The sequence below is a fragment of the Mytilus trossulus genome, chromosome 7 (assembly GCF_036588685.1).
Source record: "Mytilus trossulus isolate FHL-02 chromosome 7, PNRI_Mtr1.1.1.hap1, whole genome shotgun sequence".
Taxonomy (NCBI): Eukaryota; Metazoa; Mollusca; class Bivalvia; order Mytilida; family Mytilidae; genus Mytilus; species Mytilus trossulus.
In genome coordinates this window covers 61,447,250-61,550,606 of record NC_086379.1, presented here as the reverse complement: position 1 = coordinate 61,550,606, position 103,357 = coordinate 61,447,250, and the positions used below count along the sequence as shown (strand labels likewise).

Below are 103,357 nucleotides of genomic sequence, written 5' to 3'. Positions count from 1 at the left end.
AGATTTTTTTCATAACCGACTAAGGTCCTCTATGTGTCTGGTGGTTGAAACCTTTGTATCTTTGATATTTCATTCTGAATTTCTTTATTGGATATGACTACGAGCAGAGATATATAAATACATGTCTCTGCTACGAGCCAGCTAAACCCTCCTGATTTCCATTAACAAGGTATATTGAAATACAACGAACAAATCGGTGGTTGGACTATACTAACAAAGTATAAATGGCAAGAAAATAAAACAAAAATCCACAGAAAGTAAAGCTAGAGCTAAATATCACACAAATAAAATGAAAGAAGGAACACTTTTTCAGGATAAACTGCTGAGATTTTTTCACTATTTTGAAGCACGTGATATTTCTTTCATTTTAAAATAGCCACTAATATATCACAAGGAAAAGTGTGTATTGATATGTCTATATTGTTTGTGTGTTTGGCTTCCAATTTACATTTCCAACTGTTAATTATTAGAAGTTGCAACTGTCAGGGGGAAGCTTGTGACATTTGGTTAGTCTGATTGTCAGTTATGGCCCGTTTTGATTTAATGTTGTTTGTAAAATTGTCATAATTTGGCTATATGAAAGGTTATTCTTAAAAAAAATCTGTTCAGCAATCTGAACTCGGTATCATATATTTATATTAAATACAGCTTAGTCGATTTCGTTGATAGATTAACATTAGCCATTGATGGAACAATCCTCCAAGAGGTTCGAATGTAGGCATAATCTAAATAATTAATTTTTATTGTTAATTTTCAGTTTGACAACCTTGAAATAACATTATTAGACAACCTTGATATAACAATATTACACAGATCTTTCAATACTTCTTAATAATCAAACAATGCCTAAGTTGTAAATCCACCACTAACCGTGTAATGAAATAAGCCCCGCCTCCCTACTAACCTAATATTGAATATACACGGTCTCCACGGGGTCGCTATTAACCAATCATATTCCTATAAATGTATAGGAGGTAAGATAAATTACATTACAAGTGCTTGATCGGTTTTGCTGCTGGCGAACTTTTATTCAGTGAGTTTATCATTCACAAGGAAGTCAACCAAGATAACGAATAATAAGATGTGGTATGATTGCCAATGATAAAACTATCACAACTATCCACCAGAGACCAGTACGAGGATGTTTTCAACTAATGGACAATGGACAAAACGTACAAAGGATAGTAAGTCATAAAAGGTCGCGGCATGAAAAATGTGAACCAATAAAACAAAGAAAACACTACATGTAATAACAACAAACAACAACAAAAAACAAGACAAACAGCTACCATCGACAACTACTGAACAATATCTTCCATTTTGTAATATAAAGTCTGCCTTATATTTTGACTTACATCTAGAAATTGACAACGAGGGTCGGTTGAAAACCAAACTTGACAAAAGAGATAGTTCAGCTCTAAATTGTGAACTTTCCATTTCTAAGTAGCAACATTCCAGCAGCGCCTGCATACGGAGAATATATCTTAATTGATGAAATAATCCCGGGCTTGCATTTCCTATGATGACTTCCTTGATCGAAGATTGCTGTTGAAATCATCCCTTCATAAATTTTAAGGAAGCCATTACAAGTTGGATGACCGTTATGGAATAACCGTTTCACAGATGATATCGGATATGCTCCTTATGTCGTAACTACAATACCATTCCCTTTTCACGGATGTGACCTACCGAATTAGACTATTTACCGGATTTGTAATAACATAAGCAACACGACGGATGCCACTTGTGGTGCAGGATCTGCTTCCCCTTCGGAGCACCTAAGATCAACCCCAGTTTTTTTTTATGGGGTTCGTGTTGCTTAGTCTTTTGTTTTCTATGTTGTGTCATGTGTACTATTGTTTGTCTGTTTGTCTTTTTATTTATTGCCACGGCGTTGTCAGTTTATGTTCGATCAATGAGCTTGACTGTCCCTCTGGTATCTTTCGTCCATCTTTTAACGAATCTGGTTTTTCAAAATTTAAGTCTCGATCATACCGGGGTCATCGGTTATAGAATTTTACTCAGTACTCGGAGTACAAGTTGTGTTCTCATAACATCAAATCCAGTTTTTGATTGGTTTATTTCCTATGAGTCTGAGTAAGATGATCGTACTCGAAAGTTTTACTCTCAGGCTGCCTGTAAAGAATATGCAACAGAGACACAATTTACAAAGGGACATTCAAGTTAATAATTCGAAAAATAAATGACAACACAATGGTAAAAATGTCAAAAGACCAAAATACGCATGCAAAACAACACAGAAAAAAACATTTTCTTTTATTGTGTCTTAACATAGACAATCATAGACAAGTGAAGTCTGCAGCTGGCATGTCAGTTTACTGCTAGTAGTCTGATGTTATTTGTGTATTATTGTCATTTTGTTTATTGTCTTTCATTTTATCTTTTGACATCAGACTCGGACTTCGCTTGAACTGAATTTTAAATGTGCGTATTGTTATGCGTTTACTTTTCTACATTGGCTAGAGGTATAGGGGGAGGGTTGATATCTCATAAACATGTTTAACCCCGTCGCATTTTTGCGCCTGTCCTAAGTCAGGAGCCTCTAGCCTTTGTTAGTCTTGTATTATTTTGTCTTGTATTATTTCAATTTTAGTTTCTTGTGTACAATTTGTAAATTAGTATGGCGTTCATTATCACTGAACTAGTATATATTTGTTTAGTGGCCAGCTGAAGGACGCCTCTGGGTGCGGGAATTTCTCGCTTCATTGAAGACCTGTTGGTGACCTTCTGCGATTGTTTTTTTCTATGGTCAGGTTGTTGTCTCTTTGACACATTCCCAATTTCCATTCTCAATTTTACAATACTTCCTAGTAATGACGACACTTATAGTAACCGTGAGAAAAATAAAAGGAAGTCGCGAATGAGGATACAAGTAGCATTTATAGTATGAGTCACATGTTATGTTATGACATTTGAATAGGGATTCTGTGTATTGTTTATATAAAGAAAGAGATATTTGTGGAGGTATGCAATGTTTGAACAACCCTATAAATTTATAAACAAACTGTTTCTCGCCAATATAATTCAAATTCAGTTCTTCGCAAATGCATTTTTTGTTGTTTTCAATTGCTACATCGAAAGAAGAACAAAAGTCCATCCAGGAATATAGGTTAGAGGAACAATTCTTCTAAAAAAGAAGTACATCTTCTCACAATCTAATATTGAGTTTTACACACATACATTAATCTGACGGTGTTTTATTAAGTTTTTTGTTGTGTTTTCTGTATTGGTTTTTGACAAAGTAAGTTGAGAAGAAATATATAGTGTTGATAATGCCAGCTACTGAAAAAAAGAGTAAAACAAATCTATGTTATGACCAGCTACAAAGCAGAAAAAAAATCAAACAAAACATAGACCGGACGTGGCTGGGTGTTTATGCATCCTTCGTTAAATTGTTAAAACTCGTCCAACTTTTATTAGGCCTATACGATGATTCAATTTGATGAATACACATCTCTAAAAAGGTACATTTGTGATTTCTTTTAATTTAAAAAATCCTTATTTCAAGAGATGCTAGCTTCTAATCCCGGGTCTTAACAAAAGTTAACCTCAGATGAATTTGGCTATATTTTTTCATTATTTGTGGTCGTAAAGCTCTTCTACTATTCTAATACACACTTGGCTTTCAAATGTTTTGTGCTGAGCGTTCATAATGAACTGAAGGTAAATCCAAAAAATGCGCAATATAAAAAAGCATTCTAAAAAATGAAAACAACACATTAGGAATTTCATACGTTCGAAGCCCTTTTCTCGATTTACTTTTATAAGGTATTAAGCTAAAAGCCAAATGTTTTAAACCCAAGAATGTATTACCAAACTCATATTAGGTCAACTTTGTCAAGAGGAGCTAAAACCTTAGTTTATAAATAATTTCTAAATTAAAAAATTTACGATCAAAGAAAAGTTATAAATCAAAACAGTACAGAAGTACTGACTTCTGGGCTGATGGTACCCTCAGGTAGCAGAATCGACACAGTGCTTTAAAAAAAGAAAACAAGTCATCCATCTGAAAAGCTTTTTTGTATTTAATTTCTTCAGGAACGCTCATAGCAAAACTGTTTTAAGAGCTATGTGACCAATAGCACTAAAAAAAAAATAGCCCAAACTCATCTATATATAAGAGAAACTTTGTCTGAGGGAGTAAAAACCTTAGTTTCCTAATAATATATAAATTCAAAGTAGGACCATTTGAGAAAGGTGTGTTATAAACTATATCAGTCCCAAAGTACTGGTTTCTGAGTTGATGGAACTACAGAGACTAATAGTCCACCAATAGCGGTATTGACTAAGTGCTGATAACAACACTTTATAAATTTCGTAGGCTCGAAGACCTTTTTCTGGAAGTCAAGTATGTATAAGAAACAAATCAGTTGAAGAGCTTTTTACTACCAAATGTCTGGATAATAAGAGCACTACAGAAACTAAAATTTTTGCTTCATTTTTATGCCCCACCTACGATAGTAGGGGGCATTATGTTTTCTGGTCTGTGCGTCCGTTCGTCCGTCCGTCTGTCCCGCTTCAGGTTAAAGTTTTTGGTCACGGTAGTTTTTGATGAAGTTGAAGTCCAATCGACTTCAAACTTGGTACACATGTTCCCTATGATATGATCTTTCTAATTCTCCAAATTAGAGATTTTACCCGAATATCACAGTCCACTGAACATAGAAAATGATAGTGCGAGTGGGGCATTCGTGTACTGAGGACACATTCTAGGTATATATATTTTGTATATATATTTTGAAAAAGGTGGGCGACTTAATATTTAAAACTAGATTCATTTTGTCATGATTAAAAGGGTTCTTAATTTTACAACTGTTCAGTGTTTTTTTTTTGTGAAAAAACGTACATTTAATTTAAAAATAGAAGATGTCAAAAAATATCTACGTGAGACCAAATGACACAAAACTATCAACTTTAGCATGTATAGGCCGATACCGCATAGTCAGTTATAAAAAGTCTCAAAATAAGAAATGTAAACCAAGAAAATCAGAAAACTTACTAGCGGATTTATGAACAAAATAATAAACGAAAAACAAAAATGATATACAGCATTAAACGACCACTTAGACAGGCACATACAGAATGTGGTCGGGTTAAACTAGTTGGAAGGCGTGTAAACTCTCACCCTAAATTTGGACAGTGAGGTAACAGTACAACATCTAAAATCAGTTGTTAAGAGCTTTTAACTAGTCAGATCAATACAAAACATAAGCACATCTAACAAAATCACAGAGTGGACGTGGCGGTGCAAAGAAAAGAGAATGTCTTGTCCCTTCAAATTTCGAAGAACATATTTGATAAGGTCCAACTTTTATATTAAGAGTTCTACAACTATTTTGGGCTATCTTAGCCTGCTGGAAAATAATCATAGAAAATTTATATAATATTGAAATTAATCTTGGACAACAGATACAAATTTACTTTAAAACCATATTGTTTTATAAATATCCATCATTTAATGTAGAAAAGGAAAGGAAAAATACACGCAATTCATTTTCTTGGTGAATATATTGGAAATTTTATGGAAGACTGGAGGTTGCAGAATATAAATGCTGTTATTTTTTTTTATAACAGCATGAATAATTTTATCAAGCTAAATAATCGAAGTTAAAAATCGTAATTGTGTTGCCGTAAAATAGTTCATGCGTTGGTTTTATTTTGAATTTATGCAAATGACAGTGGCATTAATGAGGCTCTTCAAAAAAAAAACTACAGTGACAAGAACAATATGCCAACTTGACATGGTATAATTTGTAATAGTATATATTAATTGATTTATTTATTAAAACTACTTACATTAAATGATTTCCTGACAAAATCGTCAGCCAGATTAACGTTTAAACAAGATATTTGATAAGTTAAAGGAAATGTTTTGAAACAAACCTAATGTTTGCTGAATTCCTTTGGCTTTATTTGTTTCGTAATTTGATAGAATTATTGAAATTTATTGCAAAAATCTCAAAAACTAAGATTCTGCTTTAGTTATTGACAATTCTATTTGTTCCATAATTACTGGCATTATCTCAAAATACTATGGACTAACTTTGAAGAGCTGTTATAGTATTTTTCAATGCAACACAGCAATGTGTCAGAAGCTGCATTGATGTCAAACATCATCCTTAGTCAACATTGCTGTTTGTTCCCCGGATAAAATTACCAGCAAATATAATATCACTACTACTATTAACTATTGTATGTTGTAACATTAGCATTAAGTCCGACATCAACCAACTAATATTTATTACATAATCAGTCACTTATATCATATAATAATAAAAGATTTTTAATATTTTTAAGCCTCGTTGTCACTTTGTTAGGACCACATGTAGACTTGGCATTATTTGGGATTTACATCCTATATACTTACATCCACTCGTCGTTAAGAAACTGTAATATGACTAGATATGGGGTTTGTAATGAGGTGAAATAATCTGGGTACAAACATCACTTGACCGGACTATAAATAAATAGCTACATCTGGATTAGGAGGAATCAAGCATGGCCATTTACACGGGAGGGTGGACAGTTCGGTGATCCCTTTATCGCAATAACTAATTCCTCCTTTGATTCATAACTGACAACGAGAAAAGAGTGAGAAATTATTGGAGTGTCTTTTTAAAATTTATGAAATATTTTTCTTTTTGATTTGGGAGATGTGTCTTTATTGCAATTATTTGAATATTAAGTTTATAGTTCTCGTGGTAACGTTATCTTTTGTATATTTAGGTCCCACACCTGTGACATGATAACTAAAAGATAAAAAAAAAAAAAGTTCTAGTTTCCATCTTTTCGAATTGTATGGGAATTTCAAAACAATAATTAGATAGTAATAGTTTTCTGTTCTTACTTATTCTTTTGTCTTAACATTGTTATAGAATATATTTACAAAAATAAACAATATATAAAAGACACATTTATAATTTCATGGAAATATTACTTTGATAAAAAGCAGCTTATAAAATTTCAAGTAATTATTCGTACTATCTGTTCTTCACCGATACATAACGGTTCCAGCAATTTTGAAAACTGTACATCTGCCTTCTTTTTTGTCAATTTTACGAAAAGTCATCATCTCCTGTTCTGTTCTGTTCTGTTTGGAAAAAAAATTAGACCGGTGAAACTTATAAAATGTTAAGGCAAATATATTCGATTTAGTCTTCAGCATTTTGTAGCAGATTTATAATATAGGTCCTGCATGTAATGTTCACTGGACGTCAAACAAACACAAACTAATGAACAGGACTTTCTATAACGATGTTTTCAGAATATTCATGGTGATTTTTCTCTGTTTGTTATAGTTTGTTAACTTTTTTAACTTTCCTTTGTTGACCTGTATGTTTGAATAGCATACTAATTTGGGTACAAAACGATAAAAACTGCATCGTACCAGAACGCGCAATAACATATATTTCGGTTAGTTTTCCGCCTGCAACATGTTTTCAATGGTCTGTATTTGTAAATGACTATGTGTATAGACAAATGATTAAGCCGTGTTACAAAGCAAAAATTCATTTCGAATGTGACTTGGAGAAAAATATTTGGCAAAGGGAAAATACATTTTCATATAGGATTGGAGAACTTTTATGAAAGCACTGTGAATTAAGAAATTTTGATAAAAAATGAAAATAACCTTGGTTGGCATTGAAATTGCACCTAGTTAATTTCTTTGAGTATGTATATTGATGAAAAACATTCTAAATGTTTGCCATTTTATCGCAGACATAGTCTTGTTTGTGTTGTATGGCGCTGTGAGAAGCTCAGTTAGGCAGACCTTTTCGAAAACATAGTCATTTTGAGGAACGGCCACTTTAAAAGATTGTTCATCTTTGTTTAAGAAAACGTGGGGCAAAATATTTAAGGTTTTGCTATTGCTCTTTCTTGAATTAAAACGTTTTAACAATAAGACAAACCAATAGTTTTTGCGATTTCTCTCAAATTCAGAGAGTCTGAGGACTGAAAAAATATATAATAAGTTACATTATTTCTGAAATATTTTTTGCAAACATCTAGAGGATTTGTAATGTATTGTGATTTATAAATTAAAGCTAAGACTACTATAACAATATGATTATAGTAGTACAAAAGTGGTTTCATCATTCCTTTTTCTTCAAACTTGACTTATTGGTCCAGCATATGTCTATAATAGATTTCTTCTCTGTGTTTTCATATAAAATACTAAAACTGCATGATATTACAAGAAGATTTATCAAGTAAACAACATTTTTGTGGTTATATGTTATGGAAAGTTTTATTTTAGTACTTAAATTCGACCAATTTCAAATTTCAGATAAATGTGTCAAATATCATATCAGCTTGTGTTATTATTTTGGATAGTTTAAATAAAGGATGTACACCTCTGAGGAGCCCAAAATTTCTAGAATTAAACTTTTTTTCTAACCCTGTTTTTTGGGTTCATATGACTGTAAAAAAATAATTGGTGAAGAAAAAAATCATATGGTAGTGCACTTCCTTCTTTGCTACGGCCCCTTGAAAGTACCCAATTTTGATGATTTTCTCATTTTTCATCAGTTTTTACCTATTTTGGGGCTATAATCATGAAAAAAATCACATTTCCACAATTAAACTTTTTGTCATACTTTCAATAAAGATAAAGGGGACCAATCTGAATAAATTTGAATTACAAAAACTATAGGTAGGTGTTAATATAAGAAAGTTTTATCATATTTTGATGCTTTTTTGTGCCAAATTTACCATGTTGTCAATTTAGTAAATTTGTGATTTTTCTCCGTTTTAAGTACAAATTGCATATTTTTTCAACTTCTTTGTTATAAATGTTTGAAAACATACATATCTAAGAAATTTGAAAAGAAAAAAAGGGATGTGGGATGTACATGTTTCTGGTAAAATAATTTTTTGTATCCCTCACCCATTTTCTCGAAATTTTGGCTAAAAATACTGACTTGATTGGTAATAAAATTTGAAAAATTGATTACTCAAAAACTACTCATTGGAAATACCCAATTTTTTCACATAGTTGAGTTTGATTATAACATTTTTTAAATTCATTCATATTTTTCACTTGTACCACATGTTTTAGAAATAATTCCAGAACGAGATTTCAACGAGACTGAACGAGACTGAAATGTCAGAAGAATACATCCTTAAAGAACATGACTTGTCATTTAGCTGTCGTATGGACGATATGACGACCACAAAATCAACAGCTAGGAATTTTATTGTTCTAAGCCTCTCCTGCTGCAAAAATCTTAATAAAAACATCACAATTTCAACTAAAGGTAACTGTTATTATGTGTAGGTCCTTTTTGGTTATTTGCTCTTCAATTGTTGTGGTTGTGGTAATTACACATCTATGGCTTTCGACGTTTCTGACGAAGGCAAATCCAGAAAGCGATTCGAACGTATGTAATCTATAAAGTGTTGTTTTTATTTTTTGATTAGCCGTAATACAAGACCAAAATTGGTGTGTGATGGACGTTGTGTGTTCTTGAACTAAGCATATAAAAGAATTACCATCATGGTCAATACCATATGTTAATGGACAAAACACATGGTCGGTCCTTTTTCAGAATTCGAAAAGAACGGTTACTAGCCACAATAAAAGGATTGAATCAATATGAATCCATTTGAAAAATTATTTTCAAACTACAGTTGTGAACTACGAATTTTTGAAAGATACACTGAAAAACATCGAAATGTAAATTGATTTGCAAAGTCAGAATTTCGAAATAACTATAGCCATGCACGTATAAAAATAATATACATGGTTCTCAATCTTTTTTAATATTAAAGAAAACAATAAAACACTAAAAATGGTAATGTTGACTGATGTTTTGAATTCGGAATGTCACACTTTTAGCATAGCCTTGTGATTTACTTGTTGTATTCTTGTTTTATCAATTAGACTTGTAGAATCATGATGTTGAAGATAGACAAACCAGGGGCGGATACAGCCATTCTAAAGAAGGGGGTCCCAACCCAGGACAAAAGGGGGGGGGGGGGTTCCACCTTTATGTCCCCATTCAAATGCATTGATCGTCCAAAAAAATGATGGGTTCCAACCCCTGAACCCTCCCCCTGGATCTGCCACTGCAAACAATAGTCGAATACCAAATGTTTACATCTGAAGGATCATTTTGAAAAAAAAATAATACAATATTTTGATCTAAAAAATCTAAATATTAGAGGTAATATTTGCATGAAACTAATGTGGATGAATTTTTATGGATTATTCATTTCTTTTTAAACTTAAATTTTGAGACCAGTTTGACTTTTGTGAATGGCTTTGTGTGTTCATAAGATCCTACTTTTAGGGATCATTTCTATAGTATGTATCTACGGGACGTCAGATAATTCTGACTGGACCTTGTTAAAAATAGATAAATGAACTATTTCAGCGTATTTTTCATTATTATTTAGCTATCGTTGTTATGTTTTTTATCATTATCATTTTCTTATTGAATATAGTGATCAAAGTAGTCTGTTAGTTCTGCGTAAACGTTTAAATACTAAAATAGAAAAAGGAGAGTAATTTTACAGATATTAAAGAAAATCTTCGAAATCTTGTAAGAATATGTATAAGTAGAGGTAAATATCTATTTAATGTATTATGTACATATAGGTCCCACAAATGACAACCAAATCCAAGATGGAACCTATAAATGCAGTCAAAATATTAGTTTTGTTTAGAAACAATTTTTTTAAAGCATGTAAAACGAGCGTTAAATTTTAACCTCTAATTGAAAATATTCGGACGATTTGAAATATTGTAAAATAAATAATAAATTAACGTCAACTATACAATCTGTTTAGTTTTAAACTCATTGAGTATATTATCATAGGATAATTTTGAAGGCTGTTTCTTCTTTAAATTGTTTACATATTTGAAGTTAATTCATAAGATATAGTAAATAACATTAAAAACAACATAGAAACTGGTACATACAAAAATATTTTTACTGTTTTTTTAGGAAGATTTTTTTTTGGCCTCTGTTAAAATGTAGTCATATTCACAAATTAATTATCTAATTATCACTTTAAACAAAACGTGAATTATTTCTGAACTCAAAGTTTTCGGGTGCTCATACATGCACTGGGAGTGTTGAATGATATATAACAGTTAAACTAGTATACGAAAAACAATATTTTGCCTGTCTGCTTGATATACCAAATCGAACAGTTTGAGAGGAATTGCATGTTTCTTAGTGGTATTCAATTTTCACGGTAAACCTATTTAGCAAAGCTGTCTTACCATGAATTGTCCTTTCTATTTCGCTCCTGTTATTTTCAGTCGTTATTTGTTTTATTAATTCTTCAAGATGTGCGAAAAATAAGGTATTTATGAATCTTTTCCTGAAAAATGAAGAAAAAAAACCCACCATTCTTGCTACGCGCCAAATAATGCATTTCATAAATTAGTATTTTAATGGATGCATTTAACAATAAAAGTGATTATATACAATTGTTTGAATATAAATTATAAAGATTAAAATAGTGCAAACTCAAATACATATTCAAACGACGGAAACATGCACTACAATTTTAATATTTAGTTGTCAATGTGTCATATGGATAAGCATAAAGCAAAAATGTATGAATTAACAACCAACAAGTTGTCATTTAAATGTGATAATAACGTTATAAATTGCCTTATTTTTCTCCCTACCTTCTTCTATCTCTCATTATTTAGACATATTTTCAATATAAATCTTCCTTATTAAATCACAATCAAATTATTTACAATTTCATTCATGATTTTTAGATATGAAATCATGAATTTCCGTGACTAGCGTCGATTTTGAATAGAAGTTTAATCCCAAGGGATTCCGGGTAGATCCTTACAAGCTTTTCTTTATCTATCTGCCAATTCTATGGTTTCATTTTTGCGGCTTTTCATTTTCACAAAAACAATTTATTTTGGATGCTGTCACAATTTAATACTATGGTCAATATTAATTTAACACTGACCAATTGAAACGTGTTTTTCAATTTAAACAATCAGTTTTCAATTTCAATAGAAAAGGTTGTTCAATTTCCAAAGAAATAGTGTTCTTTCTGTCGTGTCTTTGTTCTGGTCCAAAACAAAATTATTTTAATGAATTAACAAATAGGAATAAATTCCTTAATCTGAAATGAAATGGTCAGAAATTTATAGGTATGCGTGTGAAACAGGAGTGGGTTGATGAAATATAACTTATTTCAAAATAATTTAATGAAACTAAATATGAAACTAAAAAGAACTAAAAAATATGTAACTGACAAACAATATTCCTATTTGTCCATTTTCCTATCTGACAGTCTTATAACAGAAGTCATTGTAGATGCAAATGATAATTTAATTCGTTTATTTTATTTGGGTTATAATTTTTTAAAAACCCTTTTATGTGTAACGAATCGTTTTTGCCGTGTAAGTCTTTACCTAAGTCTTTACTTGTTTTGTTTTTAAATGTTGTACAAAAATGTAACCGGTTCCCAATTTTCAAAGCGACAATACCATAAAAAAAATACACTACTGGGATAAAAATATGCCTGTAATAAGTCAGGAATATGACAGTTGTTATTCATTCTTTTGATGAATTTTATCTTTTGATTTTACCATTTGATTAGGAACTAACCGTTTTGGATGTTCCTTGGGGTTCGGTGTTTTTTGTTATTTAGTTTTTTCGTACGTAATAAGCACTGTCAGTGTAATCGGTGTTAAAATGTAAGTCCAACTAAACACTTTATTGACCAGATGAAAAAAGGCTGTTCTATGACAATAATCAAGCTAATATCAATCTCAAGGAACTCTGACAGTAAATGAAGCTTGCGCAAATCCCGGTTGATCTTTGTCATATTACATTCTAACACTGACTGTTGTTCACGCTAAAATTATTAAAGTGGGCAAAACAGAATTGAAATACATAGATATACAACGAACATATGTTTAATTTTGTTTTTAAAACTGTGAAGCGTCAGCTTTTTCTACATGAAAATATAAAACAATGTTGGTATCATTCCTCAAAATCAATGTAGTCTCCTTCGTCATATGTTTAATTATGGGACAATGTGTACGTCTCCCAGACATATTTCCTAAACCATTGGATTTATTTCGACAAGACGAATTCCATATGCTTTTTGTGCTATGCTTACTTTTTAAACTTTTGGCCAAACTTCCGACAGTTCTAGCTGTCACTAGCTGATCCGAATGCTACTTTACGGCAATATGTACAGAGAGGAAATTCATTACGATAGATGATTGAAATTACTGAAAGATTATTGGAATTATCAACAGATATGGACCACTCAAAAAGCTGTATAAACCACAAATAACTATATTAGTTATAAAGACAAGACAAAGACAAAAGAAAAGGAGCAACATACATGTAGGTATACTCTGTCGCGGTACAAGCGAAAAAAATAAAGTGCTACCAAGTTTACAAATGGCAAAAAAAATAACGTGCTACCAAGTTTACAAAGAGCAGAAAAATAACGTGCTACCAAGTTTACAAAGAGCAGAAAAATAACGTGCTACCAAGTTTACAAAGCGCAGAAAAATAACGTGCTACCAAGTTTACAAAGAGCAGAAAAATAACGTGCTACCAAGTTTACAGAGAGCAGAAAAATAACGTGCTACCAAGTTTACAAAGAGGAGAAAAATAACGTGCTACCAAGTTTACAAAGAGGAAAAAAATAACGTGATACCAAATTTACAAAGAACAAAAAAAATAACGTGCTACCAAGTTTACAAAGATCCATTCACATTCTCATATTCTGATTCTGTTTGCAAATAATCTTCAATTTGTTGAAGGCGGTCACTATATGGTAGAATAGAATATAATAGAAAACATAAATTTTGTCATGAATTTCAAAACCCGTGATAAAAAATGGCACAATACGGCGTACAGTAGGGTGACCAACTACTTGAATAATGAAATAAGATACAGTATTAATTGACCCTACTGTTCGTTGGCAAATTAGGGTCACTATGTAGAGCTGATTCCTAAAACTAATGTTACAATTTTATTTATATTTCCATCCAATTTGGAGTGGAAGGAATGTATATAGGTTCTAGTTTATTTTCATTTCTTTCAAAACCTAAAATGCATTGTTTTGTTTTTACTATAACTATATATTTCGACAATTGTGTCTGTGTCAAATCATGTTTTACATAATGCCTGGTTTGTTTGAGGTTTGCCATATTTGTTTTTGGTTCTTTCTTAATTCTCTCGTGCAATATGTTTTATATTAAATGCACATACATTTGTTGTGTAATGCTTATATATAAGAGAATAAATAAATGAACATGCCCCAAGTGAGGAACTTGGTGTTCAACGGTTGTCCTTTGTTGAAGTGGTTCATAACTGTGACAGTCGATCTCGTTTCCCGTTTTTTGTATATATTAGAGCGTTGGTTTTTCCTGTTTGAATGGTTTTACACTAGTAAATTTTCATGATGAGACACTTGGCTCCGTGTTGAAGGCCTATAATATTTACTTTCACAAATTGTACTCTCTCATTGGTACTGTTATCTATGTAACGGGGAATAACTCCTGCTACATTATTGATGTTTTGGGGTAAAAGTCTAGTTTTATATTTGGTCTGCTCAAAAGAAAATGGCTGTTCAGTTTACTTCTTCCTACCTGTTTTTTTAGTGTTTATATCAGAGCTTTAATTAGAGCAAATATGAATAAATAGAGATGCGAGTGTGCACCACTAAGATAGCAGATGTTTTGTCTGCATCCGATTTCCTATGCATTAAACTTTAGAGTTAACATTCTGAATACTAAAGAGCTGATTAAACAGTATACTTTGCAAAGTGCACAATAATACGATAAAAGGTCATACTGCACTAGGGCTAATATTGAACGTTTTGTAAGTTAGTAATCAGTCACGTTTAGTAAAAAGGTAAGGCTAGGACATTTTTTTGGATTGAGTGATTTTCAATCTTTCGTCATTTTTATTTGTCGAAACTGAAGTTAGTCGGACAAAGTGCCAGAACTATTTACTTTTATGGTTCTTGCGCTCTTTGTTATCAGTAAGTAAGCATGCAGCAGAAGAAAACAAAACGATGAAGGAAAACAAAATAAAGTGAACGAAGGATTAAACAGTTTGAATAGTCATGCAGAAGTTTATAAATTAATATTCATCCTTTTTCATGTTTTCAACTACTAGTATACATGATCATACATGTACTAGTATGCAATTTTTTTTCATCTTAAAGTGGAATATTTGTTTGATATAATATCAGTGAACTTTTCGCTCTCATGATTCAAGTGTATAAGTTCATTTTCCTTTGTAATAGATATAACAATGTCCATTCTACTTTAATTGAATTGTTGTTGAATTGTTCCATCTATTTTATGTGAATATTTCGTCTTCTTGATGTGATTTGTTCACTCTTTACTTAAAAGACAAAATGGATTCAGTCTACTTTATATTATTAGTAATTGTGTTTAGTCTATACTTAATGCATTATTCTGTCTACTTTAGATAAAATGTTCTGTCTACTCTATGTGAATTGTTCAGTCTACTTTGTGTGAATTGTTCGGTCTACCTTAGATGAATTGTTCAGTCTACTTCAGATGATTTGTTATGTCTACTTTAGGTGAATTGTACTGTTTTCTTTATTGTTCTGTCTACTTTAGGTGAATTGTTCTGTCTACTTGAGGTTAATTTTTCAGTCTACTTTAGGTGAATTGTTCTGCCTACTTTAGGTGAATTGTTATGTCTACTTTATGTTAATTTTTCAGTCTACTTCAGATGATTTGTTCTGTCTACTTTAGATGAATCGATCTGTCTGGTCTGGGTGAATTTTCATTCTATTTTAGGTGAATTTTTCTGTCTGATTTAGGTGAATTTTCAGTCTACTTTATGTGAATTGTTCTGTCTGCTTTAGGTGATTTTTTAGTCTACTTTAGGTGAATTGTTCTGCCTGCTCTAGCTGAATTGTTCATTCTACTTTATGTAAATTGTTCTGTGTAATTAGGATGATTGTTCATTCTTTTTTAAGTGATTTGGTCAGTCTACCTTAGGTGAATTGTTCTGTCTACTTTAGTTTTATTGTTCAGTCTACCTTAGGTGAATTGTTCAGTCTCCTTTATGTGAATTGTTCAGTCTACCTTAGGTGAACTGTTCAGCCAATATTACGAGAATTGTTCAACATACGCCACAGTTCTTATCAACTTATACCTCACTGGCACAGTATACGTACTGTTTAGCCTAGATTCAGTTAGAACTTTTCGCATACTGTTTATCCCTGGATGCTGCTTTAATCATTTGCTACAATGGACAACTAGTACGCAAATAGATATATACACACGTTTAATGTAAAATAACAGTTTGGTTAGTGTTCTGTATGTCTGCTTATTACATATAACATTTCGGTAGGTATGTTTACGAGATAATGCAAGGAAATTCAAATTTATAAATGACTGTTAATAACAATTTTAGACCTTTCCGCATTATTAACTGGTTGTACCATGGTACAGAAAAATAGATAATTGAACTTGTTGCACGTGTTTGACAATAGTTTCTACGGTGTTTTATCTCTCACAAATTACAACTTTTATTTAAAAAATACCATTAACAATAGAAAAAATCTAATATAAAGTTGCCATCTCTGTTTCTCGTCATTAATAAAGACTTGCATACCCTTTAAGTAAATATAAAAGGATTAGGTAGAAATAAAATTATGATAGTTAAGATTTAAAAACTCATGCCAAGATTCATCTTAACGCAAATATATATGATATATCTTACGGTGACAATGGTTAATAATCAATACACGTGTCAATTGCTCCATAATAAATGTTGTAGATACATTGATCCCTGCCAAGTTTCGTAGACATCAGAACCATGACAGTACCACGCAGGCCAGATGTGCTGACCTTTAATCCCATAATTCTTAGATGCCAATAAAACCCTTTCTCTTGGTTGGTAATGTGTTCAGAAGATTTGGAAACTTTATCTAAACAACGGAGACATTAATCATGTTTTACGTTAGAAAAGATCATCTCTTTAAACAAAACTATTTTGACGGATTGCAAATTAAAGCGCACAACCAAATAATTTTCAGGTCGTTCCATCTTACTTGCTGACAGGATTGGGGAGGAGTATGGCAATTACATTTCCCATCACCATAGTAACGTATATGATTTAAAAAGAAATTGGAATAAAAGGTAAATCCCATAAACAGATATAAGTAATCCATCAACATTTTATTTCTTTAAATTGTTTTTAGCTTTTCTGACCTTTGGAGTGTCAATTTAAACAAATTTGGGGAGATTATCTTGGATCAGTGTGGATATAATTGAGTAATTGAAATATAAGGTGGTCGAAATTCGATAAGCGTACTTTTTAATTGTTAAAATGAATTTAGGGATTCGAAATTGAATTTGATACAAAAAGCTACATGCTCATTTCTGATCACCAGGATAAATACTTTACAAATAAATGAAAAATTGACTTGCCTCAGACTATCTTAACCAGGCAACCAGCGGTTTCTCTGTTTCTTGTGAAGTATAAACATTTCTTAATTATTTTATACTGTTTAATTGTGATTCTAACCTTTCAACAAACAAGATATGTACGTTCCTGTTTAACATTATCACAAAGCTTCAAAGAGAGTGTGACTGATAATTCATTTTAGATAGATGTGTACTAAATGATTCTTTAAAACTGCACATGTATGACCAGTTTACATAGAAAATATATTAGATATTTGTCATTCGTGAAACTAAAATTATACAATGAATTCAAAAGAAATAAGACTGAAAGATGTGGTATGAGTGCCAACTCTCCATCCAAGTTGCAATGTGTAAAAAGTAAACAATTATAGGTCAAAGTACAGCACTGGCTCACACCGAACAGCAAGCTATTAAGTGCCAAAAAATGACTAGTGTAAAACACTTCAAACACTCGTATATGTACGAGCGCGCGAGTTAATATAGCTCTGCATTTTAATCAGATTGCTATCCCCGATTATAGGGCAGCAGTCCTTTTGCGTCAATTACTGTTTTTCAGGGGTATCATTTGCGCCAAATTTTGTTTTCCAAATGTATCATTTGTGCCAATAATCGGAACTCATTTGCGCCAATTTACCTGTACACATATCTATCATACATATTAATGATAAATATTTATTCTTATTTTTGGCTTAAAACGTATCATATGATCGAAGATATTTCCCATGAAGATGAGCATATGGAGAGAAATGACATTAAATGCAGTAGACAGTCATGTATATAGAGAGAAGAAAACTTATTGCTTTACTGAATATTTAATATTAAATATGTCAAAAGAGAAGAAAATATAAGCTTCTTCCTGTTTTAACCACATACGTTGATGACACAGTGCTTTGCTCCCACCATCCGTATGGGCTGAAACTTTATCTATTCAAAGACGTACTAGTAATGGAGCAGAAGCATTCCACGGGGAATTATTATGAACTGTTTTATGCATTTCATCCTTCAATGTTTGTCTATTTGGACAATAAAGTGAAGTTACAAGCTACTACATACATTAACTTAGGAAGTACCCATGCAGCAGCAGTAAGAAGAAAGTATGTTTCAGAAAAGGAAACATTTGCCGTGTGAACTGCCGGTTCCAAGTCCGAATAAAGGTGGAGGGAAGTAATTTTTCTTCTAATTGGCGCAATCGTACGTTTTATTTTTGGCGCAAATGATGCCAAGTAATTTTAAAACAGGTGGCGCAAACGTAGCACTGGAGATAAAAAGTTGTGGCGCAAAAGGACACATTTTTGGCGCAAACGGATCTCTCCCGATTATAGAAGGGGTCTGCGCATTCACACATGTTTAACCCCGACTCGCTAGATGCATGTGTCTGTCCAAAGTCAAGAGCCTAAATTAAATTGATCTTAGAACAATATTTAGAAACTGCTTCATTTGATACCACCAAATTAAACCAGAGTGAGGAACTTTTAATATAGTATCATTCTAACCATAAGATTACATATAATAATAAATGAAATATAAAACAAATGTTTTAGCAAATGGTTTTTATTATAGTCAAACTTCCTATATCCGTATGGTTTCAAATGAAAACTGTATACCTAAATACATGATTTCCTTTGACAAATATAACAGATTTGTAGACACAACACTTAAATTAAATTCTGACACGCTGGACACGGTAAATATATATATCATATATTTCTTATTGATTATGATTAGTTATATTTCTTATTGTTTATGATTGATTATAAATATCATACCTTCCAATTTGAAAGCATCAAGAAAATCCACCTACAGTCATAAGATAAACATAAAAAAATGAGCGATACAGTCAAGGGAATAATTTATCATTCAGTTTTATTATAACTAAAGGGTAAATTTAGTATATAATGGAATATTTTACAAATTATCTTGGAATCAAATTAAACTTCATTTATTTCTAAATTAAAGGCACGGTTTGTGCATTAGCATTATTATAAAAGTAGTCCAGCAGTATACCCCACCAAAGTAAATTTACAGAAATAACAGAAACGTCCATCAAGCAACCACCACTATCATTAGAGATATCAGAAAATGCTGTAAACCACGGCTCCAGTTTGTTTTTTTATGTTGCGGTGATACTTTTATTTTGACACACTCCTCGTCTATATATATATATGTACCGTCATAATAAAAATTAATGCAAATTGCTGTTCAGCACTCTATGTGTTGATGTCGAACTCATGTTGATACACAATTGCAAATTACACATGTTTTTGCAAAATGCTGCTTCAAAAAATGTCTCTAACAAACTGAATTGTGTTGTATCCGACAGGCAAAACAAAATTTTAGTTTACTACCAGTATTGAACTTGAGGTTTTAGCTAAGTTTGTATATAGAATGAATGAATGGTATATTATAGTGAAACCTGTAAAAAGATGAAATTAGGAATTACACGTAATTACTAAAATTAAGGAATTGCATGTAATTCCTGTTGCACTTAGTCATAACTAATATTAGAATTTTTACTGTAATATATAAACAATAGATACATATAAATACAATATTACATTAAAGCCAGTCAGATAGGCTTACCACAGCGTATTTTAGTGATTGCAGATCTTTTTGGCGTTGTTAAATGCTTTTGTACGTACGGCTCGGCACAAAATTCGTTTTTTAAATGTCGATATGTCTAAGGAATTTAGTCGTGTTTGGTATAACGTATACTGGTTAAAAAGTGGACAAGCAGTATATGCATGGTTTACCTGGACATTTCTTAAGTGATAAGAACAGTACATTTACAATAGAACAAAAATAGCTGTAATGAAACTGAAACTTCATTCCAGAATGTGGTAGTCGGCTTTCTCAGGGATAGGTTTTATATCCATTATTTTTACATTGGTTATTAATGATATACGAGAACTTTGCATCCGTGTATGCTCTTCAACTTCGTACTTTATTTGGCCTTTTAAACATGTTTTGATTCGAGCGTCACTGATGAGTCTTTTGTAGACGAATCGCGCGTCTGGCGTAAATATAGAATTTTGGTCCTACTATCTATGATGAGTTTATTTTGACACTTATTTGCTGAAACAATCATAACTCTTATTTTTCAGAAACTTACGTGAAATTGAGGTAAAATTGAATGCAGACTTGAATAGTATATACAATTATAGTCCTAACAAGATCAGGTAAATTCAGGAAAACTCCCGAAACCCAACTGATAATAATGAAAGTAAACCTATGCGTGGAGATGTCACGAAATATAAGTTCCTTAATTCATAATATTATTTCCACTGGAATAAATATAACAGTAAATGTTCCTAACGGAATAAATGGTATATAATATTTGTTCCAACAGGAACAGTTATTATGGCATTGTTTATAACAAAGTTTCCACTGGAACTTCTGTTAGTTGGAACAGACATACGTTGACAGAGATGACATGGTCTTTACCATCGAATAATCCGGCTTTATGCAAGAGATTCCTCACGGTAGGTTGCAACCCTTTTCTTAGGAAAAAGTGATGCGGAAAGAAAGCTATTTGATATGGTATTATATAAAGTTTTATACTCCTGTCCATCCTCGAATATTACCATTGCAATTACGTGACTGTGATATAATATAAAGTAATATTATATATATATGAATGCTTCATGATTGATGAATCACGAAACTTATGATTCGCTTTGATTATATTTTATGAATGTTTTTTTATGTTTTGTTTAATGTTTTGATTGTTAAAAAACGAAATGAAAACTTCTTTCTTTACCTCGTTCTTTACTGTGCACGCATTTTCGTTAATAAATAAAGCTTTTCCGTGAACTTTGCGGGAAAAAAACACACTTCTGCATTCAGTATTCTCTCTTTTACCTTTGGTTATTTCCGAATCTGTGTCATGTTAACCTTCTGCGATTCGGCAAATTTTATTAAATATTTTGATTTAGGTTAATAAATAGTCAGACAATTTCATCACTTATACCTGGGACATCTATGATTTTTAACAAAATTTTGAGTTATTCAGCAACAGTTCAGTTTACAAATGTGAATAGATATAGGAAGAGTGTGGTGTGAGTGCCAATGAGACAACTCTCCATCCAAATAACAATTTAAAAATTAAACCATTATAGGTTAAAGTACGACCTTCAACACGGAGCCTTGGCTCACACCGAACAACAAGCTATAAAGGGCCCAAAAGTACTAGTGTAAAACCGTTCAAACGGGAAAACCAACGGTCTAATCTATATAAACAAAACGAGAAACGAGAAACACGTATATATTACATAAACAAACGACAACTACTGTACATCAGATTCCTGACTTAGCCTGACAGGTTCAAACATTTGCAGCGGGATTAAACGTTTTAATGGATCCAAACCTTCTCCCTTTTTCTGAAACAATAGCATAACATCACAACATAGAAAAAGATACGATAAAATATCAATTGGCATACTTAACTCATTCAAAAAACGTATATATGATTAGACAATGAATGTCTGTAATAGACACAGCTTGACATTAATGAATGTATTTATGCAAATCAAACGTATCATAGGGATTTTTTTATGTTGGTTAAAACTAATTCTGATATTGAAAAACGATAGGTATTCAATATGTTATAATAGGATTTTTAACTTTCAGATAAATCAATAAAAAAAATAATGATTCGGACAGAGTTACGTCCCTTGTTCACAGTTTTCATTTTCTGAGGTGAAATATCACATCACCACGTCATTTGGGTTGACAGATTTTCTTACACCGAAATTTCCAATTTATCCCATAATGTAGATACAATATAACATAGGACAGGAGTACACTCATTAATATAGAGACCTCAAATCAAAGTAAGAACACAACACAAATAATAAACGTAAAACATAGAAAAGTAAGTACAAAAAGCGTGAGAGTTTGTGACAACATGACATAATTTTTGTCAACAAAATTATGTATTTCCAAAAAGTTAATTCGCAATCATTTTGTCATTCAAATTCTAGTTTCTAAATTTTGCTTCAACACAACTGACATGTAAATGATATTCAAATTTAAGACTTAATTATAAAAAGGAGAAACAAGTCTAAAACAGTTCTGAAAATTACTTCATGGAAGAACAGTTGAATTTCAACAAAACATCTTTTCGATATTTGACCCCCATTACTGGACATCACAAAGGTTCCAATACACTTTGACTTCATAATACAAAATGATGGATGCGACAATGGAAAAGTGATTATTGTATGACTCAAATTATAGTTCAAAAGGGACAGATTTCCAGACGTATTTACACTTGTATGCAAATTTGTCCGCCATTACGTAAAATCACACAGGTTCCCGTAAACTTTGACATCATAATTAAAAATATTTGACGTCATAATTTAAAAGTTATTGTTGCTTGACGTCAAAAGGTGATTCGGAGTAGATCTAAGGTCATTCGGAGGCAAGATTCAGCTAATGACCAAAAGTGTGAATACGTTTATAAGGTGTATTGGACAGACAAAAGGCAATGCTCACCTGACTGATTAAAAACAGACAGGCCAAAAAAAAAGAGGAAATGCTACTGTTCTGTATTCTTTAATTTGTAATAAGCTCATGCTCCATAAAAATAAACCAAAACAGGTTTTTCAACAAATTTCAGAGTTTTTAATAAAGTGCTTTATTAAAACATTGCTTAACATCCAGTGTTGAGAATATCTTCTAACGAAGAAGATACTTTCAATTTTCAAAACATTTCTTGATGGATATCCCCCTAAACCCCTTAGCATATATTCAAGGTGCAATGTGAATCTCACTGCCAACACTACTGATAATTAATGGGTAAACAGCTCCGAAACATATTCTAGGCTTACTAGGTAGCAAAAGCATTTCTGCTTGTATAAATAAAGGACTATAAAAATGGTGTGACTTTCCTGAAAAGAGGAGAGTCTAAAATGTGGCACAACAACTGAAGATGACACGATTTGGTGCTTACTTCAATACTTTAGCTAAAATTAAAATCAAATTAGTGTAATTGAATGCATAGGAGGGGGGAGTGTCTACAGTAAAAATTACTGTGAATTCTTATATACATGTAGGAAAAAGCACCTCTATTTAAATTACTTGTGGAACAATGATACTCATCTCCAACTGTTTACTACACTGTTTAATCTTAAATTAAAAAATTGTTTTATTTTACAGAATGGTTTCAGTTATGAAAAGACCAAAAAATGGAATATACATCATACAAGGAGAAATATCTTTGGTTGTCACTGCAATGCGCAGAAGTGCCAGATGGGGACAACACACTCATCAGGTAATAACAATTCTAACATTGTATAATATCATAAGCATAAAATGTACACACATGAAGAACACATAAAGATGAAACAAAATTAGCCTTTTAGGAAAAGACAATGATAGAGATATAAAAAATTATTACAAGCATGAATATGGTGACTTCTCTATTAGATGTACTAATAAACTAAAGCATATCACCTTTAAGCTTTCCCACGAGGCGCAATTAGTATTCGAATTTTAACGGTACTAAACCGAAAAATATCCGGAATTTGAAAAAAAAGCTGACCACCTCCTAGAATGGAAAGGTGGTCAGCTTTCAAAAGAAGGTGGTTGACACCCCTAGCTTAAATGCCGAATGGAAAACACTGCTGCTCATGCTATCAACTTCTAATTATTGCAAAATGATTCTTGTGTACTTTTGAGTAATACATTAATCATTTTTTCGGTAGAAGTAAGTCTGTTGAATCAGATTTGAAAATGTTTGTTAATTATTTCAGGATGAAGAAGGAGATCCTTTACTTAAAAGTTTTTCCAAGTTGAAAGATTTGTTAAATAGTGTATCAGGTATGTATCTATGGTATTCAATGTACTCATGATTTATTTATTGTGACCAAGAAACAACCAAAAAATATTAAAAATGGTATATAAGATTCTAATATGACCACTTATTATCGTCAACCAGTATAATCACAATATATCTACCTTTAGCGCAAACGCAGTAATACACAAAAACGGCTGCACTGCGTTACAACCAATTTATTTATACTGCCAGATATTTTTAATTTTTGACATCAAAATCACACCAGTTTACAGAGGCCAAGATTCAGATGCAATATATTTATCTCTATTCTACAAATCTATGACTGCCAAAAATTATTTCTTAATCAAACTCAACAGAATAAAGTAGTTGTGGTGACAATTGATTAGATTGGAAAACAAACTCAATTCCATCTTGGAAAGAAGACTTTGATCAAATTTCTACCATTAAGCAAAAGAGTCTTCATTTAAAATAGTTTCTTGATTTTCAGGTGTCTGTTCAGTTTACTATAAGCAGTGAATAGCCATTCTTTAATTTTAAGCTTGATATTTATTTACACAATTTTACCTCAAAGTTGTTTTTTGTTTAGATTTGGAAGAAATTGAACCAAATACATTTCTGAGTCCATTCTTGGAAGTGATTCGGTCAGAGGATACTACAGGACCAATTACTGGACTGGCTTTAACCTCAGTGAAGAAGTTAATTTCGTATGGACTTCTGGGTAAGTTGTTGTTCAGTATTTATCAGTTTTAATGATGGATCATTAAAAGTCTTTTTTTTTCTCAATTGTATCAATACATTAAAAACTTTGATCCTTATAAATTCTGCTTATATATTGTGGACTTCTAGTTAAGTCTTAGTTTTGTAATTGTCAGTTCTAATTTATATGGTTGATCATTTGCAGATTTAATGGAAATTTGGGAGAATTACTTTTGTAGGTACTGACAGAAAAATATTAGTTAATAAAATGTATAAATGTTATTTTGAACACAGTTATACCCATTCAGAAAGGTTTATTTGCTCCTTTTCAATATACATAGAGGACTATCATACAAGTGATTTTGGTTTCATTCAGAAATAATACAAAATAATCATACATTAATTGATCATGAAGGATTGTGTCAAATATCTAAGACATCATGGGCCTGTATGCATAAAAGTTTTGGAGAAATCACTGTTGAATATCATATTGTTGTTGAAATACATTCTCGCCAACAAACTGTAGTTATTGTAATACAGTACAATCTTTTCTTTAATAGCCCAACTACACTACAAATGGTAAGAATTCAATATTTTAAGAACATTCATAATTAAAAATTATTTGCATGTTTGAAGGAAATGATAATAACATTAAGATATTTGTATTTAACAGATCCATCAACAGATACAGCAGCTGCTGCCATAGAGAACATAGCTGATGCTGTAACACATGCCAGATTTGTGGGCACAGATCCTGGCTCAGATGAAGTTGTCTTAATGAAAATTCTTTATGTAAGATAGTCCCTTACTCTTCTCTCAGCATAATTTACCTTATAGTGGGTTATTTTGCGGGTATTAAATTTTGCGATTTTCATTGAATAAGGTATACAAATTATTTTGGTGGATCCAAAACTTTTATCAAAACCTTTGCATGTGCACTTTTAAATTGGCGGAATTTATTTTGGCGATTTTACTTTAACCGTGAAAATAAGCGAAAATTTACACCCCACGAATATATCCTGCTTTACTGTTTTAGTATTACATATTGAAATCTTCATGTAAGATAGTCTATAACTGTCCTCTTAGCATAATGTAACAGTGATTTTGAATCAACTGATGTTGACTTATCAGAGTTAGGAACTCATTGCACAAATGGGTATTTTACTGGGAAGGACAAAATATATCCACTTAACTGGAGTTTTAATCACCACAATGTTCAACTGTCATTACATTTATTATTTACATTATAAGTTTGAATATATTTGAACACCTGTGCATATTATGTAGTAATTATATTTTAAATTGATTATTTGTTTTCTTTGCCATTCTATGTATACATTTTAATGTATTAAAGTAGATATAAAATAGCATAGATAAGTCAAATAATAAAGGGGGGAAACAATATTTAAGATTTGGAAGTCATTTCAAGGTCATCAACAATGATGCACAGAAATACAATTATACATAATCACCCAATAAAGTACAATATAATTAGGGCCCCGCCGACTAAGGCGGGTCGCCCTATAGTGATCAGTCTGTCCGTCCGTCCGTCCGTCTTTCCGTCCGTCCGTCCGTCCGTCCGTAACACTTTCGTGTCCGCTCCATATCTAGAGAACCATTATGATTTCATACTTAATACTTAACATGATTATCAACCAACACCAGAGGGTGTGTCATGTTGTATGTACAACTTTCTAGGTCAAAGGTCAAGGTCAAAAAATTTGGTTTTAGTTGACAACCCCCTGTCCTGTGGTGAAGATCGTGTCCGCTCCATATCTAGATAACCGTTATGATTTCAAAGTTTATACTTGACATCCATTTCAACAACCACCAGAGGGCGTGTCATGATGTATGTACAACTTCCTAGGTCAAAGGTCAAGGTCAAAAACTTTGGTTTAGAGTTGACAACCCCATGTCCTGTGGGATTGTGTCCGCTCCAAATCTAGATAACGGTTATGATTTCAAAGTTTATACTTGACATCCATTTTAACAACCACCAGAGGGCGTGTCATGATGTATGTTCAACTTCCTAGGTCAAAGGTCAAGGTCAAAAACTTTGGTTTAGAGTTGACAACCCCGTATCCTGTGGGATTGTGTCCGCTCCAAATCTAGATAACCGTTATGATTTCAAAGTTTATACTTGACATCCATTTTAACCACCACCAGAGGGCGTGTCATGATGTATGTACAACTTCCTAGGTCAAAGGTCAACGTCAAAAAAACTTTGGTTTCAGTTGACAATCCTGTGTCCTGTGGTGAAGATTGTGTCCGCTCTATATCTTGAGAACCATTATGATTTCAAATATTATACTTGACATCCATTTTAACCAACACCAGAGGGTGTGTCATGATGTATGTACCACTTCCTAGGTCAAAGGTCTGTCTGTCTGTCTGTTGATCTGTCCATCGCTAACAAATTTGATACACACTATATTTTGAGAGGACAGCTGTTATTATTTCATACTTTATACCTGACAAACATTTTCAACTTAACATATATATAAAGCAACACCAGAGAATGTGTCATAATGTATGCATCCTAGGTCTAAGGTCAGTCTGTCAGTCTGTCCATCCGTTTGTTGTTCTCAACAAATTGTGTCCGCTCTACCTCTCGAGAACCGTTAATATTTCATACTTTATACTTGGTGGGTCATAATATATTGAAGGCATAATTCTAAAAATATGTGACAAATATCAATTGGGCAGCACCTTTAAACATATTGTTCAAACATCAATCCATACATCCAGAAGTCACCTTAGAGTAGTCAACAATTAGTTCACATCATGCAGTCATATCACTATTATACTATGAAAGTAAGATGAGAATATTTATCAGTTTTAACTTAAAATCTTAGATTGAAATCACACATGAGACTCCTTAGAGTAGTCAACAATTAGTTCACATCATGCAGTCATATCACTATTATACTATGAAATAGTACTATCACTATTACCCCACGTTATTGACAGCGGGGCCCACAGAGATGGCTTCCATCTCAATGATATCTAGTTTATAAAAGTAGCACATTCACAAAAATATCTTTAGACAAAAACATTGCATACTAAATGTTACATATTTGTATACAAGTACTATTTAATGAGTTTCTATTTGATCACAATAGCAAATAAATTGTCCAGTATGTTTATGACTTATGATCTGATGACATAATTGATAGAATATTGATTGTAGGTGCTTGGAGCCTTGTTGCTGTCTCCAGCAGGTGTACTGTTAACCAATGAATCGGTTTGTGAAATCATGCAGTCCTGTTTCAGAATCTGTTTTGAGATGAGACTTAGTGGTATGTAGACCATTATACACAGCTGCCTTCATATGACAGATGAATAATTTCTCTTTTACATAGTCAGTGTATTTAGTTGTTTCTAGTAATGGTATAAAGCTTTGTTTAAACCAAGTACTTGTACATGTTTAGAAACTAACTTTAATGCAAAAATAATTATTACACATTTCTAAAATAATCCAGACCTGCCAACTTTTGAAAATCTCCATGGGGGATTTAGCGCGCGACAAGATTTTTAAGGGTTACAATTTTAGCGACTTTTCTGTGAGCATTGTTTTTTACTCCTTAAATAGTATAAGTTCTTTTCTTTTTTCTTTTGGTATACTAATAATGAGCTTGTAGGCCTTGATTTCTTTTATTTGCATTATTCTTGTACTATTAAATAATAAAATTGTCAAAAAAACTGAGAAAATTGCATTTAAAATAAAGGATTCAAAGTAGAGACCCCCCCCCCCTTTTTTTTCCCTCCAAAGACCTACTCATCTATGAACCTTGAATCAAAACACCTAAAACTACATGTTCTAAAGTAAGAAGGATGAAGGCAGATTTTGATTTAGTCAGGATTACTCATGGTCTTATCAGTATCAATGAGAAAATGGATAAAATTTGAGTTATCTTTCTTTGTATTCAGAGGTACTCTTACCTGCGGAGGCTTATACAGTAACACAGTAGAAGTGTATACAAAATGGCGTCGATTTTAAATCAACAGACACACGATGTCTGATTTCAAAAATAAAACAGATTTCAAGATAAACGATGTTTTCTTGAGAGTTCATTACAGTTCTCATCTTTCCATTAATTATGATTTTGCTGTGGAACTACGGCAAATGTTGCAAATTAAAATTGAAAGGCTGTTTGATCAAATTGATAATTTTGAGGACTGTTACGACCCATTAGGTAATCTGAATACATACAACCACTAATTATGACACCTGTTGTGACTGTTGATTAGCGTAGGGTCATTAACTTGTCATAATATATCCTCAGGTAAAATGATTGATTTTTTAAAATTGATCAGAAAAACTTCAAAATCGGTAAACAATAATTTTCACGGGTAAATTTGTTGAAAATCGGGATTTTGACTAATTTTACGATCCCGATATCGGGATTCGGGTTGAGGGGTAAAAATCGGGATGATACCGCGAAAATCGGGATAGTTGGCAGGTCTGATAATCTCATAGTATCAGTTTTTTCCCCCATTGTAAATGTGTTATTGTGAAGGAGAATTTTTTAGCACATAATAATATCATACTCACTGGGTCTACATGGTATATTTCTGAAGAATATTGTATTACAGTTAAATGGTGCAAGATATAAATAATGTGTGTTTTTTCTTAACCTGACACATTTGTATTACTATTCCTTGAAATTAAGAAAAAAATATGCATCATAAAAAGATTTAAAATATATATCTACAATATTTCAAACATTGCCTTCAAATTGGAAGAGTACATATCTTTTAATAATTTTTGCATTACCTCAAAAGGAAAAATAAAATAGCACATCCATTTTATTTAATGGTGTTCTGTTGATTTTCATTATACATGTAGTATTATTTTGTGTGTAGCCTTTTTTGTAAAATATATTATAGTAACTTTACATTTCAGAGCTTTTACGTAAATCAGCAGAACATACACTGATGGACATGGTTCAGTTGTTATTTACCAGACTGCCACAATTTAAAGAAGATCCTAAATGGGTGGCTAATATGAAAAAGGTTTGTGGTCATTTTAATAAATCATATCTATATGATCACAAACATGATAAGTTGGAAAAGTACTTCTGATAAAAATGTTAAATATAAGAAGTACATTTGGACAGACAGTCCCTTGTTGATAAAATCTTTGTTGACATCCCTAGTACTCATATGAGAAAATTCATCATCATGAAATTACAGAGGTAAGTGCTTTTAATGCCATCATTTTTTTAATATCAAAAATACAAAAAAGATAATCTGCAGTCCAGTTATACAAATTTGAGGTCAGAAAAAAATATATTAGAATCACTTGTACTTCATAAAATGACACCAAGTTTAAGGATGGTTTTGATCTGAAAATAGGAAGCTGATTTGAAAGTTGATCACATGCAAATTTCATTTTCAAGGTCATTATATTTGAAAAAGCAAAAAATACTTATTGTTGTTTTTCTGGTGAATTTATGAACTTGACAAGAGAAAAAAAAATGAAAAATTCTTTATAATTTAGTTGAAAATGAGGGCTGGTGGAGTGGATCCATCTAGAATGGGTAGAAAGAAGAGATCACCTAAACCAAGACCTAGCAGACAAAAGTATAATCAAGACATTAGTACCTCTACTGGACCGTCAGAAACCAGTCACAACACACAGAATACTGACGAGTCAGAGAATGTAGACACCAGCAGTGGACCAATAGATGGTGTAGCTTATGTTAATGCCCCCAGGGAAAGACTTGCAACCACGCCTGCTACACCTGGGGAGGATGGAGTCATTGATATATGTAAACAATTTCAGGTAAAAGAAATTGTGTAAAAAGGAACAGAATTATATTTTGTTTCCAATTAACCCAAAATATATATTTTATATTCCAAAATTCAGAAAGTTTGGTAACATTTTTATACGACCGCAAAATTTGAAAAAATTTTCGTCATATATTGCTATCACGTTTGCGTCGTGGTCTGTGTCGTCGTTGTCCAAATACTTTTAGTTTTCGCACTCTAACTTTAGTAAAAGTGAATAGAAATCTATGAAATTTTAACACAAGGTTTATGACCACAAAAGGAAGGTTGGGATTGATTTTGGGAGTTTTGGTCCCAACATTTAAGGAAAAAGGGGCCAAAAAGGGCCCAAATAAGCATTTTCTTGGTTTTCGCACTATAACATTTGTTTAAGTAAATAGAAATCTATGAAATTTTGACACAAGGTTTATGACCACAAAAGAAAGGTTGGGATTGATTTTGGGAGTTTTGGTTCCAACCGTTTAGGAATTAGGGGCCAAAAAGGGACCCAAATAAGCATTTTTCTTGGTTTTCGCACCATAACTGTAGTAAAAGTAAATAGAAATCTATGAAATTTTAACACATGGTTTATGACCATAAAAGGAAGGTTGGTATTGATTTTGGTCCCAACAGTTTATGAATAAAGGGCCCAAAGGGTCCAAAATTAAACTTCGTTTGATTTCATCAAAAATCGAATAATTGGGGTTATTTGATATGCCGAATCTTACTGTGTATGTAGATTCTTAATTTTTGGTCCTGTTTTCAAATTGGTCTACATTAAGGTCCAAAGGGTCCAAAATTAAACTTAGTTTGATTTTAATAAAAATTGAATCCTTGGGTTTCTTTGATATGCTGAATCTAAAAATGTACTTAGATTTTTAGGCAGTGAAGCTGCCTTATGCGAGCACCCTGGATTTGTGTTCTACCTAATAAATGCTGAAATACGTGCCATTGTTATCATCTAGCTGGATATTATGTTATTTATAACTCATTGGACATTTTTTTCATACTTTTCATTCTGGATTACAAAAATATGACCAGAAAAACCTTGAATGAACGACGATTTTCCCAAAAGTTTTGAAGTTGCACATAGGAAGTAGAGCACATTAGGAATCCTTATGTATTTTATTATACCCTGAGCTTTTGGCTAAGATGTCAAAGAACAAATGTATGAAATATTTAATCGCCGTAAATCTCTTAAGACAAGTAGTATAGATTTCCCAAATTACAAAAGTCGTAGGAATATTGTTTGTCATCAATACATAGTCAACTACGTCAGTAGTATTTTTTACAGTTCGGCTGATCACGCTGTTGGCGGCAATTTTGAATTAGAAGACGAAATTTCGTATCTTTTCAATTTGGATGCAGGGGTTCAAATTAGCGGTGGTCCGAGGACTGCTACCTTCCAATTTTGCAGTTGGACTTTCTACTTGGTTACTAGCTACGTCCGACATAACGGACAGACCTTGAAAGAAAATTAAAAAAAAATTCAAACATTTTCACCAAAGTATTCTAATAAACGATCTCAAACTTATTTTCATCATTACTATTCATGACAGTGATGTTCAATTTGTGCAACCGCTAGATTTATACAGAAAATCGCCAACAAATAATGTGTAAATCCGAGTAAAATTGTATCTCACTCCATTTGTCAAAATCAACATTAACAAAAATAAAATGGCTGCCGTGATAAAATTACAATATCGGATCCGATTCCGGAAGCGGATAATGGTAATCCCGGGTATGGCTATCCATTAAAAAAAAAATCCAGACAGGTGACAAAATACATCTATGCATGGTAAATAAATATAAACACTAGAATTGAAAACCAAAAGATATATGTAAAAGAAAGTTAAGCAGAACATATTTTGTACACAAATGTCAAAATCCAATACAATGTGACAGCTGGGAACAGTTTATTTAAGAATTGAATGCTTCTTTTTGTAAATTTATTGGGGTGTAAAAGCGTTGATCGAAGTACATTTTGTATGATGCGAGGAAGCGCTTCATTCTAAAAATGTACGCACGGTCAACGCTTTTACAACCCTATAAAGTTACAAAAAGAAGCATTCAATACTTATAATTACATTTTTAGCTAGGATTATAAAAACACGATTTTCATGAAGTTAAATTTTTAAATTCACCTGTGCACTTTATTGTGGGACCTCGTGTCATCATGAATGAAATGTTATTGTCTCATGCAACTGCTTACGGAATAACATGTGATGTGCAATTAGCCAATCAGAATAATGTATTATAATGAAACATACATCTAATGTAATTATTTAACAATATATATGTTCCTGCAAGGATTTGTATAGTTATTATATAACTATACAAATCCATGGTTCCTGGTTACTGAACACAGTATAAATTTTCTTTATCAGTGATAAATGTTGGTAATGCATGTTAGATGCTAATGTTAAACATATTACTGCAATTTCAAGGGGTATTTTTTTTCTTCTCAATTTGGATGGGTCAGTTAAAATAGCTGGAAGTTTCTTATATAAAAAAAAAGATGTGGTATGATTGTCAATGAGACAACTGTCCACAAGAGACCAAAATGACACAGACATTAACAACTATAGGTCATTGTACAGCCTTCAACAATGAGCAAAGCCCATACCATTACCACATAGTCAGCTACTAAAGGCCCTGATAAGACAATGTGAAACAATTTAAACGAGAAAACTATTAGCCTTATTTATATATTTTTTTTTAACTAAAAACAAATATGAAACACATACACAAACGACAACCACTGAATTACAGGATCCTGACTTTGGACAGGCACAAATAGTGCAACTATATATATGATACCTGAATGTCAGCAAATCTTAATATACATGTGGAGTCCATTGGGCCACTCTACCTCATCCTGTAACTGTTGATAACTTTGAAACGGATGAGATCCCCACCCTCGACCATATACATTCATGTATGAGACTAATTAACTAATCAAATGAAATATATGGGAAGTCCCCAGGGTCACCCCCACCCCCTCATGTTTTAGAACTTGGAAAGTCGAGATCCCCACTCCTAAACCATATTTATTCATGTATGGGACAATATATAAATAATCAAATGAAATATAGGGGGAGTCCCTGGGGGTCACCCCATCCCTCCTGTTTGATAACTTGGTAACGGGCGAGATCCCCACCCCTAAACCATATATATCTACGTATGGGACAATATAACAAATCATATGAAATATAGGTGGAGTTCGTGGAGCCATTCTTCCCCTTCCGGTTTGAGAATTTGGAAACAGTTGAGATCACCAATCTTAAACCATATATATTCATGTATGGGACAATATTGCAAATCAAAGGAATAATGGGGGTCCCTAGGGACTTTTCATCCTCCAGTTTGAGAACTTGGAAACATTCGAGATCCTCAACCCTAAACCATATTTATTCATGTATGGGACATTATAACTATTCAAATGAAATATAGGGGAGTTCTCTGGGGTCACCCCACCACTCCTGTTTGAGAACTTGGTAATGGTCAAGATCCCCACCCCTGAACCATATATATTCATGTATGGGACAATATAACAAATCATATGAAATATAGATGGAGTTCGTGGGGCCACTCTCACTCATACTTTTACAAGCTCGTACTAAAGTCAATTTGAACTACTAACAGTCAACCAATTTTAACGTTAACTATCAACTAGAAGAACTGCAATCATTGCAAAGGTGTACCACTGCAGACTCATAACCATGAATAAAATATACTTGATATATGTGTTGCTTTTAAAAACTTTTGACAAAATATGAATTATTTGCCTCAATAATTAATTCATTAAATGAACATAAATGTACAATATATGACTGTTTAATGTTTGTTCTTTTTAAAAAATCTTTAAAAAAAAAGTTGAATCAACATTGCCACAGTTTTTATAATTATGCCTTGGTTTTTGGTTAACTGCCTACAGCGCTTACATTGCTTTGATTTATTATTGGCCCAGTTTTCTAGTTGGTCCAAATCGGGGTCCAAAATTAAACTTTGTTTGATTTCATTAAAAATTGAGTAATTGGGGTTCTTTGATATGCCAAATCTAACTGTGTATGTAAATTCTTAATTTTTGGTCCCGTTTTAAAATTGGTCTACATTAAAGTCCAAAGGGTCCAAAATTAAACTAAGTTTGATTTTAACAAAAATTGAATTCTTGGGCCTGAATCTAAACATGTACTTAGATTTTTGATTATGGGCCCAGTTTTCAAGTTGGTCCAAATCAGGATCCAAAATTATGATAATAAGTGTTGTGCAATAGCAAGAAATTTTCAATTGCACAGTGTTCGGCAATAGCAAGAAATCTTCAATTGCACAGTATTGTGCAATAGCAAATATTTTCAATTGCACAGTATTGCACAATAGCAAGAAATATCTAATTGCACAATATTGTGCAATAGCAAGAAATTCCAATTAGATTTCAATTGGAGTTATCTTTCTTTGTCCACAATAGTAGTTGAATCAACTTAAATCATTGTTTTATACAATATACAATGTATATTCACTTTTACTACCAACTGATAGATTAAAACAATCTTTACCTTTCAGTGATAACAAGCACTTTTATTACATTTTAATATTTTATGATGTATTTAAATGAGTAGTTATTGTGCAAACTTCATTAGAAATTTGAATTGAGATCGGTTTTGAAATAAGGGAAAGGGGGATAAATAAAAAGAAAATTTCTTCATTTTTTTTGTTGAGAGAATTAATATTCAACAGCATAGTGAATTGCTCAAAGGCAAAAATTTTTTTTAAAGTTCATTCGACCACATTCATTCTGTGTCAGAAACCTATGCTGTGTCAACTATTTAATCATAATCCAAATTTAGAGCTGAATCCAGCTTGAATGTTGTGTCCATACCCAACTGTTCAGGGTTCAACCTCTGCGGTCGTATAAAGCTGCGCCCTGCGGAGCATTTGGTTATTATTGTAAAAATTGCAACTGGATAGGCTTTTCAAATTTAAAAAAAAATGCAATTCATTTAGAAAGATTCATTCGTTTCCAGCAGTATCTTAAAATTGCATTACATTGTAATTGCTCTGGCATTGCTTAACATTCGTCAACAAATACAATAACAAATACACTGAATTTACGTTTTAAAATATGTTTTATCATTTCATGAATTTTGATAAAAATCTTTTGCTTTTATTTGACACAAGTATATTATGAAATAATGGTCAGTTTCATTATAGAAAAGAAATATTTTAGGTAAACAACTAATAAACACCTACAGAAGATGTCTGTTACAAATGAAAAAAATAACAAATTTTAATTGTGTGTTCTATTTCAGTTTATTAATTTCTGAAATAAGTAGGTGTTTGTTGTTTTAAAGGTTTTCCAAAGGAATTTATCACAAATGATGGCTAATACTATTTGTATGTTTAGGTATTTATTTATTTGTATATTTAAATAGGAGGCAGCTCAAAAGGAAATAGTACAGATGCATAATGCAAACCAGGAAGAGCCAGAGGAAATCTCTACACAGGAGAGTTTATTACAGGGGACATCACTGGAGGATAGTACTGAACAACCAGTACCTTCTGTACCTGTGGTATTATCATTGCCTGAGGAAGAGGATATGATGAGGGTATTTGTTTATTCTTCAAAAATATTTAATAAAATCTGAACCATTCAGAACATTATATTAAAGTTATAAGAAACCTCAAATTATAACTCAATGGATAGTTTTTATTATAAAACTTATGAACATATACTTTTTTTTCTGAAGAAAATTCTTTAATTTGTTCATATTTAGCAGAAGTTTACTTTATTTTAATTGCTGCCTTCATATTTTCCATAAGCAAAGTGACCTTAGTGTGACCCATCTTGATAAAATCCGGTGATTGCAATATGCATGGATGTCCTTAAAATAAACTATTATCTGATTGTACACATTATACATGTGCTCTATATCCATGGTTTTTTGTTGATTATTGACAAATAGGTGACAATCTTTAAACTTCGGCTTCAAACATGAACTTTAATTACCTTCCATATTTTCACAACAACACTGAATGATTAAAAAAAAAATTATGATTATACGAAATTTATGCAAAAAAAATGATAAAATCGTGCATAGAAGACTAAGTTTATGATGTTTGTATGCATTGGTTCAACAATTGGAATAACATATTTCACCGGTCACTCTTTTCATATGACTTTAAAATCTCTATATTTTGAAATCAGAGTTCGTAGTCAATACAGTGGCTATTCTGAATTTTAGTCATGATTGTTTTAATGGGCTAAAAAAACCAACCTAACTGAATAATAATTTTTGACAGTCTATAAATTTCAAATAAAAAAATTTAGAATGCTCCACTAGCTTATTGATTTCATTGGTGTAACAGGTCCTTTTAAAAATTAAAACTGCTTGCTACATGTCCCTAGGCTGACCATTACTTCAAACGCCAGAGTATATAAAAAAAAAATACTATCATGCAGCATTACTATGCATATAGATGGTAATTGTGTACATATTTGGTTATTAAGAAATCTTGTTTTGTAGTGAAGTTCTTTAATGGTTCATCACTATCAAATTATTGTTAACAATTGCTTTATCTCCTACTTTGTAATGAATAATATAATTTCATTAATTTTGTTTAAATTTAGTGAAAACAGATACTGCTTTTACTTAATTCTCTTTATTTGTCCTCATAATAAAAAAAAATATTTGCAGAAATCTTCGAGTGAGACAGATCTGTACCAAGGAAATGAGCGACTAGGTGTGTTACAGTCTGAGATTTGTGATGACTCTGAATCTATACACTCCACGACAGACATGTCAGAGACAGCTTCACAAGATGATTTTATTAATTCACAAGGAGTTAGATTTATGCCACATTCACATAGTAAAGAAGGTTTGTATTATATTATTTATATTACATATGTGAATTCAGAAGTATCATATGTTTTCTTCATTCTGTTTTTGTTGATAAAACATGTCATGTTAATAAAATAGATATGTATATTCTGGTAGAGATATTTGTAGGCAGCAATTCCTGAATACAATATTTAACCTTTTTGTTTCATTTCCAGCAATTAGATTGAATAATGAACACAATGTTATCACAGTTATTTCTGAAATTAAAATACTCAGTAGATCAAATATGAGTTAAAATAATTCCAAACAATGTCTAAATAAACTCATATTTCCAGTTTTTGTTTTATCTTAGAATTCAAGTCCAGTTATTATAATGGACAGTTCATATGTTTACTGTATTTATTTATAAATAGCATTGCTTTATTACAGTACACTAACCATTGTAGTCAATTCTTTAAGAAACTTTCTGACCATTATTAACTTAAGGGATACGCAAAATTGATGATTAGGATAAGGGTTAGTAAATTTTATAAATTTCCTGTATACAAAACCTTGAAACTTTCGAAAAAATAAAGGATTTTCTTATCCCAGGCAAAGATTACCTAAGCCGTATTTGGCACAACTTTTTGAAATATTGGATCCTCAATGCTCTTCAACTTTGTACTTGTTTGACTTTATAAATATTTTGATATGAGCGTCACTGATGAGTCTTATGTAGATGAAACGCTCGTCTGGCGTACTAAATTGTAATCCTGCTACCTTTGATAACTAATAAGGCCATGATTTGTTTAATTTTATGATTAAATATGGGTTAGGGGTAATTTAATGTAACCCTATTAAATGTCCTCTTCCAAAAGTTTTGTTAGTATTTAGAATTTATTGTGTACATCAGTTTAAGATTTTGGTTTTTTTTCAGGCTCAGGACCCCTTCTTCCATATGGTTTACCATGTGTGAGGGAGTTATTTAGGTTCCTGATATCCCTGACCAATCCACTAGACAGACACAATACAGATGTAATGATACACATGGGTCTCAGTCTACTGGCCGTGGCATTCGAGTCTGGTGCTGATCATATAGGACAGTATGAATCTCTACTCTTCTTAGTCAAAGATGAAATGTGTAGACATCTATTCCTAGTAAGTTTATCATAAATAGATGTTAGAATTCTTTGCTTTACTGGCATTTTATTTTAACTTCAGAAAACATGAAAGTTTAAACTTTTGAACAAAAATTAATTGAATTTAAGGTACCCGACAATGTACAACATTTGCATTTACCTCAAAGTTGTCAAATATTTTAATTTGATAGTAACCCAAGTTTATTTTGATCTACAATGATGATGTTGAATGAAAAAGTATTTCACATTAGAGAAATCTTTCAGCAGTTATGCATAAGTCCTATAAGCAAACTAGACTTATTATTATTTTGACAGGAGCAGGATGATATTTCATTGGTGTTGCTCTTCAAAATGATTTAAATGCATCACCAGGTCCTATATCTGTCTCATTATACAATATAAAGCATAGAGATACATTCTTGTTATGATATCTACCAATGATTTACATTTCAGTTGTTACAGTCTGAGAGGTTGTCATTGTTTTCTGCTTCCATTAGAGTTTGTTTTTTGGTCTTTGAATCAATCAGAAGCCATCTCAAATTTCAACTAGAGGTAAAGTATAAAAAAATTTCAAGGTAATACAAAGTAAGAGACAAGCTTTCTATATCTTCACAAAGATGGAGGTAAGATTTGTTTGTATATGTGTATTCTGTTGGTAAAATCTTGAAGCATGACATTTTATGATATTGTTGTTTATTACTTTTTATTGAGCTTTGCTGAAAGGAGAAGTAGCCTGTATCTGTCATTCTTAAAACATGCAGTGTTTATTGGAGTTCATAACTATGGATACTTGTATAATAGTTGAACTGTATGTTAATGCCAAAAAAAAAAAATATGTCTGCTTACTGTTACCCAACCAACCCTTATTTGAGCGCCGACCCTAAGCCATTTTATTTCCGTTGTAAAGTGAAAAATTAATAGAACTTGTGTCTAACCTTGCATGATAATAGAGAAAAGAAGCTCTCATATAGGTACTAAGAAAAAAATGGATTCTGTTACAATTTTGTTTGATTTGTTGTTTATTTTAAAGTTAGCCAATTTTAATTTGTGATGTTTAGGTTACACTGTCTTGTCAAGTTCATAAAACATTGTAGAATTTACTAAAATGAAAAAAAAAATATGTTTTTGTTGTAAACTCATTAAAAGTTGTCTATATCATACAAAATAGTCAGGGTTAAGTAATTTAGGTTTAATCTTGTGATAATATAAGTCATACTGTTTATATTAGTCTCTATTTATATTTTTTTTTGTGTTATTTTTTATATCATTCTACCAAATTGAGATAGAAAATTATTGTTAAAAATCAACTGTGCACCTGTCATTAGGCAAAATACAGATAAACAGATAATTCTCCATCTTGAGGCTGTTTTTCAGTCACATCTTTGTAGCTGAGAATAAAAATTCTTGTTTGTGAAAAACATAGTTAATCTATAGAAACATAGATAATCTATAATTATTGCTATTTTACAAAAAATTTCCTTTGAACTTACTGACTGATAATTTCCTTTATCGGTAATTCGTATATTTTCCCTTTGATCTTACTGCCTAATATTTCGTATCAACGTACTGGCTGTATCATTGAAAATATTAGGCAATAAATTGTGTGACGTCATAATTACCAATAAACAGAATAATAGGCAGTTGAGTTTTTGATACTGACTATATCATATGCAATATCTTAACTCGCCCTAACAGGCTCGTCTAGATATTCCACATGATATAGTCAGTATCAAAAACTCAACTACCTATTATTCTATATTTCTCAGCACAGTAAAGTGATATGAGAAATTAAAGCTAGAAACTAAGGGGGCACCTGCCATTGTCAATGATTATTTCTGTGAACTTATACTTTTCTTTGCAGATGTACCTGACCAAGCTATCTGATATTATTATATCAGAATCTCCCAGAGTTATGTATGAAACCAGAGAGATAGCATTAGATGCCATTGTACAGTTGTTCAAGATTCCAGGCATGGTGACAGAATTGTTTATTAACTATGACTGTGATTTATACTGCTCTAATCTGTTTGAAGATACTACAAAGTTGTTGTCTAAGGTAAATCCACACACATCTATCAAGTTTTGTTTAAATGGTTTTACTTGAACTACAACCCATAATGCAATTGATTGTTATATCTAAATACTAAACTGTTTTCCCTCTATTGTTCACATTGTGTTAGCACACTCAACACATCATACTGGTTCTAATTTTATTGTTTTACTAAAGATGCCATAAATTTTGTACCAGTATTTCATTATCTTGATACTCACTTTTAATACTATAAAGTCAAATTGGCATCAACTGATGTCTTTTGGACAAAAATACTCTAAAACTAACTATTTCTTTTAAATATTTTAATGAAATAACATGAACCAACAATGTCAAAAATTAACAATTCACAATACAAAGCACTTGATAACAATAACATTGGTGACAATACACACAACAAAGCACTAGATAACAATACATAGGTAACAATTAGCAGTCTCTGGAGAATACACAGAAATCTTCTGTCAGTGACTGTACAGTAGTGTCATTGTCATGTTGTGTACGTCTCGGTGAACTCTCTGGTGTGCTTGATGAAGGAGTGGAGTTGGCAGACTTCATGATCAGGGTAGATAACTCTTGGACTTGGTTCCATTTCTTCTCTCTGTATTGATTGTACATCTTACGGATACCAAGTGTAGTTGACTTCTGGATCATCAAATGGTTATTGTAAACCATGACTACCATTGATGTCAGCTGTAAACATGTAGTGGTCTAGTTGCTGGATTTTGCCTTCTAGTAAATTGAGTTGAGTAACTGCTTGGTCATGTGCTGTGAGTAAGGCCTTGAGCTGGTTAGCATAGTCTAGAACAGTAGAGTATTCCATTATTGGTTTGGTAGTATGTTGGTTGGTTAGAGGACTTGTTAAGTGATTTGAATACCTTTCCCCAAATTATGGTCCTGTATATACATCTTTACAAATTACTCAAAATTAAAGTAAGCTTGGGTTGGGCTTGTGTTTGTGATAAAATCTTCTCACCTTTGTTACTTCCTGTCTGTAAGATTAAAAGATTTTAAAACAAAACAATTACTTAAAAAGTACAGATAAAAGAGATTGATCAAATAATTATTAAAGATGAAAGAAATTAATCAATTCATAATTAAAAATGTAAGAAATTAATCAATTGATAATTGAAGATGAAAGAAATAAATCAATTGATAATTGAAGATGAAAGAAATTAATTAAGTAATAATTGAGGACAAAAGAAATTAATCAAACAGTAATTAAAGGTCAAGAAATTAATCAAGTAATTGTTTGTAAGAGAATTTTTTATCAATAATTGAAATAAAATATTTTTTTGAAGTAATAATAATAAAAAAATAGAAGATAATTTTGAATAGAATTATTTTTTTAAAGGGGCACTAGCTGTCAAATTCATGGTCACCGATTTGACTCAAATTCTTATATTTGATTTATAACAATGTAAAACATTTATCCAAACTATAAAAAGTCCAAAATAAACAGTTTACGGAGCATGGGGTAGATAACATATAGGTTTGTTTGGTGTGTATTTTAGTCCAGACGCCATCTAACTAACGGTTTGACCTCAGATGACCATATAAGCGATGTAAACATAAATAAAGATATGAATAGATTAAACCAACACTTCCATTCTCAGTTTTACTTGCAATTGGATTTTTATAGGTCTGTTTGATTTTATTTTATAGATTAAAAATAGATGTTTCTCATTGTTTTTAACCGTACATAAGAATGATTTTATGTGCATCGAATTAGTAATCAAATGATTGACCGTAGTTTCACTTTCATTGTTGACATTCTTTTTCTTTAAATAACCAGTACACGAACAATGCATGCGTTGTCAATCTCTAGCCAGGGATTAAATTGAAGTTCACATGAATACTGATTTAAAGAGGTCGACTAATTCACTTGCAAGTGAATCACTAATTATCAATGTTTCTTAGGCCACGGTTTTTTAATTTGTTGGTTTACGGATTTTCTCCATGAAAAAGTCGAGTCGGTCGGTAGGGAAAAAAAAGAAAAAAAAAGATCTTTCAAGACGGAAAACATATGCAAAATAAAAATATATTTCACCTTTCTAATAATATGTTTGTCATACTATTTTTTCATCGTTCTTAAATTTTAGTTTGATGAAATATTATTGCTCAGCTGTAAACATCGCATGACATTGTCTAATAATTTCCCGTAAAAAAAGGGGGGTACACTGACAAAGACGAAATTAAATCGTCATTTCACAAACAAGAAAAACAGATTCACGTCAGTTATTTGACTTAGCTTTTAATCAAAACTTGGTGAAAAATAATAAGCACGAAAACTGATAAAGAAAAAAAATGTAAAAACGTCGTACGAAAATAAGTTTCAACACACGTGTCAAAAACGTAATAGACTCGTCCACTGGAAAAACGAGAATATCAGGTTAAATAATCTGTTATCATGCATAATGGTTTAATTTTTAAATTGTTATTTGGATGGAGAGTTGTCTCATTGGCACTCACACCACATCTTCCTATATCTATTCCCGTTTTTTATCCAAATGGACGATATTTTTTTATTATCTGTAAAACAAGAAAATATCAAATGATTTGTTAAAATTCAGTACTTTAACTTGATGTCTTGAACTTCCACCTGTCCACATTTGGACAAGTCTATTTATATGAGAACATGCATCTTACGGACTGGTGACAAATAAGGGAAACGAACTTATTGTGTAATTGGTTTTAAACACAGGTTTCGTTCCGCAAAATTATTTGCGCAAACGACATTTTAAGGTCATTAATAATTGATTTGTCTATTTTTAGAAACGTAAACTAAAAGTTTCATTTTTCTCAACAGAAAGTGTCATCACTTCTGTTAGTGATTAATGCATTTCATTTCATAAAAAAGGATATTTTAATTATTTTTCAGGGATAATGCATTTGTTCGGGTCGGCGAGAATAAAAAAAAGCCTGAAAATTCGATTTTATTTTTATTTTGGAAATCGGCAAAATCGGGTCGGCGGATCCGTAAACCAACAAATTAAAAAATCCTGGCCTTAGAGTAATTTAACAAAATTGAACCTTTTTGGCTGCAAAAAGCGAATTTTTATTTCACTATTTCACTTTCACTATTGATTGAACAAAAAAAAATCAAACTTTTGATTTTTTAAACATCTCCTAGCTAGCGCCCCTTTAATAAACCAAAAAGATGTTTCACAAAATATAATGGAATTTGTTATACAATAAATGATAATGAATGCCATAAAAAGTGCTATAAAAAGTGCCATAATTTTATTGACTATCCAGCATTAGTGGAAGATATTGAACATGTTAAAATAGTTTAATTGGCTATTGTTTAGGTCATTGATGATATTGAAGGTCATTTTTAAGTACATTTCATCCTTTGAAATGAAAATATGTGATTTTTGTCGAGCCTGCAATTTTTGTTGCAGAAAGATTGACATAGGGATAGTAATCTGGCGGCATGAGCTAACCTCTTAAAAGATATTTCAGAAGGTAGAAGACCTGGATCCTTCATACTTAATAAATAGATGCCTTATGTGATGAAGTTTCAATCTGTCATATATCCATTGTTCTTGACCTCATTTTCATGGTTTTGAAAAAGATTTTTAGTATTTTGTATTTTTCTCTTATTATGAGTAAAAGAAGGTCCTCATAGTCGTCAGACAGTCACTTGGCCTAAACCTCATTTCATGGATCAGTGAACAAGGTTAAGTTTTCCATATCTCAGATACTATAAGCAAAAGGTCTCCTATATTAGGTGTTTGGAATTATTGTAAGGTGTACATGTCCAACTGGCAGGTGTCATCTCAGCTTGACCTGATTTTCAGGGTTCAGTGGTTATAGTTTAGTGTTTTGTGTTTTGGTCTGTTTTTCTTGTACTGTATGCACAAGGTATACTATAGTTGGTGTATGGATTGATTGAAAGTATTACATGTCCAAATGGCTGGTGTCATCTGACCTTGACTTCATTTTTATGGTTCATTGGTCAGAGTGAAGTTTTTGAGTTTTTGTCTTTTTTTTTAATATTATATACAATAGGTCAACTATACTTGGTGTATGGAAATATTTTATGATGAACATGTCAGTCTCATAGGTTTATTTTGACCTTGAACTTATTTTCATAGTTCATTGCTCAACTATAATTAAGGCCTAGATTGATTGGTAAGTGTATATGTCTGTCTGGCATGGTTCATCTGACTTTGACCTCATTTTCATGTTCAATTTTCCTTACTATAAATTAAGACTGATAAAATTTCAACTTAAAACATTTATATTTTCATTATTTTTATTATAGAAGTTATCAACAATGTCAAATAAATAACAATAAACACAACAAAGCACTAGATAATGATTGACAATACAAAGCACTAGATAACAATACATAGGTAACAATTAGCAGTCTCTGGAGAATACACAGAAATCTTCTGTCAGTGACTGTACAGTAATGTCATTGTCATGTTGTGTACGTCTCAGTGAACTCTCTGGTGTGCTTGATGAAGGAGTGGAGTTGGCAGACTTCATGATCAGGGTAGATAACTCTTGGACTTGGTTCCATTTCTTCTCTCTGTATTGATTGTACATCTTACGGATACCAAGTGTAGTTGACTTCTGGATCATCAAATGGTTATTGTAACCATGACTACCATTGATGTCAGCTGTAAACATGTAGTGGTCTAGTTGCTGGATTTTGCCTTCTAGTAAATTGAGTTGAGTAACTGCTTGGTCATGTGCTGTGAGTAAGGCCTTGAGCTGGTTAGCATAGTCTAGAACAGTAGAGTATTCCATTATTGGTTTGGTAGTATGTTGGTTGGTTGGACGACTTGTTAAGTGATTTGAATACCTTTCCCCAAATTATGGTCCTGTATATATATCTTTACAAATTACTCAAAATTAAAGTAAGCTTGGGTTGGGCTTGTGTTTGTGATAAAATCTTCTCACCTTTGTTACTTCCTGTCTGTAAGATTAAAAGATTTTAAAACAAAACAATTACTTAAAAAGTACAGATAAAAGAGATTGGTCAAATAATTATTAAAGATGAAAGAAATTAATCAATTCATAATTAAAAATGTAAGAAATTAATCAATTGATAATTGAAGATGAAAGAAATTAATCAATTGATAATTGAAGATGAAAGAAATTAATTAAGTAATAATTGAGGACAAAAGAAATTAATCAAACAGTAATTAAAGGTCAAGAAATTAATCAAGTAATTGTTTGTAAGAGAATTTTTTATCAATAATTGAAATAAAATATTTTTTTGAAGTAATAATAATAAAAAAATAGAAAATAATTTTGAATAGAATTTTTTTTTTTTAAAGGGGCACTAGCTGTCAAATTCATGGTCACCGATTTGACTCAAATTCTCATATTTGATTTATAACAATGTAAAACATTTATCCAAACTATAAAAAGTCCAAAATAAACAGTTTACTGAGCATGGGGTAGATAACATATAGGTTTGTTTGGTGTGTATTTTAGTCCAGACGCCATCTAACTAACGGTTTGACCTCAGATGACCATATAAGCGATGTAAACATAAATAAAGATATGAATAGATTAAACCAACACTTCCATTCTCAATTTTACTTGCAATTGGATTTTTATAGGTCTGTTTGATTTTATTTTATAGATTAAAAATAGATGTTTCTCATTGTTTTTAACCGCACATAAGAATGATTTTATGTGCATCGAATTAGTAATCAAATGATTGACCGTAGTTTCACTTTCATTGTTGACATTCTTTTTCTTTAAATAACCAGTACACGAACAATGCATGCGTTGTCAATCTCTAGCCAGGGGTTAAATTGAAGTTCACATGAATACTGATTTAAAGAGGTCGACTAATTCACTTGCAAGTGAATCACTAATTATCAATGTTTCTTAGAGTAATTTAACAAAATTGTCCAACTGGCAGGTGTCATCTCACCTTGACCTGATTTTCAGGGTTCAGTGGTTATAGTTTAGTGTTTTGTGTTTTGGTCTGTTTTTCTTGTACTGTATGCACAAGGTATACTATAGTTGGTGTATGGATTGATTGAAATTATTACATGTCCAAATGGCTGGTGTCATCTGACCTTGACCTCATTTTTATGGTTCATTGGTCAGAGTGAAGTTTTTGAGTTTTTGTCTTTTTTTTTTAATATTATATACAATAGGTCAACTATACTTGGTGTATGGAAATATTTTATGATGAACATGTCAGTCTCACAGGTTTATTTTGACCTTGAACTTATTTTCATAGTTCATTGCTCAACTATAATTAAGGCCTAGATTGATTGGTAAGTGTATATGTCTGTCTGGCATGGTTCATCTGACTTTGACCTCATTTTCATGTTCAATTTTCCTTACTATAAATTAAGACTGATAAAATTTCAACTTAAAACATTTATATTTTCATTATTTTTATTATAGAAGTTATCAACAATGTCAAATAAATAACAATAAACACAACAAAGCACTAGATAATGATTGACAATACAAAGCACTAGATAACAATACATAGGTAACAATTAGCAGTCTCTGGAGAATACACAGAAATCTTCTGTCAGTGACTGTACAGTAATGTCATTGTCATGTTGTGTACGTCTCAGTGAACTCTCTGGTTTGCTTGATGAAGGAGTGGAGTTGGCAGACTTCATGATCAGGGTAGATAACTCTTGGACTTGGTTCCATTTCTTCTCTCTGTATTGATTGTACATCTTACGGATACCAACTGAGTTGACTTCTGGATCATCAAATGGTTATTGTAACCATGACTACCATTGATGTCAGCTGTAAACATGTAGTGGTCTAGTTGCTGGATTTTGCCTTCTAGTAAATTGAGTTGAGTAACTGCTTGGTCATGTGCTGTGAGTAAGGCCTTGAGCTGGTTAGCATAGTCTAGAACAGTAGAGTATTCCATTATTGGTTTGGTAGTATGTTGGTTGGTTTGAGGACTTGTTAAGTGATTTGAATACCTTTCCCCAAATTATGCTCCTGTATATATATCTTTACAAATTACTCAAAATTAAAGTAAGCTTGGGTTGGGCTTGTGTTTGTGATAAAATCTTCTCACCTTTGTTACTTCCTGTCTGTAAGATTAAAAGATTTTAAAACAAAACAATTACTTAAAAAGTACAGATAAAAGAGATTGATCAAATAATTATTAAAGATGAAAGAAATTAATCAATTGATAATTGAAGATGAAAGAAATTAATCAATTGATAATTGAAGATGAAAGAAATTAATCAAGTAATAATTGAGAACAAAAAAATTTAATCAAATAATAATTAAAGGTCAAAAATTTATCAAGTAATTGTTTGTTAGAGAATTTTTTTTATCAATAATTGAAATAAAAATATTTTTTTGAAGTAATAATAATAAATAAATAGAAGATAATTTTGAATAGATTTTTTTTTTTTTTAATAAACCGTAATGATGTTTTACAAAATATAATGGAATTTTTTATACAAGAAATGATAACAAATGCCATAAAAAGTGCCATAATTTTATTGACTATACAGCATCATGGAATGATATTGAACATGTTAAAATAGTTCTATTGGCTATTGGTTATGTCATTGATAATATTGAAGGTCATTATATAAGGACATTTCATCCTTTGAAATGAACATATGTGATTTTTTTCAAGCCCAGAAGGTAGAAGACCTGGATCCTTCATTCTTTATAAATAGATGCCTTATGTGATGAAGTTTCAATCTGTCATATATCCATTGTTATTGACCTCATTTCATTGTTTTGAAAAAGATTTAGTATTTTGAAATTTTCTCTTATTATGAGTAACAGGAAGGTCCTCATACTCGTCAGACAGTCACTTGACCTCAATCTCACTTCATGGATCAGTGAACAAGGTTAAGTTTTCCTTATCTCAGATACTATAAGCAAAAGGTCTCCTATATTAGGTGTTTGGAATTATTGTAAGGTGTACCTGTCCAACTGGCAGGTGTCATCTCACCTCGACCTGATTTTCAGGGTTCAGTGGTTAAAGTTTAGTTTTTGTGTTTTGGTCTGTTTTTCTTGTATTGTATGCACAAGGTATACTATAGTTGGTGTATTGAATGATTGAAAGGAGTACATGTCCAAATGGCTGGCGTCATCTGACCTTGACCTCATTTTTATGGTTCATTGGTCAAACTTAAGTTTTGAAGTTTTTGTCTTTTTTTTTAATATTATATACAATAGGTCAATTATACTTAGTGTATGGAAATATTTTATGATGTACATGTCAGTCTCACAGGTCTATTTTGACCTTGACCTTATTTTCACAGGTCATTGCTCAATGTTAAGTTTTTGTGTTTTGCTTTGTTTTTCTTAAAACTACAAGCAATTGTTCATGTGTATTTGGTGTATTGAATGATTATTTAAAAGGTGTTTTTGTCTGTCTGGCATGTATTATCTGACCTTGAACTCATTTTCACAGTTCATTGGTTATTGATAATTTTTCATGGTTATTGATAATTTTTCATGGTTAAGTTTGTTTCTTAGATACTATAAGCAATAGGTCAGTTATAATTCAGGCCTAGATTGATTGGTAAGTGCATGTCTGTCTGGCATGGTTCATCTGACCTTGACCTCATTTTCATGGTTTATTGGTCATTGTTCAATTTTCTTTACTAATTATGTTTCTGGGGAGCGATAAGCAATAGGTCAACTATATTTGGTGTATTGATGGCTTATAAGGTCTATATGTATTTCCTGTTTTGGTTTATATGACCATGACCTCATTTTACAGGTCATGTTAAGTTTATGTGGTACCTGTAATAAAGTTAAGACTATCAACATTAAATCAATATGTTGTTAAAAAAGGCCAGATATTTCAAAGTGTGCACTCTTGTTACATGAGTTATGGGACTTTGACTTTTTAGAGCTGTGATAATAATTAAAAGTGAAAGCTATTGTACTTCTGAGTCCTTGCAGACTGATAAAATTTCAACTTAAAACATTTATATTTTCATTATTTTTATTATATAAAATATCAGCAATGTCAAATAAATAACAATACACACAACAAAGCACTAGATTAAAATAGTTTTGTAATATTCATAATACAAAGCACTAGATTAAAATAGCTTGGTAATATTAACAATACATAGCACTAGATAACAAATGACAAGACATAGCACTAGATAACAATACATAGGTAACAGTCAACAGTCTCTGGAGAATACACAGAAATCTTCTGCCAGTGACTGTACAGTAGTGTCATTGTCATGTTGTGTACGTCTCGGTGAACTCTCTGGTGTGCTAGATGAAGGAGTGGAGTTGGTAGACTTCATGATCAGGGTAGATAACTCTTGGATCTGGTTCCATTTCTTCTCTCTGTATTGATTGTACATCTTACGGATACCAAGCGTAGTTGACTTCTGGATCATCAAATGGTTATGGTAACCATGACTACCATTGATGTCAGCTGTAAACAAGTAGTGGTCTAGTTGCTGGATTTTGCCTTCTAGTAAGTTGAGTTGAGTTGTTGCTTGGTCATGTGCTGTGAGTAAGGTCTTGAGCTGCTGAGCAAAGTCTAGAACAGTAGAGTATTCCATTATTGGTTTGGTAGTATGTTGGTTGGAGGACTAGTTGAGTGATTTGAATACCTTTCCCCAAATTATGCTCCTGTATATATGGCCCGAGAACACAGTTATTTCGTAGTGCATTTCTTTTAGACAATAAATTCAAATTAAAAAAATCGCACCTGCTCTTTCTCAAAAAGATTTTTACAGTGTAGTGTACTACCAGTGAGACAAATAATATCAAAATTATAGAAACTTCTACCAGCTCTAACTCAAAATATTGACTATTCTGTGTTAAGGTGGTGTGAAATTCAGTTTGACAGCTTCAGACGTGCTAAAATTTGACCTTTTAGAACTGGACCAATTTACTTCTTAACATAAAGATTCAGCACCCAATTTTTTTTTACATGTTATTACATCCCCCTACTTGATATTTCATGCATTTAATATCAAGAAATAAATTGGGAAAGTGTATCAAATAAGACATGCAAGTTATACACTGTTTACACTAGGGACTATATTCGTAGACAACGAAAACCAAAGGACGATAACTGTGTCCTTGGACCTAATAGGACAGAAAGACTTGACCAATCTTTATAAAACTTTGCATAATCTAAGCTTAGGCAATTGTGAGATAGGTTGCCAAGTTTCATGGCCATATGACATATATTAGAGACACTAGGGTCATTTTAATATAGACATTTGAATGTTTATTTTTGACGTGTAAATCAAATATCTTCAACTGTCAAGATTTTGGCCTTAAAATTTAAAATTTTGCAAAAATTTGCTTTGTAAATGCTCTTGAATATCAAATATTAAGTATTAAAAGCATCTGAACACTCATTTTATTTATCAGATGTATTGTAATTATTCCAAAGTTAAATTTATATAAGCCTATGCCTGAAAATAGAGATTTTCCAATTTAGGGACGCCTTATATAAATATGCATTTTTCTCAGCCAATTTGAAGATTTTGAAGTTTTTTATGCCTAATTTATTCTTTCATATATATAAAATGTACTTTAAATGTATAGAAAAGTGTCAAAAAGCATACCACATGAGTATAAAATGGTCTTGGGCCATGTAGTACTGAGAATTATTTAGATTCGATTTAGGCGGTAGCCCATATTGACATATAAAAATGCACACAGAAGCTATTAGAAATGAAAATGTGTAACTTTTTGCTCATTTCTATGCTAAGGCGTTATGATACAAGAAGTCTAATTGCAAAAGGACTCTTGCATTTAAATTTTTTAGAAACAATATGGTCTGATGGCCAGTTTTTTCACTTTTCAATGGAAAACTTGCATTTAGTTTTAGCCTTAATAGGCATAAAGTTGGACCACTTACTATCATACAGAGAAAAAAAATGGTAGCCTATGAAAGGAGTAAGGTGTACTGAGTATAATAAAGTGCTTTTTTTACAGATTTAGTGAAATATTTGTGATGGACTACAGATTTGATGTACAAAGCTCTTCACATTTTACATACATCTATTAGGCCGTTTAACCATGACCGTGAATACAAATATCTGCACTTTTTTTCTGTGATAATCTACTTTTCTCTATATCCAGAGTTCACAAATGGTTAATTAAATTTGATTTAATCATAGAAACACAAATATCAGGAACAAAAAAGCTGTCAGATAGAAAGTCAGCATGCCTCTTAGCCATAAAATGTAAACTGCTTTAAAATGCTTATTATAGCCGTAGAATGCCAAAATGGCACATTTTAACAGAATTTCTGTAAACCAAAGATGTAAATCCTTTACTTTGATTGAGTTTGACAAACTGAAACCAGCAAATCATTCAGGAAAGTTGCCAAAGTACAGAATCTAGATTTCATGAATCCATCTCTTAGGCCCGAGAACACAGTTATTTCGTAGTGCATTTCTTTTAGACAATAAATTCAAATTAAAAAAATCGCACCTGCTCTTTCTCAAAAAGATTTTTACAGTGTAGTGTACTACCAGTGAGACAAATAATATCAAAATTATAGAAACTTCTACCAGCTCTAACTCAAAATATTGACAATTCTGTGTTAAGGGGGTGTAAAATTCAGTTTGACAGCTTCAGACGTGCTAAAATTTGACCTTTTAGAACTGGACCAATTTACTTCTTAACATAAAGATTCAGCACCCAATTTTTTTTTACATGTTATTACATCCCCCTACTTGATATTTCATGCATTTAATATCAAGAAATAAATTGGGAAAGTGTATCAAATAAGACATGCAAGTTATACACTGTTTACACTAGGGACTATATTCGTAGACAACGAAAACCAAAGGACGATAACTGTGTCCTTGGACCATATATCTTTACAATTACTCAAAATTAAAGTAAGCTTGGGTTTGGCTTGTGTTTGTGATAAAATCTTCTCACTTTTGTTACTTCCTGTTTGTAAGATTAAAAGATTTTAAAACAAAACAATTACTTAATAAGTACAGATAAAAGAGATTGATCAAATAATTATTAAAGATGAAAGAAATTAATCAATTCATTATTGAAGATGAAAGAAATTAATCAATTCATAATTGAAGATGAAAGAAATTAATCAAGTAATAATTGAGAACAAAAGAATTTAATCAAATAATAATTAAAGGTCAAAAATTTATCAAGTAATTGTTTGTTAGAGAATTTTTTTTATCAATAATTGAAATAAAAATATTTTTTTGAAGTAATAATAATAAATAAATAGAAGATAATTTTGAATAGAATTTTTTTTTTTTTTAATAAACCATAATGATGTTTTACAAAATATAATGGAATTTTTTATACAAGAAATGATAACAAATGCCATAAAAGGTGCCATAATTTTATTGACTATACAGCATCATGGAATGATATTGAACATGTTAAAATAGTTCTATTGGCTATTGGTTATGTCATTGATAATATTGAAGGTCATTATATAAGGACATTTCATCCTTTGAAATGAACATATGTGATTTTTTTCAAGCCCAGAAGGTAGAAGACCTGGATCCTTCATTCTTTATAAATAGATGCCTTATGTGATGAAGTTTCAATCTGTCATATATCCATTGTTATTGACCTCATTTCATTGTTTTGAAAAAGATTTAGTATTTTGAAATTTTCTCTTATTATGAGTAACAGGAAGGTCCTCATACTCGTCAGACAGTCACTTGACCTCAATCTCACTTCATGGATCAGTGAACAAGGTTAAGTTTTCCTTATCTCAGATACTATAAGCAAAAGGTCTCCTATATTAGGTGTTTGGAATTATTGTAAGTTGTACCTGTCCAACTGACAGGTGTTATCTCACCTCGACCTGATTTTCAGGGTTCAGTGGTTATAGTTTAGTTTTTGTGTTTTGGTCTGTTTTTCTTGTATTGTATGCACAAGGTATACTATAGTTGGTGTATTGAATGATTGTAAGGAGTACATGTCCAAATGGCTGGCGTCATCTGACCTTGACCTCATTTTTATGGTTCATTGGTCAAACTTAAGTTGTTTTTTTTTAATATTATATACAACAGGTCAATTATACTTGGTGTATGGAAATATTTTATGATGTACATGTCAGTCTCACAGGTTTATTTTGACCTTGACCTTATTTTCACAGGTCATTGCTCAATGTTAAGTTTTTGTGTTTTGCTTTGTTTTTCTTAAAACTACAAGCAATTGTTCATGTGTATTTGGTGTATTGAATGATTATTTAAAAGGTGTTTTTGTCTGTCTGGCATGCATTATCTGACCTTGAACTCATTTTCACAGTTCATTGGTTATTGATAATTTTTCATGGTTAAGTTTGTTTCTTAGATACTATAAGCAATAGGTCAATTATAATTCAGGCCTAGATTGATTGGTAAGTGCATGTCTGTCTGGCATGGTTCATCTGACCTTGACCTCATTTTCATGGTTTATTGGTCATTGTTCAATTTTCTTTACTAATTATGTTTCTGGGGAGCGATAAGCAATAGGTCAACTATATTTGGTGTATTGATGGCTTATAAGGTCTATATGTATTTCCTGTTTTGGTTTATATGACCATGACCTCATTTTACAGTTCATGTTAAGTTTATGTGGTACCTGTAATAAAGTTAAGACTATCAACATTAAATCAATATGTTGTTAAAAAAGGCCAGATATTTCAAAGTGTGCACTCTTGTTACATGAGTTATGGGACTTTGACTTTTTAGGGCTGTGATAATAATTAAAAGTGAAAGCTATTGTACTTCTGAGTCCTTGCAGACTGATAAAATTTCAACTTAAACCATTTATATTTTCATTATTTTTATTATATAAAATATCAGCAATGTCAAATAAATAACAATACACACAACAAAGCACTAGATTAAAATAGTTTTGTAATATTCATAATACAAAGCACTAGATTAAAATAGCTTGGTAATATTAACAATACAAAGCACTAGATAACAAATGACAAGAAATAGCACTAGATAACAATACATAGGTAACAATCAACAGTCTCTGGAGAATACACAGAAATCTTCTGCCAGTGACTGTACAGTAGTGTCATTGTCTTGTTGTGTACGTCTCGGTGAACTCTCTGGTGTGCTAGATGAAGGAGTGGAGTTGGCAGACTTCATGATCAGGGTAGATAACTCTTGGATCTGGTTCCATTTCTTCTCTCTGTATTGATTGTACATCTTACAGATACCAACCGTAGTTGACTTCTGGATCATCAAATGGTTATGGTAACCATGACTACCATTGATGTCAGCTGTAAACAAGTAGTGGTCTAGTTGCTGGATTTTGCCTTCTAGTAAGTTGAGTTGAGTTGCTGCTTGGTCATGTGCTGTGAGTAAGGTCTTGAGCTGCTGAGCAAAGTCTAGAACAGTAGAGTATTCCATTATTGGTTTGGTAGTATGTTGGTTGGAGGACTAGTTAAGTGATTTGAATACCTTTCCCCAAATTATGCTCCTGTATATATATCTTTACAATTACTCAAAATTAAAGTAAGCTTGGGTTTGGCTTGTGTTTGTGATAAAATCTTCTCACTTTTGTTACTTCCTGTTTGTAAGATTAAAAGATTTTAAAACAAAACAATTACTTAATAAGTACAGATAAAAGAGATTGATCAAATAATTATTAAAGATGAAAGAAATTAATCAATTCATAATTGAAGATGAAAGAAATTAATCAATTGATAATTGAAGATGAAAGAAATTAATCAAGTAATAATTGAGAACAAAAAAAATTAATCAAATAATAATTAAAGGTCAAAAATTTATCAAGTAATTGTTTGTTAGAGAATTTTTTTATCAATAATTGAAATAAAAATATTTTTTTAAAGTAATAATAATAAATAAATAGAAGATAATTTTGAATAGAATTTTTTTTTTTTTGATAAACCATAATGATGTTTTACAAAATATAATGGAATTTTTTATACAAGAAATGATAACAAATGCCATAAAAAGTGCTATAAAAAGTGCCATAATTTTATTGACTATACAGCATCATGGAATGATATTGAACATGTTAAAATAGTTCTATTGGCTATTGGTTATGTCATTGATAATATTGAAGGTCATTATATAAGGACATTTCATCCTTTGAAATGAACATATGTGATTTTTTTCAAGCCCAGAAGGTAGAAGACCTGGATCCTTCATACTTTATAAATAGATGCCTTATGTGATGAAGTTTCAATCTGTCATATATCCATTGTTATTGACCTCATTTCATTGTTTTGAAAAAGATTTAGTATTTTGAATTTTTCTCTTATTATGAGTAACAGGAAGGTCCTCATACTCGTCAGACAGTCACTTGACCTCAATCTCACTTCATGGATCAGTGAACAAGGTTAAGTTTTCCTTATCTCAGATACTATAAGCAAAAGGTCTCCTATATTAGGTGTTTGGAATTATTGTAAGGTGTACCTGTCCAACTGACAGGTGTCATCTCACCTGGACCTGATTTTCAGGGTTCAGTGGTTATAGTTTAGTTTTTATACGACCGCAAATTTTGAAAAAAATTTCGTCGTATATTGCTATCACGTTGGCGTCGTCGTCGTCGTCGTCCGAATACTTTTAGTTTTCGCACTCTAACTTTAGTAAAAGTGAATAGAAATCTGTGAAATTTTAACACAAGGTTTATGACCATAAAAGGAAGGCTGGTATTGATTTTGGGAGTTTTGGTCCCAATATTTTAGGAATTAGGGGCCAAAAAGGGCCCAAATAAGCATTTTCTTGGTTTTCGCACTATAACTTTAGTTTAAGTTAATAGAAATCTATGAAATTTTGACACAAGGTTTATGACCACAAAAGAAAGGTTGGGATTGATTTTGGGAGTTTTGGTTTCAACAGTTTAGGAATTAGGGGCCAAAAAAGGGCCCAAATAAGCATTATTCTTGGTTTTTGCACAATAACTTTAGTTAAAGTTAATAGAAATCAATGAAATTTAAACACAATGTTTATGACCACAAAAGGAAGGTTGGTATTGATTTTGGGAGTTTCGGTCCCAACAGTTTAGGAATTAGGGGCCAAAAAGGGACCCAAATAAGCATTTTTCTTGGTTTTCGCACCATAGCGTTAGTATAAGTGAATAGAAATCTATGAAATTTAAACACAAGGTTTATGACTATAAAAGGAAGGTTGGTATTGATTTTGGGAGTTTTGGTCCCAACAGTTAAGGAAAAAGGGGCCCAAAGGGTCCAAAAATAAACTTTGTTTGATTTCATCAAAATTTAATAATTGGGGTTCTTTAATATGCCAAATCTAACTGTGTATGTAGATTCTTAATTTTTGGTCCCGTTTTCAAATTGGTCTTCATTAAGGTCCAAAGGGTCCAAAATTAAACTTAGTTTGATTTTAACAAAAATTGAAACCTTGGGGTTCTTTGATATGCTGAATCTAAAAATGTACTTAGATTTTTGATTATTGGCCCAGTTTTCAAGTTGGCCCAAATCGAGGTCCAATATTAAACATTGTTTGATTTCATCAAAAATTGAATAATTGGGGTTCTTTGATATGCCAAATCTAACTGTGTATGTAGATTCTTAATTTTTTGTCCAGTTTTAAAATTGGTCTAAATTAAAGTGCAAAGGGTCCAAAATTAAACTAAGTTTGATTTTAACAAAAATCAAATTCTTGGGCCTCTTTGATATGCTGAATCTAAACATGTACTTAGATTTTTGATTATGGACCCAGTTTTCAAGTTGGTCTAAATCAGGATCTTAAATTATTATATTAAGAATTGTGCAATAGCAAGTCTTTTCAATTGCACAGTATTGTGCAATGGCAAGAAATATCTAATTTCACAATATTGTGAAATAGCAAATTTTTTTTTAATTAAGAGTTATCTTTCTTTGTCCAGTAAAGTAAGCAAGAAATATCTGCAAGAATTTTTTTTAATTGGAGTTATCTTTCTTTGTCCAGAATCAACTTAAATCTTTGTTATATACAATATACAATGTACAATGTATATTCACTTTTTACTACCAACTGATAAATTTAAATAATCTTTACCATTCAGTGATAACAAGCAGTTTTTTTACATCTTAATATTTTATGATGTATTTAAATGAGTAGTAATTGTTGCAAACTCCATTAGAATATTTTAATTGAAATTAGTTTTGGAATAAGGGAAAGGGGGATGTGATTAAAAAATTGGGTTCAATTTTTCTCATTTGAAATTTCATAAATAAAAAGAAAATTTCTTCAAACATTTTTTTGAGAGGATTAATATTCAACAGCATAGTGAATTGCTCTAAGGGAAAACAAAAATTTTAAGTTCACTTGAATACATTCATTCTGTGTCAGAAACCTATGCTGTGTCAACTATTTAATCACAATCCAAATTTAGAGCGGAATCCAGCTTGAATGTTGTGTCCATACTTGCCCCAACTGTTCAGGGTTCAACCTCTGCGGTCGTATAAAGCTACGCCCTGCGGAGCATCTGGTTGTGTTTTGATCTGTTTTTCTTGTATTGTATGCACAAGGTATACTATAGTTGGTGTATTGAATGATTGAAAGGAGTACATGTCCAAATGGCTGGCGTCATCTGACCTTGACCTCATTTTTATGGTTCATTGGTCAAACTTAAGTTTTTAAGTTTTTGTCTTTTTTTTAATATTATATACAATAGGTCAATTATACTTGGTGTATGGAAATATTTTATGATGTTCATGTCAGTCTCACAGGTCTATTTTGACCTTGACCTTATTTTCACAGGTCATTGCTCAATGTTAAGTTTTTATACGACCGCAAATTTTGAAAAAAATTTCGTCGTATATTGCTATCACGTTGGCGTCGTCGTCGTCGTCAGAATACTTTTAGTTTTCGCACTTTAACTTTAGTAAAAGTGAATAGAAATCTATGAAATTTTAACACAAGGTTTATGACCATTAAAGGAAGGTTGGTATTGATTTTGGGAGTTTTGGTCCGAACATTTTAGGAATTAGGGGCCAAAAAGGGCGCAAATAAGCATTTTCTTGGTTTTCGCACTATAACTTTAGTTTTAGTTAATAGAAATCTATGAAATTTTGACACAAGGTTTATGACCACAAAAGAAAGGTTGGGATTGATTTTGGGAGTTTTGGTTTCAACAGTTTAGGAATTAGGGGCCATAAAAGGGCCCAAATAAGCATTATTCTTGGTTTTTGCACAATAACTTTAGGTTAAGTTAATAGAAATCAATGAAATTTAAACACAATGTTTATGACCACAAAAGGAAAATTGGTATTGATTTTGGGAGTTTAGGTCCCAACAGTTTAGGAATTAGGGGCCAAAAAGGGACCCAAATTAGCATTTTTCTTGGTTTTCGCACCATAACGTTAGTATAAGTAAATAGAAATCTATGAAATTTAAACACAAGGTTTATGACCATAAAAGGAAGGTTGGTATTGATTTTGGGAGTTTTGGTCCCAACAGTTTAGGAAAAAGGGGCCCAAAGGGTCCAAAATTAAACTTTGTTTGATTTCATCAAAATTGAATAATTGGGGTTCTTTGATATGCCGAATCTAACTGTGTATGTAGATTCTTAACTTTTGGTCATGTTTTCAAATTGGTCTACATTAAGGTCCAAAGGGTCCAAAATTAAACTTAGTTTGATTTTGACAAAAAATGAATAGGTTGGGTTCTTTGATATGTTGAATCTAAAAATGTACTTAGATTCTTGATTATTGGCCCAGTTTTCAAGTTGGTCCAAATCTGGGTCCAAAATTAAACTTTATTTGATTTCATCAAAAATTAAATAAATGGGGTTCTTTGATATGCCAAATCTAACTGTGTATGTAGATTCTTCATTTTTGATCCCGTTTTCAAATTGGCCTACATTAAGGTCCAAAGGGTCCAAAATTAAACTAAGTTTGATTTTAACAAAAATTAAATTCTTGGGCCTCTTTGATATGCTGAATCTAAACATGTACTTAGATTTTTGATTATGGGCCCAGTTTTCAAGGTGGTCCAAATCAGGATCTAAAATTATTATATTAAGTATTGTGCAATAGCAAGTCTTTTCAATTGCACAGTATTGTGCAATGGCAAGAAATATCTAATTTCACAATATTGTGAAATAGCAAATTTTTTTTTTAATTAGAGTTATCTTTCTTTGTCCAGAATAGTAAGCAATAAATATCTGATTGCAAGATTTTTTTTTATTGGAGTTATCTTTCTTTGTCCAGAATCAACTTAAATCTTTGTTATAAACAATATACAATGTATATTCACTTTTTACTATTAACTGATAAATTTAAATAATCTTTACCATTCAGTGATAACAAGCAGTTTTTTTACATCTTAATATTTTATGATGTATTTAGATTAGTAGTTATTGTTGCAAACTCCATTAGAATATTTTAATTGAGATTAGTTTTGGAATAAGGGAAAGGGGGATGTGATTAAAAAATTGGGTTCAATTTTTCTCATTTGAAATTTCATAAATAAAAAGAAAATTTCTTCAAACATTTTTTTGAGAGGATTAATATTCAACAGCATAGTGAATTGCTCTAAGAGAAAACAAAAAATTTAAGTTCATTAGAACACATTCATTCTGTGTCAGAAACCTATGCTGTGTCAACTATTAAATCACAATCCAAATTTAGAGCTGAATCCAGCTTGAATGTTGTGTCCATACTTGCCCCAACCGTTCAGGGTTCAACCTCTGCGGTCGTATAAAGCTACGCCCTGCATGTCTGGTTGTGTTTTGGTCTGTTTTTCTTAAAACTACAAGCAATTGTTCATGTGTATTTGGTGTATTGAATGATTATTTAAAAGGTGTTTTTGTCTGTCTGGCATGTATTATCTGACCTTGAACTCATTTTCACAGTTCATTGGTTATTGATAATTTTTCATGGTTAAGTTTGTTTCTTAGATACTATAAGCAATAGGTCAATTATAATTCAGGCCTAGATTGATTGGTAAGTGCATGTCTGTCTGGCATGGTTCATCTGACCTTGACCTCATTTTCATGGTTTATTGGTCATTGTTCAATTTTCTTTACTAATTATGTTTCTGGGGAGCGATAAGCAATAGGTCAACTATATTTGGTGTATTAATGGCTTATAAGGTCTATATGTATTTCCTGTTTTGGTTTATATGACCATGACCTCATTTTACAGTTCATGTTAAGTTTATGTGGTACCTGTAATAAAGTTAAGACTATCAACATTAAATCAATATGTTGTTAAAAAAGGCCAGATATTTCAAAGTGTGCACTCTTGTTACATGAGTTATGGGACTTTGACTTTTTAGAGCTGTGATAATAATTAAAAGTGAAAGCTATTGTACTTCTGAGTCCTTGCAGACTGATAAAATTTCAACTTAAACCATTTATATTTTCATTATTTTTATTATATAAAATATCAGCAATGTCAAATAAATAACAATACACACAACAAAGCACTAGATTAAAATAGTTTTGTAATATTCATAATACAAAGCACTAGATTAAAATAGCTTGGTAATATTAACAATACAAAGCACTAGATAACAAATGACAAGACATAGCACTAGATAACAATACATAGGTAACTATCAACAGTCTCTGGAGAATACACAGAAATCTTCTGCCAGTGACTGTACAGTAGTGTCATTGTCATGTTGTGTACGTCTCGGTGAACTCTCTGGTGTGCTAGATGAAGGAGTGGAGTTGGCAGACTTCATGATCAGGGTAGATAACTCTTGGATCTGGTTCCATTTCTTCTCTCTGTATTGATTGTACATCTTACGGATACCAAGCGTAGTTGACTTCTGGATCATCAAATGGTTATGGTAACCATGACTACCATTGATGTCAGCTGTAAACAAGTAGTGGTCTAGTTGCTGGATTTTGCCTTCTAGTAAGTTGAGTTGAGTTGCTGCTTGGTCATGTGCTGTGAGTAAGGTCTTGAGCTGCTGAGCAAAGTCTAGAACAGTAGAGTATTCCATTATTGGTTTGGTAGTATGTTGGTTGGAGGACTAGTTAAGTGATTTGAATACCTTTCCCCAAATTATGCTCCTGTATATATATCTTTACAATTACTCAAAATTAAAGTAAGCTTGGGTTTGGCTTGTGTTTGTGATAAAATCTTCTCACTTTTGTTACTTCCTGTTTGTAAGATTAAAAGATTTTAAAACAAAACAAGTACTTAATAAGTACAGATAAAAGAGATTGATCAAATAATTATTAAAGATGAAAGAAATTAATCAATTCATAATTGAAGATGAAAGAAATTAATCAATTGATAATTGAAGATGAATGAAATTAATCAAGTAATAATTGAGAACAAAAAAAATTAATCAAATAATAATTAAAGGTCAAAAATTTATCAAGTAATTGTTTGTTAGAGAATTTTTTTATCAATAATTGAAATAAAAATATTTTTTTGAAGTAATAATAATAAATAAATAGAAGATAATTTTGAATAGAATTTTTTTTTTTTTTAATAAACCATAATGATGTTTTACAAAATATAATGGAATTTTTTATACAAGAAATGATAACAAATGCCATAAAAAGTGCTATAAAAAGTGCCATAATTTTATTGACTATACAGCATCATGGAATGATATTGAACATGTTAAAATAGTTCTATTGGCTATTGGTTATGTCATTGATAATATTGAAGGTCATTATATAAGGACATTTCATCCTTTGAAATGAACATATGTGATTTTTTTCAAGCCCAGAAGGTAGAAGACCTGGAGCCTTCATACTTTATAAATAGATGCCTTATGTGATGAAGTTTCAATCTGTCATATATCCATTGTTATTGACCTCATTTCATTGTTTTGAAAAAGATTTAGTATTTTGAATTTTTCTCTTATTATGAGTAACAGGAAGGTCCTCATACTCGTCAGACAGTCACTTGACCTCAATCTCACTTCATGGATCAGTGAACAAGGTTAAGTTTTCCTTATCTCAGATACTATAAGCAAAAGGTCTCCTATATTAGGTGTTTGGAATTATTGTAAGGTGTACCTGTCCAACTGACAGGTGTCATCTCACCTGGACCTGATTTTCAGGGTTCAGTGGTTATAGTTTAGTTTTTATACGACCGCAAATTTTGAAAAAAATTTCGTCGTATATTGCTAACACGTTGGCGTCGTCGTCGTCGTCGTCCGAATACTTTTAGTTTTCGCACTCTAACTTTAGTAAAAGTGAATAGAAATCTGTGAAATTTTAACACAAGGTTTATGACCATAAAAGGAAGGCTGGTATTGATTTTGGGAGTTTTGGTCCCAATATTTTAGGAATTAGGGGCCAAAAAGGGCCCAAATAAGCATTTTCTTGGTTTTCGCACTATAACTTTAGTTTAAGTTAATAGAAATCTATGAAATTTTGACACAAGGTTTATGACCACAAAAGAAAGGTTGGGATTGATTTTGGGAGTTTTGGTTTCAACAGTTTAGGAATTAGGGGCCAAAAAAGGGCCCAAATAAGCATTATTCTTGGTTTTTGCACAATAACTTTAGTTAAAGTTAATAGAAATCAATGAAATTTAAACACAATGTTTATGACCACAAAAGGAAGGTTGGTATTGATTTTGGGAGTTTAGGTCCCAACAGTTTAGGAATTAGGGGCCAAAAAGGGACCCAAATAAGCATTTTTCTTGGTTTTCGCACCATAGCGTTAGTATAAGTGAATAGAAATCTATGAAATTTAAACACAAGGTTTATGACTATAAAAGGAAGGTTGGTATTGATTTTGGGAGTTTTGGTCCCAACAGTTAAGGAAAAAGGGGCCCAAAGGGTCCAAAAATAAACTTTGTTTGATTTCATCAAAATTTAATAATTGGGGTTCTTTAATATGCCGAATCTAACTGTGTATGTAGATTCTTAATTTTTGGTCCCGTTTTCAAATTGGTCTTCATTAAGGTCCAAAGGGTCCAAAATTAAACTTAGTTTGATTTTAACAAAAATTGAAACCTTGGGGTTCTTTGATATGCTGAATCTAAAAATGTACTTAGATTTTTGATTATTGGCCCAGTTTTCAAGTTGGCCCAAATCGAGGTCCAATATTAAACATTGTTTGATTTCATCAAAAATTGAATAATTGGGGTTCTTTGATATGCCAAATCTAACTGTGTATGTAGATTCTTAATTTTTTGTCCAGTTTTAAAATTGGTCTAAATTAAAGTGCAAAGGGTCCAAAATTAAACTAAGTTTGATTTTAACAAAAATCAAATTCTTGGGCCTCTTTGATATGCTGAATCTAAACATGTACTTAGATTTTTGATTATGGACCCAGTTTTCAAGTTGGTCTAAATCAGGATCTTAAATTATTATATTAAGAATTGTGCAATAGCAAGTCTTTTCAATTGCACAGTATTGTGCAATGGCAAGAAATATCTAATTTCACAATATTGTGAAATAGCAAATTTTTTTTTAATTAAGAGTTATCTTTCTTTGTCCAGTAAAGTAAGCAAGAAATATCTGCAAGAATTTTTTTTAATTGGAGTTATCTTTCTTTGTCCAGAATCAACTTAAATCTTTGTTATATACAATATACAATGTACAATGTATATTCACTTTTTACTACCAACTGATAAATTTAAATAATCTTTACCATTCAGTGATAACAAGCAGTTTTTTTACATCTTAATATTTTATGATGTATTTAAATGAGTAGTAATTGTTGCAAACTCCATTAGAATATTTTAATTGAAATTAGTTTTGGAATAAGGGAAAGGGGGATGTGATTAAAAAATTGGGTTCAATTTTTCTCATTTGAAATTTCATAAATAAAAAGAAAATTTCTTCAAACATTTTTTTGAGAGGATTAATATTCAACAGCATAGTGAATTGCTCTAAGGGAAAACAAAAATTTTAAGTTCACTTGAATACATTCATTCTGTGTCAGAAACCTATGCTGTGTCAACTATTTAATCACAATCCAAATTTAGAGCGGAATCCAGCTTGAATGTTGTGTCCATACTTGCCCCAACTGTTCAGGGTTCAACCTCTGCGGTCGTATAAAGCTACGCCCTGCGGAGCATCTGGTTGTGTTTTGATCTGTTTTTCTTGTATTATATGCACAAGGTATACTATAGTTGGTGTATTGAATGATTGAAAGGAGTACATGTCCAAATGGCTGGCGTCATCTGACCTTGACCTCATTTTTATGGTTCATTGGTCAAACTTAAGTTTTTAAGTTTTTGTCTTTTTTTTAATATTATATACAATAGGTCAATTATACTTGGTGTATGAATTATTTTATGATGTACATGTCAGTCTCACAGGTCTATTTTGACCTTGACCTTATTTTCACAGGTCATTGCTCAATGTTAAGTTTTTATACGACCGCAAATTTTGAAAAAAATTTCGTCGTATATTGCTATCACGTTGGCGTCGTCGTCGTCGTCAGAATACTTTTAGTTTTCGCACTTTAACTTTAGTAAAAGTGAATAGAAATCTATGAAATTTTAACACAAGGTTTATGACCATTAAAGGAAGGTTGGTATTGATTTTGGGAGTTTTGGTCCGAACATTTTAGGAATTAGGGGCCAAAAAGGGCCCAAATAAGCATTTTCTTGGTTTTCGCACTATAACTTTAGTTTTAGTTAATAGAAATCTATGAAATTTTGACACAAGGTTTATGACCACAAAAGAAAGGTTGGGATTGATTTTGGGAGTTTTGGTTTCAACAGTTTAGGAATTAGGGGCCAAAAAAGGGCCCAAATAAGCATTATTCTTGGTTTTTGCACAATAACTTTAGGTTAAGTTAATAGAAATCAATGAAATTTAAACACAATGTTTATGACCACAAAAGGAAGATTGGTATTGATTTTGGGAGTTTAGGTCCCAACAGTTTAGGAATTAGGGGCCAAAAAGGGACCCAAATTAGCATTTTTCTTGGTTTTCGCACCATAACGTTAGTATAAGTAAATAGAAATCTATGAAATTTAAACACAAGGTTTATGACCATAAAAGGAAGGTTGGTATTGATTTTGGGAGTTTTGGTCCCAACAGTTTAGGAAAAAGGGGCCCAAAGGGTCCAAAATTAAACTTTGTTTGATTTCATCAAAATTGAATAATTGGGGTTCTTTGATATGCCGAATCTAACTGTGTATGTAGATTCTTAACTTTTGGTCATGTTTTCAAATTGGTCTACATTAAGGTCCAAAGGGTCCAAAATTAAACTTAGTTTGATTTTGACAAAAAATGAATAGGTTGGGTTCTTTGATATGTTGAATCTAAAAATGTACTTAGATTCTTGATTATTGGCCCAGTTTTCAAGTTGGTCCAAATCTGGGTCCAAAATTAAACTTTATTTGATTTCATCAAAAATTAAATAAATGGGGTTCTTTGATATGCCAAATCTAACTGTGTATGTAGATTCTTCATTTTTGATTCCGTTTTCAAATTGGCCTACATTAAGGTCCAAAGGGTCCAAAATTAAACTAAGTTTGATTTTAACAAAAATTAAATTCTTGGGCCTCTTTGATATGCTGAATCTAAACATGTACTTAGATTTTTGATTATGGGCCCAGTTTTCAAGGTGGTCCAAATCAGGATCTAAAATTATTATATTAAGTATTGTGCAATAGCAAGTCTTTTCAATTGCACAGTATTGTGCAATGGCAAGAAATATCTAATTTCACAATATTGTGAAATAGCAAATTTTTTTTTTAATTAGAGTTATCTTTCTTTGTCCAGAATAGTAAGCAAGAAATATCTGATTGCAAGATTTTTTTTAATTGGAGTTATCTTTCTTTGTCCAGAATCAACTTAAATCTTTGTTATATACAATATACAATGCATATTCACTTTTTACTACCAACTGATAAATTTAAATAATCTTTACCATTCAGTGATAACAAGCAGTTTTTTTTACATCTTAATATTTTATGATGTATTTAAATTAGTAGTTATTGTTGCAAACTCCATTAGAATATTTTAATTGAGATTAGTTTTGGAATAAGGGAAAGGGGGATGTGATTAAAAAATTGGGTTCAATTTTTCTCATTTGAAATTTCATAAATAAAAAGAAAATTTCTTCAAACATTTTTTTGAGAGGATTAATATTCAACAGCATAGTGAATTGCTCTAAGAGAAAACAAAAAAATTAAGTTCATTAGAACACATTCATTCTGTGTCAGAAACCTATGCTGTGTCAACTATTAAATCACAATCCAAATTTAGAGCTGAATCCAGCTTGAATGTTGTGTCCATACTTGCCCCAACCGTTCAGGGTTCAACCTCTGCGGTCGTATAAAGCTACGCCCTGCATGTCTGGTTGTGTTTTGGTCTGTTTTTCTTAAAACTACAAGCAATTGTTCATGTGTATTTGGTGTATTGAATGATTATTTAAAAGGTGTTTTTGTCTGTCTGGCATGTATTATCTGACCTTGAACTCATTTTCACAGTTCATTGGTTATTGATAATTTTTCATGGTTAAGTTTGTTTCTTAGATACTATAAGCAATAGGTCAATTATAATTCAGGCCTAGATTGATTGGTAAGTGCATGTCTGTCTGGCATGGTTCATCTGACCTTGACCTCATTTTCATGGTTTATTGGTCATTGTTCAATTTTCTTTACTAATTATGTTTCTGGGGAGCGATAAGCAATAGGTCAACTATATTTGGTGTATTAATGGCTTATAAGGTCTATATGTATTTCCTGTTTTGGTTTATATGACCATGACCTCATTTTACAGTTCATGTTAAGTTTATGTGGTACCTGTAATAAAGTTAAGACTATCAACATTAAATCAATATGTTGTTAAAAAAGGCCAGATATTTCAAAGTGTGCACTCTTGTTACATGAGTTATGGGACTTTGACTTTTTAGAGCTGTGATAATAATTAAAAGTGAAAGCTATTGTACTTCTGAGTCCTTGCAGACTGATAAAATTTCAACTTAAAACATTTATATTTTCATTATTTTTATTATATAAAATATCAGCAATGTCAAATAAATAACAATACACACAACAAAGCACTAGATTAAAATAGTTTTGTAATATTCATAATACAAAGCACTAGATTAAAATAGCTTGGTAATATTAACAATACAAAGCACTAGATAACAAATGACAAGACATAGCACTAGATAACAATACATAGGTAACAATCAACAGTCTCTGGAGAATACACAGAAATCTTCTGCCAGTGACTGTACAGTAGTGTCATTGTCATGTTGTGTACGTCTCGGTGAACTCTCTGGTGTGCTAGATGAAGGAGTGGAGTTGGCAGACTTCATGATCAGGGTAGATAACTCTTGGATCTGGTTCCATTTCTTCTCTCTGTATTGATTGTACATCTTACGGATACCAAGCGTAGTTGACTTCTGGATCATCAAATGGTTATGGTAACCATGACTACCATTGATGTCAGCTGTAAACAAGTAGTGGTCTAGTTGCTGGATTTTGCCTTCTAGTAAGTTGAGTTGAGTTGCTGCTTGGTCATGTGCTGTGAGTAAGGTCTTGAGCTGCTGAGCAAAGTCTAGAACAGTAGAGTATTCCATTATTGGTTTGGTAGTATGTTGGTTGGAGGACTAGTTAAGTGATTTGAATACCTTTCCCCAAATTATGCTCCTGTATATATATCTTTACAATTACTCAAAATTAAAGTAAGCTTGGGTTTGGCTTGTGTTTGTGATAAAATCTTCTCACTTTTGTTACTTCCTGTTTGTAAGATTAAAAGATTTTAAAACAAAACAATTACTTAATAAGTACAGATAAAAGAGATTGATCAAATAATTATTAAAGATGAAAGAAATTAATCAATTCATAATTGAAGATGAAAGAAATTAATCAATTGATAATTGAAGATGAAAGAAATTAATCAAGTAATAATTGAGAACAAAAGAATTTAATCAAATAATAATTAAAGGTCAAAAATTTATCAAGTAATTGTTTGTTAGAGAATTTTTTTTATCAATAATTGAAATAAAATTTTTTTTTTGAAGTAATGATAATAAAAAAATAGAAGATAATTTTGAATAGATTTTTTTTTTTTTTTTAATTAACCATAATGATGTTTTACAAAATATAATGGAATTTTTTATACAAGAAATGATAACAAATGCCATAAAAGTGCTATAAAAAGTGCCATAATTTTATTGACTATACAGCATCATGGAATGATATTTAACATGTTAAAATATTTCTATTGGCTATTGGTTATGTCATTGATAATATTGAAGGTCATTATATAAGGACATTTCATCCTTTGAAATGAACATATGTGATTTTTTTTCAAGCCCAGAAGGTAGAAGACCTGGATCCTTCATACTTTATAAATAGATGCCTTATGTGATGAAGTTTCAATCTGTCATATATCCATTGTTATTGACCTCATTTCATTGTTTTGAAAAAAATTTAGTATTTTGAATTTTTCTCTTATTATGAGTAACAGGAAGGTCCTCATACTCGTCAGACAGTCACTTGACCTCAATCTCACTTCATGGATCAGTGAACAAGGTTAAGTTTTCCTTATCTCAGATACTATAAGCAAAAGGTCTCCTATATTAGGCGTTTGGAATTATTGTAAGGTGTACCTGTCCAACTGACCGGTGTCATCTCACCTCGACCTGATTTTCAGGGTTCAGTGGTTATAGTTTAGTTTTTATACGACCGCAAATTTTGAAAAAATTTTCGTCGTATATTGCTATCACGTTGGCGTCGTCGGCGTCGTCGTCCGAATACTTTTAGTTTTCGCACTCTAACTTTAGTAAAAGCGAATAGAAATCTATGAAATTTTAACACAAGGTTTATGACCATAAAAGGAAGGCTGGTATTGATTTTGGGAGTTTTGGTCCCAACATTTAAGGAATTAGGGGCCAAAAAGGGCCCAAATAAGCATTTTCTTGGTTTTCGCACTATAACTTTAGTTTAAGTTAATAGAAATCTATGAAATTATGACACAAGCTTTATGACCACAAAAGAAAGGTTGGGATTGATTTTGGGAGTTTTGGTTTCAACAGTTTAGGAATTAGGGGCCAAAAAAGGGCCCAAATAAGCATTATTCTTGGTTTTCGCACAATAACTTTAGTTAAAGTAAATAGAAATCAATGAAATTTAAACACAATGTTTATGACCACAAAAGGAAGGTTGGTATTGATTTTGGGAGTTTCGGTCCCAACAGTTTAGGAATTAGGGGCCAAAAAGGGACCCAAATAAGCATTTTTCTTGGTTTTCGCACCATAGCGTTAGTATAAGTAAATAGAAATCTATGAAATTTAAACACAAGGTTTATGACTATTAAAGGAAGGTTGGTATTGATTTTGGGAGTTTTGGTCCCAACAGTTAAGGAAAAAGGGGCCCAAAGGGTCCAAAATTAAATTTTGTTTGATTTCATCAAAATTGAATAATTGGGGTTCTTTAATATGCCGAATCTAACTGTGTATGTAGATTCTTAATTTTTGGTCCCGTTTTCAAATTGGTCTACATAAAGGTCCAAAGAGTCCAAAATTAAACTTAGTTTGATTTTAACAAAAATTGAAACCTTTGGGTTCATTGATATGCTGAATCTAAAAGTGTACTTAGATTTTTGATTATTGGCCCAGTTTTCAAGTTGGCCCAAATCGAGGTCCAAAATTAAACATTGTTTGATTTCATCAAATATTGAATAATTGGGGTTCTTTGATATGCCAAATCTAACTGTGTATGTAGATTCTTAATTTTTGGTCCAGTTTTAAAATTGGTCTAAATTAAAGTCCAAAGGGTCCAAAATTAAACTAAGTTTGATTTTAACAAAAATCAAATTCTTGGGCCTCTTTGATATGCTGAATCTAAACATGTACATAGATTTTTGATTATGGGCCCAGTTTTCAAGTTGGTCCAAATCAGGATCTAAAATTATTATATTAAGTATTGTGCAATAGCAAGTCTTTTCAATTGCACAGTATTGTGCAATGGCAAGAAATATCTAATTTCACAATATTGTGAAATAGCAAATTTTTTTTTAATTAAGAGTTATCTTTCTTTGTCCAGTATAGTAAGCAAGAAATATCTGCAAGAATTTTTTTTAATTGGAGTTATCTTTCTTTGTCCAGAATCAACTTAAATCTTTGTTATATACAATATACAATGTATATTCACTTTTTACTACCAACTGATAAATTTAAATAATCTTTACCATTCAGTGATAACAAGCAGTTTTTTTACATCTTAATATTTTATGATGTATTTAAATGAGTAGTTATTGTTGCAAACTCCATTAGAATATTTTAATTGAAATTAGTTTTGGAATAAGGGAAAGGGGGATGTGATTAAAAAATTGGGTTCAATTTTTCTCATTTGAAATTTCATAAATAAAAAGAAAATTTCTTCAAACATTTTTTTGAGAGGATTGATATTCAACAGCATAGTGAATTGCTCTAAGAGAAAACAAAAATTTTAAGTTCATTTGAATACATTCATTCTGTGTCAGAAACCTATGCTGTGTCAACTATTTAATCACAATCCAAATTTAGAGCGGAATCCAGCTTGAATGTTGTGTCCATACTTGCCCCAACCATTCAGGGTTCAACCTCTGCGGTCGTATAAAGCTACGCCCTGTGGAGCATCTGGTTGTGTTTTGGTCTGTTTTTCTTGTATTGTATGCACAAGGTATACTATAGTTGGTGTATTGAATGATTGAAAGGAGTACATGTCCAAATGGCTGGCGTCATCTGACCTTGACCTCATTTTTATGGTTCATTGGTCAAACTTAAGTTTTTAAGTTTTTGTCTTTTTTTTAAATATTATATACAATAGGTCAATTATACTTGGTGTATGGAAATATTTTATGATGTACATGTCAGTCTCACAGGTTTATTTTGACCTTGACCTTATTTTCACAGGTCATTGCTCAATGTTAAGTTTTTGTGTTTTGCTTTGTTTTTCTTAAAACTACAAGCAATTGTTCATGTGTATTTGGTGTATTGAATGATTATTTAAAAGGTGTTTTTGTCTGTCTGGCATGTATTATCTGACCTTGAACTCATTTTCACAGTTCATTGGTTATTGATAATTTTTCATGGTTAAGTTTGTTTCTTAGATACTATAAGCAATAGGTCAATTATAATTCAGGCCTAGATTGATTTGTAAGTGCATGTCTGTCTGGCATGGTTCATCTGACCTTGACCTCATTTTCATGGTTTATTGGTCATTGTTCAATTTATCTTTATTAATTATGTTTCTGGGGAGCGATAAGCAATAGGTCAACTATATTTGGTGTATTGATGGCTTATAAGGTCTATATGTATTTCCTGTTTTGGTTTATATGACCATGACCTCATTTTACAGTTCATGTTAAGTTTATGTGGTACCTGTAATAAAGTTAAGACTATCAACATTAAATCAATATGTTGTTAAAAAAGGCAAGATATTTCAAAGTGTGCACTCTTGTTACATGAGGTATGGGACTTTGACTTTTTAGAGCTGTGATAATAATTAAAAGTGAAAGCTATTGTACTTCTGAGTCCTTGCAGACTGATAAAATTTCAACTTAAAACATTTATATTTTCATTATTTTTATTATATAAAATATCAGCAATGTCAAATAAATAACAATACACACAACAAAGCACTAGATTAAAATAGTTTTGTAATATTCATAATACAAAGCACTAGAATAAAATAGCTTGGTAATATTAACAATACAAAGCACTAGATAACAAATGACAAGACATAGCACTAGATAACAATACATAGGTAACAATCAACAGTCTTTGGAGAATACACAGAAATCTTCTGCCAGTGACTGTACAGTAGTGTCATTGTCTTGTTGTGTACGTCTCGGTGAACTCTCTGGTGTGCTAGATGAAGGAGTGGAGTTGGCAGACTTCATGATCAGGGTAGATAACTCTTGGATCTGGTTCCATTTCTTCTCTCTGTATTGATTGTACATCTTACGGATACCAAGTGTAGTTGACTTCTGGATCATCAAATGGTTATGGTAACCATGACTACCATTGATGTCAGCTGTAAACAAGTAGTGGTCTAGTTGCTGGATTTTGCCTTCTAGTAAGTTGAGTTGAGTTGCTGCTTGGTCATGTGCTGTGAGTAAGGTCTTGAGCTGCTGAGCAAAGTCTAGAACAGTAGAGTATTCCATTATTGGTTTGGTAGTATGTTGGTTGGAGGACTAGTTAAGTGATTTGAATACCTTTCTTCAAATTATGCTCCTGTATATATATCTTTACAAATTACTCAAAATTAAAGTAAGCTTGGGTTGGGCTTGTGTTTGTGATAAAATCTTCTCACTTTTGTTACTTCCTGTCTGTAAGATTAAAAGATTTTAAAACAAAACAATTACTTAATTAGTGTAGAAAAAAGTTATTAATCAATTCATAATTGAATATAGAAAGAAATCAATTTAGTAATAATAGAAAATAAAAGAAATTAAAAAAAGATGAAATGATTATCAATAAAATGAAAGACTTAAAAATAATAGATTTAATCAAAAGTTTAATTAAAATGAATGTCTTGTGCCATTTTCACTGATTAGTTTGATAAGCATGTTAATAAAAACATTTTGTAAATGCATTGAAATAGAAAGCAAGCACATCCAGCCATCTCAATCACAATGGTCCAAACGAATCTGAAAAGAAGAAAAATAATTGAAATTTTCATCCTTTGATTATTATTATAATGGGTATCCATGTCACTAGAATATTTCAGCAAGTTGTTGGTCAATTTATTTGATGTCCAGCTCTAGGAATCCTTGTATTCTTTGCTAAGAGTTCATCCCAAAACAAAAACCTCAGTTCAACAACACAGAAGTTGACAAATACACTACATGTACTTGATGTTGATTTGTTGGCTTTTTACAATTAAAGTGTAAAGTGAACATGTTGTTTCATGCTAGACATAGCCATAAATATTTTGTCTTGAATAATGTTACACAGTATGTTTGAGGTGAAAACCAATGTATTAGATAATGAACTTAGAATGATATATTTTGGTCTATTTCAGAATGCATTCCCAGTACAAGGACTATTCTCGACCCATTTACTGTCATTAGATGCTCTGCTGTCTATAATAGATTGTATAGAACCTCATTGTTATAACAGAATATTGGCTAAACAGAAGACTGATACTGGTATGTTTTTATCTTGTCAGATTCAAGAATAACATATACATGCATATCAAAATAGTTGACTTTGTTTTCAGTTTATCATGCACCACATTGCTGCAGTCTTAGCTCTTATTGGATGGCTATGATAAAAAAAAAAACAAAAAAAAAAACAACATCAATTTCTGTAAAGAAATCATTCTTATAAAAAAATTGTATTTAGTCTGGACAGAATTGATGACGTTTATTCTTTAGTCGTTAATTGTGTAGAAATAGCCTTTTCCTCTAGTTTTAATAAAGAAATATTGAATCACAACTGATGACAATGAACTGTAAAGAAACAGTTATCTACCTTTTCAAATCTAGCTTTAAAATGAAAATATATCTAAAAACAATTATGCATCACTGCATGTTCCCACCAGGAATATTATTCTTGAAAGTTTCCCTATTGATAGGAAGACAATAACAATCAAAACCAAGGAGTAAACAAAGACTCATAAAACCAAGGAGTAAACAAAGTCTCATAAAACCAAGGAGTAAACAAAGACTAATAAAACCAAGGGGTAAACAAAGACTCATAAAACCAAGGAGTAAACAAAGACTTATAAAACCAAGGTGTAAACAAAGACTCATAAAACCAAGGGGTAAACAAAGACTTATAAAACCAAGGTGTAAACAAAGACTCATAAAACCAAGGGGTAAACAAAGACTTATAAAACCAAGGAGTTAACAAAGACTCATAAAACCAAAAGACATTTGCATCAACATTGACAAATAATAAATAAGAAACATCACAAACTCCACTAAAAACCGGTAGTGAAATCAGTTGCTCCGGAAGGGTAAGCATTTCCTGCACCATATACGACACCTGTCGTGTTATTTCTTTGTTCAGTTCCATAATGATGGAAGGTTGTTATGAGTGAGGAAAAATATCAGATATGATTTCTGACACACTTTTGTCATAATGGCAAATCAGCTCATGATGGCGACCTTAAAATTTCTTGAAAGATGACCTTAATTTGATTGGTTCATAGCCCTGGTTTAGCAACTTTTAAGAATTTGAGAATTGTCATTTCTATGCTACACCATTAAGGTTTAGTTGTAAGTATTCCTGTCTTATAACGTTTTCCATAAGTATTTAAAGGAAATGAAGTTAGAAGTTTTAATATTAGGGTACCACAAGCTTGGAAAATTAGACTGCAATATATGTTGTAAGCTAATTTATCATATTTTTTCAGCATTGAAAGAAAGCCAGTCATCTACAGAATCAGAAGTTAACACTGAAGGATCCACATCAAAACAAGGTATTTGTTAATCGTGTTGTACTAATTTGTAGTTGTTCTGTTTATTAATGTATTAGTATTTTAAAATTATTGTGCTATATTACATGGTATAAAATTATAAACTTTTCTCATCTTGCATTCCATTGGATGTGCTTGGAGTTAGAGCCAGTGATTATTGAACAGAGAAGAGAGTTTTCATTTAGAACCTTCCCTGACATTACAACATAAAGATATGTCATACAATTAAAAAATAAAATGTTATGGCAAAATTAAATTTTGTTATTGATAGGCAAACATTTAATATTACGGCATGAAATATTTTGAATTTAACTTATTAAGCAGGTTTATGCTGTTGAATCTAGCATTACTGGTAAATAGCAATTCTTTATTTTAATTTGGCAGATTCAAAACTGAGTAAAGAAATAAATGTAAAGAAGAACCAGAGTGTTAGACAGAACAGAATGAAAGTAACAGAAGAAAAAGTACCTACTTCAGATGAGATAGCATCTACAAGGCATAAAAAGAAGGTATTATAATAAATGATAAGAAAAATTGTATATATAGAAAAGAAAGGATATGGGTCTTATCCATCTAGTAGATACAGTATACTCTTGTCTTGTCACAAGATAAGACATAATAAGGTAGCCTGAATTTTTTATATCAGAATATGTGAATAACACTGAAAGTTTTGTGTGTTCAAATTGTGTTATTTCTGGATTTAGCTTCACCAGGAATACTCAAACCAAACTTTGGAAGCCAAGAATACATCAATATCCAAATAAGTGAGGAGCTGTATATGACCAAATAGAACCTAAATCCAATAGCCAATCGTTTAAAATCAATGTTCAGAATGTTGGAAATAAATTTAAGGAACCATTATATGTTAGGCAAAAACTGCTTATCCTAGGCATGGTAGAAATCTGTTAGTGCCAAAAATTGCCTCCTTTTGCTCGACAATTCATTTGCTCAAATGTTAGTTTGTGCAACTAGTTTTCCAAAAACCTAGTAAGATTGCACCAAATATGAAATATACTTTTGTACCTACTCTAAAATCATATTATTATTTTCTCATCACTTGGCATCCGTCGTCGTCCGTCGTCTGTCGTCCGTTGTCCGGCGTTAACTTTTACAAAAATCTTCTCCTCTGAAACTACTTGGCCAAATTAAACCAAACTTGGCCACAATCATCATTAATGTATCTAGTTTAAAGTTTGTGTTTTTTTACCCGGCCAACCATCCAAGATGGAAGCCATGGCTAAAAATAGAACATAGGGGTAAAATGCAGTTTTTGGCTTATAACTCAAAAACCAAAGCATTTAGAGCAAATCTGACAAGGGGTAAAATTGTTAATCTGGTCAAGATCTATCTGCCCTGAAATTTTCAGATGAATCAGACAACCCATTGTTGGGTTGTTGCCCCTAAATTGGTAATTTTAAGGAAATTTTACTGTTTTTGGTTATTATCTTGAATATTATTATAGATGGAGATAAACTGTAAACAGCAATAATGTTCAGCAAAGTAAGATTTACAAATAAGTCAACATGACCAAAATGGTCAGTTGACCCCTTTAGGAGTTATTGCCCTTTATAATAAATTTTTAACCATTTTTCGTAAATATCCATCATCTTTTACAAAAATCATCTTCTCTGAAACTACTGGGCCAAATTGAACCAAACTTGGCCACAATCATCATTGATGTATCTTGTTTAAAGTTTGTGTTTTTTTACCGAGCCAACCATCCAAGATGGCCGCCATGGCTAAAAATAGAACATAGGGGTAAAATGCAGTTTTGGTTTATAACTCAAAAACCAAAGCATTTAGAGCAAATCTGAAATGGGTTAAAATTGTTTATCAGGTCAAGATCTATCTGCCCTGAAATTTTCAGATGAATCAGACAACCCATTGTTGGGTTGCTGCCCCTAAATTGGTAATTTTAAGGAAATTTTACTGTTTTTGGTAATTATCTTGAATATTATTATAGATGGAGATAAACTGTAAACAGCAATAATATTCAGCAAAGTAAGATTTACAAATAAGTCAACATGAACAAAATGGTCAGTTGACCCCTTTAGGGGTTATTGTCCTTTATAATCAATTTTTAACCATTTTTCGTAAATATCCATGATCTTTTACAAAAATCTTCTCCTCTGAAACTACCGGGCCAAATTAATCCAAACTTGGCCACAATCATCATTGATGTATCTGGTCTAAAGTTTGTGTTTTTTTACCCGGCCAACCATCCAAGATGGCCGCCATGGCTAAAAATAGAACATAGGGGTAAAATGCAGTTTTGGTTTATAACTCAAAAACCAAAGCATTTAGAGCAAATCTGAAATGGGTTAAAATTGTTTATCAGGTCAAGATCTATCTGCCCTGAAATTTTCAGATGAATCAGACAACCCATTGTTGGGTTGCTGCCCCTAAATTGGTAATTTTAAGGAAATTTTACTGTTTTTGGTAATTATCTTGAATATTATTATAGATGGAGATAAACTGTAAACAGCAATAATATTCAGCAAAGTAAGATTTACAAATATGTCAACATGAACAAAATGGTCAGTTGACCCCTTTAGGGGTTATTGTCCTTTATAATCAATTTTTAACCATTTTTCGTAAATATCCATGATCTTTTACAAAAATCTTCTCCTCTGAATCTACCGGGCCAAATTAATCCAAACTTGGCCACAATCATCATTGATGTATCTGGTCTAAAGTTTGTGTTTTTTTACCCGGCCAACCATCCAAGATGGCCGCCATGGCTAAAAATAGAACATAGGGGTAAAACGCAGTTTTTGGCTTATTACTCAAAAACCATAGCATTTATAGCAAATCTGACGGGAGTAAAATTGTTTATCTGGTCAAGATCTATCTGCCCTGAAATTTTCAGATGAATGGGACAACTCGTTGTTAGAGTGCTGCCCCTAAATTGGTAATTTTAAGGAAATTTTGCTGTTTTGGGTTATTATCTTGAATATTATTATAGATAGAGATAAACTGTAAACAGCAATAATGTTCAGCAATTTAAGACTCAAAAATAAGTCAAAATGACCAAAATGTTCAATTGACCCCCTAAGAAGTTATTGTCCTTTATAATCAATTTTTAACAATTTTCATAAAATTTGTTAATTTTTACCAATATTTTCCACTGAAACTACACGGACAAGTTCATTATAGACAGAGATAATTGTAAGCAGCAAGAATTTTCAGTAAAGTAAGATGTACAAACACATCACAATCACCTAAACTTAATTTTGTCATGAACTGTCTGCTTCCTTTGTTAAATTTACATATACCTAGGTGAGCGACACAGGCTCTTTAGAGCCTCTAGTTAATATTTATTAAAACAATGAGTTCCCTTTTATAGCAATCAACTTCTTTTAACTCATATTTAGAGATTATATATTACAGGTATATTATGAAGGAACAAAACAATTTAATGTCAAGCCTGCCAAAGGTATTCAGTATTTACAAGAACAAGGATATCTTAAATCTCCACTGGATCCTAATGAAGTTGTGATCTTCCTGAAAGAGAACCCACGCTTAGATAAAGCACAGATTGGAGAATATATCAGTCGAAAGACTAATGGAGAAGTCCTCAAAGCTTTTGTCACGTAGGCATATTAATCTTTATTTTCAAATCTCACTAGTTCTGCATGAATAAATTTGTAGATGACAATTAACTGTAAAATAACAGAAAATATATTCCATATTAGTTTTGATCAGATAAATGACTTATAAACATTATTATGTTTAGTTCTTGAATAAAGAATGTAGCAAATATTTTTTAGATGGCTGCATGTTTGAAGCAAAAAAGTTTTAGTTCTAAGGAAGTTCTTGATTTCATTTCAGAATTGAATCAATATGCAACTACAAATATGTACACATTAGTGCTTAACTGTCTTTGACTGTCTTCTCCGTCTATCTAATAGTTTATTTGTGTATTTTTTATAGGTCATTCCACTTTGAAGATTTGCGACTTGATGAAGCATTAAGGTTGTATCTAGAGGCATTCCGACTCCCAGGAGAAGCTCCTGTTATATCTTATTTAATAGAACACTTTTCAGAACATTGGTCGGTAAGTTAAAATACATTTGAAAAATAAAATGTTACAGATTTTCAAAATCTGAAGATCTATTATTAGTAATGTGAATTCAGAAATTAGGTGTATCCTTCACCTCTGGCAAAATGCTATTTCTAAATAATGCTATTGTAAAATTTTATGAAGGATAATCACTAATGAAATTATAAAAGCATGTTTTTATGCCCCATTTATGGGCATTATGTTTTCTGGTCTTTGCATCCTTCTGTCAATTCGTCTGTCTGTAGTACCGTTGGTCCGTCCATCTGTCCGTTCGTCCCAGTTAAGGTTTAAGTTTTTGGTCGATGTAGTGTTTGACGAAGTTGAAGTCCAATCAATTTGAAACTTAGTAAACATGTTCCCTATGATATGATCTTTCTAATTTTAATGCCAAATTAGAGATTTTATCCCATTTTCATGGTCCACTGAACATAGAAAATGATAGTGCAGATGGGGCATCCGTGTACTTGGGACATATTCTTGTTATTATTATGAAACTGATACTGTCACTTTTTTTCTCATTAATTGATAAAAATATTTTAATGATTTTATGAATTTACAGTATTAGAAATGAAACCAGTTGAACTATTTTTGAAATTCATTGTTTTAAAGGAAAAAATGATGAAGTATCAATTAAAAAGAATGCAGTGAACTAATCCTATTCAAAGCATACAATGAAAAAAACAAAACTGTACACTTGTAAAATAAGTGTTTTGTTTTGTCCTGAATCCTTTTTCTGTTGTTTGTGAAATATAATTAGGTATCACATATTTCCAAATTTGTATATGGTCATGAAATCTAAGAGATTTAATATAATAAGATTGTATACAGAAAACATTGTTCATGTTTTATTTCCAAGAAAAGTAATGGAGAATCATTCAATAACTTTCAATAGATATAGGAAGATGTGGTGTGAGTGCCAATGAGAATTTCAAGCCTTTATTGAAACTTATGCCATTATTATGTTTTAATTTTCTAGAGAAGTAATGGAGAACCATTTGCTAACTATGATGCAGCCTTTACTTTAACCTATGCCATTATTATGTTTTTATTTTCCAGAGAAGTAATGGAGAACCATTTGCTAACTATGATGCAGCCTTTACTTTAACCTATGCCATTATTATGTTGAATGTTGATCAACATAATCATAATGCCAAGAAACAAAATATACCTATGACAAATGTGGTGAGTATTAGGATATATAATTGGGTAGGAGGTTATGCCAATGAGACAAAAATACAACTGCACATAAACTTAAAAGATATTTTGAGAGGTCAAATTACATATTGGAAGACCAAATCAACTGGACTAAATAGAGCATGGTTATCTGATTATAATATATTAGGAATCATTGTCTTTTACCGCTTATATTATGTACAAATTGTAATATTAAATTGATTCTTCATCTGATTTAAGATATATGTCATCGGCAAAGTTCTCTCTAGTTATTTACATTCAGCTTATATAAGATATGTCAACAGCCAAGTTTCATCTTGTTACTTATTAAAAATAGATGTAATACCAACAGATTGAATAGATTTGTATTTTGAATTGACAAAATTATTAAATGTTTATACTGTTGTAATGGCAGAAATATTTTTTTTATTTTATAGGAATTTAAAAAGAATGTGAACAAATGTAATGGCGGTCAAGATTTTGACCAAGACATGTTGGAGGAGATTTATAATGCAATAAGGTAATCTTAATACATCTAAAGTCTTAACTATGTTGTGGCGTGAGACTTTCTGAGCCCTTTTAGCTTGCTGTTTGGTGTAAGTCAAGGCACAGTGTTAAAGGACATACTTTGACCTATAATGGTTTAAATTTACACATAATGACTTGGATGGAGAGTTGTCTCATTGGCACTTATACCACATCTTCTTATATCTGTTTACATTATAAAATGGTAGAAATGTGTAACAACCTGTTCTATTTATATTCTTATGTTTTAATGTTTAGCTATCATGTATCAGTTGTCCATTTTATAACCCCACTCTAGGAGTTAAGCTTTATTGCAATCCCCTTTGTTTGTCCATTGGTTCATCCTTTGTCAACTATTTCATTTATAGAAACAATGTAAAATGAGCATGCTTTTCTGACCTTAACATTTTCACTGTTCTGTGTTCATGGTTAGTTTGATTCTATTGATTAACCATGCTAACACTTTACAATCGCATTTTCTTTTAGGAATGATGAAATTGTCATGCCGTCGGAGCACACTGGATTGGTTAAAGAAAATTATATGTGGAAGGTTTGTTTTTACTAAATACAAAATCTTTACTATCAAATTCGAAAAAGAATAGAAATAAATGTTTTGATTTTCTAGGATCACTTTAAAATTTTACTCTTTCATATAACTGTGTATTACAAACTTTAATTTTTTTTATTCCTAGTACTCTTATTATCAATTTTTACAGTCAGTATGCTCAATAGCTATTTTATGGGCAACTGTTAAGGAAAAAATATGTAATAAAAACATAATTTAGAAAGAAATTGACTATTATTTATCCGTAGGTATTATTGCGGAGAGGAGGAACCAAAGATGGCACATTTATACATGCTCCACCTGGTTCCTTTGACCATGAACTATTTAACTTGACCTGGGGGTCAACAGTAGCTGCTTTGTCATTTGTGTTTGACAAGAGCAGTGAAGAAGCCATTATTCAGAAGTCCATCACTGGATTCAGGTAAAACTTAATTGTCTTGTAAGACTAAAAAAAGATGAAAACAACTTTTTATAAATTTCATATTTTCAAAGCACATTTTTGGATTTACCTTTAACAGGATGCAAATCAGAAAATTGAGAAGTATAATACAACTACAAATGAAAACCAAAATTCATATAAGGCCAACTTTGATTGAGAGAGTTGACTTCTTAGTTTCTTTTTAAATGATTAAACTCTATGCCATGACATGAAAAATATTTAACATTTCAATTGAGGAAATTAAAGGCTAATTTATAACAAATACATTCATAAAAATAAATATGACAGAAGTGAACTAATGACAACCACTAAACAACAGGCTTGTGACTTGGGACACCCACACATAATGTGGTTGTGTTAAACTAGTTTGTGAGGACTCAACTCTCACTTAAACTGGGACAGAAGTGTAACAGTACAACATAAGAACAAACTGTAGTTATTAGTTAAAAAAGACTTTACTCATCAGATCAATTTAAAGAACAACTCTCAACAAAAAAACAGATGAAAAAATGGCCGGGTTATATCCATCCCTTAACCTGAAAACAAAAAACTCATTATGATAAGTACAGGTCTAAGAATACTCATAGTAACTGACAGCTAATGTACTAATTAAGAAATCATGAACCTAAGACTACAATATCAATCAGTACACATCCAACATCCAATGGATTTAGTGTAAAGACGTCTTTAACTGTTATCTGCTACAATGTTTTCAAAAGTCACTATTTCAAAGTTCATTCTTTGTTTGATATAGTTTTTCAATAGCACATTCCTTGTATATATTTGAGATATAACCTGACAATTATATGTCTTGAAGCAGTTATTCAAACATCTTTTATGATGCAGCATAATCTCAACACGAATAAAACAATGATGCTTTTCTTTTATGTTTGTATGGTAATTATAAACAAATCTTACATTGATGTAATTTGATTTTCAGGAAATGTGCCATGATTGCAGCTTACTATGGAATGAGTGATGTTTTTGATAATCTTGTTATTTCCTTATGTAAATTTACAACCTTACTTAGTGCCCATGAGGTAAGAGTAATTATATATTTTCTTTGGACTCAAAACAATTAGAAAACAGTTCATTCTGTGTGATAAGATAATATAAGAATAAAAAGATGTGGAATGATTGCCAATGAGACAACTTTCAACTAGAGACCAAATAACATAAAAGTTGATAATAGTAGGTCACTGTACTGCCTTCAACAGTGAGCAAAACCTATATTACATACTACTCTATTAGGTCTACAAATGACAAATGTAAATAGTCTAAACCTTTGACTTATTGCTTAATTGACGGCTGCTTTACATCCAGTGACAGTCATTCATGCACATACAAGATTATCTGTCAATCTGTCTGGCAGTTTTAGTCAGATTTTTACATGCTAGCTATAAAAAAAACACTGACACATACTACTGGTATTTTCTTATTTCTACTGATTAATGCAAAATATTTTTAAGTTTTGAATTCACACCATAACTTTATTTTAGGTAGTATGAAATTAAACTTCAAGCAACATTTTTATGCCCCACCTACGATAGTAGAGGGCACTATATTTTCTGGTCTTTGGTTCTGTTTGTCTGTCCGTCCGTCCGTCTGTCCTGCTTCAGGTTCAAGTTTTTAGTCATGGTAGTTTTTGATGAAGTTGAAGTGCAATCAACTTAAAACTAAGTACACATGTTCCTTATGATATAATCTGTCTAATTTAAATTCCAAATTTGATTTTGGACCCCAATTTCACAGTCCACTGAACATAGCAAATGAAAGTGCAAGTGGGGCATCTGTGTACTTTGGACACATTCTTGTTCAGACAATAAAAATAAATTTTAAGGTGACAGAAAAACGCCCTATTTAAAAATTTATAAAAATATTTATGTTTTACAGAATCCTGAGAGTATATCTGTGTCATTTGGAGGTAATATGAAAGCTAAGCTAGCAGCACAGACTGTGTTCCAATTGACTCACAGACATGGGGATATACTGAGAGAGGGATGGAAGAATATACTGGACTGTATGATACAATTGTTTAGAGCCAAATTGTTACCTAAATCATTAATTGAGGTACATAGCATTACAAATTGTATATAGTATTTTTTAACTTCTCTAGTTTTAGGTTTTGGCAGAAATATTATTTTGAAGGATGATGTTCTACTTTAATCCAGTAGTGGGACACTTTTGGAAACGCATCCAACCACAAATTTATTTTCGTCGTAATTCTGATTAATTTGGAAGATGCCTGATGATACCTTCATGGAGTATACAATCACCCACCTATAACTAATTTTAAGTGCCCCACACCACCCTGTAAAAACCTGGATTTTCTCTATATGTGATAACACTTGTTTTTCAGGTTGAGGATTTCATAGACACATCAGGGAAAATATCAATAATTAGAGAGGATAACACAACAGCACAAAGGTATAGAACATTTTGAACCTGATGAATTATAGTTGTCTGAATATATAAATTATATCAATTTATTACCAGGTTATGAAATTCTGAGCTTGTAACTTGATAAGATGATTTAAAAAAGTAAATTTAAGAATGTAACTATGTGTTTCAAATTCAATGATTCATTTACGACAGACAGAAGACATACAAGTAAAACCCTTATGAATAATACTTAATTGTGATAGCAGTTATTTTCTGTATATGATCTGCATGTATAAAACTATGCTGCTCTGTTCCACACATGGTCCAGATAGTCTTTGACTTTGCACAGTTTAACCAGTTGAATGTATGCACCTCATTTGCCCTGTAGGGAAAGTTGCATGCATAAAGTAAAAGACATTATAAAAAAATGCAATCAACATGACCACTTTAACTTGAACAGGGAAGTAAAAGATCACATTTAATTTGGAAAGTAGGGTCAAGATTTGCTGACATCTACATGAAACTATCTTAGAGTGCTTGATCATAAAACTTTACTCAGTACTTGAAGTTTAAGATTTGTGCTAGAAACACAAAATCCAATATTTTGATTGATCTATTTTAAGTCTGAGTAAGATAATTGGGCTTGAAAGTTTTATGACCACATGGCAAGGTAGCCACAGCTGTTGGCTGTATTTTGCCACTGTAGAAAACAGAAGAAAGTGTTATTAAAAGATATATAAAATGGAATTCATTTTAGAAGCTAAAAATATACCAATAAATGCAAGTTCGAACAACAACAGTAGTTGTAATTGATTTTAATGATTCAACACATGTCTAAAAATAATAATCAAGAAAACCAACAAAGTTCAATTATTGAAGTTTTATATAAAACCTTTATTAGAAAATAAGATTTTTAGCCATTAGCAGGTTTCTTGTAGTTTTAGGATAATAATCCAATATATCTATTTATAGATCAGAGAGTGGAGTATTGAGTAGTTTTTACTCCTACTTCTCCATGTCAGAAACAGCTAGTACTAAAGGTCCAACCCCAGAGGAGCAGGAGGCCACAAGATTTGCCCAAGAATGTATTGAAGAATGTAACCTAGAAAACCTCATCACTGATAGTAGATTTTTACGTGAAGAATCGTTACAGGAACTTGTCAAGGTGATTCTATAGAAATATATGTTTAATTCATGGTGGCGTTATACAAATACCTTTTGTTTACCTAGTTATGACACTTTTGCTTTGAAAACAAAATAATTTCTGCTTTCATTTTTGAAGATTCTTGGCGAAAAAAAGCTTGGAAATCAGCAAATAAGAGGAATTAGATTTTATAAGTATTTATTGTAAATTGGATACAACTCAGCTCTATAAGTTGAACATTTTTTTGTTTTTAGGCATTGATTGTACAGTCACAAGGTCCAGAGGCTCATGTTTCATCAGAAACTGCTTTTGATGAAGATGCTGCTGTATTCTTCCTAGAGTTTCTTATAAAGGTTGTTTTACAAAACAGGTATGTTTGATTTCAATCTAAAAAATATAGATTGTTTTGCATGTATAAAAGGCCTCCGGATGACATTATGTGAAACAATTTAAAAGAGTAAACCAGCAGCCTGATTTATATTATAGCATATAAAAAAGACAATAATTACAAACAGCAAATAATGACAACCATTGATTTACAGGCCTGTTCTTAAGGACAAATATTTAAAGATTGTAGCATGGAAAAATATTCAAACATAAATTTAAAACAAACTTTCAAAATCAATCCTGACACATTAGATCTGTGCTAAAAACAAAAAGCAAATAATAACAATACAGGAGAAAACAAATTGTTCAATTCACAGATGAAGCAATTGCATTTTGTACTCTTCTATAAGACTTCATAATCAACTAGTCAGGGACAAGTTACAAATTATGTTATCTTTTGAGGTAATGGGGAACTGTAATACAAAAAAGACAGAGTTATAGATTTAATAAAATAGATATGAAAATTATAGCTACACATAACTACACATATTATATTGATAAATCATTTTTTTGGCATACGTTAAAAAACCCACCTCATTTATAATTATAATAATTAATTAATAATAAATCAAAACTGTATATTTTAGGGATAGAGTAAATTTAGTGTGGCAAGGAGTAAGAGACCATATATATAATCTAGTAGTAAATGCCAGTGAACATACATTCTTAGTGGAAAGAGCTGTGGTAGGGTTGTTACGATTAGCCATAAGACTATTGAGACGTGAAGAAGTAGCTCCACAGGTTCTGACGTCATTACGGATTACTTTAATGATGAAACCATCTGTGATTCATTGTATAACGAGACATATTGCATTTGGATTACATGATTTGTTACGGACTAATGCAGCAAATATACACACTGGACAAGACTGGTTTACTTTGTTTACATTGTTAGAGGTTGTTGGGGCAGGGGCTAACCCTCCCCCTATTTTACAAGTGTGTTCAGGTGTGGAAATGTCTGAAGCAATATCTGATGCAGGTAAGATAATTATAGTTTATTGAAAGACTTTAAATTATTAATTCTTAAAAAAATTGTATTTTAACTAGTTTTGGAAAAAGGAAAGGGAGAGACTGTAAGGCTTTTATTTGGCATATATTTCAAAATGCATAAAATAGCTAGTGACCCACTAGAAATCAATTAATAGCAGTGCTTACCAATCATCTCACCCCAGCTTAAATGTTTCTATCATTTTTACTGTTTTTTTATTGGAGTTTAAGTGACAAACAACAATTTTCAATATTTTGTTACTACAAAAGTAAAACATTCTTAAAACTCTATAGTGGTTTTTGTGTTACAGTTAGATCAGTATAGTGTCTCCCTATTCTAGTTAGTTATAAAAGTAGTTAAGGTGGTACCCAACACTTTCATCAAATTTAATTTGGCTCGTTTAATTTTCAGAAAATTTTGACAAAGTATTTATTTTGACCCTTTGACAAAAATGTATAAATTTTAAAAAAAATTGAACCAACCACTTTATCAGAAAAATTATACTGGTTATATAGCAGTTTGACAGACACTAATTTTGATCATTGTGAAGCTTAATATTCTCTTAACAACACGATGTAATTAAAACGTTTAGCTGAGTTTTATCTCCCTGTAGTGTTAGGTAGCACCTTAACTTAAAAATAATACTGTAATTATAACCATAGAAAAAATACATTTTGCTTTTTAGTCTACATCCACTAGGGGAAAGGGGCATTAAGGTTTATCCTGGTTCGAAAAAAATGCTTTGCTTTGCCTCAACCAAATGTTATTAAACTTATACATTATGCTTTTACAAACAAACACAGATCAATATAAAAAAGAAGATGTGGTATGATTGCCAATGAGACAACTCTCCACATGAGACCATATGACACACAAATTAACATCTGTAGATCGCTATACTGCCTTCAACATGGAGCATAGCACATTCTGCATAGTTGGCTATAAAAGGCCCAGAAATGGCCATTGTCAAACAAGAAAACTAAAGAGACTAATTTAAGTACAAAAAAATGAAGGAAAAACAAATATGAAACACATCAACAAACAACAACCACTGAATTACAGGCTCCAGACTTGTAACAATCAAGTTTGAATAATGGTGCCATCATTTTCCCCTTTAAGTTTCAAAGAAAACAAAACTTCAATATGTTTGAAATATTTCATTGACTCTTAGATATTTACAAGCAAGGCATATGTGTCTTACTGACACATTCTATTAATTTTATTTCAGACAAAACATTGCATCAAAATAACATGTATAAACTGTAATTGTTATTTTAGGAGCACAGAGTGACAGTGAAGTGACCAGTGTTAGTACATCAGATGGTTATGATAGAGGATATAATTCTGATGGAGATTTGTATGAATCCCAGTCAAAGGCTCATAGGTGTCCTTCACCTCTAGAAGTCAGACCAGTACCAGAAAATGGCAGTTGGTTACTTGTAAGTGCCTAGTTACTTGTAAAGTAGACATTATTTAACATATATGGTGTTTTCTGTCATGGATTCAGGCATATCACAGGACACCACTATTCTGTAAGAAAATACCACAGCACTACCTGATCACAGTAAAGTGCTATCCATTTTGTACAGTTGTAAATTTCTTTAATTTGCATACACAATTAAGATCACCTGTTTATTCTACATAAGTTATATACGGTTACTAAAGGACAAGAATTATTCATGTTCTATTTACTTTTTCAGGTAAATAGAGAGAACATTTCCACTAGTAAAGAAGAGCAACCAAGAAAAAGTAGCTTAACAACAAATCAATATACAATAGAATTAAATGAAGAACTATATTACTGTGATAGTAAATCTCTATTGAAATCATCAGAAACATTATCATTTCTGGTACGAGATGCTGCTCACATTACACCATTAAACTTTGAAAGCTGTGTTCATGCAATAAGATCATTTGTGGAAACTAGCCTAAATGGGGGTAAGTAAAAAGCCGTATGAATATTTATAATTTTTATCGTAAGGTACTGAAATGTTGCTTAACACAAGTTTTCTATCATGCATCTTTTAAGTTAAAGTTGTTGGGCATTTTGCTGTTACAACTATGATCAAATTATTTGGATTGACACTTCACTGTTTCTGTATGTTCCAATGACAAGATTACAAAAATGTTTATAAAATATCTATGATTATAAATATATGATCATCACTTACATTTATTCGACTAGAGATCTTAAATCCTATTATTATAGCTCCAATGATATTCACATGTTATTAATGTATGTACTTGTGTACAGAGAACTAGGTAAAATGAACTATGTATGCACCATTGTAAATATTATTTGTATCATTTGTCTGCCTCTTGTTACAGTGTAAACAGTTTAGGGTGTTAATAAAAGTTCTAAAAAGTAGTTGCTGTATATGATTTCTTAATATTTTATAATTTTTTTATTTCCATACTTCATACTGCAGGTTAGTATTCATATAAACTAAAGTAAAATTAGATCAAAAGTTCATGTTATTCATTATAAAAACACCTTCAGGTTGCAAAATATTCTCTAAAGTGTTGGGATTCAAATTAACTCATTTTCTTTTGTAGGTCGACAGAGAATCCTTTTACCAGAAAAGAAGCCAAAACTGACAAAAAATCAGCACAAAAAATCAAAACATAAAATGAAAAAATCCAATTCTTCACCAAGTCGTTTACATCAGAATATAAATGTATCTGATGAAGAAGGGGAGGTAGAAGGAACTGCGGCAGGAATACATTCTTTATCTATACAGCTATTAGATTTAATGCACACACTCCATACAAGAGCAGCTTCTATATATAAATCATGGGCAGAAGAAGATAAAGTTTATCAAGATCCAAATGATTCAATAGATGCTGGTACTAATGCAATTTGGGTAAAATGTTGGTGCCCATTACTGCAAGGTGAGTTGGAAGGAACATGTAATAAACGATTGAAATTATAAAGTCAATGTCTATCTTATAGAGAAAGAAAAGTGCATCGATAATATATGAATCTAATACTTAAAAACTTCTTAAATTAGATATTATCCAGTATAAATTAAGATTTAAGACATTATACCTCAAGATTTCATTATTCATAATATTTCTTTAGATTTTGTAATAGACTCAAATGATATCAATATTTGAACAGTATATAATATTTTATATTTTGTTGACTTAGAAATACAAGTCTGATTTGATTTTGATTATTCAATATTTGATTGTTAGAAATTTTATTAACCATTCATGATTCTTATCTTTAAATTATCTGAAGTTACTTTTCTAGTACTAAGATTTCTGTTGTATCTGTGATCAGTAGAACTTATGATTCTAGTTCTTTTTGTTACATTGCTTATGGGATAATATAAAAGTAAAAAGATGTGGTATTATTGTCAGTGAACCAAATGACCAAGAAGATTTCTCAAATATAGGTCTCCATAAGGCATTCATGAAACAATAAGTGTACAGTCTAAATACTTGTATGGTCTAGAGCATAATCATTTAAGTGTATATACAAAACAATGTGCTTACAGGAATTGCCAGATTATGCTGTGATGTGAGACGACAAGTAAGAAGCCAAGCACTGACTTACTTGCAGAGGGCATTGCTGGTTCATGACCTTCAGACATTATCTGCTGCAGAATGGGAATCATGCTTTAACAAAGTAATTATTATAAGATGAAAAATTTATAAGTTCAGAATTGTTTTTATCTTAAATAACAATATCATTGTTTGTAGTATTTAATTTTTCCTGTAAATAAATTTGAGTAAATGAATTAAAGGGTAAAACATAACTATCTCTAAATAATGATAATTTATTATTGTTTACTTAAAACCAGCTTGTCTTTTATTAAACTTTTTTTATCATTTTAAATTATGTCAATTACCACATGGTAGAAATTAAATTATTTAATGCCCAAAAAGGCGCAAGCCAGGGCCGACTGTGCAAGGGCTGTATAGCCAGTCAAGGTCGTTAAAAACTTTCTTTTGTTGTTGTTTTGCTATTAAACTTTTCTAGAAAACATTTTATAGTCAAAAAGATATGCATTAAAACTATTTCAGTATGTATTATTACATATTTTTTTTTTATTTTAGGTGCTGTTTCCATTGTTAACCAAATTGTTGGAAAATATAAATATACAGGACCCCACTGGTATGGAAGAAACCAGAATGAGAGCTTCAGCCCTCCTCACTAAAGTAAGGATCACAATAAGACATAGTGTTGTAGATTAAGATGACACTTATTTAAAAACACTACTCATATTATTTTTTTAGTACTTTTACAAAATCGTTCTTGTTGATGAAATACAGAATAAGGGAAAATATTTTAAATGCAAGAATCCATGTATTGCGTGTTTTCATACAGAACCTGACACCATTGCTGTCACTGAGTGCATATAAAGTTCATGTTTTTTACAGGTTTTCCTACAGCCCCTGACACCATTGCTGTCACTGAGTACATTTATATTTCATGTTTTTACATGTTTTCCTACAGCACCTGACACCATTGCTGTCACTGAGTACATTTATATTTCATGTTTTTTACAGGTTTTCCTACAGCACCTGACACCATTACTCTCACTAAGTACATTTATATTTCATGTTTTTACATGTTTTCCTACAGCACCTGACACCATTACTCTCACTGAGTACATTTATATTTCATGTTTTTTACATGTTTTCCTACAGCACCTGACACCATTACTCTCACTGAGTACATTTATATTTCATGTTTTTACAGGTTTTCCTACAGCACCTGACACCATTACTCTCACTGAGTACATTTATATTTCATGTTTTTACATGTTTTCCTACAGCACCTGACACCATTACTCTGACTGAGTACATTTATATTTCATGTTTTTTACAGGTTTTCCTACAGCACCTGACACCATTACTGTCACTGAGTACATTTATATTTTATGTTTTTTACAGGTTTTCCTACAGCACCTTACACCATTTTACAGGTTTTCCTACAGCACCTGACACCATTACTCTCACTGAGTACATTTATATTTCATGATTTTTACAGGTTTTCCTACAGCACCTGACAACATTTTACAGGTTTTCCTACAGCACCTGACACCATTACTCTCACTGAGTACATTTATATTTCATGTTTTTACATGTTTTCCTACAGCACCTGACACCATTGCTGTCACTGAGTACATTTATATTTCATGTTTTTTACAGGTTTTCCTACAGCACCTGACACCATTACTCTCACTAAGTACATTTATATTTCATGTTTTTTACAGGTTTTCCTACAGCACCTGACACCATTACTCTCACTGAGTACATTTATATTTCATGTTTTTACATGTTTTCCTACAGCACCTGACACCATTACTCTCACTGAGTACATTTATATTTCATGTTTTTTACATGTTTTCCTACAGCACCTGCCACCATTACTCTCACTGAGTACATTTATATTTCATGTTTTTTACAGGTTTTCCTACAGCACCTGACACCATTACTCTCACTGAGTACATTTATATTTCATGTTTTTACATGTTTTCCTACAGCACCTGACACCATTACTCTGACTGAGTACATTTATATTTCATGTTTTTTACAGGTTTTCCTACAGCACCTGACACCATTGCTGTCACTGAGTACATTTTTATTTTATGTTTTTTACAGGTTTTCCTACAGCACCTTACACCATTGCTCTCACTGAGTACATTTATATTTCATGTTTTTTACAGGTTTTCCTACAGCACCTGACACCATTGCTCTCACTGAGTACATTTATATTTCATGTTTTTACAGGTTTTCCTACAGCACCTGACACCATTACTCTCACTGAGTACATTTATATTTTATGTTTTTACAGGTTTTCTTACAGCACTTTACACCATTGCTCTCACTGAGTACATTTATATTTCATGTTTTTTACAGGTTTTCCTACAGCACCTGACACCATTACTCTCACTGAGTACGTTTACAGCTTTGTGGTTAACTATATTAGAATTTATGGACAAGTACATGCATGCTGACAATAGTGATTTACTGGTAGGTTTTAAATATATTCAGTTATAGTTAGTGTTATTTTGATGTGTATCTGAATATCAAACATGTTTTGGGAGATCTCAACTCTCCCCTTATACATCTAGCCAATGAACAAAAAAAAGACACACAACAATTTGCTCAGTAAAACTCAACTTAAGTCAGAGTCCGATGTCAGGATAGGTAACAAAAGAAACTAAGCAAATAGACAATTAACAAGGGACTACTTGAAAAACAAATGATTACCATGCACACTCACAAAATATTGAGATTCCAAATTATTAAACTAAATAATATAGGATTTCTTCTGTTATTTTATTAACTGTTATTTTTTTTCCATCTATCAAACTTATAATTAAATGAGACTACTATTCTTATTTTTATATTCAGATAGTTTTGCAGTTACAATCAATTTTTGTAAATGTTGTAAGAAATATTCAGATATAGACTTGTAATAATGTGAACAATTTACAGGCTGAAGCTATTCCTGAGTCCTTGAAGAATATGTTACTAGTGATGGATACAGCAGGTATCTTCCAGACATCTCATGGTTCTGAATCAACGTTATGGAAGCTCAGCTGGGACAGAATTGATACATTTCTTCCTAATCTCAGAAATGATGTTTTTAAGCCTACAGTTAGAGGTAAAAGCACAGGGTTATGTATTCAAATGAACTGTTAACTATTAAAAACTTTCTCAATACAGATCCATGGAAAATAAATATCTGTAACATTTTTCATCCAGAAAATGCATAGACAGCTAAAAACTGTGTTCTTTAAAAATAAATAACCAGCAGTTGCAACCAGAAAAAACATGAATCTGGTTCATGAAAGTTTGGAAAATTAAAGAAAGGATAATTCTACTGTCACAATAGAAAAACATTTTAGTTATATAGTAGGGTCATTTTCATTACTGATGAAGAGAATGTTTTTTTTCACCTTTACTTATAAAGAATAAATGAAATATGCAATGTTGACAACAAATTCTTATATATTTAATTGTTTTTTACAGAAGTAAAACCCACTCCTACCTTAGTACCCCCAACACCAGAGATTACACAGAATACCCCTTCAGTACCTCAGGCTCCTGAAATGCATTATCCCCATGAAATGGAGGAAGAGGAAGAGGAACATTTAGAGGGTGTGACAGTCGTCAAAGATGTTAATGGTAATATTCATATACAATTAGCCTGATTACCCACTGGTTCCATTTTTACAATGTTTGTCGTGATTAGATTTTGATATGACAACAGCATTTCTATATCTCAAATTCATGAAATACTTCATGATTGTTGTAAAAAAATAAAGTATTTCTTTGATTGAAAGTTTTGGTAAATTTGAATTTTTTTCATTGGATAATATTTATTTTGGCAGATAATTGGTGTTTATCATAGTAAAAATTAGAAAAAACAACAGTCATGAATATTAATTTTTTTATGCAGTGCAAGTTATTTGAAAATAACCCTTGTTTCAGTTTTGCGTGAAATGTTGTATTTAAAGATTTATTTTGTTTTAATGTTTGAATGTTGTTTTGTATTTTAATTTGGACTTAACTACTTGATTATGTATTCATTTATTAGTTATGTATGTTTTGTGTATTTATTTATGATATATTGTATTTGCATATATATTATATTTGTACTGATGAGCATCATTTGCTCAAAGTAATAAAGAATTGATTATTAACTTTATTTGGAAATATTATCTTGATTATTGAGTAAGTTTCATTCATTACATATAAAGGTCACAAACTATGACTTCCTGGGGGGAAATTGCAATATCTGTAGTCTACATGCACAATAAAAAACATACCAGTTAAAGAAGGATTTCTTTCACAAATTTATATTTTTGATTTTCAGAGTACCTTGGAAATTATTCTAGTCACCCAAAGGTCCACTCCCCTACACATCCTCAATCCCCGCCCTCTTATCTGTTACAAACCCATCCCTCTCACATTTTGACAATGGAATCTGATTCTGGAATTCAAATGGGGAACAATTGTGTACCTTTACTACTGAACCCAGATGTGATTGATACCTCGGCAGTACCATATATCTCATCGCCACAAGTAAGTTTAAGCATGATAATGTATGTGTGGTAATGGCATGTCCCCCAAGGATCAGAGGGTTACTTTTGTCTTTGTTCAGAAAGATTGATAGAATCTTTCTGCATCAGCATTGCTTTCTATTTAAAACTAAATCATAGTACACATAATTATTATTACTCTTAAAGTTCACCATTAAGTGTTTCAACAATTCTTTAAAAAACATATATACATATTTCTTTACCTCTTATGATATTACTTCTGTAATTTGAGATTTAAACTTCCTTATTATTTTTTTTTTTCATACTGTAAAGTATCTTATACGATTATGATTTTATAAATTTATATTGATGGTTTAATTCTTTTTCTGTTAATTTATTCTATGTAAGTTAATATACTGGTAATGCATTATTAGTATTTTCTTTTTGTTCATTTCATACATCATCAGCAGCTAGTATGCATAAAACTTTGAAATGTAAATGTTAAAGCTTCTTTTGTAGCTATTAAATGTAACTTATTATGTTCTGTGTTTTAAAATAGAAATGTGAGGGATAGAGCTCCCTTTAGATATTCATTGCTTTTCTCAGAAAACAAAACAGATATTGTTAGCAAACTGTCATTTGTAAATTTGTGAATACATTTAAAATAAAACACGAAATTACTTTTTTAGAAAAATTAAATCTCAGTTTATACCCACTTTCAAATTCTGGAATTCAACTAAGAGTGCTGGTTTATCAAAGGATATTTGCAAAACAATCTCTTTGTGGCTTACATCTAATGTTTTTTCATTGTGATTCTGAAGAAATATTGGATGCATTAGGAGTGGCTAAAAATTAAGGATGATTTAAGTCAGTTATTTAATTTATTACAATTACTTTGTGTTTTTAATTTTTTTTCTTAAAAATTTGCTGAAATTAGAAAGATCTTGTAGAAAATGACACTTTTGAAAGGGGTTGTAGCTGTTTTAAATAAATACAAAGTTTCAGTTGATTTATTTCACAGCAGAATCATCCTTTACTTAATAGTTAATGGGAAAAATAATGTATATGATAAGATAAGGGCATTGACTAATGGCATGTTGTAAAAATGCCTGGAACTACTTTCAGATTGGAATACCTGTTTGGATTCAAGGTCGCTTCCCTGTAGCTAAAATATTGAAAAGTAGAGGAGAAGTAATTCTTTTTTATCTGTGATGGCTCCTTTGTGTCTAAATATGCAATTTATAAAAACCCTGCTTCTGGAATGAAGGGATTGATAATAACAAATGTATTGTTGATACTTTGTCCTAATTCTTTGTTATCTATAATGGATTTGGGTAAACTAAAAGTCACATTATTAATTGTAGAATACAAAGGAAATTATGGTAGCTAATAAACAGAATAGACTGGATTAACTTATAATTGAAATTTATATGATAGACTTTCTATTCAACTAGGATAAATCTAGAAAAAAACTGTGTTTTATAGTTACTCTCCACATTAGTCCATTTTCCAATTGGTTGCTTTGTTTTCAAAATTTTCTGTTCAAGGGAAACAATTCTTAGGTTAACACAAACTGTATCCCTGCCTACACACACATTATGAAAGAGACTGTTATGATGCACTAAAGATGAAACAAATTGGTATTAGAAAATGAACTTTTACTATCAGATCTTCTTGAAATTATAATTTATCTTTATTCTTGAAAAATAATGCCTGCTGTAGTCATTTTCATTTTCATTTTTCATTCTATACTTCATTTGGTCATGATTAAGAATAAAGAGAGATGAGGGTTGTATCATATGTCGGTGAAAACCAAATAATGGCAGTTTAAACTTAGAATTTTGGCCCAAGTATTTTAATTGCTCAATATTCAACCTTAGTTTTTCTAAAAAAAAGTCTTGGTGGTTGCTTTTTTGTGGTATTTGTTGTAGTGACAATGATAACCATAGCCAAGTCACCTACGTAATGTTTATCAGTACCATCTGCCTAAAATTTGATTTTTTTCATTCTTCACTTACGTCCCTTTATAACTTTATATGAAGTGCAAGTGGGGGCACCATCTGTGTCCCATGAACACAGACCCCATTTATTTTGTTATGCTTCACACCAAGAATTCAATATAAATGCATTTTTGTCCATATTAAGTATGCTGGAAAAAGTTACTTCCTTCCTTATATATTGGTTTCAGGTTTTGCATAAACTATGACATTATTTTAGAATGTGATTTTGTTACTTTTCTTGATTTAAATGGTATTTGCATTTTGGGTCTTCTACTATTGTCCTTTGTATATCGCTGTAAAGATTCTATAGTTGTTTATTTTCATTATTCAGAATAGTTGAAACAATCAAACACTCTACATATAACTTTTTGTCACGTAGGGCCAGTGAGCTTTTCCCATCACTTGGCGTCCGGTGTCGTTTACTTTTACAAAAATCTTCTCCTCTGAAACTACTGAACCAATTCAAACCAAACTTCATCTGATTGATTCCTAGTGTATCTAGAATAAAGTTTGTGTTTTAATTCCCATTTCATCAAAAAACATGGCCGCCATGGCTAAAAATAGAACATAGGGGTAAAATGCAGTTTTTGGCTTATAACTCAAAAATCAAAGCATTTAGAGCAAATCTGACATGGGGGTAAAATTGTTTATCAGGTCAAGATCTATCTGCCCTGAAATTTTCAGATGAATCAGACAACCCATTGTTGGGTTGCTGCCTCTAAATGGGTAATTATAAGGAAATTTTACTTTTTTTGGTTATTATCTTGAATATCATTATAGATGGAGATAAACTGTAAACAGCAATAATGTTCAGCAAAGTAAGATGTACAAATAAGTCAACATGACCAAAATGGTCAGTTGACCCCTTTAGGGGTTATTGCCCTTTATAGTCAATTTTTAACCATTTTTCGTAAATCTTAGTTAACTTTTACAAAAATCTTCTCCTCTGAAACTACTGGGCCAAATTTTCCAAACATAGCCAGAATCATTATAAGGCTATCTAGTTTTAAATTTGTGTTTTGTGAGTGGGCAAACCAACCAAGATGGCTACCATGGCTAAAAATAGAACAAAGGGGTAAAATGCAGTTTTTGGCTTATAACTCAAAAATCAAAGCATTTAGAACAAATCTGACTGGAAAATATTGTTTATCAGGTCAAGATCTGTCTGCCCTGAAATTTTCAGATGAATCAGACAACCCATTGTTTGGTTGCTGCCTCTAAATGGGTAATTTTAAGGAAGTTTTACTGATTTTGGTTATTATCTTGAATATTATTAGAGATGGAGATAAACTGTAAACAGCAATAATGTTCAGCAAAGTAAGATTTACAAATAAGTCAACATGACCAAAATGGTCAGTTGACCCCTTTAGGAGTAATTGCCCTTTATAGTCAATTTTAACCATTTTTCGTAAATCTTAGTTAACTTTTACAAAAATCTTCTCCTCTGAAACTACTGGGCCAAATTTTCCAAACATAGCCAGAATCATAATAAGGCTATCTAGTTTAAAAAATGTGTTTTGTGACCGGGCAAACCAACCAAGATGGCTGCCATTGCTAAAAATAGGACATAGGGATAAAATGCATTTTTTGGCTTATAACTAAAAAACCAAAGCATTTAGAGCAAATCTGACAAGTGGTATAATTGTTTACTTGGTCAAGATCTATCTGCTCTGAAATTTTTAGATGAATCTGACAACTCATTGTTAAGGTTGATGCCCCTAAATTGGTAATTTTAAGGGCATACGATACAGTTACAGGGAAGGTAATGACGTTGCTAACGTAATTTGTTATTTTCGCGACGTCAGACTGTGACATATCGGGAAAAGCTGCATTTTTCGACTGATTTTTATCATTCAAACTTATTTAATTTGAAAACGAGTTCATGGACCCCTATCTTTCAAAACGGCATTTGGTTTCATTTTGCAGGGAGATTATGAGACCCAAATTTAATAAAACTGTAAATAGAGGATTTTTTTTAATTGTGATAAACATGAAATAAAAAATAACGTTTTTTCCTCAATTCATGAACATTTGATAAATATGAGTAATTTCTGATTAAAAAAATGCATATTTTTAAAGATATTTATAAAATACAGAAATTGCCGATTATTTAACAAAAAAACAATTTGTTTTTATCTTTTATAACAAAAAAGTTCTGCCTTTCTTTTGGAAAAGAAATTACGGCCACAAATCAAAATTTCGAGCAAATATACAAAATTTCGACCTCATTTTACTCAAAAAGTAGCACATGAAGGTATATTTTTTATTACATATTTGATTTAATCAGGTAAAAAATAGCCTATATGCAAATTTTCACGAACTTGTAAATACAGGATCAAAACTGTATCGTATGCCCTTAAGGAAATTTTGCTGTGTTGGGTTATTCTCTTGAATATTATCATAGATAGAGATAAACTGTAAACAGCAATAATGTACAGTAATTCAAGACTCAAAAATTAGTCAAAATGACCAAAATGGTCAATTGACCCCCCAGAAGTTATTGTCCTTTATAATCAATTTTTAACAATTTTCATAAATTTGTAAATTTTTACTAACATTTTCCACTGAAACTACAGGACAAGTTCATTATAGATAGAGATAATTGTAAGCAGCAAGAATGTTCAGTAAAGTAAGATGTACAAACACATCACAATCACCTAAACACAATTTTGAACTTTCTGCTTCCTTTGTTTAATTCACATATACCAAGGTGAGCGACACAGGCTCTTTAGAGCCTCTAGTTTATTTTCTGTCATGATATTGTCCTTTCAATAATGTCTGCATCTTGAGTAAAAAAAGCTTTACTTGTAAATTAACAGGAATGGCAATAATAGTTTTAGAAATCTGAATGCTAATGTTAAATACACATTTATTCCATACATATTGACCAGTGACACCAAGACCCAGAATGAATTATTAATGCCTAGACCAAAGGTTGATGTGGAATTCCATTTTAACTGCACCTGTTTTGTCTGTGTATTCTATTCATTTTGAATCTTGTATCCATAATCATATTAAGCATAATAACACACATTTGAAGACTAGAAAGTTTTATAAAATAATTTACTTTAAATATGTTTATCTCATTTCAGAACAGATTTATGTTTAATGATTGTGCAAATAATAATACAAATGTAACTACGTCCTTTCTTCTGATCATTCACTTGAAAAAAATAATTTCTCAATTTGAATTTCCGTTTCTTTTTAGCTAGCAGCAAGTTATAAAGTTGTTGAACATCAGGGGAAAAAAATTATTTCCTCCTTTGAAAAAAAGAAAGATTTAAAATGAAATTATGTATGTATAAGTGTTTGATTGGTTTCACATGACAATGTATATTTTGTTGTCAGTTATCAAATCTTTTGTTTACTTTCAGGGGATGAACGACCAGCTAACACAGATAGTAACAGAAAACCCGTGATATTATCGCACACCTCTCCCAAGCTTGTGTACCCAGTTAAAACAGTATGATCTACCGGTACAAGGATAGTTAACAGACATTGACAGTCACAATTAACATTATACTGTGATTTTAACATGTGTTATTATACTACACATAATGTAAATAACTTGTAAAGTGCTGTAAATAGCCGTATGGTGTATTTTACTATTGGTAGTGTTTATGTTATTTCTTCTATTGAAGAGAGAAATGTTGCTTTATTCTGATTTCTTGTTTGTTTATGTATTATTAGAAATAATATATTTATATTTATGACTGATATGTTAAGTTTTTATGATTAATGATATCATATCATATTTCAAAAAGTTCTGTCTTACAATTATAATTTGTTAACGCTGTAAGCAACATGTATATAAATAAATTTAATGTTGTGCCAAAGTTGGAAAGAAAAACAATTTTTGAAATCTTTTCTTCATACTCTTGGATCAGAAAAGTAAGCATAGCATATATCAATGCAGTAGTCGTACCTTTATACATATAATCATGACTGTTAACAGAAGCATGGTTATGAAAGGTTGTGTTTTGCTAAGCATGAAATAATTTTCGAAGTGTTGCCAACATATTCTTCATCACAATAATAACAATATCAGGGACTTATTTAAGTGACAATGTCATATGGTTTTTGCTCATTATTGAAGGTCATAATTTGATCTATAGTTGTTCATTTCCTGTGTCAATTGGTCTCCTGTGGAATGTTGTCTCATTGGTTATCTTCTATAATGATCTTTTCATAGCTTTATAAATGAAATGACTACAATTTTAATGCCGTTATAAATATTGGAAAACATTTTTATTTGCTTTCTCAAGTTTTTGCATATATTTTGTGATCTCAAATACTGAAAATGTACTACAATTTTTTCTTTGTAGATCATTATTTATGAATGTTTAGTGATAGTTCCAATGTTAGCTACATTTTGACTCATGGTAAATATGAACACTATGAGTCTTATAGAGGACCATTTATTAAACCAATACCTAACTTGCATTTAATACAAATTATATCTTTATGAAGGCAATAGCAGTTGTTACAATAAAATAGTCATGTGTGCATATAGTAGGCGTTTTAAAGCAAGAATTGACAGCAGAATTCACAGGTGAAAGTTGTTAATGTTGGTATTCAGGGAAAAAAATGGACATCTCTCTTTTTACTTTACACCAAAATGTTTGCATAGTATATGCCAAGAGTTGTGTTGTATTCTATTATATAGACAAAGTAAGGCTCTAACACATATACTCTCCAGTTGAATGCATTTGATAGTAGAAACATTTGCTGCACAGTATTTTAATGGGTAGATATTTTAACAATATATTGTACAGCCTGGCGTTTTTATTCACTATCTATATGTGTTGGTGTTAAACTGTTGTGCTTTCATTGTAAATGTAATATTCAAGTATATTACTAATGTAAATATGTCAGAATATCTGTATATATATATAAAATGTATATGAAGTGACCATTATCTTGTAAATTTATTGTACTTTATTTTTTTGTGTTTTAATGAAGCTTATATACAGCTATTTTGATTCTGTTTTGGAGATTTTCAAAACATTTATATTACGAAATTAGAAATTAAAAAAATGGAGAGTAATTTGTTGAAGAAATTTCACAGAACTAAATTTTAATGAATTGTTCATTAGCTCATTTTCCAATGATTAATAATATTAGTTATTATGACTTAAAATAATTTACAAAAATGTAATGCCCAACACTGTCACCATTTTTAGTTGTTGTCAATAATGAAACTACTGTAATCACCTTTAATTTAATACATTTTGGGTAATATTTTTCAAAGCCTACACCAATAGTGTGATTGTTTAATCTGTCTAAAGCATGGCATTTTTCAACCAATGAGGGACGTTACTTTCGTTTTAGTGTACGCACAATGAGATTACTGGTAGTAATTTAGATTCTCAAAGTATGATTTATAAAATAGGCAGGTTAAGAATAAAGCTGAAATGTTTTAATGTATATTAGAATTTAGGACCAATTGACAACCATTTTAAAATCCGTGATATTTTCAGAATCATTGCAACAGAAATAGTAATATATTTGTCTTTGGTGTATACTGATATTGCGGCATTGTTGTTCATGGTAAATAAGAAGAAGAATAAGACTTGGTAAATTTTGTTATGGCTATTAGAAAAAGGGCATATTATTTCATATATTTTAATTTCAATATACAACATCGCTATGGAAGACTCTGCTTTATACACATATGTGTCTCTTGCACTTTTGTTCTTCTACTGTAAACAGAATTTTCATTGAAACTGTAGTTGATAAACAGATTTGTTTTTGTCAAAGTTTTAGAAATACAATTTGCAATAATTTAGGATAATGAAATGATATGAAATGACAAAGGAGAATAGTTACAACTTTTAGGTAAAAAACATGTTGTATCATATGTGTATTTCACCAAGATATAAATATTAGATTGTTTATGAAGGCAGACAACTTGGATAATTATAAATAGTGTACACTGTTGTAAAATGTACATAGCAAATAATATTTATTTTGTATATCTGTGTCTTATCTGTGATTGGTCAATGTTATCCTAAACAGAAATTATCTGTTCCATTAAATAAATGCAAAATATCATTTTTTGTTTGCCTTTTTACAACTGTGCAATGATGTTGTACATGTATTTGGCCACATGTATAAGTGAAAGAATATGACATTTATATTTATTCTGCATCAGAACCAAAGGTCTAAAAATGATCATAGCCAAATTTGGACTGAGTTGAATATTTAGGATAAACTGTCATAGAAACAAGGATTAAAATTTTGTACACCAGACACATGTATTGTCTACTATAAAAAGACTCACCAGTGACACTCAAAAATCAAAAAATTAATAAGCTCAAGTAATGTATGAAGTTGGAAGAGGATTTATGACCAAAAATTCAGAATAGATCTTTTTACAGGAAAATATGCAATTGAGGTATGAAATTTTAAGGATTTTATATAGCAATGAAGATATGGTAATGTTTATTTGTTTTTCAACAAAGACATTTTTAATTAATCTGAGTAACACATACAGTAACACATATAACACAGATTAAGAAATGCAAGCTATTGCAAATTAAATGTCAAAAATATACTTTAAACAGATATAGAGCTTATTTGACTTTTTTGCAAATAGAATTGCAGCGTTTTCTTTACAAGACTGTTCAGTTTATCAGGACTTTGTAATTTTGTTATTATTTCTCTTTGCTCATATGATGGTGGTTTATTTGGTAGGTTATACCGACAAATATTTTTTAGTATATCTGTTAATCTTTTTTAATAGATTGTACTATGCACAAAGTGGTAAAATTTCA

At 31.3% G+C, this 103,357-nt stretch overlaps 1 protein-coding gene and 1 pseudogene across 4 annotated transcripts; both read left to right on the top strand.

Annotated features, from left to right (window-relative positions):
- The first annotated feature begins 10,297 nt into the window (after positions 1-10,297).
- LOC134727305 (small nucleolar RNA U3) lies at positions 10,298-10,394 on the top strand (annotated as a pseudogene).
- Positions 10,395-22,149: 11,755 nt separating this feature from the next.
- LOC134725480 (Golgi-specific brefeldin A-resistance guanine nucleotide exchange factor 1-like) lies at positions 22,150-102,635 on the top strand. Of its 4 annotated transcripts, none has more exons than XM_063589324.1 (39): positions 22,150-22,275; positions 23,603-23,717; positions 24,199-24,265; positions 24,829-24,960; positions 25,612-25,730; positions 28,129-28,237; positions 29,845-29,954; positions 30,442-30,726; positions 36,143-36,316; positions 37,406-37,586; positions 38,466-38,686; positions 39,121-39,219; positions 40,529-40,723; positions 73,509-73,635; positions 74,847-74,912; positions 75,294-75,418; positions 78,300-78,502; positions 78,843-78,966; positions 80,029-80,154; positions 80,583-80,665; positions 81,157-81,220; positions 81,484-81,656; positions 82,615-82,714; positions 83,568-83,744; positions 84,034-84,101; positions 85,029-85,221; positions 85,455-85,570; positions 86,175-86,566; positions 87,854-88,014; positions 88,276-88,513; positions 89,132-89,467; positions 90,079-90,209; positions 90,641-90,742; positions 92,450-92,563; positions 93,032-93,200; positions 93,569-93,724; positions 94,416-94,624; positions 95,707-95,772; positions 99,956-102,635. In XM_063589324.1, exons 2-39 carry the CDS (start codon positions 23,604-23,606, stop codon positions 99,998-100,000), a joined length of 5,670 nt encoding a protein of 1,889 aa, XP_063445394.1. In that variant the 5' UTR covers positions 22,150-22,275; position 23,603; the 3' UTR covers positions 100,001-102,635. The 4 variants fall into 4 exon arrangements, with proteins under 4 accessions (XP_063445394.1, XP_063445395.1, XP_063445396.1 ...); XM_063589325.1 differs by having other exon boundaries at positions 22,150-22,316; XM_063589326.1 differs by lacking the exon at positions 95,707-95,772.
- The last annotated feature ends 722 nt before the right edge of the window (positions 102,636-103,357 follow it).

Bases quoted from the DNA above. Each gene is read 5' to 3' on its own strand.
- LOC134725480 (XM_063589324.1), top strand. From the start codon at position 23,604: ATGGTTTCAGTTATGAAAAGACCAAAAAATGGAATATACATCATACAA. The intron at 23,718-24,198 runs GTAATAACAATT...TAATTATTTCAG, and splicing joins GGGGACAACACACTCATCAG to GATGAAGAAGGAGATCCTTT. The intron at 84,102-85,028 runs GTATAGAACATT...ATCTATTTATAG, and splicing joins GATAACACAACAGCACAAAG to ATCAGAGAGTGGAGTATTGA.